The sequence below is a fragment of the Microtus pennsylvanicus genome, chromosome 13 (assembly GCF_037038515.1).
Source record: "Microtus pennsylvanicus isolate mMicPen1 chromosome 13, mMicPen1.hap1, whole genome shotgun sequence".
In the NCBI taxonomy this organism is placed as follows: domain Eukaryota; kingdom Metazoa; phylum Chordata; class Mammalia; order Rodentia; family Cricetidae; genus Microtus; species Microtus pennsylvanicus.
In genome coordinates, this window is record NC_134591.1 from 71,006,570 (window position 1) to 71,149,335 (window position 142,766).

The 142,766-nt window shown below is 51.2% G+C and overlaps 1 protein-coding gene across 3 annotated transcripts; it reads right to left on the minus strand.

Annotated features, from left to right (window-relative positions):
- Nucleotides 1-23,461: 23,461 nt before the first annotated feature.
- On the minus strand, nucleotides 23,462-117,198 carry Pax7 (paired box 7). 3 transcript variants are annotated; one of them, XM_075946281.1, is made up of 9 exons: nucleotides 117,092-117,198; nucleotides 114,452-114,687; nucleotides 113,780-113,906; nucleotides 112,857-112,991; nucleotides 68,186-68,385; nucleotides 64,497-64,662; nucleotides 62,866-63,068; nucleotides 35,302-35,548; nucleotides 23,462-27,020 (listed from the first exon to the last, which is right to left on the minus strand). In XM_075946281.1, the coding sequence occupies exons 1-9, from the start codon at nucleotides 117,174-117,176 to the stop codon at nucleotides 26,905-26,907; spliced, it is 1,515 nt and encodes a 504-aa protein (XP_075802396.1). In that variant the 5' UTR covers nucleotides 117,177-117,198; the 3' UTR covers nucleotides 23,462-26,904. The 3 variants fall into 3 exon arrangements, with proteins under 3 accessions (XP_075802396.1, XP_075802397.1, XP_075802395.1); XM_075946282.1 differs by having other exon boundaries at nucleotides 112,857-112,985; nucleotides 113,780-113,909; XM_075946280.1 differs by having other exon boundaries at nucleotides 113,780-113,909.
- Nucleotides 117,199-142,766: the final 25,568 nt, after the last annotated feature.

Below are 142,766 nucleotides of genomic sequence, written 5' to 3' on the forward strand. Positions count from 1 at the left end.
GATCCGACTGGGTCCTCATGGTACCACCTGGTCACCCAGACTCTGACCTAAGGATCGTGTACTGAATACCTACTATGTGTTTTTGGGACTAAGACCTTTATGACTTCATACAGTGCTCACAGATTCCGGAGAAGACATCATTTCTATGTCGTAGGCAAAGACAGTGGGGCTCAGGGAGGTTGAGTTATATGCTTAAGGCCACACAACAGGACTAAGGCAGAGCCTGGGTCTCTCCGACTCCAAAGCCTCTGAGCATTCTTTTTAATAGTTTGTTTGTAGACATGTCTAGTGTAATATGAGTTCAGAATGTGAGCCATTTTTTTCAGAGAGAGAGAGCGAGCGTTTCTTTGTAACAGTCTTCCTAGCCAGGTGTGGCGGTTTATACAGCGGCAATCCAGCGGCAATTCAGGTGGCTGAAGAGGAAAGATCACCACAAGTCTGAGGTCAGCCTGGGTTATAGAACGAATTCCAGTTCGATGTAGGCTACAGTGTGAAGCCTTGTCTCAAACAAGCAAAGGGACAAACAAAGAAACTTTTTTTACTTGGGGTTAATTATACAACACCCTTGCAATACTGCACATGCTCAGAGGGGCTGCGGAGATGGTGCCTTGCAAGCATAAAGAGCTAAGTTGCATCCCAAGCACCTACATAGAAAAGCCAGGCATGATAGCACACACTTGTTAATCCTAACCCTGGAGAGACTGAGCCTGGAAAATCCTGGGGCTAGCTGGCTGGCCTCGTCGGTGAGCTGCATGCAGGTTCCGTGAGAGACCCTGCCTTAAAACATAAGGTGAAGAAGTGATTGAGGAAAACACTAGAGGTTTTCCTCTGTCCTCAGACACAGGAGCACACAAGCACACACACACCCTTACACACATACACATACACACAGTCATGAATAAGCATACATGTGAACACATACACACACAGGAGAGAAAGGGACAGAGAGATATAGAGAGAGGACACACACACACACGAGAGAGAGACAGAGACAGACAGAAAGAGACACACACACACAGAGAGAGAGAGAGAGAGAGAGAGAGAGAGAGAGAGAGGGAGAGAGAGAGAGAGGAGAGATACAGTCAGGGAAGAGCACTAGGCTGGGTCTTTGGAAGTTTCCAGCAAAAAATGCTGTCTGTAATTACGGAACTTAGTCTTTCTTTTCCTTCTCTTCTTACGGCCCTCTGAATCCAGGGTTCTGCTAGGCTGACGTCACCACACCGTTTCTGTCTCCATCTCATCTTCATCCCCTTTTGTGAGGGTCACCTTGGCCATCTTCGGACACCCAATCTGGTCACACCAATGCTGCTCATAAGTCTTAGGTGGCTTCAGACTGTCCGTGAGATGAAGTGGGAGCCATTTATCCTGACATTCAAAGATTATTTCTTCTGAATCCAGACACCACTCAACGACATCTCCACTTTCTTGGTGCCCACCCAGGGTATGGGCTATCTGCCTCATTGGTGCCTCTGCTCCTCTGGGTCCTCAGCTCAGAACAGCTCCCTGTCCTTTCTCCAGCCTGTGTGCCAGTCTCCAACAATCCATCCTCAGCCCTCCCCCAGGCTCCCTGTGCCCAGTTTGTGTAGTATGTATTCCCACAGATATTCTCAGAACACAGGAGGCTGGTCGAATCCCCAAACTCTGTGGCTGTCCGCTTCTCTTGCCCAGTGTCCTCAAAGAGTAAAGACAGAGCCAAGCTGGGTCATGTGGGCTCCCCAATCCTTGCAGGACATTCTGGGTAGCAACCTGAACACGATGAAGTCCCCAAATGCCCTGGGACAGATCCCATCTGCCTACCCCAGAGACACTGGTCTTTCTTTGGCTCTCACCTAGCCTGCATGACTGGCCTGGAATGTCTGGCTGAATTTGATTTGTCCTGTTCTGTGGGGTCAGTCCCTAAACCAAACCATATTCCCGCTAACCTGAGGTGCCCAATGTCCCCAGGGAGGTGGAGGCCAAGCCAGGCTGGGCCACAGCCTGCGGCCACCTTTACCAGTCCCTGCCCAGCGCGGCCACCTGAACTAATTTCCTAATCCTACTTCAGCCGTCCTGGCCCAGCAGCTCAGGAAGGCCCCATGCTTGCCCTATCCACCTTCCTGCCCGCCAGGATCTGAGGCCCTGGGCCCCTCACCCGCCAGCACCAGGCCTCAGCAGCCGAAGCTCTGAAACTGATTTAAGTCCGCTACTCTGCTGGCTTAGCAACCCCACCCCCCGACCCCCAGCTAGGCCTCATAAGTGGATCCAGATGTCCTTTCCCCATCCCCAGGGTCCCCTGGATAATCCGTGACAGTCGGGGGGCATAGGGGGCAGGGGAAGTACAGGGGTTGCTGGGATGGGGGACAGACTCAGATGGGAGGCACAGGGTCAGGAGCACTGCCCAAGAAGCCACTGCCTATGTCTCTGGGGGGGACCAAGACCAGGTGCACTAGCATGAGGGCAGGTTTACCTCACCTGCTGAACCAGCTAAGACTTCACACTGTTAATTCTGGTCTAACTGTGGAGGTCTCCTTTGTCATGGGGGCACATAGTAAGTCTTCATTAGGCAGGCTTGGGTGGGTCACCTGTAAAATTTAGGTGCTGAGAACTGTTCTCAAGGACTCCAGGGAGAACTGGTTTGCATCCTTATGGGGGAAGGAAGGGCTCCCCCTCCCAGAGTTTGCCCTGGCTGAGAGCCCCACCCCTACGGGGCTGTGGAGAGCAGAGACCCAGGTTTAGCCCCCAGTCTGCTATTCCTTATCTGGGCCTCAGTGTCTCCACCTGAAAGTCTTTTGAGTTCCAAGTTCTCAGAACACAGAAAATGCTACATAAGTGTTCATTGAATCACATTTAGTAAATTCTCCCTTTTATCCACACCCACCATCCCCCTTTCCTCCCCTGAACCCTCTCCAGTGGCTGTGACAGCCAGGATCACATTCAACAGACAGGGATGGAGGCCAGGGACTCAGACTGCAGGTCCTACCTACAGGGAAGGTTTGGAGTTGAAGGAGAATGGTCCCCTGCCCACAGAACACAGGAGAGGGCAGGAGGCAGGGCGAGGGGCCGTCCTTGGGCACAACTCTCCTACCAGTCCAGCCCTCTAGGTGACCCTGTCCTCCCTTGAGGGCGTGTCCCCATGCCTAAGGTCAGTTCTCGCATTACTGAGTGGACCACCCTTGAGCCACACTCCGCTGACCCAGCCTCCAAAGCAGCTGGGATGACAGGCTGGCATCCTCGGGCCCAACTTCTGATGCGTTTAGAGAAACTCACTCCTAATTTTTTGTTCCATTTATGAAACGCTCAGAGCCTGATGGCGATATGGAGGTAAGTAAGACCCAGATGTTCTCAGGAGACTGGGTGGCTGGGCTCGTAAGTGCTGGGGCTGAAGACCGAGGCAGGGTGAGAGGCAGGGGTGGGTGTGGAAGGGAAGAATGGACAGGTGGGAGTTTACAGGTGAAAGGAACCTCAGGATTTGGTAGCCACCATCATTCTATCTCCAGGATGAAATGTAAGGCCCAAGGAATCAAATGACTCGCTGAGACCCTGTCTCTGTCAGTGTCCCCTTTAGGGCCTTTGCATATACGGGCAATGCCTTTCCCGGGCTTAGACAGTTGCTGCTTCTCCATCAGTTTGACATGTTAGTTCAGGCTTCTTGGGGACACACAGGAGAGCCCTGTAGGCTCTCTCCTTTACCTGACTGAGCAGGTCTGCAATGGCTATTTTCAATATGTACTGTTTGGCCGTTTGCTCTCTGAGATAGGGACTGACTGTATTATTCAGCGTTGTGACTATGGAATACTCAGGACCTGGCACTGGTTTGTCGAGTGAGTACAACCCAGATCAACGCTCTCTCCACCTCCTCTACTTTATACAAATATCACTACTTTTGATAATTGTTTTTCATGGGGGAGTAAGATGGATCAGTGAGCAAAGGAGCTTGCTGCCAAGCCTGGCAGCCTGAGTTCAATCCCTGAATTCAGGATTCAATCCCACATTGTGAAAGGAGAAAACGCTCACTCACACTGTCTGTCTGTCTGCCTGTCTGTCTCTATCTTTCTCACTTTGTCTCTCCCCAACCCCCTGCTGGCTCAGTACTATGGGCTGCATGCATGCTAAGCATGTTCTATCACTAAGTTAGACCCCAGTTTCTCCTCAACCATCTTTTATCTCTCTGTCATCTTGGCTTCCTAAATCAAATCTCAGCTGTCAAATGCTCCCAGTATCCCAGGCTCCTCACTAACTTGGGCTTCCTGAAATGACTGTCTGATGGTGGAAATCAGCCATTCTCAAATCTCGACAGAGCAGAGCCCTGGATCTGAGGCCATAATGCCTGAGAACCACGTAGGGAGACAGCTGGCAGCCCATCCTCACACTTGCACAGCTGGCATGCTGCTAGAGGGTTAGAGTTCAAAAACATTTTAAAATGTATTTTATTTTATGTGTCTGAATGTTTTATCTGCATATATGTATGTCTGTCCATCCATGTGTGCCTGTGCCCATGGAGGTCAGAAGTGGATGTATGATCCCCTGGAACTGAACTTAGGGATGGTTGTGGGTCACCATGTGGGTGTTGGGGATCAAACCCAGGTCCTCTGCAAGAGCAGCCAGTGCTCTAAACTGCTGTGCCATCTGTCCAGGGCTGTACTTTCTTTCAATGGCTGTCCATTGTCTGCCTTCCCTAAATGTTTTAAATTTGTAAAATTTCATATATATTCATGCTTCAAAACTCACCATCGCTTCCATAGTGTGGGTCCCAAGATTCTTCTTCCAACCGTTGCATGATGTGTGTGGTATATGTGATGTGGGATTCCCCTCTGTATGCTGTGATTACCATTGGTTAATAAAGAAACTGGCTTGGCCTATAGGCTAGAATAGATCTAGGCAGGGAAAACTAAACTGAATGCTGGGAGAAAGAAGGCGGAGAAAAAGAGAAGCCAGGTAGCCCCGCTAGAGACAGAATCCAAAACTTTAGCCAGTAAGCCACAGCCACATGGCAATGCACAGATTAATGGAGATAGGCTAAATTAAGATATAAGAGTTAGCCAATAAGCTGCTAGAGTTAATCAGCCAAGCAGTGATTCAAATGATATAGTTTCTATGTGATTATTTTGGGGCTGAGCAGCCAGGAACAAACAAGCGGCTCCTTACAACAAATTGGCACCCAACATGGGTAGCTAAAATCCACATAAAACCTGAGAGGGCTTGGAAAGGAATTCTAGACACTAAAAAAAAGTTTAGCTGCATTTTTTTTCCCTGAATGGGCTTTTCTTGCTGGTAGCATGATGGGGCTCCTTTAAAAGAGGTTTTCCTGATTCAGTGGTAGCAGAAAACAATCCGTGGTTTTGAAATGCTGGCTTTCTGGGCCATGTGACCAGCATGAACTCAAACTCTTTTGAGAGACCTGGCCAAGCATTTAAATGAGGTTTGTAGCCTTTTTCATCTCCCTCTTAAAGAGGCAGTTTCTATCTCTCTCTCTCTTTCCTCTCTCTCTGTTCTTCTCCTTCTCCTCATTCCCTTCTATAACCCATTAAATAAATATCCAACCTCACTCTGCAAAAAATAATAAAGATAAAAAATAAATTAAAAATGAGGTTTGTAAGCAGCATGTTACAAACTGCTTAATGGCTTGACATAGACCCACTGCATACTTGGAACTGGGGCAGTGTGAGCAGCTCAGAAGCAGCAAACAGCTCTGCCATGTTGGACTGGGTGAGACAAGCAGGCAGTGCCTTATTTCCCCCTAGCAATGGTGCCACTTAAGTTCATAAGAAGGGCTTAGCATTTGAAGAAGCAGTCCTGGTCAGAAAATAATTATAAATACACAATAAAGACAAATTCAGGCATAAAAGACCTCTAAATGAGTCACAGTGTTGGATAAATGTACTCAGGTTTAGAAGAGAGAAGAAAATGAATACAGACAGTCATAGATTAAAGGAGTAAAGACAATAAAATAAATATTAAAACATAATAGATTTAAAACAAATAAGCCATGTAAAGACGGGGAATGCACAGAGAGTCTGGATTATGTATATTATTGTGTTTTCTTTGAATTTTTTGACTGTAAAAGAGCTAAGTAACCAACATATATACTTGTATCTTGACTTCAGAATTTGAGTCTAAGGATATGTTGCTTTGGAAAAGAGCTTCTTCTTTTGTTTCCAGAGAGGATGAGAACCCATGGATTGTTTCCAGACTAATATAGTTTGATGGACTAAGACCCCCTGAAAGGTCACCTGGAACACCCCTCAAAAATTACTTCACCCACTAAACAGCAGGAAGCAGTTTGGAGAAGAACTACACCCATATTCCCAAATATTGTTTATAAATGTTTCTTTACATTTAAAGGGAGATATGCTATAGAGATTTGCATTGGTATGGATCTTGGTTTATTGATACAAATTAAAGTTGATTTTCTTATACTGTATATATTCATTCATTCATTCATTCATTCACTTTTGTTTTTCTGAGACAGGGTCTCTATATGTAGTCTTGGCTGTCCTGGAACTTGCTGTGTAGTCCAGGCTGGCCTTGAACTCACAGAGATCATGAGTGTTGGGATTAAAGGAATATACACCACACCTGGGAGATATATATATTGAGTTGTGGTCTTACTATTTAGTTCAAGCTGGCCTTGAACTCACAATCCTTCCCGCTGATTTAACAGATGTATACCACCATGACCAGTTCAGAGATGCTTCAAACACACAGCAAGCACTCAGATTTACTTTTTTCTGTGCATGTATATGCTTTACACTCATGGACTAACTAACTGGCTGTCTTGGAGGTCATTCACTCTGTGTGTGTGTGTGTGTGTGTGTGTGTGTGTGTGTGTGTGTGCCACAGCATACGTGTGGAGGTCAGAAGACAACTTGCAGGAATTGGTTCTCTCCTTTCACCATGTGGGTCCTGGGGATTGAACTCACTCTTGGTGGCAAGCTCCTTTACCTGCTGAGCCATCTCTTCGGCCCTTTTTTACATTTTAATATGTGACTGACTCAGGAGATCCTGACTTTGGAGCAGACATGACTCTCACTCAAGAGACCCAAATTCAGCATTTGTGCTTCCCACATCATCCCCAATATCCAAAGACCTTTTATCCTTGACCTTCACAGTAGGGTAATGACCTTCTGGGTCATTTAAGCTGCCCGGCGAGGCTGGGCACCATCCCATGGTAGAAAGAGAATCGTGCTTCTAGCAGCAGACTACCCTGGGTTCCAGCCCCTCCCATCTGCTGCCCCATCCTTTACTCTGAGGTCTTGAGCCTGTCTGAGCAGCAGTTACCTTTAAAATAGGCAAGTTCTTCTCCCAGAAGAAGACTGGCTTGGTCAGGCAGTGGTGGTGCACGGCTTTAATCCCAACCCTTGAGAGGCAGAGGAAGAATGGGAACTCAAGAACAATCACAGTGGGTTTTTGATCCTACTGCACGTACTGGCTTTGGGGGAGCCTAGGCAGTTTGGATGCTCACCTTACGAGACCTGGATAGAGGTGGGTGGTCCTTGGGCTTCCCACAGGTCAGGGAACCCTGATTGCTCTTCGAGCAGATGAGGGAGGGTGACTTGATCGGGGGAGGGGGAGGGAAATGGGAGGCGGTTGCGGGGAGGAGGCAGAAATCCTTAATAAATAAATAAATTAAAAAAAAGAAACTCAGAAAAAAAAATAAAAAAAAACAACTGATCATTTAAGTAATGTTGGGGATTGCTTGCCTGTCTTTGGTACCTTGGGCATGGATACCCACAGTGCCTTTCTCTCCTGTCCCCATGGCACTCACGGGAACAGGTGCGAGCTTTGATCTCATTGGTTCAGTCCATGCATCCTGCACCTAGAGATGCAGACATGCAACACATCCTACACCTAGAGATGCAGACATGCAACGCTAAATGGCCAAGCCATGTCAGGGCTTTGCAGAGCAGATGGAGCCTGGCCTCCTGATTACGCTGTTCTCTTCCTACCTTTGCTACCTCTGCTGTGCCAGGTTCAAGTCTGGCCAGAGTGCCATGGGCCTAATATTTGTCTCCTGAAGTACGATTAATAAAAGCTCAGAGACAGAAATTGGGGTTCAACCTGAAGACCATAAAAGTAAAACAGCCAGTCACTGGCTCTTACCTCAACTTCAGTCCGAAAATGGTAGTCCTGCCTCCAGGAATCTCACAATGAGACTGAAGATTGAGAGCTGTCTCCTCCCGTTTTATAGTCCTCTCTAGTTCTGGGATTAAGGGTGTGCACCACTACCGTCTGGTTTCTATGGCAAGCTAGTGTGGCTGCTGGGATTAAAGGTGTGTGCCATTGCTACCTGGTCTGTAAGGCTTGCCAGTGTGGCTGTTTTACTTTTCTGATCCTCAGGCAAGCTTTAGTTATTAAAATACAAATGAAGGGGCTGGAGAGATGGCTCAGTGGTTAAGAGCACTGACTGCTCTTCCAGAGGACCCGGGTTCGATTCCCAGCACCCACATGGCAGCTCACAACTGTCTGAAAATGCAGTTCCATGAGATCTGACACCTTCACACCAACGAACATAATAAAGTTAAATAAAAAAGTTTTAAAAAAAAAAATAAAATACAAATGAAATATCACTACAATCTCCCTGTGGCTGACATCAGTGAATTCCATCAGGAGGGAAACGGTGTGTGTACTCATTTCATTCCACCTGCTGGCTGCTGACATATTTGGTCTCATATCTTATTTTACCATATCACAGCATGAAGGAGAGCCATCTGGTCAACCTAGAATAATAGAATAGAACAGTGTTTTAAGAGTCTGTAAGTATGTGAGTTCAAATCCCAACTCTGCTACTTTCTGACTGTGTGGCCATGAGAAGATCACATGACCTCTCTCTGTAACTCCATTTTCCCACTTGTCAAGTGACGCTGATACTAACTTCATAATGGTGTCATGTGGCTCAGATGAGATGAAGTCCTTAGTGCAGTGACTGTGGCAGATAGTAGGGTGTGATCCACAGTGTAGTGACCATCTTCTCTTCTTCGTGCTTCCTCTTCCGCCCTTATGCCTCTTTGGAGGCTCACACAATCATGTTGTTAAGGCTGGTGTCTATTTCAGGCACAAACTCATCCCACGAGTAAATCAGTCTCTAAATGATGGCTACTTGAACACTTCTGAGGAACTGGTAGAAGTGTGTGTATGTGTGTGTGTGTGTGTGAAAGTATGTATGTGAGTATGTGTGCCTCGATATGTGCACAGTATGTGTTTTGCTTTGTTTTGTTTTGAGCAGGGCCTCTCTACCAAGCTCTGGTTGTCCTAGAATGCACTCTGTAGACCAGGATGGCCTTGAACTCACAGAGATATGCTTGCCTCTGCTTTCCTAGTGCTAGGATTAAAGGTGTGCACTACTATTGCCCAGCCCACAGGGGTCTTCTTGTTTCCACCTCTGCAGTGCTAGGATCACAGGGGAGCACCATGGCACACCTCTCTCTCTCTCTCTCTCTCTCTCTCTCTCTCTCGCTCTCTCTCTCTCTCTCTCTCTCTCTTTTTAACCGCTGTGCTAGGGATTACTACCACGTTGCCATGCCCCATTCCTGATTTCTTAAATAGTACTTATTATTGGCATCATGTATGCGTGTCTGTGAATATGGTATGTGAGTAAATATGGGCATGGATGTGTTCCAGTGCAGACATGGGGGTCAGAGGAAAACTCTCGGCAGTCAGCTCAGTTCTCTTTTTTTTGCTGTGGGTCTCAGGGATTGAACTCGGGCCATTGGGCTTGCTCAGCAAGTTCTTTTACCTGTTGAGCCATCTGGCAGCGACCTGGATTGTTTAACCACCCCTAAATTCCTTAGCGAACTGGGAGCAAGGAGAGCGGTGGACACTGCTGAGGACCTGCCCGGCGTTGTGGAAATCCTTTCTCCAGCCCTGCGCAGAAGACTCATGACCCCATCTTACAGCTGAGGAAACTGAGGCACAGAGACCAGGAGATTTGGCCAAGATCACAGGCAGAGAAAGCAACCGAGACTCAACTCTGAAATTAGGGGACTTTGGTTTTAAAATATGCTCTGTTCCACCAAGGTGTCTTGTTTTGTTCTCTGAGGCAGTGTGATCCGGGTGTCACTTGGGAAGGACAGAGTGTAGGGCAGCATGGGTCAGGGGGTGAGGGTGGTTTAAGCTCACACGTGCCCACAAAGTACCTTTGAAGTAAGCCACCGGAAGACCTGACGGCCGTGACAATTCTCTAACTCACTTTCCCCATGCGAAGCTGGATGCTTCTCATGTGAGGGACGTCCTCCTCATGGGACACTTGGAAGATGCCGTCTCACTGAGGCAGGTGACAGTAAGCTAAGCTGACTGGAGGGATTCTGGTGAAGCTGTGTTTCCATTTCCCAGGGAAGGCAGGGGAGACCTCCAAGCTGAGGAAGAGGAAACTTTGGCCTGTCTGCACCGGCTGAACAGGAGCCCCAGGAAGAGCCAGAGGTGCCCTACGGGGGACCAGGAGGAATGCCAGGGAGCTAGCAGCAGATGGAAACCAAGGCCAGAGGAGACTTACTGGGGAGCTAGGAGTCCTGAAACCCATCAAGGTGCATGTGTGTTGGAGGCAGGGAGGGAGTGCGGCGCTCAGAAGCAAGAAGCAAAGGAGAGGTCTAAGGCCCTTAGGTCCTCTGGCCCAAGAAACGTGGTCCAAGCTCAGACCAAGAAGCTGGCACATTCAAGATGGTGGCCTTACAGACACAGGGATGAGGCAGAGGAGCACAGGGATGACCTTCATCAATGTCACAAGAAACTCCACTCAGGGACAGGGAGCCAAGACCCCCTGACTGCCTCTCCCCATCTCTGCCTTCTGAACCCCAAAGTTCCATCAGACGGATCAAGTCGTCGGCAACGGGTGTGCTCAATCCTTTCCTCTCTAGCCACAAAGAGACAACTGAACGGGGAAATAATTAGAAAATGAGAGCGGAGGTGAGGGTGGGGGTGGGGGGAGATGCACGGGGCCCGGGGAGGGGATTTCCAGAGGGGAGCGGGATGCAGCTCCGAGTGGTTGGCTGCAGATAACCAACAGATGCGATCCCGCAGATAAGCGTAGCAACTTAGATAAATCTCAGGCTTTGGAACTGGTCGCCTGCGTCCCCTCTTCTCCTGTCTGCCTTTTTTCAATTTTATCTCTGAGCCAAGGGAGGGGGAGAAGAGGGCAGGGGGCTCTGAGGGGTGAGGCAGCAGGAGGAGAGGAGGGCAGGGAGGGGGCCAGCTTCATCTTCTGGGGGGGGACCTCGGCTTTTCTTTTTAATGTGTTTTTCCCAGAAGGTGGGAAAATGCCAGCACACACCCGGAGAGCTAGAAGGCGGCCTATGTTTTTTAAAAAGCGGCGGACAAAAAAATCAAAATATTTGAAAATGTATTTCATGGTAATTATGTCATATTTCATGGGCTGGTGCCACTACTGAAAGAGAGGCTGAATGCCTTAATTTGTATAGAAATTGTAATCATTTGTTCATTTCAAGGTGAAAATTGCATTTTTTAATTTAAATTGTATCCTGCGTGATGGTCTATTATCTAGTAAAATTGTCCCCATGTATGAATGGCGCCTATGCAGCTGCAATGCTTGTCACAAATCCACCTATATTCATAAAAAGCAGGTGGACATCTCGGGGAAATGGAAGCCCTGTATGTGTGTGTGCATGTGGAAGTGTGTGCACGCCGCGGCCTCTCTCACTCTTCTCCGGCTCCGGTCTCCTCCACCCTGCCTCCACCTCCCCCTTGCACATCTGGAGGTGTTGGTGTGCCAAGCAGATGACAACTGGTTGTCATAAAGGTCAGATTCCCGCCTTGTACCTGGGTCCAGTTAGAGGGGCTGGCAAGTCTCTGGCTCTAGATCCCACTATATGTTCAGACCTGAGCTTTCTGTACGTGGCTTTCTTTACTGGGCCCGCATGGTCAAGAGCCTGGTTCCAGAGCCTAATGTGTCTGCTTGATTTCCCTTGCCACTGGCTAGCTGTGGAATCACCCACAATGCCTTTTCTCTGGCTATGCGCTCAGTGTGTGTATGTATGTGCCTGGGATGCATGTGTGTGTACATGTCTGTGGAGGACAGGTAGACATCAGCCGTCTTCTTTAGCTGCTCTAAGTTTTGATGAACTGTGTGTGTGCCCAAGCATGTGAGCAGTTGTGTGTGTGTGTGTGTGTGTGCAGGATGTATATATGATGGAGAACCTTGTTAGCCAATCATCTTTAAGATGTAGGTCTTAGTTAAAGTGTGGCTTCGCTGGGACCCAGGGTAAAACGTGTGCACCTCCGTGTGTGCGCTCTCTCTGCGCCGTTTCCTGTGGGACATTGCTGTGCTTGGATTTCTCGTTTCCTGTTTCATGAATTTTCCCCTTAATTGTAATAAATAAAGTAATTGTTTTAATCCTTAGCTAGTGTGGTGGTTATGTCAATATATATGTGCACAGGCATAGGTGTGCACGGTGATGTGTGTGTAGTACAGGTGTGTGTAAGTGTGCTCACGCTCACACGTGGAACTTTTAGATGGATGTCCTCTTCTGCTGCCTTGTGGGACCTGAGAACTGAACTCGGGTTGTTAGGCATGTCCCCAAGCCTCTATCTGCTGAGCCAGCTCTCCAGCCCTGCACTTTACTTTTTGAGACACAGTCCCTCACTGAATCTGTGGTTAAGCGATTTGGCTGGACTAGTTAGCTAGTGAGCTCAGAGATCCTTTCCTCTCTGCTGCCCAGAACTGGGAACACAGATGGACACCACCACATGCGACTTTCACACGGGCGCTGGAGGTCTGAGTTCAGGACCTCGTGCTTGAGAGACTGAGCCACCTCCCCAAACTGCTTTATGACTCACTTTCTCTTTCTTTAAGAATGGCGTGACAATAACATTTATATACACGCATCCTCCTGCCACGGCCACACAGCCAGAGAGCATTTTTTTAACCCCTGGAAAAGGAATCACACCCACATGGTGGCCCACAACTGTCTATCACTCCAGGTCCAGGGGATCCAATGCCTGCTTCTGGTCTCTACAGGCACTGCATTCATGTGGTGCACAAACCTGCAGATAAAACACTTATATTCACAGAATAAAACAAACAATTAAAAGAAGAACTATTGCTGGCACACAGCTTGCTCCCGGGCATTTGGTGGCCGCTCTTCCAGAGTGGTGAAGTTGAACATTAGCAACAAGATGGCCTCATTCACAAAATCTACCATATTTGCTCCCTGGCTCCTAGGGGAGAATTTGCCAGCCCTTGAAACAATGCAAACAAAGGGCTCAGACAAGTGCCAGCCCTTCATGTAAAAGGGCTGGGGTGTCAGGAGGGAAACCAGCCATGCAGGGTGATGTGGCAGGTGCCACAGGTCAAGTTCATTCAGAGTTGTCTGTCACTTATTCGTCAAAGGTACAGAAAATGCCTTTGAGGATTAGGAAGGGTTTTTGTTCCCGGAAGAACTCCACTCAGAATTTTCTCGAAAATTCTCTGACATTTGCTTATTCAAGGATGTCAGAAGGCATTCCAGACCAAGAGGGGCCCTCATCTACCCTGGGCTTCAGCTCCCACCTGCAAAATGGGTCCTTTCCAGCAGCAGTGACCAAAAATGTCCCAGTGTGACCAGCGTGTTCTTGGTGATGGTAATGATGGAGGGGTGATGAGGTGGTGGTGACGGTGTCTTAGAAACTGCTCTGTCACTGCGAAGAGACACCATGACCAAGGCTACTTATAAAAGAAATCCTTTAATTGGGGTCTGGCTTACAGTTAGAGAGGGTGAGTCCATCATCATCATGGTGGGAAGCAAGGCAGTAGGCAGGCAGGCATGCTGCTGGAGCAGTAGCTGGGAGCTCACAGCCTGGTTTGCAGGCAGAAGACAGAGAGAGACACTGGGCCTGCTATGGGTTTTTGAAACCTCAAAGCCCAACCCCTGTGAGACACCTCCTCCAACAAGGCCACATCCCCTAATCCTTCCCAAACGGTTTCATCAACTGGGACTAGGCATTCAAAGATGAGCCTGTGGGGCTGATCTCATTCAGTCCACCGCAGGTGGTGGTGATGGTGGTGGATGGTGGTAGTCATAGTGACAATCTCGTGTAAACTTGGAATGCTAGCTAAACCCATCACATCCCCTCCTCTCTTCCCGCAGACCTGTCTCCATATGACAACCACTCTTTCTCTAACATAAATCGGAGTGCATGCACCTCTGAAAACCTTTGGGACTGTCCCACATTCCTAGAATAAAGTCCACAGTCTCTTCCCATGTCACCCTTCTAGTCTTCCACCACAAACGAGTGACTGATGTGTGGAGTGAGTGAGTTTGCAAGAAAGGGTCTAGCCTCGGAAGACCTGACTTCATCCCTGGCTATCCTGAGATCCTGGACGAGCCCTTTGTGCTGTTGGGGCCTTCGAACTCAGCATCTTTCGAATGACCCTGGGTTGCAGATACCATCCTGGCTTTTGTAAGCCACTCACCAGTATCCCTAACTTTTATGTGCATTCTGTGTTTTGTTTTTTGTTAGGCAAAACAATTTTTAGTTATTTTAAAAATTTAGAAATAATTTAATTCTAGGCAGATTGTAAAAAGTTGCATCTATACATGTAAATTATACAGATGTAATTTTTCTTACACTAAATCTTCTTCTTGCTTTGCTTTTTGTTTGTTTGTTTGTTTCTCTGTGTAACAGTTCTAGCTGTCCTGGAACTTGCCCTGAAGAGTAGGCTGGTCTTGAACTCACAGAGATCTGCCTGCCTTTGTCTCCCAAGTTCTGGAACTAAAAGCGTGTGCCCTTACACTTATTCTAAAAAATAATTTTTAAAAGGAACAAGTGAATATGAGCAAAGTTCAATGAAGTCCATGTATGAAACTTTCATAACAAACCTATTCATAATAATAAAAATATATTTTAAAAAATAAGGGTTTGGTGAGATGGCTCATGGTTAAAAGAATTTGTTGTGGAAGGTTGGGGACCTGAGTTCAGGTCCCAGAACCCACACAAAGGTAGAAGGAAAGAACCACATCCATAAATTGTCCTCTGACTTCCAGGTGTGTGCTGTGGAGAACATGTCCCCTCAATAATAGTGAAAAGCAACAATAACAAAAAATCTTAGAAATATTTTGCTGGGTGGTGGTGGCTCATGCCTTTATGCCTTTAATCCCAACACCTGCAGAGGCAGGTGGATCTCTGTGAGTTCAAAGCCAGCGTGGTCTAGAGAGTGAGTTCCAAGACAGTCAAGAATGATACACAGAGAAACCCCCAAAAAAGAAAGAAAGAAAGAAAGAAAGAAAGAGAAAAGGTATATTTTACCCAAATCTTTTTTTTAAATATTTATTTATTTATTATGTATACAATATTCTGTCTGTGTGTATGTCTGCAGGCCAGAAGAGGGCACCAGACCCCATTACAGATGCTTGTGAGCCACCATGTGGTTGCCGGGAATTGAACTCAGGACCTTTGGAAGAGCAGGCAATGCTCTTAACCACTGAGCCATCTCTCCAGCCCAGAAAAGGTATATTTTAAAGAGTAAAATAAAGCAATAAATGGACTGAAATATATTGAAATGTTGAAATAACTTGAAGGCTAGAGATGTAGCTTAGTGGTTCTTACCTGGCATGCATGAGGCCCTGCATTGGACTCCTAGCACCTAAAGAAACAAATAAAAGCTACACAACACATAAAACATATAAAACATAAGAACAACCCAAAATGAGGAAACAAAGATACAAACAAAAGCAAGTTACAGACAGAAAGTGATATGGTAATAGACCTAAATCCAATTCTGTTAGTTATTATATTAAATGTAAAAGGCCTAAACAGACCTTAGAAGGCAGAGATTGTCAGACTTTGACAAAAACTAACATAAGAAATATGTGGAGTTCCACACAATAAAAACAGAAGGAACATTGCCAAACTCTTTTTATGAGGCTAAAATTATCCTGTTACCCAAACCACAAAAAGACATTACTAAGAAAGAGAATTACAGGCAATCTCACTCATGAACACTGATGCAAAAATACTAAATAAAAATACTGGTAAATCGAATCTAAGAACACATCAGAGCCATCATCCACCATGATCAGATTGACTTCATCTCAGAGATGCAGGGATGGTTCAACATACAAAAATCTGTCAACGTAATCCACCATATAAACAAACTGAAAAATAAAAACCACATCATCATCTCATTAGATGCTTAAAAAGCTTTTAACAAAATATAACATCCCTTCATGATAAAGGTCTTGAAGAGAGCGGGAATACAAAGAACACACCTAAACATAATAAAGGCAATTTGCAGCAAGCCAACAGCCAACATCAAACTAAATGGAGAGAAACTCCCAGCGATTCCACTGAAATCAGGAACAAGGCGAGGTTATCCACTCTCTCCATATCTATTCAATATAGTTCTTGAGGTCCTAGCTGGAGCAATAAGACACCAAAGGAAGATCAAGGGGATACAAATCAGAAAAGAAGAAGTCAAACTCTCACTATTTGCTGATGATATGATAGTTTACATAAGCGACCCCAAAACTCCTACCAAGGAACTTCTACAACTCATAAGCACCTTCAGTAATATAGCAAGATACAAGATTAACTAAAAAAAATCAGTAGCCCTCCTATTCACAGATAATAAATAGGCTGAGAAAGAAATCACAGAAACATCACCTTTCACAATAGCTACAAATAGCATAAAATATCTCAGAGAAACTCTAACAAAACAAGTGGAATACTTTCATGATAAGAACTTTCAGTCTTTGAAGAAAGAAATTGAAGAGGATACCAGAGACTGGAAAGATTTCCCATGCTCTTGGGTAGGTAGAATTAACATAGTAAAAATAACAATCTTACCAAAAGCAATCTACAGATTCAATGCAATTCCCATCAAAATTCCAGCAAAATTCTTCCCAGACCTCAAAAGAATGGTACTCAACTTCATATGGAAAAGCAAAAATCCCAGGATAGCCAAAACAATCCCATACAATAAAAGAACTTCTGGAGACATCACAATCTCTGACTTCAAACTCTACTATAGAGCTACAGTACTGAAAACAGACTGGTATTGCCATAAAAACAGAAAGGAGGACCAATGGAATTGAATTGAAGACCCGGATATTAATCCACACACCTTCAAACACCTGATTTTTGACAAAGAAGCAAAAAAAAAATCAAATGGAAAAAAGAAAATATATTTAACAAATGGTGTTGGCATAACTGGATAACAACATGCAGAAGAATGAAAATAGACCCATATCTATCACCATGAACAAAACTCAAGTACAAATGGATCAAAGACCTCAACATAAAGCCAGCCACACTGAACCTCAGATGAGAAAGTGGTAAGAACACTTGAGTGCATTGGAACAGGAGACCACTTCCTAAATATAACCGCAGTAGCACAGACACTGAGAGGAACAGTTGATAAATGGGACCTCCTGAAACTGAAAAGCTTCTGTAAAGCAAAGCACATGATCAATAAGAAAAAAAATGACAACCTACAGAATGGGAAAAGATCTTCACCAACCCCACATCAGACAGAAGTCTGATCTCCAAAATATACAAAGAACTCAAGAAATTGGTCATTAAAAGAAAAAACAACCCAATAAAAAATGGAGTACAGACTTAAACAGAGAACTCTCAACAGAGGAATCTAAAATGGGTGAAAGACACTTATGGAAATGTTCAACATCCTTAGTCATCAGAGAAATGCAAATCAAAACAACTCTGAGAGTCCATCTTACACCTGTAGGAATGGCCAAGATCAAAAACACTGATGACAACTTATGCTGGAGAGGTTGTGGGAGTGCATTGCCTTTGGATATCAGTGTGGCAATTACTCAGAAAATTAGGAAACAATCTTCCTCAAGACCTAGCAATACCATATGTGGGTATATATCCTAAGAATGTTCAATCGTGCCACAAAGACATGTGCTCAACTATGTTCATAGCAGCATTGTTTGTCATAGCCAGAACCTGGAAACAACCTAAATGCCCCTTGACCGAAGAATGGATAAGAAAAATGTGGTGCATTTACACAACGGAGTACTACATAGCAGAAATAAATAACGACATCGTGAAATTTGCAGGCTAATGGATGGATCTAAAAAACATCATTTTGAGTGAGATAACCCATACCTAGAAAGACAGTTATCACATGTACTTATTCGTGTTTTTTAAACATAAAGCAAAGAAAAACAGCCTACAAATCACAATCCCAGAGAACCTAGACAACAATGAGGATTCTAAGAGAGACATACATGCCTTCACACGCCTCGTCTCTTTCCATTGATATCAATAGGGTTCTGATTTTTCTATTGACTGCTGGGAAGCCCTTGGCTCATCCATATGTAGTCAGTAAACATTCTGCAGTAAAAGGTCATGTGATCAGTACATCTGTGAAACGTAGCCACAAGGAAATTCTGTGACCTTGCTGAATCCTCCCTACCACCTTGGAGGCTGATGCCATCTTTAACATCCTGTATAGAGAATTGGAGTCCTCAGAGAGAGCTGGGCGCCTTGCACAGGATCAACCGGCGGTGGTCCCTAGGTTGGGCTGTAGGCTGACTTCAGAGTGGCTGCCTGAAAACTATAGGCAAATAGTGTGTAGAAGGTGCCTGGCACAGCAAGACGTGGTCTTCACAGTGTAGGCAGTTAATATAGGAAGTCAGCCTAGCTTCCCAAAGCAGGGATTGTCTAAAGGGTAAGGAAGGTGTGGCTCAGTCCAAGACCTCAGGGAAGTCAGTCTCTTCTACCAAGAGCCTTACCTGAGCTCCGTACCTGGGATTTTCCTGGTGATACACTCATATCTCATGCTCTTCCTGATAACCCAGTAACTTATCCTGACTCAGGTGATCTGACCTTCAGTCCTCACTCCAGGGTTATGAAGTCCTCCTGAGAGGCCTAGACGTCTGCCATGAGCCAGTTTGACAGGACTGGGGAAAGGGGCACTCAGGGTTTCAACCCTCCTGAGAAGTAATTGTTGTCAATTAACTCTTTGTCCATGGAGTAGAAGAGGTCAGGTCAGATATGATGCAGTCTTGCTGCGTTTCTTGTACAATGCGCATCAATTCTTTACTCCTCTGGGATAAAATCAGATGGGCGGGAAGTACATCCCCCACCGTTTGATTTGAGATGGGCTATGAGACTTGCCTCGGTCATGAGATGTCTGGGGATTTAGAGTGCGAAATGGGAGATAAATTGAATTAAGTGTACCCACAGTTACGCTGGGTCGTTGGTGCTTTAGAGTGATGCTGTACTGCCTAGCTTCATGGCACCTTGACACAAGCTGGAATTATCTGAGGGGAGGAAACCATAATTGAGAAAATGCCTCCCATAGGATGGGCTTATAGGGATTGTCTCAATGATTGGTGTGGGAGGACCCATCCCACAGTGCGTGTGCCACCCCTACGCAGGTGGTCTTGAGTTGTATAAGAAAGCAGATAGAGCTAGCCAGTAAGCAACACTCCTCCATGGCTTCTGTCTAAGTTCCTGCCTCCAGGATCTGTCTTTGAGTTCCTGCCCTGACTTCCCTAGATGATAGACTGCAAGCTGTAAGATGAAACAATGTCCCAGCGCCACACAGACAAGTTGCTTGTGGTCAAGGTGTTTTATCAGAGCAGTAGAAACAGTGACTTAGACACAGGCGACTCGAGAACAAATACAGTCAGACCTGCAGGTTCTAGCATCCCGTGTCTCTCTGTGGGAGTCTCCATCATCACACAAGTTAGGTACTCAGACAGCACTGAACATCTCGTAAGATCTCAGCTCAGCAGAGCAGGGTCCCTGGCTGAGGATCTGGACTGTGGTGGTGAAGTATGGGCATGGGCGCATGGTTCCAGAGAGAAGATCCAGTTTTACAAGCTCTCTTGGGGGCTGGAGGGTTTTTGTCCCTGTCACTATGGAGAAAGGTCCTCTTCTCCTTAGTGTTGCCCAAGGTGATTTCCAATTTGTAGAGATAGCCATTTTTATCCATGTGACCTATCATTAATATTTCTTTATAGGTGGTAAGGGACCCTCTCTCCAGCCCACCATGATGGAGAACTACAGGATCTTGAGGGTGACTTTCATCGTGTGTGTTCACGTGTAGGCATGCTCTTGTGTTTGAGTGTGCATACATGTAACAGTACACACGTGGAGGGCAGAGGCCCACTTTGGTGTCACACTTCAGGCACCATTCGCCACTTTTTGAGACAGTCTATCACAAAGACCTGGGACTCACCAAAAGTATATTAATTACCTTTCTTTTACTGCATAAAATAGCCTGAAAAGAAACAAGGTGGGGAAGGAAGGGTTTGCTTTGGAGGACGGTTCCAGGTCCCCTCTGAACTATGAGCCAAAGCAGACCCTTGCTCTTTGACAGTCATTGGGTCACAGTGGCCCGAAGAGCAACTGGAAGATCATCTACATCTTTGTGGTGCTTGGGATTGGACCCAGGCCTTGGCACGTGCTAGACAAATGCTCTACCATTGGGTGCACCCAAGCCACCTTGGTACACAGCCCATTCTACCATGTTGTTATGAGGAAGGAAGCCCTTACCAGGCACTGAACAGATGTAGCCTGTACTCTTGGGCTCTCCAGCCTCCAGAGCCATGAGCCAAATCAATGTCCACTCTTTTAACAAATTATTTTTTATTATTGAATGTGTGCACGATGTATGTGTGGGTGTATAAGATACAGCACAAGTCTGGAGGTCAGAGGACAATTTTGTGGAGCTGGTTCATGCCTTTCTGGACTCGGGTCAAACTCAGGTCTTCAGGTGTGACCAACAGTCGTCTTTACTCACTAAGCCGTCATGATAGCCATGCCTACTCTATAAGGTCCCCATCTTGAGTGTTTTGCTATAGCAACAGCAATAGAACTAAGATTATAAATAGTGGTTGTGAGCAGTGACAAGGATCACCCCCCCACACAAACACACTGCAAGCTGTTGGTGTTTGAATCCAGCAAACCATTGCATTGTTGGCTATAGTTCTGATGCGGAGGGACAGACCTTATTCCTGTTTGAAGCATGGGACAGCTGAGGGAAAGTGACTTTCCTCTGGTCACACAGAAGGGACATGGTCCTAATGGTGAGGCCTGATCAAAGGAACATTGTTCAACTCTTTGAGGGAAGGCAAGAGAGGTAGTAGAGATTTGAACCTACTCCCCGAAGCCTCCAGAGGAATAAACCCCACTCCCAGCAGCAGCTGTTCATGTGGCTGGGATTATGAAAGTTGATCTCTGCTCAGAGTAGGTTACGTAGCCTGAGGAGGGGACAGAATGGAATACTGGAAACTCTTAGGAAGACCAGGGTAGTAGTCTAAAAGAAAATGGTCCCCAAAGGAAGTGGCACTATTAGGAGGTGTGGTTTTGTTGGAGTAGGTGTGGCCTTGTTGGAGAAAGTGTATCACTGTAGGAGTGGGCTTTGAAGTCTCCTATGCTCAAGCTACACCCAGTGACACAGTTCACTTCCTGTTGCCTGTGGGTCAAGATGTAGTACTCTCAGCTCTTTCATATCTGCCTGCATGCCACCCAGTCACACCATGATGACAATGGACTAAACCTCTGCAAATGTAAGCCAACCTAATTAAATGTTTTTTCCTTTATAAGAGGTGCCATGGCCATGGCATCTCTTCGCAGCAATGGAAACCCTAAGACAACCAGGTAGGCAGCAGTTGGGATTGGGCTAGTGTCTGTCTAGGTATCCTTCTCACCTCAGAGGTTCCATGCATCTTCTGTCTAAGCAATCTTTTGTCCCTTGTTAGTCAGTTTCATCCAAGGGAAGGCTTGGGAATGGACTCACGCTGGGGTGAGCGCAGTCAGATCGCTCTCTTATGTGGCATCATCACTGAAATAGCTGACAGGTACAAGTATCTGTCCAATGTCTATCTCTTCTTTTGCTTCATGCATGGAAATCTGACTTTGTGCTGGGTGGCAGTGTGTTCTCTTGAAGACCTTTCAGTTTCCCATGGGACACAGACAAAAGTTGTCAGGGGAAGGATGACCACTAGTAATGCTTCCTAGGAGTGTGTCAGGGAGTTCTCTGGGTCCCTGAGTACAAAGTCCCTGTTTTGGTATCTTATATTTTGGTTCCTTTCCCCAGCCCTGAAGATGAACATCTCGGAGCTGTCCCAGCATCCTGGAAGCAGCATTCAAGACCAGTCTTTGGCTCAGAGCATCTCCATGGTAACCTGGAAGGTCCTTAGAAGTCATCTAGCCTACTTTCTAGAACATACGGAGGTTCAGTCCAAGGGGGAGAGGGATGGCCTCAGGTCCTACAGTCAGTCTGATGCAGAGCTGAGGGTAGAACTTGGGGAGGCCTGGCTGTCCCCAAATCTTCTTAACTGAGAGGTTAAGGGTGTTCATCGGCTGTATTTGAGAGCACCAGTTACAACATTGAGGGTGTATATGGGACTCAGGACCCTCTCTGTGAAGAAGGTACTAGGCAGCTTCTATCTGGTCTCAGGCCAGGGGCATATCCGGCTTCCTTCCAAGTCCTGCTCTAGAGAGCTTGACCTTGGCTAGATAGATTCAGGTCAACAGGAGTGACTGACCCATGGGCCTTCCCCCATTTCTAACTTCCACACAACTCCTTTCTGTTCAGAATTTCATCCAAGTAAACCAGCACCGTGAGGTCACTCAGTCACTCAGCCAGAGTATACCTGTGACATCTGGTACTGCTCTTAGGGAAGCAGGTGCATCTGAGTCCTCTCCTAAGTGGAGTGAGAGCCACCAAAGGTTCTCAGCTCAGTGTTTGGGGGCTTCTCTCTGAAGCCTACAGAGATGCTTCAGTGGCTACCTCTGTTTATCTGTATCCACCTGTGTTGATATCTATTAATACCAAAGAGGCACACACACAGCATGCCAACAGCTGTTTGGTACTTGGGGAGGGTCATATGCAGTGGGGGTATGTACCCCACTCCTGGTACCAAAGGAGATATGATTGTATTTCGAGTTGACATGGGGCAGACTTAAGATGACTGTTCTTGGTTGTCAACTTGACTATATCTGGAATTATCTAAAATCCAAGTGACTGGGCACATCTCTGGTGGGGGGGGTTGTTCTTGATTGATTTATTTGAAGTGGGAAGACCCACCTTTAATCTGGGCCACACCTTCTGGTGACAGCCTATATAAAGGATACAGAAGCAGAAAGTGTTTGCTTTTTGCCTTTTTTGCCCTCACAAAAGCAAGTTCATTCCTTCAATGACATCAGAGTCTACTTCTTCATGACTCTAGCATATACTGAAGTCCGTGGACTGAAAAACAGCTGGATTCTTGGACTTTCTTTTGGGAAAGGACTATTGTTAGAATAGTTGGACTACAACCTGTAAACCAGTCTAATAAATCCCCCCCTCGTTCTTTCTCTGTGTGTGTATGTATGTGTGTGTATGTATGTGTGTGTGTGAATATCCTATCAGTTCTGTTTCTCTAGCAAACCCACCAATACAGAGTGCAACAGAAACATTTCCAACCCATTGTACACCCAGACATCCCGGTCCCCCCCAGCCACAGGATGGCAGTCAGTTGAGGATACAGAACCTTCATGTTTTTTTTTAATTTCTTTTAATGTATAACAGTTATGCCTGAGTTACAGAGGCAGCGCTTACAAGCAGCAGGTAGTTAAAGCAAATACCAGTTTGTCCTTCTAGTCTACTACTCCATATAGCTGAATAAATTATGGTGCGATTATATTTAGACACCCGCCCACACGCGCACATCCCACGCACACCCCTCATGCACACACACTCACTTCGCATGGAGGAAAATGGCTGAGTCCAACGCTGAAGCAACAATGTTGGGGTTCCTAGAAGGAAGGAATGTTCTCCAGCAGTGTGGGTATTTTCCCAGCAGGGGACTGCCCGGCTCAATAGGGACAGAGGCAACGTTAAACACACAGGTGTCTTGAAGCATTTCAACACGGCAGCCTGAGTACCCCCATTTGGTCTTGGCTTAGTGAATCTGCAGGAGGTGAGGATGCTTGTGTACCCTAAAAAGTGTCTGAGAGGGAGAGATGTGTCCAGAAGCCCGGGGAGAATGCCAGCCTCATAGAGGATCTACACGAGGTCATATTGCTGCAAAACTCCGCTTCTTTCTTGTCTCCCCAGACAGTCTCTCCCCCTCATTCTTGTCCCCTACTCTCTTGCCTCCCAACTTGTTTCCTCTGCTCCTTCCTGGTCCCCCAAAAGAAGGGCAAAGGTAAACTCAGTACAAAACAAGAGACTAGAAGCTTGGTTCTAACCACCATTGCTTTCATCTTCATAGCAAGAGAGAAATACCAAATTGAGAGGATGGTGGGAAAAAAAATAATAATGAAGGAACCCAAGAAAGGCTGGAATACATAATCCAAAACACAGGATGAGCAAATCCCTACAGATGGTCCCTGGCACTAGCACAACACACACTGTGGGGGTTTCTTTCCTTTTTTTTTTTAAGTATATAGATTTATATATAAAAAGCCAATGTTCTATAAACGAACAGCACAACACCACGTTCCCAACTAACATACAATGAGTTCGGGGGAGGCCTCCACAGAACCAGGGGCTACTGGAGGTGACACGGAGGGCGCCCCTCTTATCTTGCTATTGACTCTATATACAGGGAGGAGGGGTGTTCTGGTCTGGCCTACTAACCGGAAGTCAGGCCTCCTAGGCTGCACTCAACTCCAAAGGGACAGAGGCCCGGTGCCTCTCATCTAAATGACGTCACCTCTCTGGTGAAGCTGCAAGCTGCCCAAACAGGGCTGAGTTTTACAGACCAGAGTGGACAGATACACAAAAACATGAGATGCTGGGGAAATCTGTTGGGGACCAAGGGCCCCTCAGAACACAAGTCCAGTTTTATACCAAGATGGTAGCTTGGGGAACGTTCAGAGGCGGTGAATGGAATGAAAAGTCATTTTGTTTTCTCCCAAGCAGGTCTTGGTCGCCTTTACCCTAGTGGGCAGATCATTGTGATTGGTCCAAGCATTGGAATGTTGTCTCCTGGGCTGGGCCCTGGGGACATCACCTGCTTGAGGTTCCTGCTTCTGAATCATAGTGGATGGAAGAAGATTCAGAGGCATCGAGAGCCAGGCCTCTGGGGAGCAAGGAATGTGCAGGAAAAAGCATTTGGTCTTCTGTTGGGGGCGCTCGCCACTGTGCGAGCAGCGAAAAGGGAAGCTGGGTTTCCAAGGGGCAATGTGGCTTTCCTCTTATCCAGACCTTGAAGAGCCCAGAAGTCTCCTCTCTTGGAACCTGGACAGAGCTGGCGAGCCCCACCTGACTGGTGCTTGATGCTACCAGAGAGTCCGTGTGTCCCCAGTTATGATAGATGTCTCTAAACCACAGATCCAAGCCATCCTAGTCACGGCCCAGGACAGGCTTCAGATGATAGGTCTAGAGATGAGAAATAGATGTCCATCAGTCACGTGTTCGTGTAGACGAGTGTCCCAGTGTTTCGCCGGTCCAGCTCCCCAGGCAGAAGGAAATCGGTCGGGGCTCCTGAGCAGCAGCCCCTCTTTCTAGGAATGTCTTGCCGGCTAAGGGCAGGCAGCGTGGATTGGGCCAGCAGGTGGCCTCAGGTGTACAGGTGGGGACAGCCATCAGGCCCAGTGTCCGTGGGTTTGGTGCTGTGGCATCCCAGCACTAGATGGAGGTGGTCCAAGTGTAGATTATAGTGAGGGAGAGGGTAAAGATGGGCACAATTGATAAATAGGGGGTGTGATGAAGAGCTCCAGGGAGGACACCTGGGGGGCCTGAGCAATCCATTTCCCCAAAGACCCAGCTCTAAAAGAGGGTGGAGTGTAAGGAACCTGGAGTGTTTAAGGAAGGTGCTTTATCCTCTTTGCTGAGATTTTCAGCATCTTCCTTTGCCTAGGGTTGGTGACTTAAAAACTGTGCCCCAGGTACACTGTGTCTGGTGAGGCGACAGAAGCCTCCTGACCTAGAGCAGCCAACACTGAAAAAAGTGCCACTCTGAAAAGGAGATGGACACAGCCTTCCACTGAGATGCCAAGGAGACTGGAGCATCTTCTCGGGAGTGGGGAAGGGGGGGACCAGCAGTTTTGCCTGGTCCGAGAAGGCTCTCTGTATCCAGTGGCTTACATGCTGGGAGAGGAGGCCCCCACTTTCAGAATGCAGCTGCCAGCGAGATGGTATGCAGGACTCCAGGGGTGTGGACTTGAAGGCAGATGGCCCTCAGACCCTCTGAGCCTGCCTTGTGCCTCCTGTCACCTCACGATCTTCCCCTCTCCTACCAGTTGAGGAAACCAACAGGTTCTGTGGGCTTCCCCAGGCCCTGATGCAGTGGGCAAGCCTCTGGCAGACTGCAGTCGAGGAGTCCTGCACCTCCTGATGCTGGACCTGGGGCCTGGCATTCTGAGATAGCCCATGGCTGGCAATCTCTGCTTCCGCGCCCCCTGCCCCCTGGTAGAAGCTCTTCGTGGTCTCCTGATGTCCAGCAGAGGTGCGGGGGGGAGGGGCAGTACCAAAGTCCTCTGGATTCCTGGGGAAAACTGAGATGTTGCCTGTTTTCTCTTGGGAACGCCCTGGGGGGCTCATCTCAGTGTCCAGGGAAAGAGGATGCAGTTCTGATGCCAAGCAAGAGATTCACCCCGGTGAGCTCCACCTGCCTCTGTGGCACCCAGGACTCAGAGACCAAGGATTTCAGGGCCTTGTCGTTGGCACCATTTTCCTCTGAAGACTAGGTGCTCGGTTCAGGTTGACCCTCAGTCTCTGTGCCGAGACAGGACCAAGGCCACGACACTGAGAAATGGATATGAGCTGGAGGTCATTGCGGGATGGCTAGGAACCTCTCTGGAGGAGATGGGGGTGGGGAGGGCAGACCCAAGGGGCCACTCTAGGTCACTAACCATGGGCATATGACACACTGGTTGTCTGTCTCCAGGGGGCCATCTATGGGAAGGGAAAGGGTTTCTTCCCTGGCTTTTTTCGACCCCAGGGAGATGAAGGAACGGAGGTGAGGAGCTCAGGGGTTGGAAAGGGCTAGGCTGGGCCATTAGCTGGGGCAAGTCGCCCCAGGGGCCCTAGTAAGCCTGGCCCGTTTCCACAGGGAGAAGTCCCAGAACGGCGGAGTGTTCCCCAAGCTTCATGCGGCGCTGTGTGGACAGGCTCACGTTTTTGGCCAGGTAATCAACAGCAGCTGGAAAGAGAGAGAAGCTTCTAGAAATTGAGGTTCTTTTTTCATTTCACCCTTCTGTCCACCTGTACATCCATCCACCATCTATCTTTATGTCCTCCCATCCATCTTCTGTCCATCCATTCATCTGTGTACCCATTCATCTTAACAATCTATCCATCCATTCTTATATTCATTCATTCTTCTGTCTACATGTCGATTCATCCATCCCTTTTTACAACCATCTATCGTCTGTCTTCCCATCCATCCATCCATCCATCCATCCATCCATCCATCCATTTTCTCTCTGTCTGTCTGGTTACCCATCAATTAATATCCACCCATTCTCCATTCATCCATTATTCTGTCCACTCATCTGTACACATTTCCTTCCAGCTCTCCATCTCCCGACCTAGCCTTCTGTTCTTCCATCCATACTATTTATCTATCCATTCTTCTATTTATTCCATCCTCCGGCCCATCTGTCCATCTTTCCCTTATCCTCTGTTGGCTAGGTTTTATTGTCAACTTGACACTGCCTAGAATTAACGGAGAAGCGAGCCTCACTGGAAGAACTGTCTAGATCAGGCTGGCTTGTGGGCGTGTCTGTGGGGAACTGTCTGGACTGCCATCTGATTATTAATCAACCCAGTCCATTGTGGGTGACACGTTCCCTGGGCAGGGGGCCTTAAGCTGTATAAGAAAGAAGAAAGCTAGCCAAAGGCAAGGTGGGGTGAGTGCATTTGTTTCTCTCTGCTTTTGACTGTGGGTGTGATGTGACCGGCTTCAAGTTCTTGCCTTAACTTCCCCGTTATCCCGAACTATCACATGTTATTGTAAGTAAGATGAATCCCTTCCTTCCTTAAGTTGTTTTTGGCCAGGGTATTCACCACAGCAGCAGAACTAAAACTAAAACCCCTCCACCCTTCTCCCACCCCTTCTTCCTCCACTGATCTCTTTTCCTCACCTCCCTTCCAGCCACTCTATAGGTCTTTACTCAAAGCTTATTGTTCTCCCGGCTCTCTTTCTGACCCTGTGGGCAAGTACAGACACACATCCCAGTGTTCAGTGGAGAATTAAGCTCCCTTCCCACAAGCCCTCTGGATATCCAGGCCATGGGGAGGCTAGTGAACCCCGCTGAGTGAGTCCAGGCGGCACTGAGGATGAGGGTTCTTGACCTGTGCTGGACCCTGACAGTGTCTCATGCACGAGGCCGAGCAGCGCCCTTGATCAAGAGCCAAAGTGGCTCTGCAAGTGAGCCAAGGGGGCCGCTGGGAGAAAGAGTGGGGGCTGAGACCCACGGCCCATCACCTCGGTGAAGACAGGCTGGCATTGGTGGGGATGAGGTGTGAACATGAGGGGTGGCAGGGGGGTGCCCTGAGACCAGTGGAATGAGGGTGTCTTCACAAGGTAATGCTGAGTATAGAATGACCGTTCATACAGAACAATGCCTATCCATGCCCATTTGACACACACACACACACACACACACACCAAGCAAGCACACACACATGTGTGAACCATGTGCCCTTGTGAGTGGATGCACAAATGGGAACACCCATGCACATGCAGGTCCCATGAATGTAAGAGGGAGACGCAGGTGTCTATCATACACAGCTACAACTGCCTGCCTGCATGTGGACCTGTCCTGATTGAAGCTCTCGAAGAAATCTGTCCTGACCAAGGCACTCGACAGGCATGTGGCTAATCCTCCCAGGGTTCAGGATGCTGCCTTCTAGGCAGGGCCTTGAGACTGTCGCCAGTGCACCCTATGGGACTCCCATGACACAGAGGACTCAGGGGATGATGGGAAGCTGTGCATGAAGCATCACAAGGCTCCCTCTGTCACCTGCCCTCTGGGCTCCCTGGAGACAGTATCTATGCTTCCTCAAGCTTGGCACCTTGGGGTGGGGAGGTAGGGTAAAACTGAGAGGTGATGGATACAGCCTGATGGTTAGGCCAGGGAGGCCAGAGGGACAATCTCAATAGCTGAGCTATGTCACACGGGGTGTGTGTGTGTGTCAAATGACCTGGATTTCAATTCCGTGACTGCCAACCTTGAGTATGATCTGAGGCACACCACCTCAGCCTCAGTTTCCTTGCTGGCATCATGGGACATAGCATCTGGACCAAAGAACTGCTGAGAAAGTTAAAAGACTCCATACACATAGCCTCCGAGGGTAGAGCGCAGGCCCAGAATAAATATGGCCTTCAATGGTGATATGGAGGAGGGGTGGCCAAGGGTGGCACATTCCTGGCCATGTGATTGTGAGCAAACTGTCTTCCCTTTTAGATTTATTTATCCATCTGCAAAGGGGTGGGGACAATGTTTTTTAAACTGTCACAGAGGGCTCAGAACAAGATCTCAGACTCTAAAGGATGTCCTGAGGTCTCTTTGGACCTCGTCTGTGCCTCAGCTAGTCGGGCTCGAGGTGGGTAAATGGAGGAATTCCTGTGATGAGTTCCTGGGCTTAAGGGTCTGTGCCATCACTCACTCGGCCCCAGGCTCTGGTTGAGAGAGCAGAGGCAGCTGTGGGCAGCGTGGATTCCCAGCTCTAGCTTTGGGAAGACCCCGCAGCTCTGCCCACACGGTCATTTCTCCTCGGGTTCCAGGGTGCAGGGACCAGTAAGCCACCCTCCCAGAGGGGTGACAGGCACAGAAGGGATAGAACCAGAAACTGCAAAGAGCTAGTCCTGTGCTGTTCTGCCCCCAGCCCTGTACTTGGGGTGCTTTCGGGTCTCATTCCAGCTCTACAAACCAGGTAGCGTGGCTGTCCCTTTTCCCAGTTTGACAGAGGTAGCGTAGAGCCAAGGTCCTTGGGGACTGTAACTAAAATCAGCTGCTTTCTCTCATGTTTTCAAACCCAGGAAACCTGGTGGCAGCTCCTGAGCCTTGAGCTTCATCAGCAGCTCCTGGAATCGACCCTGAGACAGGAGCATCCCTGGAAATGACCCTCTCTATGCATACGACCTTCAAGACTGAGGTACTTTGCCTGCCCTTTTCCCCTACATTGTCTTATTTCCTTTTCAGTCAAAGTCACGAACTTACTAAGGGCACACATCACCTCCGGTGACCTTTCTTTGGCCACAGAAGGCGGTGGCCTACCTTGCCTCAGTCTATGCCATGCTGGGCTCTGGCATGACCTCATCATTAGTTATCGCTGCGATGGGCTCTGGGGTGTGTCCCTGGAGAGGGACAACAGCAAAGGCAGCGTCCACACTTAGTTGGCTCTTACTGTGTACTAGGGGACATGAGTTCTGTGCCTCAGGGAGGACAGTTCCCTCTTCCTACACGTGGAAACTGAAGCAGAGACAGTTGCCAGTCCAGACTAACACTTCACGAGTGGCCCGGAGGAGCTAAAGTTGACACCCATGGAGCTGGGGAGATGGCTCTGTGGCAAAACTGTCCAGATGTGAAAACTGGATCCCTGGAACCCATGCAGAAAAGCTGGACCCAATGCTGGGGAGACAGGCAGCTGGATCCCCCAGAGCTTGATGGACAGCCTGCTTGGTAAGTTCTAGGTCGGTGAGAGATGCTGTCTCAAAAACAAAACGGACAGTGTCTGAGGATGATGCCTGAGCTTGACCTCTGACCTCTATGAGCACAACTCCACACACGTGAACACACACACACATATAAATGCAGGAAAAATAAAGAGGCGTTCCTCTGGCACCTCTACCCACTCTATGCCTGCTCCCTGGTTGGCCTCCCCCAGCACACAGTAGGGGCTTTCCCAGCAACTTTCCTGCTGACCCTGGCAACTTCCAGAGCACCCAAGGGACCAACTGTAGGGCTTACTTGCCTCTTCCTAGGGTAGAGGCAAGGGGCTGGCGAGAAGGCAGGGAGGTGACATTCCTCATTAGGGACTCTGTCCCTCCGTGTTTCCCTTCTCCTGCCTCACACCCCGCCTGGGCTCTGAACATCTCCAATTACAGTAATCAGGAGCTGGCAGGAGATGGGCCAGCAATGCCAACCCGTAAACAAATCTCAGCCATCAATGCCTCGTCAGAGAGCGGCCCCAGAGGAGGACCCTTCTAGACACAAATTCTTATTAGAGTTGTCAGATCTATTAAAATTCTTTTCACACTCCTGCGTTCTATCAGCGCCATCATTAGTGTGGCCCTGGCCTCTGGGAACACTGGGGCCATATTAATCTACCATGTGCCCCGTCCCTGGCCTCCTGCCCCCACCCACCCTAGGGACGCTGAGAGATGGGCAGATGGATGGACGTGGCCAGAGCTGAAAAAGAAGGTGTGAAGGTGTCCCTGGGAAGGTGAGAGGCCCGAGGAGACGGGGGAGGGTTCTGCTGCACAGGAGTTGGGTCAGGTCCATGTTCCAAGGACTCCTGAAAGTGAGGGCTGGGATGCAGGCGAGGCTACCTCGCCCACCAATACCTTAGGCAGGTGATTTCTCTAGATGCCATTTCTGTAGCGAGCAGTGGGAATTACCAAGCATATGGCTCTGTGTGGTAGTGTAGCTAGGATGTCAACTCCATAGTAGATGCTCAACTAACCGTCACTTCTCCTTCCTTCCTGCACACGCACTTTGCACAGCTATGCCTCGCCTCTGCGCCCATGCTCAGTGGAACTCACATACACGAGTCTGCACACTGGAAAGCGAGCGTGAGCCAATCAATACCAAAGGTCTTGCACGAAACTGGATCCACCTGTGGTTTGAGGTTGGAAAGCTGAGTCACAATCCCCCTGCTGTGGGACCTTGGGAACACTGCTTACTTCTCTGAGCCGAGCAAGCTGAGGACCCAGGAACTGTGAAAGCTATGTGAATAAGCACACATTTTGCACAGCGCTGCGGGGGCGAAACTCAAGCATGGAACAAGAGGCAGCAGGTGACAGGTGGGTCAGGACCAATATAGGGAAGTGTGTGCAGGAATGCGTGACTTTCCAAGCTGATCAGGGAACCTGGCCTTGTGTGTGCTTGGGGATGTCGGCAGGTAGTTAATGGGAAGATGACATGCTCTTGGGCTGTTCTAGAATGTCAACGGAAAAGGAGATGGAGTGACAGGAAACCTCTGAGATGATCTGTCTGGTCCCAGACCCGTCCTGCAGGTGGGAAAGCTGAGGCTGGATGTGTATCTTGTCCATGGCGGAAGAGGGGCCTCAGTGAGTGGGGTCTATGTGGGGCTGGAGAAGATAGCCCAAGAGGAGTCCTTAGTGCTCCCTGCAGCAACAGAGGAGCGGGGAAAGGAGGGGAGGGGCGAGGAAGGAGAGGGAGGGCAACTACCTCTCCTTTCTGGCCTCCTGGGCCCCTTCTCTTTTGATCCCCCTCCCCTACCACCCCCATACAGACTTTGGGGTTAATTTTATTTCCGAATTGGGCAGGCGCCCTGGAGCAGGGCAGGGGCTCCAGGCTCCGGGTGTGACTAACGCCTGCCTGGGGCCGGCCATGCTGCTGCTGCTCTCAAAAGTTTTATCAAGAGCATGTGTGTCGCGTGTTGGGCTGGGAACATGTGCTGGGTCAGGAGGTCAACCCGGGACCCACTGGAAAGGCTCTGTGCACATGGGTGCATCCTGTTCACAGATGGTCATGTAAATCTGCTTCTCACACGTGTGTTCACACTCACAGTCCCACAATCCATAGTCACACATAAAACTGCATACACAGTCATGCCCAGACACAGCATATACACATCCAGACACAAAACAGCACAACCATGCAAGCACCCAAGCATGCCTAATAATAGACGCCTTTATGCACATGCACACACCAAAATACATGATTGCACACAATAATGTTTATCTGCATACTCATTGTACACAAAGGATACACACACATGTCAATGCACACACACATATATAGACACACAAGCCCTTAAGAACCCACCTATGAAAATTTAAATGTGTGCATATTACTAAATGCTGTCTGTCATATGTATGTGTGCCTGTGTGTGTTCATACATGCAAAACCATATACCTGTACCAGTGGGTACACAGAATGGTCATTTGTATGTATTTGCATATAGTTAAAGATAAATGTATGTTCGTCATAAATTTACACACTTATAGGCAACTCATTTTTCTGCAAATATGGGGCCATTTTGCAGCTGCTGAATTAATCCAAGTCACATCACTTGTACATAGCTGTGTACAGACACTTGGACTGTAACATACCTGTGATGCATACACACATGCAAGCATGTACACAGGCACATGGGAGGTGGAGGCCCACACAGCTGGCCCTCATTTAACCGTGGAGGCCAAGGCCATGTGATTGGAGTAGGCTGGGGGCCTCAGGAAGCAGAGGTCAGTGTGGCAGGGGCAGGCGGCAGCTGGAGGAGAGGATGCCCTCTGGCTGGAGGCCTCACCCTCTCCACACGCTCTCCTGATTAGTTTGACACCAGCAGGTGAGGCCTTTGCTGGAAGGTGGCAGGAGGGCAGCTTTGTGACCTTTGGCTCCCCCATCCTGTCTGGGCCTGCTCTGCTGCTGGCCCTATCAGGTGGCAGCCAGAGGTTGTGACCAAGCCCATCTTGTCCAGCTGTTGGCCTGAGGGTCCACCGTCCCTACATCAAGGCAAGATGCCAAGGTAACAACGGGTGGAATGGGCACGTGAAACTTTGGAGCCCGGGGAATGGGGGAGTCATGCAGAAGACAGAGCTCTACACAAAGCCGTCCCCCCATGCATATGGGGAAGAGGGAATCAGATCCCCCACTGTATGGTCCCCACTTCATGCCACCGGCCACATGCAGCTAACTGTCCTGCACTTGACCCTGGTGCAATGAGGAACAGACTCTCAGATGTCAGTTTTATGTCATTCAAACTCAAAAACTGAACTTTAATTTCATTGTTTCATGGTTGAAAACTTACAAATCTATTTAGAAGGACCTGGGTGCGCCGTACCACGTCCCCAACAGCCCCTTTATGCACTTTAAGATGAAGGACAGAAATTCAAGTCCCATCTGGGCTGCAGAGTGAGTTCAGGCCCAGTGTGGATGGACATCCTAGTGAGACCTTGTCTCAAAGTAAGAAGTCAATAGAGGACTGGGGATATAGCCCAGTGGTGGCGCTCTTCTCTAGCTTGGGCAAGGTCCTAGGTTCGAGCCCCAGTATCACTAACAGATAGCAACAAAGTTTCAAAGGCAGTCTGAACAAAAGAAGATAGATTGTTTCCTGGGTAATCACATCTTGACTGTGTGAAGCAGTGACCTGCTCTGGGTATATCGGGTTAAATAAAATATGTTAATAAAAATTACCCTGCCCTGTTCTTCTTATATTTTAAAGTTTGGCCTAAGAAAATGCAGGGACGTTTGTGGCTCCCGGGATGGAAGTGAGAGTCTTACTCAGAGGTGAGCGGGTTGGATGGGCAGCTCAGAACATCTTAGGGACCTCTGCTTCCTTGAAGGGCCTCTGTTTTCCTTGTTAAAGGGACATCTGGGCCTGAGCAATGGTTCAAAGGGTGAAACACAACCTTGAGTTTGAGTCCCAGAACCCATGTAAAGGTGGACAGAGAGAAAAAATTCCCTGAATTTGTCCTCTGACCCCCCCCCCCGACTCAGGTTCAAGTCCATGCCTCCTCTCACATACATCACACACACACACACACACACACACACACACACACACACACACAATTAAAAAAAAATTGTAGGGGCTGAAGAGATGGGTCAGTGGTCAAGGGCACTGACTGCTCTTCCAGGGGACCCTGGTTCAATTCCCCGTAACCACCTGGCAGCTCACAACTGTCTCTGACTCCAAGACCCAACACCCTCATGCAAACATACATACAGGCAAAACACCAATAAAATAAAACTAAATTAAAAAAAATAGTTTCATTTTTGTTGCTTGTTTTCTGAGACAGAGTTTCTTTGTGTAACAGTCCCCACTGTCCTAGAACTCACACTGTAGACCAGGCTGGCCTTGAACTCACAGAGATCCACCTGCCTCTACCCCCCAAGTGCTGGGATTAAAGGAGTGAGCCACCATTGCCTGGCTTATTTTAAGATTTAAATGAGGGCTGGAGAGATGGCTCAGTGGTTAAGAGCACTGACTGCTCTTCCAGGTTAAGAGTGCTGGCTGCTCTTGCCAAGGCCCTGGGCTCAGTTCCCAGCACCCATAGCATGGCTTACACATATCTGTCACTCCAGTTCCAGGGGATCAGACGCCCTCTTCTGGCCATGGCACACGGCACGCACGTGGTACACAGACACACAGGCAGACAAAAACCTTCATACGCATAAACTAAGATAATTTTAAATATTTTAAAAGAAAGAAACACCCTCCACCCTGGCCACCACCTTGCCCAGGAATAAGCCAGCCCACTGGAGGTGGGCAACAAGGGGGACACTCACTTTGGCCATACTGGCCATACTGGTAGCCAGCCACAGGGTCCACACTGTAGCCAGTGGTGCTGTAGGTAGGTGGGCAGTAGGACTGGGACGTGGGCAAGCTGTCTCCTGGCTTGATGGAGTCCGCCCGCTGGCTGCAGCTGGCTGAGATAGAAGAAGCAGACTCCAGGCCTCCATGGAGTGGAGAGATGGAGAAGTCGGCCTGGGGCTGTGGAGGCACCGCGCTCGGGTTGCTGAGGATGCTCATCACCTGCAGGAGAGACAGGCAGTGCCAGAGGCTGGACCCCAGGGCACCATCGCGAAAGGACCGGACCGAGAGGCCCAGGGCAGACCTCACCAGTATAACAGCCTTGTGTAGGAAATGGATGCTGGTCTTCAGTATTTTCCCTGCCCAATATGGGCCCAAGGGACCGTTCCCTATCAGAAGCTCCAGGAGCAAGGCAGGTCCTTTGTCACTTTCTGTCCCTTATGGCCTAGTTTGAGGGGGTTACCCTCTGCCTTCTGCTGAATGAATGAATGAAGGAATGAATGCATGCATGAGTAACTTCACTAACTGGATAAGGGTATCCTGGGTCTGTTGACTGAACGAGTGAATGAATGAGGGATGGGTGCTTACGAGACAAGAGGCACTCTGAGCCTATCAGCTGAACGAATAAGCCAGGGCTAAATGCATGAATGATGTACTAACGTCACAAAGGGGCATTCTGGATCCATCAGCTACATGAGTGAAGAAATGAATGAATGCATAATGAATGGGTGTATATGTCTCTGAATTAACAAACACGCTAGCCACACAAGGTTTGTCTATCAGTTGGATGAATGAATGAATGAATGAATGAGTGAATGGGCACCAACTAGACAAAGGGCAGTCTGGGCCGATCATCTAGGTGTCTGACTGACTGACTGACTGAATGAATGAATGAATGGAAGAACGAATAAATGCACACATGCATAAGAGATAAATTTACTAACTAGGTAAAAGGCACTATGGGACTATCAGCTGAAGGGGTGAATGAATGAATGTAAGCATAAAGGAACAAATGCATTCACTAGATAATGGGCACCCTAGGCCTATCAGCTGAAGGGATGAATGAATGAATGCATGAATGAGCAAATGCACTCACTAGATAATGGACACCCTAGGCCTATCAGGGGTGAATGAATGGTGGAATTGCGCCTGAGTTGCTGAGTGCATTCCTAAGTCTCCTAACTAGATGATCATGTCTCTCTCATCAGTCAGGGAGCTTCCCTCTGATACTTAGTTGACTGTGCCTCCCCCATCAGACTGGGATGCCCATCTTCACACACACTGAAGGGAGGCGGGTCCTCCTGGCTTCATGACTTCCCCCACACACATTTGTCATGCTGACTGTAACATTCTCGACTCTGGACTTTGAGCTCCTATCTCTACTATACCAAAGCACAAAGCCCGTGCTTTTAATATTTTATTTGTTCACGTGTGTATGTGTGTCTGCGTGGTGTGTGTGTGTGTTGGGGGGTGCATGTCATAGCATACATGTGGAGATCAGAAGATAACCTAAGGAAATCACCATGTGGGTCCTGGAGATCGAACTTGGGTCATCAGGCTTGGCAGCCCTTAACCCTCTGACCCATCTCTGCTGTCTCTGGCTTTCACCCATGAGCCTGCTTGGCCTGGTTCAGCAGTAGGAACCTCCAGACTGATCTCTAGGAACTCAGCCTGAAGAATGGATGTTGGGCATTGGGGTGCGCACTGAGTCATTCAACAGATACTGATAACAAGTCCAGCCTCGTGCCCTAGGTTGAAGGCCATGGAACTTCGGAGTTCTGGCCCTTGCCCATGGAAGCAGAAGAATGGAACCAAACTGTCTGGGCAATAAGCAAAGATCCTCACAGCACAGAACGTTGAGGGGTTTGAGAGAGATAGCTTTGAATGTGACCTCTTCACCTGTCTCTAGGCATAAGACTAGCTGCCAGTCCAAGGAAAGTTGAAGCCAGACCCCTCTGAGGACATCTGTCTCCCCATGACTTGGCCTGCACAGGATGAGGCAGAAGAACAGGTCAAGGGCAGACACACAGGTTTTTCAAGCCCCAGATGGAGGCAGGGCTCTCATACTTAACAGCTGCGTAACTGAGGGGGCGTAGGCAGCCCGGAAATCCCATGTCTCCTGAAGTCCCATGGAAAGGGATTGTGAGGGTGGCTGAGTCAGAGGGTGGTTGGGAGGCTGAAGGGAGCTCTGCCTGGGACAGGCTCCGCCTTGGACATGCTCAGGCTAAGAGCCTGAGAAACAGGGTCCTGTTCTCACAGGCTCCTCAGTGGCCCCTCCCTTCACACCTCTCCTTAGTCACTCACCTGCATGACAGTCCCCCATCTGGAACACTATGAAGACATGTGGGACAGAGCTAAGAACCCATTTCTCAGGCAAAAGCAGGGGGGTCCACAGAGATCTCGCAGCCGGCCAGGGAGCCAGCAGGCTAGGGCCCCGTTCATGGCTCAGATCACCTGCCACAGATTCCCAGGGATCAAGTTGTCCCATCCAAGGCCCTTTGGAGGGCACCACCCCATGGCTATGGATGTAGTTATCTGGTTTTGGGGAACCAGTAGAAGAGGAGAAGCACCTCTTTTGGTGCCCGGACTTTGTGAACCTGACCCTAAGCAGAGCTGGAAGGAGGGGATAGCAGCTGCCCATAGGCTTTGCTGATGGGATCTTTAGGCTGGGCAGAACCCTGCGGACCCCTTCAAGATGGCAAAGATAGTCTGAGTCTTCGGGGAGGTGTGAAAGGGATGCGTGAAACTGTGTGGGATGCACCTGGACCACTCTGAGTTGTCTGCACAGCTCGCAGGCTCGCCCTGCCTCTGACATCTCTGGCAGGGCAGGATCAATAGTGGGGTGCTGGGTTTTGGGGATGTGACGACAGCCAAACCCTGACCTGGGTCTCTGGTGTTCAGATCTTCAAGATGGGTGTCCCCAAGGCTGGGAAACCTGCTGTGGGGTGCGTATAGGGATTCCAGGGTGAACTCAGGACTCTAAAACTGATCCGGGCCTGGGAGACTCCATTCCCAGCTGTGTTTGATTCCTAATCAAGACCGCATTTCTCCACCTAAATGATGACACTGTCACTCATCCTGTCTCCTACAAACAGAGCTCACTACCCCTTATAGGGAGCCTGGGCTGCAGGAATAGGCTCAGCGGCCCCTTCCTTTCTTTCAGAAAACACATCAGGGTGGGAGGATCCTGGAGGAGGTTGGGGCTCAGCTCGTCTCTAATCCCGCCCTTTACCATCAGCTCAGAAAAGATGTGGGGGAAATAGAAAGGATAAGGGTGGGTAGGGAGACGAGGCGGTACTCCACAGACCCCATGCATGCACATTCTCTATGACAGACACCCACACACGTCTCTATGACAGACACCCACCCACCCTGACCTGACGGGTCACTCGCGAACTAGCAAGGGCTCCAGCAAGGGCTTCTTGTGACCACACCTTTCCCTGCTAGTCCAGTTTCTCAGGCCCCTCTGCGATCCCACATTGTTGTGTTCTCCAAAGCCAAGAACGTTCATGCACTCATTTGTTATCCAGCAAACGTGTCACGGGATGCTGCGGTGGGCACAAAGTACGCGCTCTCAACTGCTTCGCGGCTCCAGCGTGTGCTGTGTATCTGCAGCCCACAGCGAGCTCAGAGGGCTCACTGAATTCACACACAGGGCTCTAATATTTACTGAGCATTTATCATGCACCTGACCCTAAGCCAAGCACTAGGACATCCCAAAGGATAATCCCAACTCCCTCTTGAAGCTGTCAGTTTAATGAAGGAAGCTGGCAACAAAGAAGTAGACAGATACAAAGTATAATCTGGACTACAGGAGACCACTATGGATGAGACCCTGAAGGGCATGGGGCGGCAGAGCACGGGAGGCAGAGGGGTGGGGGAAGAGGGGTGGGAGCGGGGTTAGGGAAGACCTGTCTCGAGTGTTCATATCCACCAAGTTCAAAAGAACCAGTCATTGCAAGATGTGCTCAGCAGAGGGCTTTCCAGATAGGGGAATCTACAAATGCGAAGGCCCCAAGGTGAGAACACACCCAATAAGCTTAGGAAACAGCCAGAAGGTCAACATCAAGGGAGTTGGGGAGATGATGGCTGAGGACTCTTGCAGAGGACTCAAGTTTGATCCCCAGAACACATATCAGGCAGCTCACAATCACCTTTAAGTACAGCTGCAGGGACTGTAGCGCCCTCTTCTGGTCTCCTTGGGCACCTGCATGGACATGTTGCACATAGACTCATGAAGGTACACACACACACACACACACACACACACACTGGAAAGTAATGAACTCGTTTTAAAAATATTTTAAGTGGAGCATGATTCTGGATGCTCAGCACTTGGGTGGCAGAGGTAGGTGGAGCTCTGAGAGTTCAGAGTCAGCCTGGTTACATAGTGAGTTCCAAGACAGCCAGGGCTACACGGCGAGGAGACCTGGGAGCTATGAGGCCTCCTGCAGCCCTTTGTAGGAAGGGGTTTGTGTGGTGCCCAGTGGCTCTGAAGGCCTTGGACCCTGCCGGTTAACAGACAGCTCGGCCCAGGGAGCTTTTCCTATAATGGGATTTGCTCAATGGGATTTGGCCTGGAACATCAAATCAAATCCACATCTGGGGTAGGTGTGAATGGTGGCTCTGAGTCCCTGGAGGCCTGTGGATCAAATGGTTTCCATTTCATCTGCCCGAGAGCCCCTTTCCAGCAAACAGACAGGGCAAAACCTAAGAGAACCGGGCAGCTACCATGGAGGAGAGGCTTCAGCCAGGGTGGTACTAAGTCATTGCTGTAAATGGTCTCTAGCAAATGGGTTTTCTACCCCTAATCTGTAAATGGGGAAACTGAGGCACCAGGGAATGGATTTCATACAGCTGGTTAGTGGCCACTCCAGGGTCTATGCCTGGGTCTCAGTCTCTCAGGTGGTGCTCCTACTAGGTTTTGGGGTCTTCCCGGCACTGAGGGTGCAGAGCCCTGGGGACCTCTGCAGGAAGTCTCTCTGTCACAGAAGCAGGAAGCATCTTGCCCACAGTGGGGCCCAGCGGAGGTCTGGGCCTGCACACTTTTGAACTTGAGGAAGTACTGGTCTCCTGCGGTAATGCACGCCCCCTCAGGAATGCCGAGGCCTCTCCCGGGTGGGGTTTGCTTTATCTTGGTGACCTTGCTTTCACTAATGTATTACTTCTTGGTAAGGTACCGTTACTAACTCAAAATCAATACTGACCTCCACATCTGTAAGGTTTTATCTGAAGGCAAATCTCGGGGCTGTCCGTCAGCCTGACTGACAGCCTTACCTTCCTCTCTCTTCCTTTCTTCCCCCTTCACCACCACCCCACCCCCCACCCCGTGGCGCACTCACCCCCACCCCCTTCCCCAAATCAGTCCCAGCCCAGACCTGGCTAAATCAATAAGGGGCCAGCTTCACCCACCCTCTTCCGCCCCTGGGGAGAGGCCTGCTACTTTCAGGGGTGCCTCTCTTTCCACAGCCTCTGCTCTGCAGCCCCTCCTCTGTGGACGCCCCGACGCGCTCCCCTACTTTAAAAGGGGATGGTAGAATGTAATTAATTCCCTCCATTCCTGAGCTGGCCCGAGGGCCTGGGGACTGAAGAGCCTGAGCTTGGAGCTCTGCACCCTCTGTGATAACCCAGCATGGCTTGGGGAGCGGAGTTGAAATTAGAGGTGTCATAGCTAAACCAGGGCTGTGTGGTAGGTAAGCTCTGGGTGGCAGGGAGAGGGAGGAGATGGGCCCAGGACTGAGAAGGTAATGGGAGGGCAACCATTAGGTCGAAGATCCCCACCCACCCCCACCCTTGTGACCAGCTGCAGGTTGGAGACTGTTCCTTCTCCGAGGCCCTGAGCACTACAGTTCTTTCCTCAAGGGCTCTAGATCAGCTGAAGGCAGAAAGGCTGGGGATCCTCCTGGAGATTGGAAGGTGTCTCACCATAGCCCAGGCTAGCCTCGAACACTCAACTGTCCTACCAGATCCAGCTTCATATAGTCCAAGGCTGCCCCAGAACTCCTTGTGTAGCTAAAAGTAACCGTGAATTGCAGAGCACTGGCTTGCAAACAGACACTCCTACGCCTGGCTTCAGGATCAGGTCTTTTAGTTTAGACACTTGAGACCACGTCGCTGAGCCCACTCTGCCCCCACCCTGACCCTCACACTTTCTTCCCCCACTACCCCTGCTGCAAGCTCTTTAATCTACCAGGCCTTGGTCTTCTGGTCTCTGTGATGGGAATAGCGTGGAACTCAGCTGCCTAGAGTGTTAATGTGAAGAGAATGCAGTGAGGATGTGCCCAGCATCCAGTCAACTAAAACCTGGGTTAAAGGGGAGGAGCAAGAAGGGGCCCTGGGACCCCCTGAGATGGAAATGAACCTTAGAGAGTACAGCCACCTGGGTGAATGTGTCCTTTTCGGCTCTGTCTTTATGTTTCTGGAGGAAGCTTGGCTTTGCTCTGGGAAGGGTCCATCCTATCTAGGAGTGGGCTGCAGTCTCCAAAAGGGAGCAGGCATGGGACACTTCAGCAAGCCACACCCCCTCAGGCATGATGATAGTCATCGTTAGAGAGGAGGTGGCTGGGAGGATTTGGGGTAAGTCTATGAGGTTTCCTAGACTTGGGCTGCTGGGACACTCACAGCACGTATAGCCTGTATCCACAGATGGGATAACTTTCTTCTGATGCCCAAGCAGGTTTTCCTGCTTTACCATCAAGAACACCCCTTTACCTCTGCAGGCACATTTTAGTAAAGGGCTTACTGCCACCCCCACCCACTCCTACTGCCACCATCCGTCAGACTGTTTGGTCATAAAGGACTCTCTGATATGGCACACAAAATATTGCTCCTCCAGCTTCGGGTCTAGCTCCATTCCTGGCCCAACCTCTTGCTAAACACATCACTGTGACTTCCGAAAGTAGCCAGGCCAGAGTGGGGACATACCGGTGACTGGCTGTTCCATTGCCAGGAATGGAAGACAGGGCTTGTTGGGGGCTGCGCAGAAATGTCGCTGTTCACTGGTATCATCTGTCTGGATCCTGGGGATATTGTTTAATATCCCCAGGTGACTCCAATGGGGACACACTACAAGTCATCTCTGTGCTTGTTACACTGGTAGCCTCAAAACATAGCCAGGGCCACTTGGGCAAAGACATGGAGGATACACGATACACACACATACAAATGCACATGTGCATGCATATATATGCCCATACACAAATATGCACGCATACACACACATTTTAGGTCATGAGTCATCCACATACCGTACAGAGGCGAACTGATCCACACTTAACTCCCACACACCACAGCCTCTCACCTCCACATTCTCCTGTGCCGATCTATGCATCTCTATCCCCTCCTCCAATCTCAATACACGCAAGCACACAGACACACAGACACACACACACACACAGACACACACACACAAGCATTCCCTCCTGCTGGTCCCCTGCCTCTCTCCAGCTGGGATTAGAGCAATCGAGAAATCCCCCACCCAGGCAGCCAGCTACCACTGCTCCCCGACTCTCAATTCTCTGCTAAGAGGATCTATGCCCCCACGTCCCCTGTGGACTGCAGTAATGGGCTTCGGGTGCTGACTCGGAACTTCCAAACAAGATTTCTCCCAGGTCTCCCCAGCCCTGCCCCTTCACCAGCGTATAGGGGCTACACCCCATCCCCCACTTCACATGGAAGCCCCACTCTTGCCTCCCTCCAGCCTCCAGAGAGTTCTTCAATTGCTGAAGCATAGCATCCTCCAGTTCCCAGAGCCTGTCCCTGTCAAGCCCATGGCCTACTCTGAGGCAGTTACTCTACTGGGTAGATGAGGAAATTGAGGCTCTGGGGCTTGCCTGGAGTCACCTAAGGGGCAAATAATAGTGAGATCCCGAGCCCTGGCTTTCAGTGCTATGCTCTTGTCTTCCCCTGTGCTGACGTGTGCTCTACCAATCAGCTCAGCAGCTCAGTATGGTGTGTACTCCATGTGTATGGGTCACATGTGTGCACGGGAGTACTGAGTGCACAATGCTGTTAGGTGTGTATACGCACGATTGCTGTGTGTATGTGTGTATACGTGGGAATACCACATAGAGGATTTTTGTCTGCATGCGGACATGGGTGTGAATTATCACATGTGTGTGAGGGCTATGTGTGCACACACATGTGTATGGAAGGACCGAGTGCATGTCCTCATAGCTGTTAACCGCGTGCGTGCATGAGCGTCAGTTGTGCATGTGTGTGCACAAGGGACTATCCTATTCAAGATGTGTGTGCACAGGCGAGCACTATACATTCCTAGGAGAATCTTTTTGTGCTTGTGTACATTTGTACACATTTGTGCACATGGTACTACTTATCTGTGTGTACATAGACATATTATTTGTGCACGTGTGAGTACACCTGTGAGTTTGGTGTATGTGTGCAAGGTAAGGGTTGCAGGCAAGATCCCCTGGAGTGAGGAGGAAGGGGAAAAGGGCTCTCCCTCTGGGATCATCAGAAAGGATCCAGGGGAGACTTTGGAAGGCCCTCCTGGAATCCAAAGAGACTGGAGAAGGCCCGGCAAGGAGAGCCTGTCGCCTCATTGGCTGGAGCCTCACCTCACAGAGGCAGCCCTCAGCTCTCCCGTAGCCCCACACTCTTCCCAGGCTTAGGCTGCTGCTGTGCATATGGCAAACTCACTCACACGTCCACAGCACACACCCAAACACACAAACACTTCAACACCTACGCATTCTATCGGGGCCATGCGCCATCGCCCTGGATGGGCACGAGCTGCTTGAGGACAGACTGGGTGCCTGGCACACAGTAGGTGTCCAACAAACATTGGCTGAACTGAGCAAGTTCAGGAGGAAAACAAGGACTGGAGGTTTTTTTTCTCTCTAGCCCAGGCCTGGCGTGTATCTGGCTTGCTTAAATGAAAAGCAAAAGGGGCAGGTTTAGTGGTGTGCTTATGCCCCCCAATCCTAAAGATTCACTAGGGACCCCTCCCTAGCCCACAGAGCTAGGGAGGCAGGACAGGAGGCAGGACAGGACATCCTGGATGGGATGACCTCTTGCTGGAGGTCAAGAATATATCTAGACATCTGGTATTTGGTTGACAAAGTGCCACTCTCCCGCTATCTGGAGACATGGTGGAGGTTTTAGCCATCCTTCCCTGGGCAGATCCTTAGGCTGGCCTAGGTTGGGGGTGTCCACGTGGGGTGGGGGGTGGGTAAAGGAGGATAAGATGGAAAAGCATCTCTGATAGCTGGATAAACACGGCCAGGGGATTAGAGCGACTGCCAGGAGCAGTGGCAGAGGGGTTGGGAAGGAAGGGACCAGCCGATCGCTGGGAAAGATATGACTATTTAAAGATAATGATTGCATAAATTTAATTAGCAGAGTTTCACGCGGCAAATGGCCGTTTTGTAATTAATGTAGCCGGCCTTACTAAGCATGAAAGATCCCATCGCTCTCCCCTCCCTCGCCTGCCCCCCCTCCTCTGCTGCCCCTAATGAAAGACAGAGAGCAAGTGACAGAAACAGTTTGTCAGCGGCTCCAGGTGTCAGGAGCCTAATTGGCCAAGCTGAGGGGGAGGAGGCGGCAGAGGGGTGAAGGAGAGGGAAGCAGGAGGGGTCCTCAGCCACCCCCCCCCCGTGCGTGTGTGTGTGTGTGTGTGTGTGTGTGTGTGTGTGTGTGTGGTGTCCCCTTCATAATTGTCAGAGAGGATCTGTAGATTGGTGGTGGCAGGGACTGAGTGGTGGCAGTGAGGCCTCATTAGTGTCCGGGCAGACAAGCTGGCATGCATCACAGTGCGTTAGGGACCCACAGCCATGATGGTTCAGGCCTGCTGCTCACCCAGAGTGCCAGTTCCCCACAACAGGGTAAAAGGATCCATGGGTCTCAGTTTCTTCTATCTGGCCCCTAAACTGACAGGCCCACATTGCTAGATACCTACTGTGTGCAGGTAGCTACTACTTCCCGTCTACTGTGTGTGGGCAGCCATTCTTTCCCACCAATCAGAAAGACACCAGGTCAGGGACACATACTTCCATCTTTCTTAAGTGAGGCTGTCCCTCCACCCAGCAGACATCTTCGAGTGAGCAGGCTGCCATGACACCTCTGGACACCTCCTGGTCAGCTCGAGGAGGAGCCAGCCATACACCCCACGGCCTTGACCCTGTGAAGTGTGGGCCGAATGAAAAACAGCTGTTTAGGGGTTGGAGCAGCAGCTCAGCAGTTAAAGCACTGGCTGTTCAGTTCCCAGCACCTACACCAGGTAGCTCAGAACCACCTGCAAGTCTAACTCCAGGGGATCTGGTGCCCTCTCTGGCTTTCACAGTGCCTATACACACCTGCACGGATGGACTGACGGACACACACACACACACACACACACTAAAAGGAAACAGAGGCTTACTGAGATCAGTATGCTTGAGGCAGTGTGGGGCCAGCCCAGATCCTGTTCCTATTTCACAGTGACTGAGATGCCTCATGGGCTACAGAGCAAACTCTTCTTGTGACATCCCTCCAGCCACCTGTCCCCAGGGCCACTCAGCATTTCTTTCCTTCCCTCTGTGTGTGCACATATGCACTGATACACATGGGAGTGGAGGCCACGTGACAACCTTACATGTTCCTCTTCTGTGACCCCCACCGTGGGTCTCTCACTAACATGGAGCTAACCTGACCCACCTGTCTCTACCTCCCGACACTTAGATTACAGGTGCTCACCACCTTACCAGGCTTTTGATACAGGTTCTGAGGGTCAAACTCAGGTCACTTCCTTTCCCCCTAACTTCCCTGTTGTCCCACCTCCCTCGCCCATTCTTGTTGGCTGGCCAGATGGTGAGGCAGAGAATGAGTGGCCACATCCATCTTAGGCTGTATCCGTGAGACCGAGGCCATGTGCAACCTGCCTCTCTGACAGTGGCCCTTAAGGTCCTTATCATTCTCTCTGTTGCAATCTGCTACCCTCAAACCCACAGCCCATGCCCTCAGCAAGCCTGCCCTTGCCCACCAGTTTTGTCTGTGGATGGCAGGGCAGGGAGGCCCTGAGCCAGCCTGGCTGGTAGAACTGAAGCAGGGTGGGGAGCAACCACCCTCTTCCCAGACCAAATTCAATTTCAGAGCTTAATGGGCTTGCAGAAGAGCCCAGTGAACTCTCTGACGCAGCTCCTTGCCGGCTGGGTGGTTCTGGGCCGGGCCACCGAGTGCGCGCCGTGGCTAAGCAGGGAGAGCCCTGGGCCCCATCAAGAGTGGCGGGGGCACTGAGGGAATGAAAAATGTCAGAGCAAATTGCTCTTGACAGCGTTAATATCTGCACCTCATAGCAATAATTACATGTAAATAAATAGCAAAATCACACTCAGCTGGAGGCAGCTTGGGAGACTGAGCGGCTAAGGACCAGCTGAGGGCCCGTGATGCTCCGCTCCGCCCGCCCGTTTGTTTCTTCCTCTCTCAGCACCTCTGCTTCTTATGCCCCTCAGCCAGCACAGAGTAGAGAGCTGAACACCCCAACCACTTACACTAAGGAGGGTCTGGGGGAGGGAACCACTGGGGTCCATCACCCCACTTTCTCAACCAGCCTTCATGGTTTATCTGAGCAAGCATGCTTCTACCTTCTTCCTTCTTGTTCTTTATTTCATACCCAGGTTTCTGGAACTCCTCTAAGCTCTACCCAGTTCACCTATCTGGCTCCCTCCTGCCTTGACCTCTAAAGAGCTATACCTGATCCAGAACCTTCCCCCAGATGCCCTGTTTGTGTCTGTGACTTGTCTTGATCACCCAGACATCTTTGCTTCCTCTCTCAGACTCAACACCTGGTAGGCCATCATGAGCCATGCAAAGTCACAAACTAAACCTGGTGGAACTTCCTGGAGGCCAAGGGTCAACTTGACATGATGCTAACATCTCATGGCTCCAACATTGAAGAGCTAACACATACTTTAAAGGTACACTCTGGGGCCTCTGGAGAAGCACTGTCAACTACAACCTGGGGTGACTGGGAGGTACCCTGGGGGTTCCAAAGAGCCATTCCCCAGAGATCACCAATGCTAAGGAAGCTCCAGGGAATATTCTAGAGCCTCTGAACAGACCCGTCTCTTGCTTCTGGAGTTCCAGGGCCTGCAAATTTGTTGCTGTGGTTTTGTTCAATTGGATTAGGGAAGTCGGCAAGAGCTGAGCCTGAATCCCCAGTCAAGACACAGTGGAAGAGGCTGAGAAGACAGAAAGTAGAGGCTGGAGGGGAAGGAGGGAGGAGACAGCCATGAGAGTATTTCCATCCAGGCAGGTGTTCCCATGCTCAGTATGATGAGCCCAGGTGGATCATATGCCTGGAAAGAATGCAGAGTCCCCTTCCCCCCCACCAACTCCTAGCCCCTCCCCTTGGCTTCCTGGTTGCTTTCCAGCAAGCAAGTTCTTAGCTGAGACAAGGCGTGCAGATGGCCCTTCTAGCGCCTCAGACACCCCGCACGGGGCAGAGAACGCTGTCTCCATTCTTCCGGAAACAAACCTCCTCTGTGGCGCAGCCCCCACGCCCCCGCACCTCCTTGTTTAGCGCAGAGACTAATCCACTTATCGAGGCTAAGGCGCCTGTGAATCCTCGTTTGATAAAGGCAGCTACAAAATTAGCAAAAAAACGTGCCCACGGCATGGAGGAATCCATAGCAAACAAACAAGAGGCTGGGGACCGCGCTGAGATGTTGTCTGTTCCCATCCTGGGGCGGGAGAGATGCGGCTAGAGATAGGGGCTCACTGGCTGGGATGGGGATGCTGACGGCTCAGTTTATATGGTTATACAGGAAAGGGAGGGACAGGGGGGACACGGGGAGAAACTAGAATGCTATACTAATATCCCCAGCTCCAATCTGAGCCCCCACTCCATGACCCTGGAGTTGGCTGCACTTCTAAATATAGCTATACATAATTGAAATCATTGTCTTCTGACCGCGGACTCAGACCAGGTACACATAGAATCCTCGGAGTACCTAGGGCATTAGCAGCATAGAGAGGTCCAGTCAGCTGCTTAAGATCACATAACTAGTAAGCACTGCTTTTTATTCAAAGAATGCTCTCTGATTCGACATGATCAGTTTTAACTCTAACTGTGGTCCCCAAATCTGACAGCAACCTTCTAAACTGGCCAAGACCCCCTAACTTTGGCAGTACTTCCCGCTATGCAGGGTCCCCTCTACTGCTATTCTATGTCGAGACTACAGGTCCTCAAGGTTTGGGGTGCGATCTGAAAACTTGGGTTCCCTCCCATATCACTGGTCTGTACCCCATGTTCATGTGGGATCCTAGGGAAGGGAGAGACCAGAAGAGGATTCGAAAAGGCCAGGCAGGATTCTGTACTGCCCACCCACAGCCAGCCATGGCTTGGGGAAGAAAAGCGGGTCCCAGGGCTAGGAGGTGGTGACATTAATCACAGGAAGCATCTGTCAGGGTACTATCTGGAACTAAAGGAAAACACTCGGCAAAAGGGCAGGACTTCTCACCTCAGAGTCTGGGAGTTTGGGGACCACCACTGCCATCCTGGGAAGCCAGGACTTCTGGAAAAGTTTCTGCTCTGATGTGTGTGTGGTGGGGGTGCAGTACTACCTGGAGATTGTGCTAGATCGACTCTAGCAGGTCACCCCATGGGGCTACACAATGGGCCCGTGTTGCTGCTGATCTGGTGGACAGGGCAGTCCAAGGCTACACAGCTGGGTGCTGGTGGGGCTGGAATTCCAATCTGTGCTCCTCTGGCTACAGAGTGATGCTGGGTGCCTTCCTCACAGAGCCCTCCGACCCCTCTCAGCACCTGCGCTCACCTCCCCCCTCCACGCTCTGGGCCCTCCTTCCCAGATCCCTGATCTCTGCCTCTCTGCGGGAGGGCTCTGACCCTCCCTCAGCCTTCACACGGCGCCTTTGCCTCCCCCCTGCTTCTCTCTCCCTGCCTCTGCCCCTGTCACCGAGCCCCCAATTCGTCCCTCTGCTCTTAGTCTTGTGTTCTCTCTCTCTCTCTCTCTCTCTCTCTCTCTCTCTCTCTCTCTCTCTCCTCCTCCTCCTCCTCCTCCTCCTCCTCCTCCTCCTCCTCCTCCTTCTCCTCCTCTCTTCTTTCCATGACTCTGTATTATCACTCAGACCCACCTTCCTTCTCTGTCCAGTGTCTCACAGGGCAGCTCTCTGGTCCATCTGTCCAAACATATGGGCTTTTTCTTCTTTGTTTCCCTCTGTCCATCCTGCCCCCAATATGCCTCCTGGTTGAACCTGGTCCAGTAGGTAGCCAGGACAGCTCTTATAGACCTCAAGGTTGAGGAGCCCTTGGGCTACCTGTCTTACTCCCTTGCCATTTCCTCTTGGCCCCTGGGATCTGGGGGCTCCCTTTCACATGCCCACCTTTCTTCACCCTCCGCTGCCCAGGGTGGTGTAGTCTAAGTTGGGTTGCTGGGAGAGGAAGATTGGAGAAGCCACCTGGCTGGGACTGCTCACACCTTCAGGGCACAGTATCCCTGGGAATCCTCTAAAGAACAGCCTAGATCTGAGCAGCAAAGGTGATAACAAGCCTGTCCCTCCTACTGAGATGGCCCATCGGAGGGAAGGACATTTGCCCCAGAGTAGATCTGGGTTTGGAATTCTGACATTGTCCTGGCATGCTGACCTTGGATTTCACTTCTGAGTCAGCAAAATGGACAGGCTGACAACGGGTTCTGGGTCCTGGTCCTCGGTGCTCAGTCACCATCAGACTACCGTCAGTGGGGACAAAAAGGGCTTGGGATGTAGTTCAGTAGTAACACAATTGCCCAGCACCTACCTACAAGGCACTGAGTTCTATGCCCAGCAGGGTAGAAACCAAAGAGAACCATTACTTCAGCCGCTATATACAGTAATCATATCAGGATGTGATATGCAGCTCAAAGCAGAGCAAAACCCCAATGGCGGCAGCTACTTCACCCCAGAGATAGCAAGAGAGAATGAAGTTAGCTGGGAGTCGGGTGAGCCCCCTGGGAGCTCGGGGAAGGATGCTGGAGAGTTTCAGGCCAGGAGGGCATGTCTGTGGCTGGAAGGGAAAGGGAGCCCTTTGGGTAAGGATCAGGGACTTCTGCCCCTGGGCACCACATCTCAATTTCAGCCTGGACATGTCCCCTTTATGATAAGACACTTGCCAGGGCCCTCATGGGACCTTAATCCTCTGATGCCTCTGGTCAGACAGCTCTGGTCTGATGAGAGGGTCTCGCTCATTTGGCCTCAGGCCAGCTCTGCTTGGCAGTCCTCTGGGCCTGGGGAGCTGAGGTCTGCGCTACAGAAGGATGGAAGGACAGAGAGAGGGCAGGGTGGGTCTCCTGTCCCCTTGGCCATTATTGTCTTACCCACAAGGCTGCTGATGTTTCTGTTTTGGACCCATGACTAACCAGGCTCTGTCAAGACATCGCCCTGGCTCAGCAGCAGAAACAGGTTCAGAGAAGCCTAATAACAAGTCTCTCTGTCAGCCAAGATTCAGGGCCTCTCCAGGTGCCATGTAAGACAGAGGCTATTCCAGGGTGTCACCCAGCTCTGAGATGTCTGGGAACAAAGTGTCAGTGCAGTTTCCAACAGACTCTACTGACAGGCAATTTTGTTTTTCCTTTTCGGAGGGAGTGATGTGTGGTTGTGGTTGTGTGTGTGTGTGTGTGTGTGTGTGTAAGAGAGAGAGAGAGAGAGAGAGAGAGAGAGAGAGAGAGAGAGAGAGAGCTGGCATGCACACATGCATGCATGCATGACCATATACATTTGCACGTGTGTGGGTGTGTATTCACATGCCTGGGTATACATGTGAAGACCAGAGGTGGGTAAATGGATATCAAGTGTCTTCTTTTTTTTAAAGAAATACTTATTTATTTTTACTTTATGTTCATGGGTGTGTCTGTATGCCTGTAGTGCCCACAGAGGCCAGAGGGGCCAGAGGGCATCAGATCCTGGAGCTAGAGAGAGAGTTATGAGCTGCCAGGTGGGTGCTGGGAATTGAACCTGGATCCTCTGGGAAAGCAGCAGTGCTCTTAACCACTGAGCCATCTCTGCAGCCCTTGCAAGTATCTTTTTTAATCGCTTTTCACCTTATGAGACAAATATTCTCACTGAACCCGTGCTTACTGTTCAGGCTAGACCAACTGTTCAGAGAGCCCGAGAGGTTTTTCTCTGTTTCCCTGGACTAGAGTTACAACTGTTCCATGTCACACAGAGTTTTAGGTGGGTGTTGGGGACTGAACTTGGGTCCTCCTGCCTTGTATAGTAAACACTTTACCAACTGAGCCATCTCCCCAGCCTGGGGGAGGGGACTGCCCCTTGTAAAAGTTCCCTTGCCTCTTCCTTCCACACAGTGGGACTGCTGGAATGTTCCACTTGCTCTCAGAGTCATATTATAAAGAAAAGGGGGTCGACACGCCTTTGAGGTATACAGGAGACCCAAGCATAGGAAACCAGGAAGGTCTTTGGCAGGGTCTCCAGCCATGCTGGGCAATATTGCCAGTATTAATCCAGTGCTCTGGGGTGCCAGGCTGCCAATGGGCTCCCTCAGGTACTTAGTGCCATCTTGAAAAGCAGGTTCCTTGTGCCCACTGCAGACCTGTCATGACTGTCATGGACTGATCTGGGAGTTGAGTTTTAACAAACACCCTAGATTCTTTTGATGCCCATCTCTGGAAAACCCTGGTGCTGATCTTCTCTCTCTTGCCTGTGAAGGATCTGCTCTGCTTGCATCATCCCAGCATCCACAGGTGCTCACTAACTCTCATAACTTCCCCTTCCGGTCCTGGCTGTGAGGACTCCTGAGCCGAATCCAGTTCCTTTGACCCTTGCTTCTGCCACCAGGCACACGAAAAGCTCTCTGTGCCAACACCATGGTGGGAAGTTGTCCATCATGGGGTCCCTGAAATTTCCTATCAATGGGGCTTTTCTAGACCCTATTGCCAAGGATAGAGAGCCTCGACCAGCCTCCTAGAGACCTGACTGCCATGCCAAGAAGTATGCCCCTGGGTGGGGGTGTCTAGGACCCACAGACCACCCCCTACTTTATCTCGGGTATGCCTTCCTCTCTGAAGGCTTCTGTCTCAGTGGTGGCTTCTTGCTTCTTGGAGGCAGGGTCCAAACAAGGCTGGTCCACTTTCTGTCCCTGGTACTGAGCATTTACCGGGTCCCTGTATGTGTAAAGCTTTGTGTTGGGGACACAGGACAACAGACAGCCTGAACCATGCTCCACAGAGGGAACAAGAACTATCCAGAAAGTTAGAAGGCAAGCACAGGAATGAGAGACGCTGGGGAAAGTGGAGGGTGAAAGAGCTGAGGACCAAGAGTGGGCGGCCTTTGCTGGAGGCAGAGAATGTTGGAAAGAGGGAAAGTGCCTTGGTGGGGATGGGACAAGGAGGATCCCCGAAACTGCAAAGAGAAGGGGGCCTAGCCAGTATCACCGGATACACAACCCCCTGTCTTGGGTTCACCCCTGATGTCGGTACCCGGAGCTGCACCCCATCCTGGGTCTAGGGACCAGGCTGGTTCTCAAAGCTGCTTCTGCTGCCAGTTGACTTGCTGCTGCACGGGATCCCAGGCCGGGCAGCAGGAATTAAGCAGGCTGCGGAGCCCAGTGAGTCCTTATCTCGGGGAGACAGTTGTTGGGAATCACTTTGACTGAGTGGTTTTGTCTCCCCGCATTTTCCACTGTCAGGCGGCCTCAGGCCATGGATCAAAGGCGCGGCAGCCGAAGCAGCAGCCGAGCGGGAGGGGCCTCAGCTGCCCGCCCCGCCCCCGTCCGTGTCCCCATCCCGGTCCTCCCGCTCCCCACCCCCACACAAGGCCTGGGGACCCTGCACCCAGCTCGGCCTCAACGCGGTGTAGGTTGAATGAGCTGCCCAGAGAGATGAGGAATCGTGGCAGAGGTGAAGGAGGGACTGAAGATGAGGAAGAAGAGGCTCTCTGTTGAGCCAGGGAAAGGAAAGGTGCGGAGAAAAATGAGAAATTAGGGCGGACAATAGGGGTGGGGACTGGGACTGCCAGGAAAGAGGGAGGAAGAAAGGAAGAGGGTCTGAACTGAGGAATGAGGAACGTCCTGAGGGAGAAGGGCCTGCACCTGTGTTCAGGTATGCAGAAGAGTAAGATGGGGGGGCCCAAGAGGATGTGGGGGTGGGGCCCATGAATCAAGAGACAGCAGGGCTGGAGCCGAGGAAAGGATGGGGACAGGAGAGAAATGAACAGAAGCCGCAGATACACTCTTACCAGCTGTGTGCCTGAGAGAACATTTTGGGCTGGGACCTCAGGTGAGGGAGGTATGGGAAGAGGAAAGGAAAGGCTGCCCGCGCTCCCTTGAAAGTGCAGGCAGAGAGAATCCCCACAGCCAAGGTATGTAGGAATGAGATCCCAGTCTGGCTTGCTCTTCTGAGGGTCTCCAACCACACCTGGGGGAAGCAGCCCAGACCTAGCTATCCCCAGAAATTTCACACCAGGCAAGAGTCTCCTGTGCCTCTGCCCTCCACTTTAGCAGAAAGAACTCTGTGGGTGGTCGAACAAAGGAACACCTGTCCCAAATGAGAAGGGTGCTAAAGGAAGTGTCCCAGCTGGGGAGAGAGCCAGAGAGGTTAGGGGAGACCCTTGGTTAGAGAGGAGCCTGGAGCAGAGGGAACAAGATGGAGACCAAGAGCTCCTGAGAGCTGCAGGGAAGGAAAGGGATTCTCGGAAGCCCAAGTTTCAGTCTAGCCCCACACTGTTTCCTTGCGACCTTGGACCCCTTGTGGTCCTCAGCAAGGCACACAGGCTGTGCAGGTGCAATTTGGACACATTGTTCCTTAGACTCGCTTTCCATGGGGGGGGATACTGAGGCAGGAGAAAGGCTGCCTGGATCACACAGGTGTGGACCGACAGTGTTGCGGATACTCTTCCCAACCTCACCCCTTTTCTGTCCTCTGCTCTTCGGTTGTCTCTGACCTCTGTTATTCTCCTTTAGAGCAGTCTGTGATCAACTAAGGTCAGAGAGTCCCACGGAGGGCTTTGCGAGATCCTACCAGAGAGCCAGAGAGGTGGCTCAGAGGATTAAGGATCTTGCACCAAACCTGAGAGCTGAGTTTGATCCCTAGGACCCAGAAAACCAACTCCATCAAATTGTCCTCTGGCCTCCATACGCATATGTACACTGTGGTGCTCATATCATGCATGCATGTGCACATGCATACAATAAATAAACAAATATATATTTTTATACTCTCACCCATCTTTATGACATGCCCTGAGGAAGAGCAGTGTGTCTGGGGCCAGGCTGGCTGGATTCTGGTCCAGGCTCTGCCCTGTGTGTTAACTTTTAGACAGATTGCTTAACCTGCTCCACTCCTCTCCCTGCCTCCACTCGTGATGCAGAAATGATCCCAGGGCCTCCTCCAAGGGGATGTTTTAAAGATGGACTAAAGTGGCCCACATACTGGGCTCAGCACACATCTGGCCTGGGGATGAGCATGCAAAAGAAAAAAAAATGTAATCATCATTATTACTACTTAAAAGCACTTGTCTAACAATTCAGGCACTTTCCATATGCTGATAAAAACTGATAAAAAGCCTGAGGAAGTATGGCTACCCAGTAGGAGGGGGCCCAAAAAACATTTCCAGAAGGAGAAGTCTAAAAGAGTAAATGGGGCTGGGTTCCAGGGGATGGTGGGGTGGGGGTGGGGGAGCCGGCCCTATAACAAAGGGGCAGCTGGTGCAGGGCCAGGAAGCAGGAAGAGTGTGGCCCTTTGGAGACCTTCAATGTGACCCCCCCACCTCTCCTTTGTGGGGTCCTTGTGGCTTCTGGACAGTTCCTGCTTCCACTAGGAAGCCCAAGGACAGTTCTCAAGCCCCCCTCCCCCCCGGCCAGCCTGTAATATTAATTGTTAACCTCCCTCATTTTCTCTTCCCCATCTGCCCTGTACCTTCTCTCCCCGAGTCCCTGCATCACCCAGAAAGGCAGAGAAATTGGTCATCTGCATTCTTTCCCACCAAGCCAAGCAGCTCCAGAAAGCTAAACCCTTGGCCTTCTGGGAAGCGCAGCAGCCCAAGCTGGGGTACTGGCATGAGGTGGGAAACAGAGGCCCACAGCAGGGACACATCTCATCAGACCACAGAGTGAGTCTGAGATAAAGCTCGGAAAGAGTTTAGATCTCTCCGTTTTTCTGACCGGTGACTGCCTGGGTTTGCAGAGGATTGGGCATAGCAAGACTTCTTCACAGTAGGATCTCGGCTCAGAGTGGGAGTAGCAGAAAGAACCCGGTTATTAAGTCCCTACCTTGTAAAGGAGTGGCAAGGACTCTTTCCCTTGAACTTCTTTCTTCTTGCCTTCCTTTAGCTAGGGTCTCATATATCCTAGGTCGGCCTTTAACCTGACATGTAGCCTAAGTTCAACTTGAGCCTCTAATCCTCCTGCCTCTACCTCCTGAGTACTGGGATTACAGGTGCGCACTACCACGCTCTGTTTCTGGGATGGACCCCAGCTTCCTGCATGCTAGGCAAGCACTCTAGCGACTGAGCTTCGCCCCCCAGCCCCCCACTTAATTCTAAGGCTACAGATGAGTGGTGTGGATGAGGAGAGGGAGGCCCAGAAGGTAGGTTCAAGTAGGTTGTTTGTGGTCACACAAGTAGAGAGAGGAGCTGGAACAGAAACCCTGACATGCAGACCGACACCGGTTCAGGCTGCATCTGTTATTGGCTGTCACAGTCTTTGCTATGATGCAGCCCTTCTGTCTTGCATATCTCCTCCACTCTTCCTGCTGAACCAGAAAACCCTCAGGATTGTCCACAATCAATTCTCCAGTGATGTTTGTGTGTGTGTGGGGGGGGGGAGGGAAGAGTCATGATGAGGAGAGGAGAAGGTATCATCCTCCCCAAAATGCACCTCGCTGGAGCACAAGAGTCTTCCCATCCCTTCTTCCCAAGCCTCCCTGTGTACTGTGCCCAGTGAACTTGACAGGCATCATGAAGAATTCAAGTGCAGCTGCTTCCAAGTCCCTGTGGGAGCCGATCTCAGCTATGCCTCATCAAAGTCTGCAGGCCTGCGGTGGACCAACCATTCCTGGTGACCTACTATGTTCTGGATGCTGAGAATGACGAGTGATACCAAGCGACAGTGTGTTGAGAAACATGGAGCTCCCTCAGCCCCTGGAGATGTGGAGTCCCACAGAAACTCATGTCCCTCCTGGTGCCCCTGGCCCCACACAGGAACAGAGGGTGGCTCTGGTCACAGTTCTCCCATGGGTGCAGGGGGACACTTAGATAGATGTAGTTATTTCTATAGTAGGCTAAGCTGCAGCTCTTTCGGGTCTCATTCCAAAAGAGGGCCAGTAGACTTAGCCATTGTCCTTTCAATCATCAAAGAGTCCCCAGTGTCACCCTAAAAGCCAAGCCACAAGTCATTCACCCTGATCAGCACAGGCATGGTACCCGCACCTCAGCTAGCTACCCGGAGGTTTCCCATTCTGTTTTAGGGAGTCAGTTCCCACCGTTGGCCCCCCTTTGTTCCCTCCACCCAGGATAAAGGGCAAGAGCAGAGACATAAACAGAGCTCTGTTTTCACTGGAGGCGGCTGCCCATTCTCTCCCTGAGGACCAGAGCCGTGGCCTCTGATGGATGAAAGCAGGTGGCTGTGTCAGAAGCAGCAGCCAGTGGGAAATAACTCAGCTTTTCCACGGAGGTGGCTGACCTCGGACAAAGGCAGAATGGCTGGATAGCAGGCACTGGCAGGGTCTGGGCCCTGGCAACGGAGGCTCAGTATATCCAGGCCGGGACAAAAGCTGGCCACCAAGACCATTGGCTCATACCTCTGCAGTGGCTAATTCCTTGCCAGAGCTGGCCAGGCCCAGAATGCTGGTGGGAAGGAGAGATGCAAGGGACCCCTGGAGAGCACAGTGATGGTGACATGTTCCCCAGCTGCTGCCCCATCTGGCTTTAACTGGGGGCTGGCAGGTGTGGCCTGCATGTCTAAGAGATGGACTATTGCTGGGTATGGGGAAAGCCAGTTGAGGAGGGCAGATGGGAAAAAAAATGATACTGGGCTTTGGATCCAACAAAGTCCAGCCATAGACTCCTGGTCCTGTCTGGAAACTGACCCCTGACCCTACACTGGCACTGCCAGTCATAATGAGAAACGGGGCAGGGAAGGGAGGGTGGGAATGATTCCACTGACTGTCCTCTGACCCTGGGAAGCCACGCAGAGTCTCAGCTCGCCTTCTGGGGAGCACAGTGGGGAACCTCCCATGCTTTCTGTACAGCAGTGCCACCTGCACCCCAGCATTGCTATTTCCAGGTTGGGTCGGCTGAGCACACCACACTGTTCTAAGGAAGAAACCAGCACAGCCATTTCCCCGCCAACCAATAGGGCTGAGAGAGAGGGCAAGGAAGGGGGAAGGAGGGAGGGACAGTTTGGAGGCTGAGGCATAGTGGTGTAGAAAATGCACATTTAACAAGCACCTACTGTGTGCCAAGTCCTTTGCTCAAATCTCCACTCTCCTCTGAGAAGCAGAGAGAATGTCCCTCCTTCTAGGTGAGGCAAATGAAGCCCAGAGAGGTTAAGTAAGCTGCCCTGGGGTCACACAGCATAGTAAATAATAGAATCAATCATAATAGAAACTTGGTGTCCACCTTGAGGTTTCTTCCAACCCAGCCAAGTTCCACTTGTGGGGCCTGAGTGGAAGGTTCCCTGAGAAAAGGGAAGCATAGAGACCCTGCGCTAAGGCAGAAGGAAGGAAGCCAATGCCAGGAGAGACACCTAAGAAGGGAAGAGAAGGAAGTGCTGGGTGGGAGGGGGTGCAGAAGAGACTCTGGCTAGGGTTAAAGCCCTGTGTCCCTACAACCTGCTAAGCCTGAGAAATGAATTCCGATCCCTCCAAATCCCAACCTTGGAAGATCTCGTTTCAGGGGAGCAGAAGATCCTTCACGCCTCCTCCTGATGCCCGGGTAATGCCAGGATGCCCCCAATCTGCTTTGAGGAATGGAGGATTAAGAATAATAAAAAAATTGCAATAAAATATGTGTGAAGGAGGGGGTAATTGTGGACAAACGCAGCATTCAAATTCATTTTTCAGCTCTTTTACACACCATTTCAATCTTATTTTCTGCTTGTTAATGAGATCTTGTTGCCTGGGCTAGGCAAACCTTCCAGTATCAGGGCATAATTGCACGTAATTTTCTCTCCTACCAATGATTTGCATCAGGTTTTTAAAAATTCTGGACTATTGAACACCCCATGATCCCCCCTACACCGCCCCTTCTTCCTGCCTCCATGTCTCTCGCTCCCTCCTCCTTCCTCATCGCTGGTCCAGCAAGACTCATTTTAAATGCTTATTAGAAACGCAATGTCACCAATAAAGGGGTGGGGACAAAGAGGAAGTGCAAGGAGAAAGAGGCTGGAAGTCTCTTGTACAGGTGAAATCCGTCCCAAGAGTCAGCGGACTGCCTTGCTTTTGTCTCATTGAAGGTCAGGAGTGGTGCGGTTCAGAGGTCAAGTAGATCTCAGTCAGACCCCCAGTTCTACGCTCACTGGCTCTGAGGCCCTTCTGTGAATTTCTTAACCTCTCCTGAAGACTACCTCCCCAACAGGAGGAGTGTTGTGGGACTTGAATGTCTTCAAATAGGTCAGATGATTACATGGGCTCTGGTGTCAAGCGTCTGACCTTGCTGGTCTGTTTCCCCCTGGAGGCCTTGGACTGTGATGGAGGGCAGAACTGGCCCCTGCCATTGAGAAGTACTTGGGAGTTGACATTTGTCAATAACCATGCAGCTCTGAAGCTCTGTCTAGGGAGGAAAGGAATATTGCCATTTGAGGATGCCAACTTGGAATCCAGATCTGCCCTTAGCAGCCCCTGTGGCCTTGGACCTCAACTTCCTTGTTTGGATCATCACACAAAACTTCTCTAACATGGACCATTGTATCAACTTCATGGGGCAGATACAACCCAAGAGCAAGGTGGACTCTGCAGGCAGGCTGTCCCAGTCTTAGCTCTGATGCTTTCTAGAACCTGGTAGAGACCGGCACAGCACCTTGGATGAATGGATGGATGGATGGATGGATGGATAGGTGGATGGATGAATGGGTGAATGGATGAGTAGATGATTAAATGTATGGACGTATGAGTGGATGGATAGATAGGTATATGGAAATGTATATGGAGTGAATGGATGGTTGAATGGAAATATGAATAAATAAGATGAATAAATAGGTGCGTGGATAGGGGGATGGATAGATGGACGGGTTGTATAGTGTGGTGAATGGATAAATGGGAGGGAGTAAGGGAGGGTAGAAGGGTAGATAGATAGATGGATATATGGAAAAACTGTATTATGGATGGATTTGTGGATTTGTTGGTGGGTGGATAGGGGATGAGTGGGCAGGTGGTTGGATAGGAATATGAATAAATAAATGAGAAGATAAATGGGTGGGAGGGTAGGCAGGTAAATGTATAGATATGTGGATGGATGTGTAAGCAGATTGATGGAAGGATGGATTGGATGGTAGATATATGAATGGATGGATGGACTTGGTGGGTGAGTGAATGAATGGATAGACGAATAAATGAGATGATGGCTAGATGTGAGGCTGGTTGGGTAGGATGATGAATGGATAAATGAGATTGAGGGAGGATGGATGATGGATGGATGAGTTAGTAGGTAGGTGGATGGATAGATGAGTGCCTGAATGGATGGATGGATGAATAAATGGATGGATGGATGGATAAATGGATGGGTGGATGGATGGATGGATGATAAATGGGTGGGTGGATGGATGATAAATGGGTGGGTGGATAGATGGATGGATGGATAAATGGATGGGTGGATGGATAATAAATGGGTGGGTGGATGGATGGATGATAAATGGGTGGGTGGGTGGATGGATGATAAATGGGTGGGTGGATGGATGATAAATGGGTGGGTGGATGGATGGATGACCCTGGATGGCATAGTCTTGCCACCTGCAGAATGGAAGACATAAGACAACTGCCAGAATTCTAGGAATGGAAGCAAGTACCACATTTTGCTACTTCTATGCCTGGGCCTGAATTCAGCATTAACTTTGTGTTGATGGTCACTGTAATTAGCATTGAGCTATTTATTCATTTATTTACGTTTATACTGCTAGAGGTCAAGTCCAGAGCCTAGTGCAAGGTCAGCAACACTGTCTCTGAGCCACACTCCCTCCCCCAATCCATTAGGGTTCCATATAACTACTCTAGGCACAGGAGGGAAAAGGAAGAAGGAGCCAAGAAGAGGAAAAGACAAAAGGGCTTGATTTGCCGAGATCATGGTCATGTGACTCATGGCCCTTCTACAGACTATTTTGGAAGAAACTAAATATGGAGAGGGTCAAAGAAGATGATGGTGAGTGAGGGTGTGAGGAGGAAGAGTGAGCTGTGACCATGTCACCTTCTGTGACACAGCAGCAAGAGCCCTTGACTCAGGGTCTAGAGTGTGACTTTGCGAGACTCTTGGCACACCAGGCCTTCCCGGACCTCAGTTTCCACTCCCAAGTCCATCCACCAATGGTGGGTGAGAAGGGAGCATAGGGAATGACTTCTCCCCCTAGATTCCACAAGTGTGCCCCCAAAGAGGCCCAGCGCAGGCCCCCTGCCTGCAGCCTGAAGTCCCCTGCGTGGCAGAACTTCGCTCCTGTCCTGATTCTTTTCTTGGGTTCTGGGTGGATATGTTTGGCTGCTCGTCACAGCCTCTTGACACCTGTCGCTACATCCCACTGGGACCTCAAAAAGGGAGGCCATCTCATCAGGACACCTGAGACAAGAAATGTGTCTCTGCCATGTTTCTCCTAAGGTCAGGGGTTCTGCTTTGCCATCAGATTGGGACCCTTCCATCAGGCTGGTCTCTTCCTTGACCTGTAGGTCTTTTACGCTGTTCCTGGGAAGAACTGGAAGCAAAAGTCCATCTTATCTACCTGCAATGCTGAGAATCTGAAAGACTCACCTTGCAAAGGCTGCCTGCCAACCTCCCTGCCAACCTGCCTGCCTTCCTTCTCCCCTCTCCCAACAGTGTCTCTTGTAGCCCAGGCTGGCCTTCAGCTCATCATGTAGCTCATTATGTAGGAAAAAGAGATCTTAGCTAAAGCATGGAAAAGGTCTGTTTTCCCACAGGCAGCCACAGACCACCAGCAAGATACACATGCTGGTCCCATCCCTAAGTTTCCCAGCTTCAGCCACACACAGGACCCCCTTTGGTTTCTGGAAAAACAAAAATGCCTTCCAACTTGCATGGCTAACACTATCCAGGTGTCAGGGGCCAGATCTCTGATTCTGAGTGATAGTGTGCTAATCTAGCTCAGCTCAGGTGACACACTCCTAGGGGGCCTAGATGAACCATGGGGGAGTTTCCTATTGGGGACAGAGGACAAGGGATGTCCATTTGTACTATCAATTGTCCTCCCTCCCTGCAACAGATCCCTCCCAAGACCCCAGAGCCATGAAGATGAGAGTTCACTCTGAGTTAAGTGGCGACTTTGAAACGTTGAGACTTTTGACTTCCAGACTCCATTCAAGCCTTGCTGTTCTGAGGGTACCCTTGCCACCCTAGGTCAGTTATAATCATCAGTAGATGGACGCACACGCACGTAATCATCCACATACCTCAGCTGTGTTTCTGGTAGGCTATTAGGAATAGACTCTGTAAACAGGGCAAAGCTGAGGTACCCAGATGTACATTGGCCCCAGAGCAGCAGAAGGAGGCTTTCTGCCTCCCCCAAAGACTGCACCTTCTCCCGCACAGCACAGCTGTTCAGATCAGTTTGCTCGCCTTGCCAAGCCTGGCCTCTGCAGACGGGAGGAAGAGGGACATAGCAGGCGGGAGGTAGGATAAACTTCTTTCCTCAGGGGACTTGGGAGCCTGTTACAACTACAGAAGCAAGCACAGCAACTCCTAAAAAAATCACTCAGACTCCAAGCGTCAGGTCTGCTCAACAGACCCACCGAGAGCCACTCCAAGCTCTTTGTTATTGTTCCATCTTTTCCCAAAGCCTTGACTCCATTAGGTCATGAGTGACTGAGCCAGCAAGGACACGCCAATGAGTTTCTAAGTTCTAATCTAGAGTTGAGTTTCTGGCCCAGCACCTTGGCAGCAATTCTCTCCACCAATAGGAGTGATCCCTTTCTCCCAGTGATTGGTCACTCCTGACAACAAACAAGGCATGGAGTGAGTGTCGGCTGGATCTAGGAAGAACTCTTGGTTCTAGATTCAAACCCGGAGCCTAGCTTCTCCTGCTCACTGTAGGAAAGTGCCTGGGGCACACGAAGGCGCCATGGGTCAGTTATCAAGCCTGGAATGGCTGTTGGGCCAAGAGTGGGTCCTATAATCAGTCCCTGCTGATTTGAGGGAATCTTGGCAGCAAGAGGAAGCCATGATCACAACACAGGCAAGGAAAGGAAGAAGAAACATTCGTTTCCCATTCAAATTCTCTCAGGGTCCCCAGGCCCAGAGGCTTCCCAAGGCCACTGAGTTCTGAGTAACACATTTCCCCTGTGGGATAAAAACAACCTGGATTACCCTTGAGCCCTTTTTGTTGGGCCAGCAGGAGTCTGGCAATGAGACTCCCCAAATGGAGCAAAGAGGCCACCTACCTGAGGAGACAGGCCGTTGCTGACAGGGTTCATGTGGTTGGAGGGGGCCCCTGGGTTCATGAAGCTGTCCGAGTAGCTGGAGAAGCTGTGGCGGGCTCCATAAGCAGAGCTGGTGTCAGCTGCTGCAGCGGCTGCAGCCAGTCCACCCTGATGCATGGTTGATGGTGGAAGGGGCTGGGGCCTGTGCACTGTGCTGCCGCCATCTGAGGAGAGACCCAGAGAGGTCCTAAGCAAGTGGCAAAGCAGCCTTGGGACCCTCCCACCCAGACATGCCCTCTGGAAGGAAGGGACCAGCTTCTCAAGTGACTTGGACTGAAACAAGCTGATTCTCAGGCAGTCCTATAGACTGGCTCAGGTTTGACTGCCACCAGCTGACATCCAGATGACCTCCGACAAATTGCACACAGATAGGCCCTGGCACTTTGTGTTAGGTATACAGTAGATGCTCAATAAATGGATTGCGAGTTGCACCTGCCAAGGACTATAGTCTACCCAAACTTGCCCTGTTAGCATTTTGAGGGTAATGCGGACCTGTCAGGTGCCTTCATTTACACTGGAGAGGGTTCAAAGCAAGAGTGAGTCCTAGCTTATAGGGAGAGGGGACAGGGGCCTCTGGGGTTCAGTCAGCTTGGGCTAGAGTCAAGGTCAATCAATGAGTGAACTATGCTTAAATTATTTTCCTTTCTTAAAAGTTTGTTTGTTTGTTTGTTTGTTTGTTTATTTATTTATTTAATGTACATGAGTGCTCTGTCCTTATGCACACCAGAAAGGGTAACAGATCTCATTACTTGTGAGCACCATGTGGCTGCTGGGAATTGAACTCAGGACCTCTGGAAGAACAACCAGTGTTCTTAACCGCTGAGCCAGCCCATGAACTATGCTTGAAATGATTGAACTAGAGTTGGTTTTGCTGGCGACCACTACACTACACTATTTGGCTCAGTAGCATCCCTCTGCACAGGGACAGCTGTCTCCAGCACTGGCTTGATTTCTTATTGCGAATCATGGGCAGGGCTCTCTGCCTCCTTAACCTCTGGAATGTCAGCCTCCAGGTTCTTCAGGAGGCAGCCCTGTGCCTCAGACGTCAAGAGGTTCCTCCTGTGTGCTGGGTTGGGAGCAAGATGCAGGGAGGGGGCGTCTAGGAAACTGGGAGGAAACATTTACTTTCGAGGGCCATTGGGTATCCTGGGCTCTCTCCCTGCCACCTCCCTCCCTCCGCATTCCCTTGCTGGGGTTGTGTGGCATCTTAGAAGCTACCTGAAGAACTGCACCCAAAGGCTCTTCCTTCAATGAGGGGTCTCAGTGGCCCAGTGCAGCCCTGGAGGGTGGAGGGGTGGGAGTGGCTGGCTCTTTAGCCCTGAGTGACCAGAGTCTCAAGGTCATAACAATAGGACGGTTCGGGGCTGGAGAGATGGCTCAGAGGTTAAGAGCGCTGGCTGCTCTTCCAGAGGTCCTGAGTTCAATTCCCAGCAACCACATGGTGGCTCACAACCATCCGTACTGAGATCTGGCGCCCTGCTCTAGCATGCGGGCATACATAGAGGCAGAATGTTGTATACATAATAAATAAATAAATCTTTAAAAAAAACCAAAACAATAGGACGGTTCGCTTTCTAATCACAGACACTCACCTTGGGAGATGGTGGTGGTGGGGTAGGTAGAGTCCGGCAGCTGGTAGGGTGGCAAGGTGGGCATACCAGTGGGTGGGAAACCTCCGGGCAGAAGGTGGTTGAAGGCAGCCAGCTGGTTAGCTCCTGCCTGCTTGCGCCAGCGGGCACGGCGGTTACTGAACCAGACCTGAAGGGGAGAAGATGCTGAGCCTGGGTCCCTGCGGAGGGCTGGAGGGCTGAGGCATGGGTGAGGTGGTACCCAGCAGGCAGCTCCCAGCTGGTAAGTGTCTTCTTCCAAGAAGCAGAGGGCACCGTTGAACAGCCCAGGATGGTCTGCAGGGAGCTTCAAAGGCAGGGTCCCCTCACCACTATCCAGGGAGGTCTTTTAGAATGGCCCCTGTTTTACACTAAGAACTAGAGGGAGGAGGTGACAGCCACAGGCCGGGACAACAGGAGGCCTGGAGAAGTCTGTTAGCACTCCTCTCAGGCCTGTGCTCCAGCCCAAGGTCTCCAATCCTAGCTCTAAACCTCCAGCTCCTCCAGGAAGCCCTCCAAGAGAATACCACACATACAGAATGTCCTGAGTAAGGATGTCTTTGTCACCCAGCTGTGTCAACTGGAGGCTGAGACCCTGCCCTGTCGCATAGCCTGGGCACTGCTAGAATAGGACATGCACAGGTCCACACATATAAGCATGCACACCAACACACACAAAACACACACATGCGCGCATGCACTGCTGTGGCGGGGGGGGGGGAGTTTCCTTTCCATTTCTAGACTTTACACACGCTGCTCCCTTTCACCAGAGGCTGTTCTTGTGTCGGGCTCTTTGGCTTCCAGATGGAAAGTCTTCCTATGCCAACATTCTCACGGCTGCATCTAAGGTGGAGCAAGTGAGTACTCTACCCCCTCAAGGGAGGCCCTGCTGGGTCCTTCCTCATGTGATTTTTTCCATTTTTCTCCTCCTGGCTGAGTGGTTCCTAGTCGTCCTTCAGGTTAGGGGCATCCAGGGCAGAGGCCCTGCATCCCCTATGCCCTGCAGGGTGAGCATTCCATAGGTGCTCAATACCCATTGAATAAATGAATGCTAAATAAAAGAAAAAAGGAACAAGGGTGGAACAAGATCTCTCCATGAGACTGTCCTCGAACTCCCTGTGTAGACCAGGCTTAAACTCACAGAGATCCCCCTGCCTCTGCCTCCTGAGTACTGGGATTAAAGGTGTGTTGGCTTACTGTGCTCTCTCTCTCTCTCTTTCTCTCTCTCTCTCTCTCTCTCTCTCTCTCTCTCTCTCTCTCACACACACACACACACACACACACACACACACACTGACAAGGTCTCCTGTAGTCTAAGCTGGCTTTGAACTTGAAAGGTAGCCAAGGATAATGTTAAACTTCTGCTCTTTCTCCCTCCATTCCCAAGTACTGAGGTTACAGGTGTGTACCAACCTGTTTATACAGCACTGGGGATCAAACCAAGGGCCTTGTGCATGCTAGGCGAGCACTCTGCCCACTGAGCTACAAGCTCACCACAGTCCCTGACATCGTGTTGCTCTGCATTTAATCATGTAACCCCAGAAGACAGCAGATCCTGCTGCCATGTCTCCATTTTGCAGAAAAGGACACTGGGACAGGGAGGATACGTAGGGGCAGCATTCAACCACTCCCATCACCCACACGCTCAGATGAGATGTGCCAGGGTTGTGAGACCCCAGGAGCACAGATTCTTCAAAGCAGAGGCTAAGTGGCAAAACACATGGAACTGGAACATCCCAACAGCACTGAGAGCCTCGAGTCCCTGGCCTGCTACCCCCAGCAAGAACCCTTCGCCAGGATTCCTGATCCATGGATGTTGTGGTTTTTTGGAACACTTCCATCTACAGGGGTCTCATCTCCTCACTGGGTATCGCGATGCCAATAAGGCCTCAGAACCCAAAGGAGTCTGGGTGACCACTGAGCTCCAACCCTGAGATCCTGAGCTCATTTGGAGGAGGAGGCTGAGCTGCTGAAGGGGGCTCAGCTGCTCAGTGGTGGGGATGGAGGCTTTCCACCTGGGGCCTCTCCCTACAGACCCTTCTGTTGGACTTGAGTGCATGTCTTCTGAGTTCTTGTCCCACCTCCAGGACTTCTAAGTGTCTGGATGCTTCTAGACTCCTCCCTTAGGGCTACCACTTCAGATTTGGGGTCAGCCTCTCTAAAATTTTGTTTTTGGTTCTTCCTCTCTGCGCTGTCCTACCCAGGGAGCTCACAGCCCCTGAGAGGAGAGAGACCCAGCGAAGCAATGGCTGGTGGCCTTTCCGTGGTTTGTCAAGGCTTGGCCTCCTCCATTCCCAGACCCCTCCCTCTTTGGACCTTGAGTGACACCTGTTTCTCTGTCCCTTGGGCCAACGAAAGCACTGTCCTGATGGCCAGGGACTTTTCTGAGAAGCTGCCAGGCTCTGAGTGGTGGGAAGCCACGAGGCTGCCAGACTAGGCTCTGAGAAGGCTGGGAGGAATGTGCCCAGGACAACAGCTGTTGCGAGGATCAAGCAGAGCGGGAAGGCAGTCCGCAGCTCCAGTGTCACCAGGAGGGGAGGGGATGGATGAGATGAGCTGGCTGCCGTGGCCTGCCCTCTTCCCCTTGAGGGTTGGAGAGTGGAGGAGGGTTCGCCAGCTCCTGGAGGGTTTAAGGCCAGTTTCTTCTAGGACTTTCCTTATTGCTTTCTAATTCCATCTTCGGGGTCAGCTTCCTTCTCTTGGGTACAGAAAGAATGGAAGCTTCTGTGTCAGCCAGGCCAAGCTGCCACAGTCTAGCTCTGGGTCCCATGGGCCACCTCTCTGAGCTCCAGCCTCTGATGTAGGCTGGGGGAGTGGCCATCCCAACCTGAATGCGAGCCTGAGGCCATCCCCTTCAACATGAGGTCGCTGAGGAGCGCCACTTCTCGGGATGACATGGTTTGAGGTGGCCCCTCTGCAGAGCCACCTCCTCTGGACATGAAGGTGACAGTCCAGGACAAGCCACTCATCAAGTCACCCTGCCCTCCCTCAAACTCCTCCATAGTCTTAGCCCTCTCCAGGCAGGTGCAGAGATGAGTCTAGTCTATGCTCTACAGAAGAGATCCCCAGTGCTCAGCCGGGAGGATGAGATGGGCTGCCCCTCTCCCTCTGCCCTGCCCCCATGCAGACCTGAACCTCAGCCCATCACCAGACCCATTGATTAGGGACTATGTACTTCAGGTGTTTAGGGCCCAGAACATATCTTGCATTCTTCTAGCAATGGGAAACTCATTCCCTGCCTGAGGAAGGCAGGCCTCCTGGGAAATTGCCCTCCTCCCAGGGAGGTTTGGAGACAGTGTGCCCGCCCTCTTCTCTGACTGACTCCTCTTTCTCCTCTCCTCCCACTTCCCTTCCCGTTCTCCCTCTTCCTTTTCTTCTTTCTTCTCATCTCCCGCTGTGTCCCTCCTCCTCTTTGGACTCTCCACCTCTCTGTCAATCTATAAATCAATCAACTGACTCGTGCTTCCTGCTGAGTGCGTTACTATGTCCCTGAGCCCAGGATCACCCGCGGCAAACCCCTGGAAAAAGCACTACACTTGGGACCTGCTCACAGTACCCCTGCCACCCCAGTCTCTGGCTCCAGCACCCCTGGAGCAAGCACTACACTCGGGACCTGCCCTCAGTACCTTCTCCACCCTATCCTCGGGCTCCAGCAAGCATCCAATTCTCCTTACCTGGACGCGTGCCTCCGTGAGTTTGGTCCTCTGCGCCAGCTCCTCTCGGGTATAGATGTCCGGGTAGTGGGTCCTCTCAAAGGCCTTTTCCAGTTCCTCCAGCTGCTCGGCAGTGAATGTGGTCCGGCTGCGACGCTGCTTGCGCTTCAGCGGGAGGTCGGGTTCTGACTCCACATCTGAGCCCTCATCCAGGCGATTCCCTACAGCCGGGCGACACAGTGGGCATGGGGTCATGCCTATGTCTTTCTCTGAACACTGCCCTGGGGATCCAGTCTCTCCTAAAGGAAAAAGGCTGCTTACCACATCAGGGCTTAGCAATAAAGGATGGGAGATAACCTCCATGTCCAGCCCGGGAGACTGGGGAGACACTCCTGCCCAACCATTCCCCTGCTTTTAAAGCCAGTCCCCTCCAGCTGGGCACTTTGATTATCTTCACCGACATTGATGCCCCTGACATAAGACTTGATTAAATACATTTCTCAAAACTCAAGGGATATGGCTCTGGGGGTAAAGGTGGCATAAACACAACCTGGAATTCAAGTCCCTGGAAACCATATGGTGAAAGGAGAGAACCCACTTGCAAGCATGCACAAATCCCTCTTACAAAATAAATAAATGTAAAATAAATTTTGAAAATTCCTTAAAGGATGATAAGCTCTGAGGCAGGAGTGGTTGGTTGTGTTTTATGGCACTGTCAGTAAGCCTGTCTTTAAGCAAAGTAGGAAAGCATAAACCAATAAGCATGGAGCAACTCCACCTTTGGGGAAAACATGCAAGGTAAAGGCTTTGGTCTCACATGTGTGTACATGCATGTGTGTGTGCATGCGTGTGTGTGTGCGCGCGCATGCGGGAGTCTGGGGCCAGGCTTATTCAGGAAGGGGCTATCAGGCCGGCTGAGCTCTGAGTCCAGCTGGGGAGGGGACTACAGAAATGGCTTGATCAGCCAGGCAGTGGTGGCTTGCCCCTTTAATTCCAGCACTGGGGAGGCAGAGGCAGGCAGATCTCTGTGAGTTCGAGGCCAGCCTGATCTACAGAGCAAGTTTCAGGACAATCAAAGCTACACAGAGAAACTCTGTCTCGAAAAAACAGAAAAACAAAAAACCAAAAACTTGCTTGCTCAGTTGTTCCAGCGGTTGGGGCTAAGACCTGGGGAACAGAGTTGGCCTTGCATCCCCACCAGCGGCCCTGAGCCTCCTGCCCTTTTCTGGCCTGGCGGAGCCGATGAGAAGCAACTGAATCAGTCCTGTCTCTCCCTCTTTTTACCCTTCCTTCATCTTTCCCTGTACTTTGCTATGTCATTGGGACCTATGGAGATTTTCTGTCCATTTGTCCATCCATTCTCTCACTCATTCATTCATTTACGGACCATTTACTGAGCACCTACCATGCTTCTGTAGAGGCCAAGCGTACAGGGGTGGGGGGGGGCTAGACTCTGTGCCTAGAGCACTCAGCCTAGGGCAAGCTGGAGAGACTCAGAGGCTGCCTACTCACACTCTCAATGGAGAAACAGTCATAGAAAGGCAGGCTGAAGTGTCCAAAATCTCTGGGCAAGTGTCTACACTGCAGTTAGTCTATACTCTCCTCTCTGACCTACATACCAGCACACACTCAGATGCCCCTGGGATTGGCTACCCAAGAGTCTAGGCCCTTCCCCCTCCCCCTCCACCCCGACTCACAACACATTGAGAACAACAATAACAACAACAACAACAACAACAAAACAGCAATTTTGAAGTCATGCCAGGCTGAGGAAAGAGGGGTGCCAAAGGCCCCCTGAGTCAAAAGTACAGAGATCTTTTTGCCGAAGGGCTGTGTCCACGGCCATGAGACAGGCGGCACAGGGAGGGGAAGAGTCTTGGCCAATGCCCTGACTTGGGCCGGATTCCTCCCCACCTCTTCCCTCTACCACTTTATCTTGTTCACTGGGGACTCATCTCTGTAATTTAACGACCACTGCCAGGCTGTGTCTAATTGTGACACTATACTCCACGGTCAGAGAGCCAAAGGGTAGCCACATAAAGTCAGAGTCAGCCCTTCCTCTGCCCTTCTCTAGACAGCCTGCCAGCTGCCCACCCACCCTAGCTCTGATGAGAGCATCAAAGGTGGGCACACATGGCACCCTGGGGCTCCCTTCCCAGCACACATGGCACCCTGGGGTTCCCTTCCCAGCCCACATTGGGCTCAGAGCCAGACACCCCAGTGATCTCAGTGTTCTGATGGGGACTAGGAGAGCAGTTAAGTCAGGGGAGCAAACAGGCAGGACAAGATCAGGCTCCAGGGAATATTCCTCCACGTTACCCTGGATTCAGAACTCAGACACTGCCTAGGTAGATGGCAATCAGGACTGTCAGGAACAAAATTGTGGGCAGAGACCATCCTGCCAGCTGAGGCCTGACCCAAGGTGCTGTACCATGGCCAGACTCTTGCTCCTCCCTCACTCTTCTCTCTTGCTTTCAGATTGCAGCCTTCTGAACAGACCATCGACTTCCTCCCTGACTCCCTACCCCTCCCCTCCTTAGTAAGCCAGGACCCGTGGAGCTTTGTGCATCTCGAGGCACCAAACCCAAGCCCAAACTGAGGACAGCAAAGCAGGGCCCACAGGCTCCTGCTGTTTGAGAGAACTGGTCCTCTGGGATGAAGCGTTGCCATAACAACCCTCTGGATACTGAGGAGAACCTGTCTATCCCACTGCCCACAGAGATCCAAAGAGTTCTTAAGAGACCAAGGCTGCAGTCTACTTGTGACTTCAGTTTCCAACTCTCTGGCCCATCCCAGGGGACCTGCAGCCATCTTTATGCAGCCATTCCTACAGCCATTGCTGCAACCATTCCTGTAGCCATTGCTGCAACCTTCTCTATGCAGCCTTATTTGACAGAGCTGTGATGCCTGCTCTATTGAGTCCTTTAAAAACAGGGCCAAATAAGGTTTGGAGTCACTCGAAGGAGGCCATACAGCCCAAAGCCTAAGTTTCTTCATCCCTGTGGAGAGGAGTAGTTGGGAGATAGTTTGGGTGTCTGAGGACTCCTGGGACAACTCTGGTCCCGTTGGGACCTGAGAGCTGGACCCAGGTCTCTGACATTCTCTTTCGTGTGCCTTTGGAGAGTCACTTCCTCTCTTGGCTTTCTCAATTGGAAAGAGAGGATGAAATAAATTAGTGCATACCCACCCCTACCCCAATGGCTTAGGGAACAGAAAAAAAAAGTAGACAGGGGGTGATTTGGGACAGAAAGTGCACAGGTAGGATTGTCATTATTATGATGATAGTAAAGATGATAGAAAAGGGGGGAGGGGAGGAGCAGAGAGACTAGAGAAGGGACACGAAGAGTCTCTATGTCACCCCTCAGTGCCCTTGATTCAGTTCCTTGTACCCCACTTTCTCAGTACCCACTTCTTTACCCCTAGGAACCCTTCACCTTCTGAGTTAGACTAATCAACAAGACTAAGTGTGTTGGTAGCTCTGCAGACCACAGCTGAGTCCTCTGGGAGGGGAAAGTTGGTAGCCTGGGCATCGGGCCTGGGGAGAGAGATTGTGGGGAAAGTAGACACGGAAAAACACTCATTAAATAATCGGCAGATTTGGGGTGGGCAGGAGGGAGCGGATCCTGGCCAGTTGTTACTCCTACCTTCCTCCTTCCCTGCAGCTGGGGGATGCAATTGAACCAAGCACCAATTTAAAAGGAAAGGGACAATAAGGAGCCCTCTTTGGTCCTCTGCTTAGAGGAACAGGAGGCCCATGCCAAGCAAGGAAGAACGGTCTCTAAGTTGGGGCCTCCAATCGTATAGGGAGAAGCAGTCTATTTTAGGAAGCTTCTGGTCTGATGAAGGAGGCATCACTCCTGTGCTGGGACTTCCTAGTCCAAGGTGGGAAGCACTGTATCCAGGGAATGTTTGCATGGACAGACAGATGACAGACATTAAGACTGCTACATGACCTGCAAAAGCCAGGGAAATCTGAAGATGGTTCAGGGACCAGAGATGTTGGGTTTGCCAAAGCCCAGGATAGCCTATCCCAGGATAGTCTAGCTCAGGCTGATGGTGGGAGACAAGGATAGCCTATCACAGAATAGCTTAGCCCAGGATAGCCTCGCCCAGTCTGATGGTGGGAGACAAGGATAACCTATCCCAGGATAGCCTAGCTCAGGCTGACAGTGAAAGACAAATGAAGACTGGAAAGTCACTGGGGTTGGTTACCAAAACCTCCCCAGCCACACCGCTTCTGCCTCTGCCTTCTTCGGGGTATTTTGTTAGAATCCATCCCATCCCAGGAAGCCATCACCAAGTACTGGGCTATGGCAAGAAGTCTCTGTAAACCAGTGACTCTACTAACCATCTATCACCCGTGTGTCCAGACTCTACACTACCTCATACAAGGCTCAATATTATGCTCATCACTTACGTAGGGCCACCTCCTGCCTCTCCCACAGCCATGTCCTTGCTGTGGGATGGAGCCTGCTTATCCAGTAAAACCCCTCACAGTGGGTGATCCTCCATCAAGGAGCCAGACCAGGTAGATTTCAGCACCATTTTGAGGCAGGGGGGGGGGTCTTAAGTCTCAACCACCAGAAAACAGGGATGAAGGGCTGGGAGATGGCTTCATGGCCAAGTGCTCACTGCACAAGTGTAAGGACCTGAGTTCAATCCCCAGCTACCACATAAAGAGCCAGGGAGAGGTGTGTACCTGTAATCTCAGCACAGGAGAGGCAGAAACAAATGAACCTCTGGGGGTCACTGGCCAGCTATCCCAACTCAACTGGTCAGCCCTAGGTCCTAGTGAGATACCCTGTCCCAGTAGACAGCTCCTGGGGAAACAGCACCAGGATCGATGTCTGGTCCCTACGTACATCCCATCCTCCAACACACACATACGCAGTCATGTCTTAAGTCTCTGGAGACAGTGGCCATCCATGTCTGTGTATGGGACTTCTGCTAGGCCAGCAGGTCCACCTTGCCTATGATACAGATGGTTCCTGGCACACAGCAGGCACTCAGGATAGCAGCACCAATGCTCACAGCCTGGCAGAGCAATCTCTAGTGCCTTTTGAAGTCTGGCATCCTGCCGCACCCACTGCCATGCAGGCGGCTGCAGACCCTTCACACTGCTAACACAAAATCATTGTTCTGATCGGTTGGAATGCCAGAAGACGAGGTTGGCCCATTTCACAGGTGCCCAGTGGTGCCCTGGAGCAGTGAGGCTGGACCAAAAGCCAAGGACCCTGACTTCATACCTGGTGGTAGACACCTGCCATGGCAGCTTCTCTGAGAAGCCTCCCCCCACCCATGAAATCGCAGTGGCTGCTCCGCCTTCCCCAACCTTTCCCTCCTCTTTCTGGCTGAAGAAGTCCTGAGCCAGTAGTGACTGTTTTTGAAGCTACACACCTCCCAAGGCCTCCTCACCCCCAGGCAGTGTAAGCCAACACTAGCCAAGAAGCACAGGGAGGGTCTCTACTCCGCACCCCAACACAGAAGCCCTCCCAGCCCCGTTCCCTGCACCCTCTCCCTCCTCCTCCCCTCCCTGTTATTACAGTTTAACATAGGCCCTAGTGTGGAGCTGTGGCTGAGAAACGAATCACATAATAGTTGATATGCGTTTTAATCAAGTAATTCGGGCAGAGCCGAGAGCTGGCGAGTGTGGGCCCAGTGTCCCTGAATACCAAGCAGGCCTGGGCGCAGGCCTCTGCAAATGGAAAAGTCATTTACAGCTCAGCTGGGGGCCGCCAGCCTAGTGGTGGCCTGTCCTTTCGTTCCCTCTGTGCAAAGTGCTCAGCCGTAACTGGCTCACCAGGTGTTCACAGGCCAGGCTAGTCTGCAGGAACTGGCCTTAAGTGATTCAGAGACTGGGGGACTCCTGACAAGAGATGAAGTACCTCAATCCTGCCCCTCTTCTATCCCAGCACCCCATTCCTGTCGACCTTTTCTATCCCAGCACCCCATTCCCACCCATTTCTTCTATCCCAGCACCCCATTGCTGCCCACCTCTTTACGCGTGATTCACGGACACTTGGGGACTCCTGCCCGGAGATGAAGCACCCCAATCCTGCCCACTTCTTCTACCCATATTCGTCTTTAGCATTCAGCCTTGCACCAAGCAACTCAGCTTCAGGCCCCAGCCCTCTGTCCTGCCCAAGTCTGCCCTTTCCACCCACCCTGGGCTGTGCCCTCTGTCTCATCATGGCCCCCTGGCCTGGTTCACTCATGAAGCCTGTGGCTAACTAGCCAGGCCCAGGAAGGCTGGAAGTGGGCAAAACAGCCAGATACTAGCTGCTGGCCCACACAGGATTCTTTGGACTCTTGTGTGGAACCATCTCATACTGGGGACCCAACTTTTCCAGTGAGTCTGGGGGATGTGCCCACAGCCACAGTCAAGAAGGCAGTGGTGGTGGTGGTGGTGGTGCTTCTCCTCTAGGCTCTTCCACAGCCTGAGCCCAGGCTAGCCCAGGAGCTCTGTGAGATCTACCCCATGTCTAGGGAGCTGTGTAAAATGCATCAGTCCAGCAGGGCTAGCTCCTACTTCTCCAGGGGACTCTGGTCTGTCAGAGGGTAGGATACCCACCCCCTCAGGTCTGAAGGACACCTGTGACCCAGAACCAGACAGCAGGCTGTTAGAACCCTCGCTTCCTTAGAGGTTCCTCCAGAGGTGGGGGCACTGGTGAGGGGCAGATGCAAACAGGATCCCGGACCCCCAGTCTTTTGATGTTTCAATCTCCTAATCCAACAAGAGACAAGAAGTAGCCTCTCTGGGAACGCTGGGGTTGATCTCACATCTACCCACAACTCGACAAAACTCCTTCTCAGGTAGGAAGTCCCCAGTCTCCCTGAGATTGTACTTTCAAATTCTGAGCCTTGGAGGGATCATTTATTTTTGTTTATTTATTTTTGTTTTATTTTGTCTTTTGTTTTTTTGAGACCCGGTTTCTCTGGGAGGGATCATTTGTATCAGAAAACGTGGGGTCCATGTGGGACAGTTTGAACATGATCCTGTGCTAAGAGCTCAGTACTGTCCTTGGGCATTAGAGGGCGCTGTCTATACATTCCTGACAGGAAGGGGCGGATCCAGGAAGAAGGAAGTAGCCCTGCTTGGACACTACTGTGTAATCAGAATTCAGTCATGTTTTCCAGGGTGGACCTAGTGTTCTTTCTCCCGCACTGACCTGGGAACCAAGCATATGTCATGTGTGGGAGTCAGGTGTCCTACGTGGGAAACGCCTTCACCAGGGTTGCGTCTGGGTGCAGAGTTCAAAACTTTGGTTTATCTGCCTGAAGGCAGAAGGTCAAGGGTCTCTTTCCGACTCAGTCTCTTTAACCTGTTGTTCCATGTGGCTAACGTGGTGTGTGGGGAGGTGTGACAGATGTATGGGAGAATCTGAGCACCTTGGAGACAGGAGCAAACCTGCCCTAACTGGAGCTGAACTCCAAAACTTTCCACTCTAACTGTGGCTTTAAGAACACTGTTTTGTCCTCTTCTTCCTCGGGTTATTTCAATGTATGTCACACTCAGAGGTTCATGCGCTTCCGGGGTTGGGAGAGTGGGCATGAGGAAATGTGGCGGTCATTCCTCAGGCACTTCCCACTTTTTGTTTGAGACAGGGTCTCTGATTGGCCTGGAACTCGATGAGTAGTCCAGGCTGGTTGGCCAGTGGGTTTCCAGGGATGTGCCTGTCTCAACCTCCTCAGCGCTGAGATTACAAGCGTGTGTCACAGCACCAGGCTTGTTAAGTGGTTCCCGGAGCTCAAACTCGAGTCCCCCTGCCTGCAAAGCAAGTGTTTTCCCAACTGAGCCATCTCCCTGCCCCTTCCTTGGGTTATTCCAATAATTGGCTGACTCCAACTACCTATATTAATAAACAATTTTTAAAATTGGCATTAGTCAATCAATCAGAGAGAGCAATGGCCAGTGTTGGGTAGAGTAGAGCCCAGGACACCATTTCTTGCCTTCTTAGTTCTGAGAGAGTATGGTCAATCAACGCAACCAAAGCTGACAAGGGTGCCAGGGAAATGGGAGGAACCAGAGTTGGTGGCTCAGGCCACGGATACTGCTAGACTTGTCATTGATGACAAGGATCACTGATGACAGTGTGGAGGGAAGCTAAGCAGAGGGAAACCGCTGTGAGGGAATGGAACCCCAGGCTGAGCTTCCAGACCTGTGTGTGACAGAGTCCGAGGTGACCAACTCAGCGAGCCACCATCCCAGACCCTTCTTTTCATCTCGCTTGGTAGAGAAGACTGGCAGCCTCAGGCTCTAGCCCCAGGAGTGTTACTTGTGCCTTTAGTCCCATCACTCAGGAGGCAGAGGTAGGTGGATCTCTGTGAGTTCGAGGCCAGCCTGGGCTACGTAGTGAGTTCAAAGTCAGCCACTGCTACCTAATGAGACCCTGTCTCAAAAATAGAATAGACGAGTCTGCAGCCACCAGCTAAATACAGAAGCCACAGACCTTACCCATTCAGAAAACAAAAACTGACAGAGAACTTGGGAGCCTGCTCGGTTGGCAAGCCTGAGTTTGATCCCTGGAGCCCATGTAAGAGCCAGGTGTCATGCACAGCCTTGTCATTCCAGCCATGGAGTGACTGAGACAGGAGAAGGGACTCATAGGCCAGCAGACCTAGTCTACATGGGGCATTCTAGGCCTCTGGGAGACCCTGTCTCAAAACAGAGGCAGACAGCACCCGAGGAAGGACATCTGAGCTTGTTCTCTGGTTCTCTACACACATGAGCACACGTTTGCATATGCATGGGTGTACACACACACAGGAGAGAGAGAGAGAGAGAGAGAGAGAGAGAGAGAGAGAGAGAGAGAGAGAGAGAGCACTCATGCCCAAGTTGCAGCTTCCTCCCCAGGATCCTTCTTAGGTTGATTTTAAACATGCAGGAGAACACCTTCTTCTCAAAGATGGGGAAATGGGACTCAGAGAGGTGGTTGAGACTCAACAAAGGTCACATAGCGAGTTGGTGAAACTTCAAGGTCCCCATCTAGGTTTATTTTTTTTAAATCAGCCCAAAGACTTTTCTGTGAACATTCCCATGGGTGAGAGTATACTCCCCTTATCTGGGTGAGTTGTGGGGCTTCTGCAATGACATATTCACACTCACACACAAACACTTGAGACACAAGTGCTAAATTAGAGGCACGTCCCAGCCCACCTGGTTTATGCAGTGCTGGGGATGGAACCCAGGGCTTCCTGTGTGCTAGACAAGCACTCTACCACCTGAGCTACGTCTCTGGCCCTATGCACAGTTTTACAAATGCACCTTTAGGGTTTTTTTTTAATGTGATTAAGTTCTGTTTACATGTATGCATGTGTTCCACATGTGTTCAATGCCTGTGGAAAAAGCATCAGATCCCCTGGAACTAGAGTTACAGACAGTTGTTAGCCACTGTGTGGGTGCTGGGAATTGAAACTGGGGTTTATTCATCACTCAGCAAAGCCCTGGGACAGTGTGCTCAGCATACAGTAGGGCTGGCTGTTACCCTAGAAAGGGCTGCAGATCAGTGGGAGCTGAAGTTCCAGAAGGGGTCTGGATATTAAGTTACAGGAGGAGGGGTCAGTGTGGGTCAAAGGACACCCTAAAATCATGTTTTCTGCATGGGACATGAAGGGCTTTTTCTTCACAAGCTGTCTGGGACCAACTCTGTTTTATCTTTTTCCTAAACCCTCTTTCTCTCAAGAGGATGGAAGGGGTAGGCTTTCCCTCCTCTCCCTTCCCCTTCCCTCCCCTTCCCCCTGTCTCTCTCTGTCTCTCTGTCTCTGTCTCTGTCTCTGTCTCTCTCCTCCTAGTCCTAGAGGCCCCTTGCATCCTGCTGGTCACTGGCCTCTTTCCTCTGAATCTGCCCCCTCCCCTCCTGCCTTCTCTCCAACAACCTCTTCCCGTGGCAGAGGTGGAGGTGGGGGTGGAGACAACCCTCCATCAATCCAGGCTGCCCAGCCCTCTCCAGCTGGCCTGGCTGGGCTGTTCCCAGGCAGAGCAGGGCCACAGTGGAAGGTGGTGGAAAAATGTGGACAAATTTCTGATTTGCAACACTCTGGGAAAGAGTTTATTGCCATTGTTTGAGGACGAATGTGTAAATAAAGCAAGGCGAAGATGGCGGGGGAGGCTGACGAGAGGCAGAAAACGAGAAATTTTATGGCCATAAGGAGCGTACTCTAATGGTGATTTCTGAGGCATTGGACCATGCTAGTTACTTAGCCAAATGATTGTGGAGGTGCTGGGCGAGGCGGCTTATTTCTTAATTACAGTTGCGTCTTACAGTCGGCAGACGCCCCTGCCCTGCAAGGCTTGGTCCAGAGCAGACGCTGGCCTGAAACCAGGTCCCAATACTGCAGTGCTGGTTGGCAGCTGAGAGAGTGGGAGCTGTGTCTTGCCCCCATCAGAGCAAGGGAGACTCAGAACTTCTGTCTGTGCCCCTGGCCTTTGCCAGTCTTCTCTCACCCCATTCTAGGAAAGCCGTGATGCTTGGAAGAGAAAGATCAACCTAGAACTGGAGCTGAGCTCCCTTGGAGCTACCTGGCTGTGAGGACCCAAAGAGTGACACCAGGGGACATAGTCAGGAGGGCGTGGGCAGCTGGCTCTGACACACTGTGCCACTGGGACCAGGTGCAATGTCCCCATGATCCTGCCTCTTCCCGATAAGAAGGGGCGAGGTTAGACAGCCCCTCTGGGTGCTCACATCTTTGTATGGATCCTAACATCCGACCTCTCTGATGCTCTGAGTGGGGGATACTCATTTTAGAGCTGGGGAAACTGATTTGCAGAAGTGACAGTGTGGGCCTGTTGAGCAACCAGCCAACTGCCTTCTCTGCTTCCTGTCTGTCCCTAATGGCATAATAGAGGGAAGGAGGTGGCTGTTGATTAAGGGCCAGCTTTGATCTGAGATGTCCCAGCAGCTCATGAGGTCGTTAGAATCTTCAGTCCGCGTATGGACAGGGCAATCAGGACTCCTTGGGGAACACTCAGAAAGGCGAGGAGATCTGAGCCGGTGGTAAGATGCAAGGTCTGGGTTAAAAGTTGGGGAAGACCCCCAGAGCTAAGACTACATCCAGCCAGCAGGCTGTGCAGCAGCAACACCCCCACTCCCCACCAAGCTTCCCATGTGGGGATCACCTGGTGGGTCTATGAGTGGTGCCTAAGAAGGCGTATTTGTAGCCTAGATCCCTCCCCAGTGTCACCTGGGAGGGCTGGTCACTGTCAGCTTTGAGAGCCACTCAGGGACAGGGCTCTGCAGCAACCCACAAGACAAGGCTGTCTGCACTGCGGAGAGGGTAGGGCCATGGAGACTTACAGCTCTCCTCCCCTCTGTGATGGTGGAGAGGACCAGAGAGCCTGAAAACCACCCTAAGCCTGCTCCTGCCACCTGACCCTGCCTGCATCACAGGACTCTTGGCTGTCCCCAGCTCTCTTAACCATGTCCCACAGACCCCAGCCTACAGGCTCCCCTTTCTGGACACGCCCCCTCCTCTCCATCTAGGCTCTGACCTAAGTCCCCACTCTTCACCTCCCCTACCCTGGACTTCCCCTTTGTGTTCTGCAATCAGAGACATCCCAAATATTTTCCAGGGCAAATAACTGTCATGCAATCAAGAGAGACTCTAAAAACGCTGAAGCCAGGACTGCACCTATCCCACACCAACTCTGTGGTTCAACGATTTGGAGAACCCACAGGAGTGTATATCGTCACAGACTGACGATGTATATTCATTTCTGTTTTGCTCATTGCTTTATTCCTGATGCCCAGGAGAGGAGGTGGCCTACGGTCATGAATGAATGAATGAATGAATGAATGATCCTCCATATCCAGATGGGTGCCCTAACTTGCGAGGCCCCAGCAGATGCCCACGGCAGTTTGCTATTTAAGCCAGTGTGATTGTTGGCCAGTCTGTTAGCATCTCCTTGCACAAGAATCTCATTAGAGATTGATTTATGTGGCACCAGCCACCTGCCTGGTCTCTGCTGACTGCTCCAAGAGGGCTGAGGACCTAAGCCCTGGGAACCAACATGTAGACCATCCATCCGGTCCTCATTTGTACCCAGATGTGCAGTTCTCTTCTGTCCCCCTGCAAACACGGTGTCTTCATCATGATTGCTGAATAGTCCCTTCGACCTAGGGACTTTCACATCCCCTGGACTCTCAGCAGACTTAAACAGCTCTGTAAATGGGCTGCTGAGGGACTTAAAGTCCAATCTGCCCCTGTTGGCTATTCCATTTCTAGGTTGATATGTCTCAGATAATATAGACAGATAGACAGACAGATAAACCTGTTACTTACAACCTGTGGCGATTACTATTCTGAGCTCAGGTAGCTGAATCTTGTTCAAACAAGCAATGTGGCCAGCCATTGTAGGGAAGTGGCATTAAGATACCAGGAGCTGGCAAACTCCAAATACATACAGGTTCTCAGTGGACAAAATCCTTACTTCTGGGTATCTTTGAACATGGACAAAATGCTCTCACTGAAGGAGTTGCGGGCAGAGGGCGAGAGAGAGCTGGCGGCTACTATGTGAAGACAAACTGAAACTGGGCGGCCGAGACGCCCTGCAGGTGTCAAGCTGTGCACCTATAACTGTGTCAGGACCCTGTGGGCACCAAGGCCAACCTCATTCTAAAGCTGAGAGTGAGGAAGGGGCTGGGACTTACCCAAGAGCACACAGCTACTAGTGGCTGAGGCGGGACTTAAACCCAGACCTCTGGTCATCTCGCCCTTTGTGAACTGAGGGTATTGAACAGACCATGGAAACTGCAGAACACACTCGGGCTGATGCAGATGACTCTGTCTCTATGGACTGGGGCTGCATTTGCCGATAACGGATGAAGCATCCTGAACAAGGACACATATGGTAGTAGATGCCGTGGGTGGGGGGACCGATGGGGATGGCCTCACCGGCACTGCCAGACCTGGGTCAGCCAGGCACAGGTGTGTAACTCGGGGGATGTTCCTTGACTTTCCTTCTTGGGACAAGGTCTCACTCTGTACCCACACAGGCCTGAAGCTCGCTATGCATCCTGGAGATGCAGCTCAGTTGCTTGAGTGCTTGCCTAGCATGCGTGAGGTCCTGGGTTCAATCCTCAGCACCACCATGCAAACTGAAACAGGAGGATCAGGAGTTCAAACTCCTTTTTGGTTGCATGGGGAGTCATTGACAAAACAAGATCTAAACACAAGGCACCTCACTGTGCAGCCCAGTCCCAGCCTCAAACTCTTGACAACCCTCCTGTCCCAACCTCCCAAGCCTTGGGGTGGCAGGCATGAACTAGCAAGCCCAACTATTTTCTCTGCTATTTTTTGGCAAAGCCAAGCTGCCGGATTCGCATCCCGGTTCCCGGGACCCTCTGTGACGCCATGAATGAAGGCGTTCCTCCACACAGCCCTCCTCCTGAACCAGTCACTGGGGCCGCCCAGCTCAACCTTGGCCTCTATCCCTCCCCAGCTTGGTCCCTACCCTCTAATTAGATTCCCCTTGGGAATAAGCGGTTTTGTACAGTTCTGCTAAAGGCAAAGAGGTTTCACAATTGCCTTTCTTTCTCTTCGTTAATAACTCGCTACGTCTCAAGGAGGTTGTACTTATGGCCGGCACGCTGGAAAATTATTCTGTCTCTTGTGAGCTTGCTTTTCTCTTGAGGGAAATTGAAAGCTGGATTTTCTTCTCCATTCCGGCTCCCGCTCTACCCACCTTGTGCTCAGAATATTCTCACCCTGGTCCACATACCCTCCATGCCTCTCAAGCCGATTCCTCTGCCTCCTGCCCCCAGCATGGAAAAGCTAGGGGCCCGAGGTTGATCTGGGGAAACAGTGAGGGATCTTTCAAAAGTTTTAGGGAGCCACGGTGAGTGGTTAGGGTGGCCTGAGGTGGGAGCAGAGAAGTCGGCTCCACTTTGAGATGCTTTTTGCCTCTAGAACTGGATGGGCTCCAGCCTTCCTGAGGCTGGGCACTGGGCACGCTGGGAGCCTTTATTGGTCCCATCGGGTTCCCGTTAAGGGTCAGGGAGTAAATCACAAACAAATGGCCCACATTTCCATTTCTGAAGGCATCTCCAGCCGGACAGGCCCTCCACATGAGGGACATCCTGTTAAGTGGGGCCTGATGGGCTCAGGAGCCGGGTGGAGAGTATCCCCACGGGCCAGGGCTTCCGTCTGCACAGCCCAAGGCCTTCCCTGGTCAGCACCACCCTCCAGTCCCCAAAATCTGGCTAGTAAGACTTCCTTCAGATAGGAGAATAGACAAATGATTGGATGCCTGGTGGGGGTGGGGTGGTGTGGGGTGGTGGGAGGTGGTGTGGGGGTGGGTAGGTGTTGCCAGGATCGGGATCATGAGTCTATGGGCTTCAGTAATTAGGGGTGGAGAATTCTGATCCAGGGGATACAAGCGGGTGGAAGGAGAGTTTGTGGAGGAAGCAGACTCCGCTTAGGGGGACCCACAGTCATGGGCTAAAGGAGTGGGGTAGAACACAGGTGGGAGGTAGAGCCTGAGCACCCAGGATGTCCAAGTACTTGAGCAGGGTCACCAAAGGCCACACGAGTCTATGTGTCACATTCTTGGGCTGCCAAACTCTCCTGTCCTGCTCTCAAGACAGGGTTGGGCAAAGGGAGACAGACTCAACCACACCCGTGGAGATAATTGGCTTTTGCACTGACTGAGCCTCTTTACCCACCAAGCTCCAGGTACCCAGTATCTCATCTAATCCTTGCAGGTGCTCCTTCCTCCTTGCAAGTAGACACCATCATGCCCGTGTGAGAGACCCAGGCTCCGAATGGCGGTGCCACCCCATCAGTGGCTGTGAGGGCATGGGGAAGGCAGCTCCCGTGCCCCGGGTGCTGTAGAGGCATCTGTAGAAGAGCCCTTTCTATTTAACTATCACAAAGAGTCAGCTCTCTCAGCTACATTTAAGATGAAGCAGCCCAAAGAAGCAAAGCTACCTTCTGTTGTGACGGAACTTCCAGGCTGACTATGGGGCTGAGCCCAGGGCTGCTGTCCGCAGAGGCACTCCGTCTACTTGCTTCACGCCTCCTTCCACATTGCCTTGCCTTACTGGTGAGAAGAATGATCACCAGAGAGGGAATGGAACTCACGAGAAGTCACACATCAGGTGACTGAAGGAGCTAAGGACTGGCATCAGGCCCTTCCCCACTTCATTTGTTCCTGGATGTGCTCAGAGCATGTCACTGAAGAGCGGGGTGAAGGATGGGATGCCCTAGAAGACAATGAAGGAGTCTAGCGTCCTCTTTGTGGCTACTTTTCACTAAGTCTTAAGTTCACCCATCACTAGCTCTAAAGCATGGTGGCTTCCTTCTGCTCTCTGCCGGGGAGCCTAGAAGCAGGGCTACCCTACTCCCAGTGAGGGTGTCCTAGACCTGGAAACAAGAGAGAGGGAAAAGGAGAGACTCCGTGTCCCAGTGCCAGGAGCAAAGTGTTGTCCCACCAAACCAAGCTCCCCTGCTCCCTAGATGACCAGGGACGTCTAGGACAGAAGGGTTAAAGAGAGAAGGGTTCCCAGTCTCTCAGCCCCCAGCCCCTACCGGGGCCTCTTGGGAAAATCGACACAAGAGCTTGCCACATCCTCCTGGGCCCTGACATGTCGGGGAGAAACCTGAGGAAGCTGGGACTAGCCGAGGAAGAGACTTATCTATAGCCAAGTGGCTGAGTCACTGTTTGCTGAAGGTTGCCTAGATATGTCCCAACAGGCATGAGCCCAGGGCCTGCTCCAGCTGCAGACACGCCCCAGCGTCCCAAAGCAGGACAAAGGCAACCCTCCTGGTGTGTTGTATGTGTGTGGGGGTGGTCTGCTCCAGAGAAGAACCTGTGTAGAGGCATGCAAAGGGGTGGGCACCTGATTGGTGCTTCAGAAACAGAAGCCATTACTATGGCTGCTGGACTGTCCATAGTGTTCCTGTTGAGCCTCGGGGGAGGAGGGTTGAAATCACCTGTGAGCCTTTTTTTTTTTTTTTTTTGGTATGGGGAAGCGAGTTAGGTTCTCCTGTAGCCCAGGCTAGAGCCTCAAACTCACTATGTAGCAGAGGATGACCCTGAACTTGTGCTCTCCCTACCTCGCCCTCTTGAGGGCTGAGTTTACTGGCGTGTGTCACCGTGCCCTGTGCCCTGTCTGGTACAGCATTGGGGACTCTAACTGAGGACTCTGTACATTCTAGGGGAACACTCCACTGACTCAGCTCTATCCCCAGCCTTCCCTGGGAGCTTTTAAACAACTACCCCAGCCCACTCTGGGTTGTTTGGGCTCACTGGGCTGGAGGAAGTTCCTCACTGGCACCAGGGACCCCAGCTGAAGGGGACAGTATACCCAAGCCCCTGGGTAGGAACTCGGGCAGTGAGTAGCCCATGCCCCAGTGTGTAGAGTCTGTTCCGAAATCCTCCACTCACCACCCCTCCCCCACCCACCGCAGCAGAACGTGTAGACACTAAATAGGGAGGTCACAGATCTCTACGTCTGGCTTCATACCCTGCATCTGTGTCTCTCAGACCCACAAGATGAAGTTGGGGCTCCTGAGCTCTAGTCATGAATGGCTTCTGGGGCAAAGGGTATCTTCATTTGGTAGCCTGATTGCCCAGCAGTCAGGGCACGGTGGGTTTGGTCCCCAGCCCTGCTGAGCTGGGTGTGATTATACTCTAGTACTGGGAGCTGAACGCAGGAGGATTAGAAGTTCAAGGTCATCCTTGGACACATAGCCAGACTAGGCTACTATCCATCCAGAGGCTCTGAGAAGGGCTCAGGTGAAGCCCATCAACACCTTTCTCCCTAGCTCTTCCTCTTATCTATAGTGTGTTCCCTGTGGCCAGGAACTTTTCTTTCTTTTTTTATTTCTGACAGGGTCTCTCTATGTAGCTCTAGCTGTCCTAGAATTCACTATATAGACCAGGCTGGCCTCGTACTCACAGACATCTGCGTGCCTCTGCTGGCATTCAAGCCGTGCACCACCACCACCACCCAGCCCTTCTAACCTGAGTGTTCTGGCCCCTCCTCCATTATACAGTTACAGCAGGAGGTACTCACAGCTTTCTGTGGAAGGGTCAGGGCTTGGATCTGTCTCCTTAGCTCAGCTGTCTTCTTCTTTTTATTTTTTTTTTATCTGAAGGAAAGTCACACCAAAGGAAGAACCAGCCAACCTTGGTAGCTCTAAACCCTGAAGCAGCTGTCAAGGATGGGAATGGGGGCAGGGGGAGAGGTCTCAAGAGCATCTCTGAGGCTTCCTCAATAACCATAAAAGGCCCCTACCCCTTAAGCGTCTCAGCCAAGTTCACCAACAGGCAGTGTGGATTTTCCCTAGGTGAGGTGAGGGGAAATTCAATCCTGTTTCCTTAGATCCCGTACTTGCCAACAATGTGTTTGCTTCCAGCACTCCGAGAGGCCCCACGGGCCTTGGCTGCCTTGCTTCAAATAACTGACTTTCAAAGCCTGTCTTTAGGTGAAGGATTGCCTCACACTACCTGGGTGAAAGGTGGGACCCCAAGGACCTTGCCAGGGACCAGGGAGGTGCCTGGCTTGGGAAATGGCCAGATGCTTTCTGCAATGGCCTCACTGGCCCTTCTACCCCAAGTCTTTCCCACGGTCGGTCACAGGCCTTGAGTCACACTGGAGATTGAGCCAGCAGCAGCAGCAGCAGCAGCAGCAGCAGCAGCAGCAGCAGCAGCAGCAGCAGCAGCAGCAGCAGCAGGAAGAGCCCCTTGGTCCCTGTGGCATTACTACAGAGAACTGTGACACCTGGGGTGTGTCCACCCATGTGCTGGCCATTCTAGGGTAGAGGCAGAGCATGGGCCAGTCTTCCTCCTGACAACTGCTTTGGGAGCCTGAGGCATGTGAACAGACATTGTGTTGGTCTTGGCTTTCATCCTGGAATACAGAATTATTTTACCTTTTTAAAACTATTTTTCCCCTTCCTTCCTTCCTTCCTTCCTTCCTTCCTTCCTTCCTTCCTTCCTTCCTTCCTTTCTTTCTTTCTTTCTTTTTGGTTTTTTTGAGACAGTGTTTCTCTGTGTAGCTTTGGAACCTGTCCCAGAACTCACTCTGCAAACCAGGCTGGCCACAAACTCATAGAGATCCACCTGCCTCTGCCTCCCGAGTGCTGGGATTAAAGGCGTGTGCTGCTACCATCACCTGACCTAACTAATTTCTTTTTAGCTGATTTCATTTTGAGTTTATTTTACCTAATTCTGGGTGTTTGAGAACAGGGCCTCGTAGCCAAAACTGGTCTCGAACTCTTAATATTCCTGCCTCCACCTCCCAAGTTCTACGATGACAGACACATGCCGCCGTGCCTAGTTTATTTTAGATTCTGTTGTTCGGTTGTGAACCAGGTTTATACTATTTGGAACAGGCCAACTTGAAATGTGTCATCCTGCCTCCCATCATGGCTGCTAAGATGTCAGGGTTGAGCCACAGGGCAGGCTGCAGAACAGTTTGAAGTAATCAAGCCATTACTTTGAAGCTGGTCTGACTGTTGTGCTTTGGGGAAAGAGTACCACAGTTCTTGCTCTTCTTCAGGACGGGACCATTTCCACAGCAGCGCCCACGCACACCCCATCTCTCCAGCCCCAGGCATGAGCCTACCTGATCCCACCTTGACCACTTCTGGTCATCCATGGATAAATGATACAAGTTATGGATATGTTGCCAGTGACCCAAAACTGAGAGCAGAGACCCTGCCAAACCCTCCCCTCGCCACTCAGCCTGACAGCAACACTTAGGTCATTACACGTATTGACGATCTACTGTGACCAGACTGGCTGCCTACAAGAGGTCATCTCCTCTCTCAAGTACTATAAAGAAATGTGCACTACACCTAGGAATATGGGAACACAGAGAAACAGTGCCATTTTCCCCCACAGACAAACAACAGATTCAGGTTGGAACTTGAATTCACCTGAATAGAATTCAACTTGAATAGAGCCCGAAAGGGACCACTATGAATCCTGCCTTGCTCAGAATCACTGATGTCCAGGGATGGCCTCTCTACTCACTCAGGGCTCACTGCCCTCTGTCTGGAAGAGGCTTCAGAGCCAGGAGTTCCTCCACTCTTTAGTGTCTCACCAAAAGGGGGTGCGGGGAGAAGGACTGTATGGTTTCCAAGTCCTTAGTCCACCCACACCTGATATTCTATCACTTACTGTGTGCTCTGAGCGACTGATACTACCCTTGGAGCCTCAGTTTCTCTGATTATAAAAGAGGGGGCCAAGGTTCCTCCACAAAGGTTATGCACACTTAGCCTTCAAGAAACTTGGTAAACTGTGAAGTTCAAAGCCACAATTGAACACTGTGGTATCTTCAATCCTGGCCCTCACCTCTAGAGCACAAACACCCTGGCCATCGTCAGCCATTGCCACTGTCATCCTCCCTGCCTTCATTTTCCTTTCCTTTCCTGTCACAATCACCACAGTCTCAGAAGACTGGTTCTGCCCTCGGTTTGACACCAGTGAGCTACATTACTTAGGGACAGTCAGGTAACTCTCCCGAGGACACGGTGTCCCCCTGCGAAAAGTGAGACGGTCTGGATGTTTCCATAGCTAACATCTAGAGGGGTCTGATGATTAGGGAGTTTTTCAGGGCAGCCCCAAACTATGACAGGATCTGGTGGCTACCGATTGTCATCCAAGCCATTTAGAAGTCGGAGGCAGGAGGATCACAAGTTTAAGACCAGCCTGGACTATAGAGTGAGTTCAAGGCTAGCCTGGGCAAGTTAGTAAGAAACTGTCTTAAAATAAAAAATAGAGAGAGAGCTGAGGGAGGTCCGAGATGGCCCAGTGGGTAAAGGTACTTGCTGCCAAGTCTGCTGAGCCGAGTTTGATCCCCAAGACCCACACAGTAGAAACAAGAGCTGATTCAAGTCCCAAGCTTCCAGCAAACACTGTCCTAGGCACACTGTTATTTAGGTAAGATTCCAACAGAGTCACTGCACTGTCCCATTGTGAGAGGACACAATGGCAGAGATAAGTACACTTCATCAGAGAGAAACATCTAGAATATCAAACTTTCTATGCACTTTGACCAATTTCTTTCTACAAGGAGCAAGTGATTCTTGCAATCAGAAAAGTCAATACAATTTTTGTAGACGTTAAGACCCAGATTTCTTCTGCTCAAATTCCAGGCAGAAGTCTGACCTGAAGCTGCAGTTTCAGAGGGTAAAGGAGTGAATGGTGAATTATGCAAATTAATGGCTAATACGGAATGAGTAATGAACAAATGATGAATGAATGATGAATACGTGGTGAAGGAATGAAGGGAGGAAGGAAGGAAGGAAGGAAGGAAGGAAGGAAGGAAGGAAGGAAGGAAGGGAAGGAAGGGCAGGACAAAAACTGAACGGATGAGTGGGTGACGAATGAATGAATGGATGGGTGATGAATAAATGAATGAATGGTGAGCAGAAGGAAGGTGGAAGTTAAACCCTAACCTTCCCAAAGGCTTGTAATTGGATGCCACCAGTAAGTGTCCCCAGCACATCCCTGGGATGCTGGTATTCTACCTGACTCAAGTCTCACACTGTGGAATGCTCATCATGGGCCTGGAGACACCAAAGCTCCCTGTCTTCCTTAGCCAACCTTGAAAGGTGGCATCCCTAGCCACTGGCTACCCACAGCTGTCACCCAGCCCCTGAGCGGACCTCAAGGATGCTGGCACAATCCGAGAACAAGTTGCGTATCAAAAAAAGCAAGTCTCCCTCTAGATTCAGGCTGACTACCACCCCTCCCTAGGAACACTCTTTAGTTCCAACATGGGGCTGCAGCACAAACCAGCAAAATGTTCTATACCCCTAAACAAATGGGCAGCTGCTTAAACCCCCCTCGGGTGCCCTCCACCCACCCCTGCCCCTTGAAGGCCAGGCTGAGGGCAAGACAGCACCATTGTCCCTGGATGATTAATTGTGGTAATAAAGGGCCGCACTGACCTTCAAAGGCTGGCCAGGCTGTGGGAGCCCAGGCTCTGTGCACAGCCAGGAAGCCCATGTGGGCCCCGGGGCCTCCTGGACACTAGCACTTATGTTCTAAGGGTCCACTGTGTGCCAGGTCAGGAACTCAGTGTGTGGCTCCTCCCACTGTGAGGTGGCAAACCCATTCCCACCCACATAGGTGGTGCTTGCCTGAGGTGGCAGAGCAGAGCAAGGGCTGAGCTAAGATAGGAGTCTGCCCAGTGCCAGCTTCCAAAGAGACCTGGAGGGGCAGTGGGGACAGACTCCTCCCCCAGCCCTTACCTTCCTATCTGAAAGATGAGGGAGAATGGAGGTTCCATTAAAGAGATAAGGCTAGGACAAAGGCAAGCCTGGGGCAAGAAGCAGGAGGTGGGAGCAGAGATCAGAATCAATCTCTCCCCTCCCTCCCCGTGTGTATATGTGTGTGTGTGTGTGTGTGTGTGTGTGTGTGTGATGTATACATGTGTGCACACACTTGCAGAGACCACAGGAAGATGACCGTATCTTGTTCTACCAATCTCCACTTCATTCCCTTGAGACAGAGTCTCTCACTAAATCTGGAGCTAGACCAGAGACCAGTAAGACCCAACAATCCTCCTGCCTCCACTGCACCTCCCTCACAGCACCGGGGTTACAGATGTGCACAGTCATGGACACTTGGGATTTGAACTCAGGTCCTCAAGCTTGCACAGCAAGCTCTTACCAGATGAATTCCCCCCTAGTCTGGAGATCTGAAAGTCTACCGAGATCCATGGCAAATGCAATTGGAGAAAATCAGGACAAAAGCAAACAAGATGGCAACTCATGCCTGCCATCCTGGCACTTGAGAGGCTGAGATAGGAAGATTGGGACTTCTGTACCAGTCTGGATTACAGGGTGAGTCTGAACAGGCAGGAGGCCACAGAATGAGACCATGTCTCAAAATGCCAGCCAACCAGACAGACAGACAGAGACAGAGAGATGGAGAAACCCAGCCAATCACCTGTCCAACATGAGACATCTTTATATAGGATAAGAGGGGACACATTTGCCTGTCTATCACAACAGGGGTCCCTGAGGACAGGGATGAGTCTACACTGTTCTTGGCTTTTGCATGGGTCTGGCATTGCTAGCGATGAGGCAAGATATGCCATTAGCTCACACCCTTGGGTTAATAACTGCAACCCTCATTGCTGAATCTACCCCGTCCTCTGTCACGCCTGGGCACAGACCTTCGCATTGTCCCCCTCCAACACAGGCAAGTCCTCACTCCTGGCGAGGCCTGCGGTAGCTGCCATCTTCACAGCATCCATGCATCCTTGCTAAATCCCACAAGGAAGGCAAAGCCACTCCACTTTACAGGTAAACCAACACAGCCAGAGAGAAGAGAGATCTCATGTGGGGGCAGCTGCCCTAACTCTCGCTACCTCCTGCTCACCCTCTAGAAGCCCAGTCCTCCATCCCTCCACCTCCCCAGGTTCTCTGTGACTACTCACAGGCTAGGATGGCTCCTCCCAGACCCATCTGGCTTTTCACTCAGGATTCCTGAGCTCAGGACCTGGCTTGCTGATGGCCTTGTTCCCTAGGGCTGGCTCAGGGCAGCTCTCTGGGGCTAGGAGGAGCTTTTGAAGGTGCTAACTACAGGTTACAGGGGTCATGGGTCAGAACCCTTCCTCCAGGGAAGTTTGGCTTGAATCATCCGTGAAATAGCTATCTTTCACTGGAGTGGGTGGACAGGGGCGAGAGACAGATTTCTTCAGTTACAATGGCTGTTCCATCACCTTCCCCCGCCCATGCCCATACACACACACACACACACATGCATGTATGCACATGCACACATGCATATACATGCACATATGAATGCACACATCTGGATTTCCTTAATCCCAATCCTATCCTTAAGCCAGAAGACATGAAAGCGCTGGGCAAGAACAGAGACAGGGCTGGCCTGGATGCCTGAACATTGGTCCCAACTTGAACATTTTCTTGGAGCTTTTCCTTGCTGCTGGCCATGAAGACTTGGGTCACAGTGACTCAGTTGGCAAGCAGCAGGGGCAGGATTTGAACCTGTACTGGTCCACACCAAAGGTGAGGTGAGGCTGAGGCTGCCCTGCTAGTAGACTAAGCTGATTCACCTGAGCCCTCTGGGCCATCCATAGGCCTAGAGAGCCTGGGGCTGGGGGCGGGGCGTGGTTTCCATTGCACAAATAAGAGGAAACTGAGAGACCCTTTTGCTATCAGAGAGGGCCATTAGGAGCCAGAGTGGGTCCTTCTCAGGCAGTGGCTCCAACCCCTTTTACTCCTTCACGCTATCCCTATCCTTGAAGGGGAATATCAATCCCCCTAGCATTGCCAGGAGAGGACTGCTCAGAAGGGGAAGGCAGTGGTCCCTGAGGTTGGGAGGGAAGAGCTTCGGTCCCCAGGAGCAGCAGCTGCCCCTCCAGATCTCAGGAAGGTTCTAAAGGCAAGGAACATTTTTTTGAGCACCTGTCTGTCACAGTGTCCTGACCCTGGAGCTGCGGGATCCAGACAGAACAAAATGTATTCGAAGTATACACACATAGGCACAGGCTTGCACGCCCATACACGCATGTACACTGCCCAGTCCAGCTGAAGAGGGCAGCTCTGACCCTTGTTAAGCTTCTCTGTCCAGTGTCCACCCCTGAACGTGTTAGCATCCATGAGTCCTCTTTAGGTAACTTCTCCTCCCCTTGTGTCCCACTCCTATGGATCTCCCACAGCCTCGCCCACCTAGCTTCCTAGGGTCAGGCATCTGGCTGTCCCTGTCCCTTAGAACAACTTCTCTGCTCTCACCACCCGCTTGTTGCGGGGGAAACCTACCATATCTAGGGACTCTTAAACCCAGACACTGAGTTAACCAGGTCTGGGGAATATCCCAGACTTCCACTCACCTGCCTGGATTTCCATCCATACATGGGACAGAGGATCCCCAACTACAGGATTGATGATGTAGCTAAGTTCCTAGCGCCCATCCCCTGGGGCACAGGAGGATGGACCAACGAAACAGAGGCTCCCAAACCCTGTTCTTTCCTTCCTTTCCAGAAATAGCAGGGGTACTCCCAGGACATAGACAGCAGAGCTGGGTAACATATGCCTCTAGGACAGCTGTGGGGAGGGAGGGGGTGGCAAGGGGAGGGGCAGGTGGGGGCAGGGCAGAGGAGGAGGAGGAGGGTGTATTTAAGAGAAAAGAAAAACCCACACAAAACCAACAGAATTCCAGCCGATTATTCCCGCGGGTGCAGATGTACATTAATGCAGGAGCGAAGTGGGGGGACGCAGCTTTGCGCCAGGCAGAGAGAAACGGCTAGCAGTTCCTTTTAACAAGCCGTTGTCTGGCTTGATCTTGTCACTCTGAAGAGGGCCATTGAGAGGTATTCAAGCGTCGGCCCTGGGGGGACAAAAGGGCCCAGTCTATATACTGACTGCTCAGTTGCCTGCAGGCCCGGGGGCTTTTGTCTAACCTCTCTTAATAAACTTTTTGGAAGAGTTCATCAATCCACTTCAATGGCTGATGTTCTCATTTTCAAGGAGAGGGGAAAATAGCAGAAGGCTGGCGTGTCTCTCTCTCTCCTTTTTTTTTTTAAAGGGGGTATTCTCAATAAGAGGGGGGAGGGGGAAGGGAGAGAGAAAGAGCCAGAGACTGCAGACACCCCACTTTAAAGGGAAAAAGAACACATCATAGACCCTAAAAGGGGACCCAGACAAAACGGCTATTCATCGGCTGGATGCTGCTTCCCTGGCCGGCCGGAGAGCAGACCCAGGGAGGCAGGGAGGCTGTCTCCGGGACTCTGCAGACTGCGGCCCAAGAGGAGATTCCAGCAGCAGTTTTTAAACCTGAGTGGTTTGGGTTCCTCTGCAACAGGCAGTGTTTAAAAGCCGGTGCGCATGTTGGGGGGGGGGTTGATACACAGTAATTAGCTCTCTTTAAAGTCGTCTTTTCTACACCCCCACCCCCGCCATGTTGAGAATCATTTCCTGCATCTAGGCAAGAACTCTGTGACTGAATTAGTAACCCTATAAGACGTTTTCCCTTGCTTTCTTATTCGAAGAACCCTTGTGGCCCTCTGTCTTTAGCTTCAGACTCTCTTCTGGAAGCTTCTGCTTTCCCGACTTCAGATTAGGGTCCCTTCCAAACACATATGCTTCTTACCCAAGGACTGAGATCTAGACAGCACCCCCAGGGATTCCACACTGTGTAGCAAGGGACTGAGGGGGGGCAGGTAGATGAGGTGGGGGGGCAAAAAAGAAATTCTCTTCCTAATGTCCCTGCGGGACCACAGAGCCTCACTGGTTTTATTGCTGTGCCTACCCACTCCTCACCACAACCTTGCTTCTTCACTGAACTTTGGGGAAACTGAGGCTCAAAGAAAAGGTTCTCCTCCAAACACGGAAGCTGAAGTTCCAACTAAGGCTCCCGGGGAAGAGCTCCTGGAGATCACAGCAGCTACTGATCAAAGTCAGGCTCTGAAATGCAGCCGCTCAGATTGGGGTGCAGTTTGGTGGCAGAGCGCTTGCCCAGCAAGCTAAGTCCCACTGTGATAGACCAGACAGTCACAGGCAAACTCCAATTGAAGTTCGACTCTAAAGCTCCCGGGGGCCTCACTCCCAGCGTTTTTCTGCCTTTGATAACCGGCAGATGCAAGAAAACAAATCATTGTGACTTCTGGTCCCATGGCCAAGCCTGAGCTGAGTCTCCCAGGGCCTGGCTCAGCTCCGGAGTGCGCGCTCCCAGATGCTCACACACAGCTAACACATACCCTCTCCGAGTTTCCCCAGCGGCTCCAGTTCAATGTTTTACAGGCCTAATGAGTGTTGACAAGTTTAATGAGTTTGTTTTAAAGAGGGGAGGGGGAACCTGGTCAAGTTGAGATTTCCGAGTCAAATGAATTAGCAGAGGCCGCCAGACTTCAGCTGACAGGCCTCAGAACCCTCCTGAAGAAGGCAGCCTGAAGGCATAGACCCCGGCTCCTCTCAATGGGAAGCAGGGTCCCACGCCAGACTCTAGGGGCCTCTGAGTGGCCCTGGGGTGCCTGGGTCTCACTGATACTCGTTTCTCTATCAGCCAGCCCCCCTCCTTTTGCAGTCCACCCTGGTGGGCCCCCCTTCTGCCTGACTCTCCTCCCCCACTGAGTCCCCAATGAGAAATTTGATTCAAACCCAGTTTGGCACTTGTTTGCATATTGATTGCGTGGTAATTAAGTGGCTTCATCTGCGGAGGGGACTCGCCACCTGCATTTCTAAGCTTTGCAGTCACGGGCTGGGACCTGCCACAGCCCTTGTTTCTGATCCAAGGAGACCCACATCTGGCTACGAGAAGTGGTGGGGGGCATTGTTTTCCACCCAGACAGTGTCTTTATTTCCTTTTTGGTGTGCTATGGGAAGGACCAGAAAGGTGTTTGCAGGTGGTTAAAAAGGGTTTGCAAGCTAAGAAAGAACATATCTGAATTTGTCAGTAATGTCCAAATTCAAGAAAGACATAGGTGGGGGGCTGGAGAGATGGCTCAGAGGTTAAGAGCATTGCCTGCTCTTCCAAACGTCCTGAGTTCAATTCCCAGCAACCACATGGTGGCTCACAACCATTTGTAATGGGGTCTGGTGTCCTCTTCTGGCCTGTGGGCATACACACAGACAGAATATTGTATACATAATAAATAAATAAATATTTTTTTTTAAAAAAAAAAAGAAAGACATAGGTGGCTCTGGATTGGGAGCTAAAATCTCCGCCGCACTGTAGATGCCAGCCAGGCGTCAGTTCTCCCATTGATAGATTCTTCCTGACCCCATCTCACCCACACACACATACACAAGGGTGATAGCTACCTTTTTGTTTTGGTTTAGTTCAGTTTTGGTTTTTGAGATAGGATTTCTCTGTAACCCTGGCTGTCCTGGAACTCACTCTGTAGATAAGGCTGGCCTCAAACTCACAGAGATCCACCTTGTCTCTGCCTCCTGAGTGCTAGGATTAAAGGCTGAACACCATGCCCAGTGAGGTGTTAGTCTTGAACCCAGAGCCAAGAAAGGCTAGGATCAAATGGCTCTTCTGTCTCTTTCTCGGTCCCTGTGGCCTGGGTCAAGTGACTAAATCTCTTGGGGGCTGTATTTTGTCATCTGCAAAATGGGATTACGAGCATCTTTTCGGGGCTCTGAGATGGAAGGCTATGGCTGTCACACAGAGGTCACCTGCCAAAGAAGCTCTGCACCCAGAAATTCCTCCCAGCCACCGGTCAGCGGACTGCTCACCTTATGGCTCATTTATTTCAGTGCTGTGGCTCTGGGCTACATGTTCCAGCCCTCCATGTCTCTCACCCTCACTGCTTTGAAAGTCCGCGCAGATGACCGCCTGGCCTTTCCCACTTTGGTTTCCTTCCCTCCAGTAGGGCAGGGTGAAGTTTTCAAGTAGCCAGAGCTATTTCAGCTGTCTCTGAAGGGAGGGGTGGAGACACGGGAAGGAGAAGGGCAGTGTACCTGGCTGGGTTGGTTTTGTCTCTCTTATCACCACCTTCCCAGCCCCCAGAATCTTGCTAGTAGCCCAGGCTAGCCATTCTCCCACCTCAGCCTGTTAAGTGTTGGGATTGTCCGCTTATTTTGTCGTTGTAGAACAGGTTGGGTAGAACGCCCCAGTTGGGATTCTGACACCAGGCCCCTCCCCAATAGTTGATTATTTCCTGGATGAAAGGGTGCTCCCCTTCTTCTCTAACACCCCCCCCACACACACCCTCAATCTCTAGAGGAAGGCTTTACTTGTGCAAAGTAGTCTAGTCTGTAGAGTGAGAATTTCTGTGCAGACTGTTTATGCTTCTAGCCTGACGCTTGGAGCTGGAGCTGGGGGAAGGGCAGGCGGTCGGGGTCACTTGGAGTCAAGCGGGCAGACCGTGACCCACCCGCCCCACTGGACAGGGCTCTGTGTTCCCCTGTCGATTCCTTCACTTCCTAGGTCTTTCCATTGTTCAAGGCTGCAGCCAGCTGCAGGCGTTAATCTTTGGCGCGTTTGCAATCCCCAGAAAGAAAGGCCCTCGTGTGACGGGGCTGGGCTGGGGGCCCAGGAATGGGCAGAGAGGCCAGAATGAGGAGGGGGCATGCATGTGATCACACACACACACACACACACACACACACACACACACACGTCCTCCAGACTCCTCGATGACAGTGGGGCCCCTGCATGCTGCCAGCTCCTTTAAACTTTTTGCTGTCACTTAAATCTTCCCTGGGGAGCCGAGAAGAGCGGCCAGGCTCTAAAGCCAGCCTTGGTTTCTAGTCCCCACGTAGCCACTCACAGCTAGATGCTTTCACAAAACTGACTTGGCTCCTCTATCCTGTTTCCTTTTTATGAATGGGGCTGTGGGCAAATCTACAGGCCTACACTTAGCAGAGTGGGCTCCGCAAAGTCACATGGCACACACCTCTTTTGTTCTATAGCAATACCGTGGCTACACCCCATGCGTGGCGGAAGCAGTCGCACACCTACGTGCACGCAGCAGCGGGCACACATGCTAGGCTATTTCACACACATACACTGAAGACCAGAGACACCTGCTGTGGGCTTCCAGACAACCCAGTACAGCTCAGCCCAGGCCAGGTATAAGGTTAACAAAGGCTACACAGGAATTGCTGCTTCTACCCATCCAACACACTTCCAGGCCACCGAGGTTTCTTGATTTAGGATTACAGACAGCAAGTTGGCAACACCACCTGCTGGAACTCTGTTAGAAAAAGGAGCCAGCCACTACTCTCCAGGAATCTTTCCCTAAAAGGTAAACCCCTTCCCAGGAGGAGACAAGGAAGCCACTCTCCAAGGACACAGGACCCTGTGAACTTCTGAAGAACGTTCCAAAGTCGCATGCCTGTGGAAAAGCCAATGCCACAATAGAAAGACGTCTATTAGTTCCTGGCTCTGCCTCTTTCTAGCTGTGTGACACCAGGTGGATGAATGAACCTTTCTGTTTTTATCAGCCGACAGATAATAAGGTTGGCTGGTTGAATGAGACCGGTTCACTCAGCATGGTCCTTCAGGTTAGTTAAAGGCGGTCGGTCCCATTGAACATGGGAGCCCATCAAGAAGGTCCTGCCCCAGTGGGATCACTGTGTCTCAGTTTTTGAATCTCTAAATGGGCTTTGTAATAATTCCTACTTCCAAGTGTTGTCTGGTGGGCCTGGAGAATTCACTCCTGTTAAAGTATAGAGTCGGTTGTAGGTTTTTATTTGTTTTGTAAGGCTGCTCTCCAACCTGTGATCCTCCAGCTTCAGCAGCATCAGGTCTGGGATTGCAGACACTATCACCTTGCTTAGTTGGTTGGTATCTTCAATGTATGTCTGCCTCTCTCCGGCTTTGCAGGTCTTAGGTCAAACTGCTACTGCCCCCGCAGCCCTCTCCCACAAGCATCTGCTAGCTCCGCATTCCCGGCATCCCTTCTTTCCATCCTCCAGCCCCGTCTCTACCTTTTGCAAGTCTCTCCTAGTTTGTGGACCAGCTCATTGCCAGTTTTCCGAGTGGAAAAATCTGAAGTGGGGTCCTGCCCCTCCATACCTACGCTCTCAGCCCTGACCCGCCCACAGTACGTATTCTCCACATCTCTAGACAGAATAAAATGATGTCTTTTAACTTCTCGAGGGAAAGGAGAGGGGATGGGACAGCGGGGGGGGGGGGGTGTTCTTGCAACACACACCACTGTGACTCCTAACCCCTCCCAGTATGGTTCCTGGGGTGGCAGCCCAGTTGGCCCAGGCTTTCTGCTGCCCAGGATTCTCCTGCTATCTGCGGCCTGCTGCCAGGAGGCCAGCAAGCCTTGAGGCCTTGATAGGTTTACCTGGGTGTTAATCCCAACAATCTCTTCTGGCCCAACCAGAGCACTATCCTCCATTCTTGTCCTGTGTCTAATTAAGCCCCTAAAATACCACTTCCCCTTTCAGGCCTGACTGCTTTTCTCAAAGACAGGCAGGTAAAGCCCAGCCTGCTGCTTTGAAGCGGAGGAGGCGGAAGCTGGGGCAGGTGCAGGAGGGGGAAGGGAGGGGAGGCATTTAGGTGTGTGTGTGTGGGGGTTGATTTGAGAGGACAAACACCTGCAAATGTTCGGACTTGGGTGTTTAACCTGTTAGGGATGCTGAGCTCTGGCCAAGCTAGGGTACAGCTCGAACATCACAAGCAGCCCAGGGGGAGAAAACAAAGAAACAATTCCCAAGGATGCTCCCTGGGGCAGCAGCATACAGAGGTCATTAGGAACTCAACCTGGGGTTCATGGTCCACACCTCTGTGGTCACAGAGTGAGCTTACATGGTCCATTTTACACCCTCATCCAGTTCCAGGTCTACAAGGAACACTCGGATACATATAATCACAGCCACGCAGAGAGACGCCAGTCAGTTCTTCCCTGAAAGGTTACCCATGGACCCAAAAGTGACCCTTTAAACATTAATTTCTATACTATAAAATATTTTTTTGAATTAATTTCTCTTCTTTTGTGTGCATGAGTGTTTTGCCTTGTGTGCATGTGTGTGTGTGTGTGTGTGTGCCACCTGTGTGCTTGGTGTCTGTGGAGGTCAGAAGACAGTGTCTGAGTCCCTAGAACAGGACTTCCAGATGGTTGTGAGAGCTACTGTGTGGCTTCTGAATGGGGGAGGGGGCATCCTCTGCAAAAGCGGCATCTGCCCTTAACCACTGAGCCATCTCTCCAGCTCTAGTTAATATTTTTTTATTATTTGAAAATCCATAGGGGCTGGGGATGTAGCTCAGTTAGTAGAGTGTTTGCCCAGCATGCGTGAGGCCCTGGGTTCAGTCACTAGTACTGCATGACCTGAGTGGGGTGATCCTGTAATCTCAGCACTTGGAAGGGGCAGGCAGGAGGATCAGAGAGTTAAGGCCATCTTTGACTGTACAGTAAGTTTCTGGCTAACTTGGGATACATAGACCTGTCTCAAAAAGAAGAAGGAGGAGGAGGAGAAAGAGGAGGAAGAGGAGGAGGAGGAAGAAGAAGAAGAAGAAGAAGAAGAAGAAGAAGAGAGAAAAGAAAGAAAGAAAGAAAGAAAGAAAGAAAGAAAGAAAGAAAGAGAAAAGAAATAAATTTCCAGCAGTTGGTGGTAGTGGTGTACACCTTTAATCCTACTACTCAAGAGGCAGATGCAGGTGGATCCCTGTGAATACAGGGCCAGCCTGGTTTCCAGGACAGCCAGAACCATTACACAAAGAAAAACTGTCTTGAAAAATCAAAATAAATACATAAATAAGAAGAAAAATAATGAAAAATAAAACAATTTCACAAGCATGTATCATCTTTGTTGTAAATTCTTAAATGCATAAGAGGGGGAATTCTGTTTGTGTTTGTTTCAAAGCCCCTAGTGACTGGTATGCACTGACTTGGGAATCCCTCACTTAGCTGGCCTCCTGTTAGCTCCATCCCACACAGACCGCCCTCCAGTTTTTCTCCTTCTCTTAGCCAGGTCCCCCTAAAGGCCTGGTGCCTCTTCTGCTCCAATCCCTTCCTGTCTGTGTGACTCAATGGCTGGGTTGGAAAGCCAAGAGAGGGGACAGAGAGAATGAAAACCACAGATCAGGGATATACTAGTCTTGAGATGGAGACACACTGCCTAGGAGGCCACCTCATGGACCAAGCTAGATCAGGGAGCAGCAGGGCAGAGCAGAGTGTGGTCCCGGCTAGAGCATATTCTCAACAGGGACAAGTGATGTGTAAAGGACAAGGAACCCATTTACTTTGGAAGAAGGACCTAGCCTTCTGGCTCTGTTCAGATGCTCTTGACTTGCTCTGTGACAGTTACCAAGTCCCTCCCCTTCTCTGGGCCTCTGTTTCTTTATCTATACACCCATGCTTTATACTAGGCCAGTGACTCTCAACCTTGGTGGACATCAAATGACCTGGGACACACATGTTTGTCTTGTTGACCGGACTGCCTCCATTCGGCACATTCTGCCGATCTGCCCTTGAGAAATGTCCTGATGCACCACACTGCTGGCACCCACTCCCTCTCCACCATCACCAGTAAAGCCCAGGGGCAATCTCTTGCCTTTGTCACACAGCAAGCTGGGCAAACTTGAGAGACAGACACCAGGGTCCATAAAACAGCCCTGCCTAAGACTCTCAGCCAGGAGAGAAAGTTCCCTAATCAGGGGACTAGAAAGGGAAAGGATTCACTCGCCACCAGATAAGTATCACCTCCTTATCTCTGAGGACCAATAACCACAGCCCCAGGCTCTGATTCCCAGAGAAACAGCTTCCCCTCCGCCCCCTTAGCCCTGTCAGAGAAGCCTTGGAGAGTAGCTGGGCCTGTCCTTCCTGGGACAAAGCCTAGCCTCACTGGAATGCCCTCCACCAGACCCAGCAAGTCTGCCTCGTGTATCTTCCCCTCTGGTGCACACCTGTGCAGAGCTGGAGCTCCGTGTATTCATCCTACACAACTTGAAAACCACCGGGCTGAGCCTGGCCATGGTTAGGACAAAGAGATCCAAGGACCAGAGATTTGAAGGGGCTCACTCTGTCCACTGCCAACTCCTGCCAGTCTGTGGCCACCTGGCCTCCCAGCTTCATGTCCCCATTGTTTACTGGGTCTTTCACAGGGTGACAAAACAGACCTCTCAGAGGCCATGCTTGAGACATCTGTCTAGTCTCAGCCCTCATAAGACACTTGGGGATGTTAACATACTAAACGGTTAATGGGGGTGCCTATTGGAGCCATAGTGTCCCCCGGGACTGAAGAAGGTCCAGGGCTCATGAAAGACAGGGAAGGGTGGTGGGCCTCAGTTGTCCAGCCCAAACAAACAGAGGAGCGGGGCTGGGTCCCCCTCCAGGCCACTGAAAACCAAGGACATTAGGGTCTAGCTGAGACAGAAGAGAGTACTCCTCCCCGCCAACCTCTGCCTCAGTTTCCCCCTCAGTGGAGTATTCAAGCATGGGCCACACTCAACACAAAGAGTCTGCAGAGACGAGAAAGGAGCGGATTTCACTTAGTGCCATCGGAATACCCCGTCCTCGGCTTGCTGATCTTGCCCCTCAACCCATAGTCTCTGTGACCTGTCTCTCCTCCGTCTCACTCCTGTCACTTTTTCCAACCTCACACTGTGAAGTAATGAGCTCTGGGATCCGGACAAGTCTGTGTCCACCCAGCCTGAAGAGGAAAACCCCCAGGTGGCAGCTGTTGGCCCCACACCTTGGAGCCTCCAGTGCAGGGAGGACTCAGGGACTGAGCTGCCTCCTCCCTCCCTTCCTCAGCAGCAGCAGGGAGGTCCCCCACCTCTCTGTGCATCTTCTGCTCTCCACTCCCATCGGGTCGGGTCACAGCATCAACCTCCACGCCTTCCAATACATTCCCTGCTCAGTCCATCACTCTGAGGCTCCCCACTGCCCTTAGAATAAGCTGTACGTTGAAGTCTCCAGCTCGGCATTTGAGGAGCCTGCAGCTAGGTCCCTGGGGGAGCACCTCCCCAGCACAGTCCACCATGACAAGCTTAGTCTCTTGGGATGGGATGAATGGTTGAAGAGGGGCATGCCTGCACATCATGGCTCAGCCATGCAGGGGTCACACGGACCTTGTCTCAAGGGTACAGGGGTACAGGAAAGGATATTATGGGCACCAGGCCGAGTGGGTTGGGGGAACAGAGGCAGGGAGAAGGGGAGTCCTGCCACTCAGCTTTTCCTGCCCCCTTTACAGATTTTTGCCATTTTTGGTCCCCAGTGTTTGGCCTCACTCTCTCTACTGAGCTGCCCAGCCTCTACCTGCAGAGGGACAGAGCTACCAAGGTCTTTGCATTCACCTGCAGTTAGGTGCAACTGTCGGAGCTGGCTCTTTCTCCTTTGGTCCTCTGTGGATGGGCAGCTCCCTGAGTCTATCACGTTTCCTGGTTCAGGTTTGTAGACAGGAAGGATGTGGCCATCTGTCCAGGTCCTGCCTCCCCCCTACTCATCTTTGGATGATGGCTGTAGAGTCATAGCCCACATGCCAAGGTCATGGAGGAGGGCCTCTGCTTCTTAAAGGAATCCTTGAAGGAAGAAGGATGCTGAGGAAGCTGGGAGTTTGTGCTGGCTTTGTATGGTGTCATCTTTTCCTCTTCCCAGCATCCTGAGACCTATGTCCACCTGCCATTTGCCAAGAGTACTTGAATTTAATCCCAGCACTTGGGAGGCAAAGGTAGAGGCAGGTGGATCTCTAAGTTTGATCTACAGAGCGAGTTCCAGGACAGCCAGGGCTACACAGAGAAAATCCTGTCCAAAAAAAAAAAAAAGTACATGGAGTCTCAGAGAAATGTCTCTGAGTTACCAGAATATCTCAGCATTCTCTTCCTCCGTGGACCCTCCTGGGTGTCAGTTTCAATCACCTCCTCTTTAGTGGCTAAATTGGGAGCCTCCAACAGCCAGGAGGGCACTGCTCAGCTGCTCAGGTGCTCTGGAGCTTCCTGGACTCACCAAGGAGGGACATTCCAGAGGCAGAGCAGTGTGCGCCGAGGCGGGGGGGGGGGGGGGGGGGGGGGGAGCAGGCATCACCACCATCCCATCAATCCACAAGCTAAGGTCTAGATTGGTGGCTAGCCTGTCCTAGGCCTTCGGAGGCCAGCCTGGGCAGTCACCCTAAAGCAGCTTAGCAGAAAGATCCCTGTAACCGGGGGAAGGGGGGGCGGGGGTTGGCTGCTCCCATTTGGTTGGGGGTTTTGTGGGCCTGCCCCCACCCCTTGAGGCCCTGCGTGTGTGCTGTGTGCGACTCTTGACTTCATCTACTAAGTCAATAGAGTGGCTCAGAGGCTACTCCCTCCCCCACGCATCCCCCTCGCCTCCCCTTCCCCGTTTTCTTCTCGGGATAATGGGGGCTCTTTGTGGCCTAATGAGCCTCCTGAGGGGCCCGGAGGCCGGGAGCTCTTCCCCCGTAGCCACCGGTGGAAATGAAAGCAAGATTAGGCCCGGGTCTGGCCCACACCACAGCAAAGCGCCACCAGGCATTCGCGGCTTCAAAGCCCCTTGGGAGTTTGGTTACTTTATTTCTAAAGTTGTTTGTATTTCTAAAGTGGCCATTGAGGCGAGAGCAGGCAGGCGACTGAGGGGAGGAGGAGCCAGGGCCTCTCCATCGCTGGGATTCCCTGACTGGCTCCAGGGAGCTTTCCCCCTACCCGCCCAGACTTTTCTCCAGTCCGGAGCATCCATCAAAGCAGCTGATCAGACGGGGAAACTGAGGCCATGGCTGACTGCGAAGTCACTGCTGTGGCAAGGCTCCCTGCCAGGGGCTAGACTTTTTGGGATAGGAACCCACCAAACAGCCAGAGAAACGGGTCCTTGGGGAGCAGAGCAAAAGGCCATTTGCAGCCTGGTTAGGGGCACGCTCTCCTGAAACCTCACTGTAGCCCCATCTGGTTATAGAAAGGAATGTCCCAACGGGAACACATTGAGAGTCTCCCACTTTCAATAAACTTCCCCAGTCTCGTTTCCTAGGGTCTTCTTGGAGCCCCACTAATAAAGGCGTGAAATACAGGGGCAGTTCACTAGAGGGGTGGGCATTCCGACTGACTCCTGTTTCTTCTGGGTCAGCAGGAGGACTATGAGAGGAAGGATACTGGCCCCCAGGTCAGGGGAGGTCCAGAGCTGAAGCCCAAGGTGCCTTCCAGCTGCAGCCCGCCTCCTCCATTGGAATTTATTGTTTTCTACCGGATTTTTGGGCCCTGGAAAGGGCAAATCCAGGAAGTCCTGTCGAAGAAGGAAATTACAAGGATGGGGGGTGGAGTCAGAAGCTTAACTCAGAGCCGGAAGGGCTCAGTATACCAAATCTCTTGGTTCTGTAATCACAAGAGAAAGCAGGGGCTTGGGGTACTTCTGGAAGCTTCCGTTAGGAAGTAAAGATCCAAAACTTTCCTAAAAACTCCCCGTCCCCCCCCCCCCACGATCCCTATCAACCCCAAAACTTGCCTAGGAGGCAAACTCCAGCTTTCTTTGATTTCATGTCTACACAGCTCATATAAACCCAAGGTAGACTTTAAGACAGCTTCCTGAGTTCCAGGAAGCTTGAACCCAGACACCACCACCTCCCCCCAACTCCACATCATCACACTCCCCAACACCTCCACACCCATACAGAACACCTCTGAAGGCTGGGTTCCACATTCTCCAATCTCCTTAAAGACCTGTTGTCTGAAATTAAACTCACATCCGGAGGCGTGGCTGATCACCTGTCATCTCTGCTGAGGCTTCCGGCCTTGGAGAGGAACCCCCAGAAGGATCCCAGCCCACTCGCTGGGGCTTCCCCCAAAGGGACCCCAGAAAAGTTCAGGTTAGAGTTTTCTAAGCTACTTCTCTTGTTCCCACCCCCTTTTCTGTCCTGCCGGGATTTCTTTGATCTCAGGTCTTTTGGTCCCTCAGACAAAGAGTTCAGTGACGGCAAGAGACTCGGTCCTCCCTCCACCATTGCCTTGAACCCTCAATGCAGAAAGCCGGGCAGCGGATGCCTGGAACTCTAAAGGTCAACTGGGAGGCTGCTTGCTCCACTCAGAGGCAGCACCAACACATCCTGCTGTGTGCTCCCAGGCAGACTTGAACACAGGCGCGCTCACGCACGCACGCACGCACGCACGCACGCAGTGTTTATCTTATTGTCTGTTTCTCCCTGCCAGGATCAGAATTCATGAAGGCAGGGACCTGATATCTGGAGTATAATTTAGGCGCTTAACACTGTGCCTGGTCCCTCAAATATGCTTAACAAAAGTCTAAAGAATGAATGATGAGACTCATATGTATTTACTCCTCAGGGGCAGAGTTTTCTCTCCTTCCTTTTTTTTTTTTTTTGTGATATGGGACGAAAGGGGACATCACATATGCACTTATCTGTGAAGGGACCAGTGAGATGGCTCAGTCGGGAAAGGGGCTTGCCTTTAAGACTGATGATCTGAGTTTGATCCCGGGACCCACATGATGAAGAGAGAACGGACTCCTGCAAATTGTTCTCTGACCTCCACATATGCCTACTCAATCCCAAACAAATAAACAATAAATAAATGAAAAAAATTTAATGCCTGGGAAAAGACCCTTCCAATCATGAAGCCAAGAGGCTGCTTTGGAGAAAGACTAGTTAGACACTACTTGGGTCCCCCAGTATTTGGCTGTTTTGGAAAGAGAGAAAAGTGAGGCCAGACAGCTAGCTCTCACTCTCCCCCTGCCCTTTATGGAAATCTTTTCATTCTGGGAAACTGGGGCTCTTTAAAGAATACGGGGTCATCAAAAACTGTAGCGGTGGCGTTCTGAGCAAGGTGTGGCCTCAGGAAGCAGAGGCACGCTTTTACTCAGTATTTAAAACTCTGCCCCTATGGACTCTAGTAAAGGCTTGGTTGGTTTGTTTAGCTTTTACCTGACTGGCAAATGGCTCCAGAATCCCATCCAAATGATAGGGACCTTTGTGTAAATCCCTGTCCATGGAAAACCCAGGCGCAGAGAGACTCCTCGACGTGTTGTAAATTGCAAGACTAGTGTGCTGGGGACTGGTGCATTCTGCCCCTCCCTGGTACTCCAGCCTCGCCCACCGGTAGCTGCTGGGGCCCAGGAGCTCAGGCAGGTTGGGGGCCGCGAATACCCAGTTGCGGATAAGTGGTGGGTGGAACAGGACCCGGGGCAGCACTCAGCCTTCACTGTGCGCTAGGACGCAGTCTTTCAGTTATCATCACCCCCCCCCCCTCAGACCCCATTCCTCTGACTCTGAAACCAAAACCTGGAGCTGATAACTTAGGCGTTGTAGCCGGGAACTTTGCAGTGGGACAGTTAAGCGGGAAGGCTAGAGCCGGGCTACCGGCTGGAGCGGGGGTGGGGGTGGGGGATCGCTCACGACCGCTCGGCTGGCCGAGGCCCAGCACTGGGTCACAACGCGCCGCCCGGGTCCCCGCCCCACCAGCCCGGCGCGCTCGCCTCTAATTAAACGGCTGGATCCCGGGAAGCCGCCGGGCCGCGCGGTAATACGATGAGCCGCCTTTGTACTGGTGTCATCCAACGCCGAGGATCAAAAGCGCTGCGACCCGCCGCCCGGCCCCGCTAGCTCTGTAGCCCGCCGCGCTCGTGGGCCCGGGTTGCCTCTCGGCTACTGCATCCTTTTGTCCTTCCAGCTGCTATCCTGCGCCCCTCTCTATCTATCCTTGGAACTGCTTAGCGTCCCCACACTCCACTCCCAGTCGTCTCTCCTGCGTGGGTCTCCACGATCGCGCCCTTCTGCAGACACTCTCTGGTCCCCGGTTCCATCCCGCAGCTGCTAGACTCTCCACTGGGACTCAGGCTTCGCGCACTTCCAAGGCCTGGCAACCAAGCCATCAAGCTGACCCTAGACCTCGGGCTCACTAGGCCAATTCACGACAGCAATGGATTTCCAAAGACCTGCGGCGGCCTCCTGCTCCTTGGAAATCTGCCCGAACTCAACTCGCTGCCGCACTAAAGAACCAGACACAAGCTCTAGGGTACTTCGAAACTGGATTTGGGGCACACACAATTTTCCCGCATCCCTCCTGAAACTGCCAGGGTCGGTCGGAGGCTTTCTCTCCCCCCCCCCACCCCCGGGACTTAAGTTATTGACCCCGCCTTCACATCTCTCTCCCCACACCCCTTCGTTTGGCCCCCACCTCCCCTTTGCCCTCGACCCCTTCTCTTCCTCCTGCAGGCCCCACCCCTTCGCATGTTGAGTCTCCCCCCCCCCCACACACACTCCTTCCCCTAGTTCTCCCCACTCTTCGCATCCCGGTCTCGCCTCTCCCCAGCCCCACTTTGTTTGAAGTTATGGAGAGATCTAGCTACTAATGGTGCAGCTTTCCCCTTAGGTCGCCGTTCTGCCTTGATTAGATTTGGGAAGGCGAGTTTCCTCCCTCCCCCGGCCTGACCCCAGTGGGGCCAGTCCCAACAGAGCGGGTCAGAAAGTGCTGACCCCATTTCCACCTCCTCCCCACGTTCAGCGGGAGTTAGGGGTCGGAAAAAGAGAGGGAGGGCCCCGGGTAACAGAAACTTAGGGGGGCATCTCAGTCTTCCAATCACCTTGGGTCCCCAACTGGGTTTCCTAATTACTCCATTAGCGGAGTGGGAGGGGATGTAGCTATTTTTCAGGAATTCCCGGAATGCGCACCCCCCACCCTCTTAGTCAGGCCTTCCCGGCTCCAGAGAGAACCTTCCCTTTGGGGTCTCAAGCTCCTTACAGGCCGATAGTCCTGAGCTTGTTAGTTTACGGGTTTATATCCTAAGATGCCCTCAACCCCAGGTGAGACCGCCTTAACCTTGTTGATGGCCAAGGACTAATGGCATATCACAACTTCGGGAAGAACCGTCGTTTACTCGGGGCGCTCTCTCTGTGCTTTCTGTAATATTGATAAGTAACGTAATGTGTAACAACTGTTTTCATAAAAAGGCTCCTAAATAAAAATAAAAGTTCCAAGAATCACCTCTCTGCCTTGTGGCCGTTGCTATGTGTGATTTAAAACCCTTCCATGTAAATTCCACTCAAAAATTTGGAAAGCTGAGAAAGGGGAGGGGTGGCGGGCGGGGGAGGTTAATCCGGGTTTAACGCTCTTGCGATGCAGACTCAGGACCAGGGTTGGCCCGATTGCCTTATCGCCTCCCAACATTTGAGACGCCCATATTTTACCCAGCCAAATAGCTTGGAGAGCAGCGCAGACGGCTGCCGTGGTCGCGCCTCAGGAAAATGTGTTATTAATATCTAAATAACTTCCCAATACTGTCTGGTAAATCTCCCTTCACCGTTCCAAATGATGAATTCGTTTGAAGTCTTCCCCCAGCCTCATATTTTCAATGTGTGTGTGTGTCTCTCTCTCTTCTCTCTTCTTCTTAGCCAGGCTTATTTCAAACTGGTAAATATCTAATTCCTTTAACTGCCACTCTGTGCACACGAATCTTTTAGGTACAGACGCCTTGAAATGGCCGCTGCGCTGCGGGTGTGTGCCCGGAGGTGAACACAGAACCCGCGCGTCCTCACAGCGGGGGACCCCACTTGCTAGACCCCAGCAACTTCTGAAGGCCCGGGCTTCTTCCTTGAACGCCCCCTCCCATCCCGGGCCGGGCTCCTGCATCCCAGCAGCATCCCCAGAGTCCCTGAGGCAACCCCAGCAACCAGACCCAGCGGCCAGTTGCTGCCCTGCTAGGTTCGCGCTCTTGGCACTCGCTGGTTCTCTTGTTTATAAAGTTTGTTTTCTGAATGTCTTCTATTAGATTACGCTCCTTCCTCGCCCCTCCCCAGCCTTATCTCCTTCTGTCTCTTCTCTCCTGGCCCGTCACACTAGATTTAGGCACCCGTTTATCTGGAGCGCAGTTTGCAGACTTTATTTACCGCGGGATGCGGGGCTGCGAGCGTGCGAGCGCGTGTTCGCCTTTGTAACAGTTATCGCCCCATTGTAGTGTCGTTTAGTCTCAGCTCCCTCCTCCTCACTCTCGTCTTGGGTTCAGGGGAATGGGGGGGGGTCTTGTCAGCGCAGTGTGGGCTCACCCCCTCGCTAGGAGTTCCCTTCCCCCAGGACCTTCCCGCGTCCCCCTCCCCCACCGGGCCTTGGAGGCCCCCTCCCACGCTTGCTCTGTTCCCTCCACGTCCGCAGCGGAGCGCTGCCTAAAGCCGAGGAATTGCCTAACACCCCTATCTTCCTCGGAGCCCCCATTATGCGAAGCTGATCCTCCTCTGAACAGACTCAAATCCCGCCTGGACTGTGTTTGATTAGATTGCCAACCCGGGGTAATCCTTTGATTTGCTGGAGTGTCAATTACCTTTCTCTAAACACACATTTACAGAGGAGGGAAGTTGTAGGTTTAAATCAGTGCAGATCGTCTCCTGATAAATGGGCCGACTAGGTCCCTTTTCGGCCCAGCCCTCTTCTCCAAGGCCCCTCCCAACCCCCTTCTCACCTATCTCCCCAAACAGCCACCCTTCCAGGTGTGAAGTCTCCGGGGTGGAAAAAAAAAGAAAGAAAGAAAAAAAGAAAAGAAGAAGTGTGGACTGAGAGGAGCCCTGCCCCCCCTTCCCCATTCATTCGCTCCCCCGGAGCCTAATTAAATTTGGCAGGTCCTTGTACACACAATCAAAACAGCTTCCTCCGGTGCGGCAAACGACCGAAAACCGCATTAGCAGCCATCGCCGCTGCCAAATTAAATTGTTTCCCACCTCCTTTTACAAGTGTCTAAACCCGACACTCCCGGCTCTGCCTCCTCTCCATCCTTCCCCATCATCTCCCACGCCACACCTGTAAGTTTGCCTTTCTTCAAACAAATGAAGGGGAAAATGCAAAGAAAACAAACCTAAGGCCTGAGCTGTAGCTCAGTGGGAGGAGAGTGAGTGCTTGCCTGGCGTGTGCGAGGCTCTGGATGGAAAAATCAAGCCCTGGTCCCCACCCTCCCCATCTCCCTAGCCTTCTACGGCCTTTCACACTCCGGGACACCTTTCCCATTGGACCCTGACACCCAAAGGTATTCCCGGCCGCACGGGAAAACAATTTCTCATCCCCCAGTAACTTTTGAGTGTTTCAATGTTAATTATAACCTCATTGGGTCTTGTAGCCTAGAGAGCCATCCTATGTCTGAAGTGCTCATCTCCCGCTTCTGCTTGAGCACAGTCAGCTGCCTGAAGCTTTGGCCGCAGGTTGTGAAGCTATTGTTGATTTACTGTCTATTTCTCTCTCCCCCCTTCTCTCTCTCTCTCTCTCTCTCTCTCTCTCTCTCTCTCTCTCTCTCTCTCTCTCTCTCTCTCGGTGGCAACAACCCTTCTTTGCACACCCTTATCAATTTCTTGGGGGAAAATCTTTTCCCTCCTCTGCCTTCTCTGCTCAGATCCCTAGCAAGCCAGCTCTCGGAACTACCATCCCCCTGACTCTTGGGGAGAGGTTCGAAAAGGAGAGTGTCCCTTTTGCATCAAAGGTGTCAACTGTGCCCCCCACCTTCCCCAGGTAAGCTGAGTGAGACCGCAGCCCCTATCGGCAGCAGTCCTGAGGATTCTCACAAGCAACAATCCTAATAACTCAGTCTTAACTAGGGTAAGAGGGAAAGAGGGGGAAAAAAAAGCCCACAGTCTCATGAATATCAGCCCAAGGGAAGCAGGAGTGAGCCGTTCAGAGATGAAAGTGCGGAGAAATAAAAGCTCAATTTAATCTGCTTTAAAACCCTTCAACTTAACGTTTGTGCTTCAAACTCTGAGAGTGAAGACTGATTGCGGATAAATAGTTTCTTACCATGCCTGGAAGCTATTACACCCCTCTCCAACACAGCTTCCTATTCAGCAGCCTCAGTTTTCATTACCAGCTCTAATAAGTCTTAACGTTATTAAATGCCAAGCGGACGATAGGAAGAAACGGACTCAGGGAGGGATCTCTCTTTAGCGCTTAAAGAGGAGCTCTCTTAAACCCCTCTTTGGTGGCTCCCCGCCACGAGAGGGGCGACCCCGGGAGAAAGCATTTGTCAAAAAAGCAAGAAGCCAAAACAAAGTTGTGAGTGTGTAGCCCTCCCCTTGCTCTCTCTCAACGGGAGGGGGTAAATCGGGCGTCTGGGCCCTCTCTGAACTCCCAGAACCCGAGTGCCGGCTGGAGGGGCTTTAACTCAGCGGGGGAAACTGATGTCTTTGGGGAGAGATGAGCAGTCCCCAAATGCCTGCCAGCCAACTGGCCAGGGCTCACACCAGACACCAAGTCTGTCCAGAATGAAAACCATCTCTCATTTGAACCACCACTGCCTCTCCGTGACTCCTGCCTCTTCAGACTGGAGACTTACGTAGGTAGGCATACAACCACCAGGAGGAAACAAGTGCCCACACTGCCATCCAGAGACCCTGAGTGCCACTCAGACTCCTACAACAACTCAAACCCTGTCAGGGGATCTGTCAGGACACCAGCCTCCCGCAAAGCCAATTCACTCTTACTGCGCTCCGCATTCAACTTGTGTTCTCAGCTGTCCCCCCCATCTGGAAGGGCCAGCCTGATTTCTAAACCCTTGGAGACATGAAGCGCCCTGGGTCTCTGGCAGGGAAACCCTCTCTCCAGCAAAGCAGCTGGCTCACCGGTTTTCGTGAGGCCCATGAATTATCTGAGTCAAAGGGATTCCCCGAGACACAAGCCCTTTTCTTTCTCTTCCTTTTCGCAGAGGTCAGCGACTTCTTGGCGGTTCATCACACACTGAACTAGACGCATGGCCTTTCATACACACACGTGAGCTATCTCCTAACAAACTCGAATCTCCCAGTTGCTTCCTGGGGCTAGCTCCTAGAGGTGCTTGGTCTGCAGCATGTACCTTGGAAAGATTATTCTGACTAAGGGCCCACCAGGAGCAAGCAGACTGATTTTTAAAAAGAAAAAAAAAGTCCAATTTGTCTTTCTGATAAACTGAGATAAATCCTGCGCCGGCAGGAAGGAGTTCCAGGACTCTGGGCAGAATGGCCAATCTAGTGGCTACTTGGTGGAGCAGAGGCTACCTCCTGAGTCTGGCCTCTAGGCCTCTCTGGCAGGCCGGGCACAGCAGGGCACCGGGCTCTGCACTCTCCCTTTCTTCCCGGCCCCTTTTGTCCCTGGAGGGACAGCAGCTCCTCTATCCCCCTCCCCCAGAGTGTCAGCAGCCTGTTCTTAGCTTGCAAGAGGCTGCTCTAAAAGGGGGGCTGCCTCGTCTCAATCCCCCTGCCCACCTTGAACAAGCTGGTAGGGGTTGATGGGGGCTAGTGGGGGTGGACCTCCGACTCTGGGGCTTGTCTTTAAAAGTGGGCTTTTGTCTGTGAAGTTCACCCTCAAGGTTGGGATAAACCAGAGAGAGACCTAGACTGGTCAGGCTGGGAAACCTCTGGAAGAACTCTCAGGGCAACAAGGGGTCCTTAGTAAACGTCCTCCATTTTCCCCAAAGACACTTGTCTTCAGGGTTCATTCTGCTTTCCTGGCATGTGTGTTCCAACTCCCCCCCACCTCCGGGTCAGTCTTTGTAATTCCGAAGTCTTCCACCCCTATTCCTATCCACTCGCACACTTTGGCCCCACTTAAAACAAAGACAAGAAAACTTCTACGGGAGAGGTGACGAGGGAAGACTTCCCCATCCACAAACAGAAACACAGCAGGATTCTCCAAACCAGGGTGCCGGCACTTGAAAGATAAACTTCAGCTTTAGCAGCTGGCGAAAGAAAGTGGAGCGAGGGAGTCGGCGGCGCAGGGAAGCCTAGCTAAGGTTGGGCAGAGAGTGTGGGGCGCCGACCCTTGGCATCTGGGAACTTGGCCTCCAGCCCCCGCCACAACAGTGCTTGCCAAGAGGAAAGCATTTGAGTGCCCTCCGCTCCTCCCTGGCCATGCGGGGCTGAGAGGCGGCCCGCGCGGCCTGCGCTAATTTTTATTGATTGCAGCGGTCAGTCAGCTGTCAGGCGGGGTTTCAAGGGACCGTTTAGAAAGCGTGTGCGGGTCTGGTTAACAAATTCATTTAGGGAGCCCCGGGCGGGCTCCTCCTTCCTCGCCCTCCTCCCTTCCCCCCTCCCCTGCAAGCTTGCCCAAGTTTTCTATAAATAATTGATCGACGCCAAAACGCCAGCTCCGGAAGATGCAGAGGCTGTGGGCTGGTGGGCAAGAGTGACAGCTGAGGTGCACCACTGTGCGACCCCGCAGCCCGGCTCCCCTGGGCTGGCATGGTGGGGAGGGATATACCACCGGAGCAAGGTAAAGCCTTCAAAAGCTCGAACCGGCGCCGGCAACCTGCGACGTTTTATTCGGGCCGTCCCAGCTGTGGCAGAGGTTAATCCTCACAGGTCCTCACCAGCAGCTGGGGAAAACGTGGTCTCCCGCGGCTTCAGGGCCACGGCAGGTTCTTACCTTTGTCGCCCAGGATGCCGTCGATGCTGTGTTTAGCTTTCTTCTCGCCATCGTCCTCTTTCTTGTCCCCTTCTTCATCGTCCTCTTTCTTCCCGAACTTGATTCTGAGCACTCGGCTAATCGAACTCACTAAACCTCAGAAATTAAAGGCAAAAGGGAGAGTATAAGTTATTGGGGCGGAGGACCAGGAGGCCCATTCTCGGCTCTCTGGCACCCAGGCATTTCAGGCTTGTTTCAGCGGCAGCTTAGGAAACTTAGGTCACTCCTGGGGCGTGCAAATGACCAGGTAAGCCTGCAGAGCACCCACCTAGTGCTTCTCAGTACACTTCCTTGCACACTCACCAGGTGCCTGACCCTACCCCGTGCCCTGCATGCACTCACAACAAGCCCACTGCTTTAGTACCACCCAGAGAACCCCAGCCTTCGGTGCAGCCATGCAGGTGTATCCTGGTCCTGCAATCTTGCACAAAATTATACAGTCAGAAACAAACTGGGCATCTTTCCCCCATCACAGCATAGTCTGAGATTTGAGCTTCAAAACAGAGGGGCAAATAGTGGTGGTGGGGGCGGCAAGAACACAAACCCTCCTGAGGCAGGTGTCTCTCCAGATCACTTTTCCCAAAGCTCAGGGGAACCCTACCTTCGAGGTTAACTTCTTTTCCGTTCCTCTCAGCATCCTTGCCTCCTTCCTCCCTCTTTTCTTCCCACCTCCCTCCCTTCTTTGAACCTCCCCTTTCCCAACTTTCTGCTCCCCTTCTTCTTCTAGTCCTCCTGCTGTGTTCGCTCCAATCCTATGCTTAACTGTTTTCCTCCCAGGTGCCACCCCCCTCCCCTTCCCCTGTCCACCCTCCAGCCCTAAACGCTGGATCTCCAGCCAGCCGGACTCCCTGCGTGTTCTGCCCCCGGCTCAGCTGCCTTCTCACCTGAGGGCACCGTGCTTCGGTCGCAGTGACCGTCCTTCAGCAGCCGGTCCCGGATTTCCCAGCTGAACATCCCGGGATTTTCTCTCTTGTACTCCTCAATCTTTTTCTCCACATCCGGAGTCGCCACCTGCTTCAGAAGTGGAGGTGGGGTAGTCGAAATGGAGAGATGGGATGGGAGAAGGGAAATACTTTTAGTATCAACCTCCCAAAAGCTCCCAGCCAGGCTGACCGCTCCTGTGGCCATACCCTTTCTCCTAAGAAGGGCTTTAGGTTTTTCAAGGAAACTGTCCCTGGTTCCCCGGATGGCACTGGGATAAGTAACAAAATAAAAATCAAATCTAATTCATAACCCTGTGTTCCCTCCTTGCCTCGTCAGGCAACACCGAAGGGAGATTTCCTCTAGCCAGGGTGCAGGTACGGTGTTGGGGCAGATGTGGGGAAATCCCAGTGAGGATTATCGGGTTCAAAGTCTTGGACAATCTAGCGCTCACATCCTTCAAATTTTCAGATAATGGGACAGTTTCTCAGGGCTAAAGAGGAGTTCCTACAGTTAGTACCATGGGAAGCTTTCAGACACCCAGGGCTGCTAGGTGATATGAGATAGAGAGGTGACAACCAAGGTCCCCACACTAGGGAAGGTCTACTGCCGGCCGCAGAGGCAAAGACACTCACTCTGGGCTTGCTGCCACCGATGGCCCCAGGTCGGATGGACCCAGTCTCCTGGTACCGACACAGAATCTTGGAGACACAGCCATGGGAGACACGGAGCTGACGGGAGATGACACAGGGTCGGATGCCGTGGTGGGCCATTTCCACTATCTTGTGACGGATGTGGTTCGGCAGAGGTCGCCCGTTGATGAAGACCCCACCGAGCTGATTGACCCGGCCTTGACCAAGAGGGGTGGACACTGGAGGAGGGAGGAAAGATGATGAGTCAGAGTGACTTAGACCAAGGTTAGCGCAGGAGAGGGGGAGCTGAGGCCCAAGGCTCCCACCAGCCAATCTCCAAGGTCTACAGGGAGCTCCAGGAGGCTCCTACAGGGAGAAAGAGAAGGGCCCTGGCTTCAGAGCCTTGGTTTGTATGTCCCTCAAAGTCACCCTACACTGCAGGAAATGAAGATACACCTTTTGGCGATGTGGATTTTTGAAGGGATAGACTAGAAAGCCTAGAGTGGCAATGGCAAAGGGTTCTGAAGCTGTAGCTTAAGGTCACAGGCCTGTGGCCTCTGGATGAGGTTAGTGGACAGTTCCACAACCCTGCGGGTCAGGACCCCACTATCAGTAGGCCTCTGGGCTCCCCAACATTAACAGCTCTGACTTGAGCAGTCAAGGTTGTGCCACCTTAAGCCTTCACAGCTTAAGGCTTGGTGACGTGAAGCTCTATCCCCTACTGCCTTCAGAGAGCCCAGGCTATCCCTTAACGATTTCCCTTTGCTTCCAAGCACCCCCAAAGTTTTCATTTCGTTTGGGGACAAATCGGGGACACATGCCACAATTACCACAAGTTCCAAAATACCCCTCACTTGGTCTCAGAAATGCAATAACTGTCCCAGAAGTCTTTGCTGCAATGAAGACGGGTCACTGTGTGGTGTGTGTGTGTGTGTGTGTGTGTGTGTGTGTGTGTGTGTGTGTACAGGGAAGATAGGCATACCTGGTGTGTTCTGGGGAGGGGAGAACTCAGGCAGGCCTTAATGCAAAGTCTACACAATTTTCTCACAGAAGGTTGGGGGGGGGCACCCGGTGCACTAATCCGGCCTCGATACCCGCAATTTGGGGACTCGCGGCTGCAGAGATCTGGAAGATTACAACGATTTCACAGCGGCCCAAGCAGAGAAAGCAGATAGAATAATTGGAAAGGAGGAGGCTAGAAAAGGCTCAGGCTGCTGAGCTGTTCCTACCGCCCCCTCCTTACTTTCCTACTCCCCCCTCTACCAATTTCTCTTTGTAAAAGTAGGTATCTGAAGCCACCCTCGGATTTAATCAGAAATCGTGCGTCGCCAAGCCAGAGTCACTCGGTCTCCGTGGCGGGATACGCCATTAGCGCTGGAGAGCTCTCAAACGCCCAACTTTATATTCAAGAGCCTCTTTAGCGACCGGCACTCGGCTCTCCTCAGTATTCTGCGTCATGTTGGGCAAATATTGTCCTAATCCTTCGTGCGTCCTCAGCCGCCTGTTTTGCTTCCATTCGTTCCAGGAGAGGGCTCCGGCAAATCCCCGGCTGCCGCGCTCTCCCGCCTGCGTGGCCGCTCGCGCACACTTGATCACGCAGCCCGCTCTCCTCGCCTCTGTCTAATTCTGGGACCCGGCGGCTTCTCGCTGCCCGAGGGGGGTCTCCCTCCCCAGATCGCAGGCTGCCAGACCGCCCCTTCTCGCCTTCTCTCCCCATCCTCCCGCACCCACAAGTGGGGCCCACACAATGACAAGAGGGGCGACTAAAAAATAAAATTGGCAAGCCATTTCTACCGCTCCTGTGACACCCTGGGCTGCCTGACCCGAGGAAGTCAGATGACCCTTCCGTGACTGGCTGAAAGCCTTCCATCAGTTTAAATAGAAAAGGGAGGGGGGCGCAAAGGGGCCCTTTCTCCTCTCCGGGCCCGGCACCGCCTGCTGGTCCCTTCTACTCCCTCGAGTGGCTGAAGAATTTGGCTGAATTCGTTTCATCGCCAAGACAGTCCTCTGGATTGGACATTGCTGTACTCTCTCTCTGTCTCGAGTTTCTCTTCCGGGACATTTGTAGACTTCAGAAAGACCGAGTAAAAAGTTGTGTTTGTTTTTGTTTTTCTGGAAAATATGGTACTATGTATTATTTCCAATTAGTTTGTTTCCGGGCCGAAAAAACCAGCCGGTTTGTAAATTGCTTTGGAGGAAGCGGACAGTTTGGTAGGGTAGGAATAGAGCTTCGCTTGTTGGTATTTCGAAATAAAAGGGGTTGGGACCCTATCCCGAGTCTAGGAGGACCTACTTAAAACTAGGGAAGAAAGCCGGCGACACTGCGTAGAGACCGAGGAACTTCGCAAAGCGTCAGAAAATAATGGGGGAAAACTGGAATTTACTGGGACGCCAAACGCAGCAGCTGCAAACTCCCCGGGGAGTCGCACCCTGCGGGGAAAGGCCCGCCGCTGCCGGTGACCCGAGTAGCTCAGGCCGCGGGTCAGCGGAACCCCTGCAGAAACAGACAAGTGTCGTCTGCAGAAACTTCCCTGGTCGCACGCGGATCCAGCAGAGCCCCGGAAGACTCACCGCTCGCTCCCCCGGGGTGTGCACCTCCGAGACCCTCAGGGTACTCGGTGAAAGCCTCCTGTGCGCACTTACCTTCCAGGGGGAAGCCGGTGCGCGGGTAGTTCTGCCCCGGGCCGGGTCTCATCATCCTGGGGACCGCGCCAGGCAGCGCCGCCATTCCTGCGCACGCCGGAGACGAATCCAGAGTCGGCCGGAGAAACCTTACTACAGCGTCTCTTCCTTTCACCCCTGCTGCGATCCTCCTCTCCTCTCCTCTTCTTCCCCGCCCCCCAGCCTCTTCCCCCTCCTTTTTGCACCCCCCCCCCCCGCTACAGACGCGCCCCTTCCAGAAGCTGGGCAGAGGGGGTGAGGTGTGGGGAGGGGAAGGTGGCGACAAGGAAGTTCAAACAAACAAACACTCCAACCCCAAGTCCGCCTGGGCCCGCCAGGCCGGGACAGAAGTTGAGCCGAATGACACCGGCAGCCACGGACCCTGCAGGCCGGGCTCTCGGTCCCCAGCTGCGCTTTGCGGGCCACTGGCTCCCGCGCTCCCGGACGAAGTTCCTGAGCCGAGAGGCTGCAGAGTGGATTTCTTTGGATCTTTATTTATATATTTATTCTCTGACTCGGGCTCCCTCCTCCCCTAGATCCCTCCACTCCACGCCTCTTTCTGCTCTTCCTCACCCTGTCCCCCGGAGGACTGGAGCGGGGATACGCGCCTGCTCGGGTTTCTGGCTGGAGGGGAGGCGACCCGAGTGACAGGGCTGGGGATGAGAAGAGGAAAAGCGAGGGGGCGCGAGCGATCAGCTGGGTAAGTTGTGCAAAAGTGTTCAACCGTAGGGGAGGGGAGGGAGTAGGCGACAGCCAGAGGGATCTGATAGGTTCGGACTTTTCTTTTATTCATGAGGAGGGAAGGGGGCCAGTTCGGGAGGGAGAGGGGACCGCTAACGAAAAGAAGTCGCCAACGATATTTTTTCTCTTCCTTTCTGATCTCCAACTCGACCCGATTCTCTCTCTCTCTCTCTCTCTCTCTCTCTCTCTCTCTCTCTCTCTCTCTCTCTCTGTCTCTGTCTCTGTTTTCCCCTCTCCCTCTTTTTCTTTCTCTTGGCAGGGGGTGGTGGCGAGGGAAATAATTTGAACCGCTGGTGAAAATATAGAGGGAGCAGAGCCCAGGGATGGGGTGGGGGCTGGGGTTGCTCAGAGAGAGGGTAGGGACAACTTCTTATAAGTTTGGTCCAGGGATAAACGGTCTGGTCTCGCGTTCCTTAGCCCGGGTCCTCAGCTGTCTCCCTGATGAGTAGGAAGCCGGCCTTGGGCTGGGCGCTTCTCTGTCCTCTCCTGGGGTCTCGGGCCTCCAAAACTGGAGTTTACCGTTCCCACCTCTTCTCTGTTTAGCTCGCTAACTTTGAACTTTCCGTGACAGCGACTCCCTCCCTGGAAGAACATATTGGGGTGACTTCTCGGGGAAAGATCTTTTACATTTCTGGCACCAGGTCAGGGCTTTTCGGCTCCGGTTGCGCCGCGCCTAGCAGCTCGGAGAAGCCCAGCAGGACGCACCTAAACGCGCTGGTGGCAAACCTGGATCTGTCAAAACCTTGAGAACAGCCTCTCTCTTTCCAGCTCCGCCTTCTCTGGCTCCTAGGCCGCCACCTAGCACCCCTTACTACTGAACCGCAAGGTGTTGGGAAGCTACCCCGTCAAAACTGTGGGTCTGGGAGGCAGATGGGAGATGAGCGGAGACGGCTGGGCAGAGCTTGGTACCAATTCAACTTCCAACTCCTCCACTGGTAGACTGGGGGTGGGGGTGCTCCAATCAGACGATCCAGAGTGTGTGTGGGTTTGGTCAGAGGTCCCACAATTCTCTGCTCTCTGAAGCCGGAGTAACCAGGTCTCAGCCTCAGGACAGAGATTCCTAGGGGTGAAAACGCCCTCGCAGCAGGGTAGGACGCCACTACTAGAGACCTTTTGTGTAGTCCTCCCGCTCCCCCCCCCCCCCACTCCAGGAAAAGGCCTCGCTGGCCCAGCCCTGGAGGTAAAATACAATAAAATAAATCCACCCCCAAACTCGCTCCCTCCCTCTCCTGGTGGCAGAGGGGGTCAGTCTGGTGTTGGCCTGGGGATGCTCTCTGCCGCCTGGCCCCAAAGTGTCCTCTTCCTTTCCCTCCTCCTCACCTGTGACCTTTGCCCCTCTCAGCATGCTACTGACCCTTTTCCCCCCACCGTGGGGGAAGCCTCAGACTTTTTTGGGGGGTGGGGGAGGTTTTCCGAGCACGGGAGCCCTGTGGAAATGCTTGTTAAATACCTGCTTGCGGGATTGAATGGCGAGAGGGGAGAAGCCATTTAGTTTTAGACTCTGTTGCTTGAGCCACAGGAACCTTCACCAGCCACATGGGGAGACAGAGTTTCTGGCCGGTAGTCTGTTCAGGGAATAGGGAAACTTGCTGAGACCCTAGGCGTCTTTAATTCTTAAATTAATTAATTAAAATTAATTCTTTAATTATTGTTATATAAACACGTCTATGCCCATATATCTCTCTATAAACATAGAATACACACATTTGATGTGTTTTCATTCAGTCATCTGTCTGTCCGTCCATCCACACCTTGGCAGGGTAGGTTTTTAGGTACCCTTCTATATATGGTGGCATGGTCCCAGTGTACTCGTGGATGACTTTCACTGGCATATATGGGTTTTTATTTGCAGGTGTGTGTGTGTGGGGGGTCTGTCCTGAGTCAGTATAGGTAAATTAAATGTGAGTTCCTCTAGGAGTGTTATGCTGTAGATTCCATGTATGTTTAAGCATGACTCTAAGCAAAGTCTTAGAAAGGGTGGTGGGCCATTTTGATTAGCTCTTTTGTGGGGGAGTGCCTGCCACCTGGGCTGTTAGACCCAGTCTTTCCATTATCAATACCGCAACTGGAGCCCCGAGCCTAGGTGAAGTGAGACAGACACCCAGCTGGTCACCTTGGTGCAGGGAGGATGCTGCTGGCATCCTCAGACCTGTGGTTGGGGTCCACCTTGCCCTTGAGCTGATCTTCCACTCTCTACACACCGGGAGGAAGACACAGAGACTCACTACTCAGGCCCTGCGCTGGCCACGCTGCCTTCCTGCAGCTGGGGATCCCTTGAGCCCAGGCAGGGTGGGCACCAGGGGGGGAGGAAGCGGGGTTGTCTGTCAGAATGAGCGTGGCCGTTCTTGCCTGTTGGAGACCAATTTCACAAATGATTTTTGCAACAATTAAGAAGTGTGGCGGGGTGAAATGGCGATTTCACATCCAGCAGGGGAAAGGGGGGTTCACCTGGGGATGGGTGGCTACAGCTGGGGTCGGGGAGAAACTCTCCTGCTCGACTGGTCCCCCTGGCTAGCCCCTGGTCCCAATGCACCCCTCCCAAGTCATCAATCAACTCCCAAGACCTCCAGAGTCTCAGAGGCTCCCAGGACTCTTGCCCCAACTGTGTGTGCGCGCGCGTTAGTGTGTGTGCCCGTGCGCGTGCTATGGCCTGCACTTGCCCTGTTCTGCTCTCTTTAGCCCCCTACCCTCCCTCTCTCTCTCCTCCCTCCCTTCCTCCCTCTGCCTCAGTTCTCGGCACACTTTTTCTGTCCCAGCCTCCCTCTGCACCCCACCATCTGTCTTTTCTCTCCTTTCGTCTGCTTTGTGCTTAGGCGCTCTCTCTCTCTCTCTCTCTCTCTCTCTCTCTCTCTCTCTCTCTCTCTCTCTCTCTCTCTCCTCCTCCTCCTCCTCCTCCTCCTCCTCCCCCCTTCCTCCTAGCCTTTCTGACTCCTCCCCAGCGGGTTTCCTCTCCCGACTCTGTGGTCTGGTCTTCCCGCCTCCCCATCTCCATGGTTTCCAGAAGTATGACCGGCCTCCACTGCTCTGTGGGCTGGAACTCAGACCAGAATCCTTTGGTCCAGATGCGTCTGGACCCCTTGGGGAAGAGACTCTTTCTCCCATTCCTCCCCTTTTCCTCCTCTCTCCCTTCCTCCTCTTCCTCCCGTCCTCTCCTTTTCCCTCCTCTTCTCCCTTCTCTTTTCTTCTTCCTTCTCCCCTCCTTTCCCTGTCTTCTTCCTCGTCTTGCTCCCCTCCTCCCTTTTCCCTCCTCCACCTTTTCTCTTCCCTTCTTTCCTCCGGTCTAATGATACATGCCATCCTCTTCATCCTCCTAGAAACCACTTCTGTTCCAGCGCTGTCCCTGCTTGGGCAGTTGTCCCCTAAGTCCACCTCTCCTAGCCTAGTCTGGAATCTCTGCACACAACCCTCCCCCTTTTAAAGGGCTGCAGCAACATCAACAGTCTTCCTTTCAAGTTTTAGTGGAGCCCTCCGAGCTGTATTAAGCAAGGGAGAAGGAAATGGAGCCAATATGAACTGTTTGAAGAGCTGGGGGACCAGTGGCTCTGGCTGCTCAGGTCTACACATGACCAACAGGATGTGTGAGACTTCAACCAACACCCCCCACCCCACGCCAGTGTCCACTGTCGCACCCTTAGCTCTAGGGAGTATTCGCTGTTTATTTCACCTCGGATGCAGCAAGCATTATTGGAACGTGTTTACCCAATGGCATCTTTCTTTACACAATGCTAAAGACACATTGAAAAATAGGGCTTTTGGTTTGGGATCTTTGACATTTCCTGGGGCTCCTGACCCGTTTGCTGGGATGGGAGGGGCCAGAGTCACAAACTGGAATGCTGCGGTTGGCTGAGACCAGAGGGTGGGTCTGGGGACGGGGACAGGCCTTGAGTAGCCCAGAACAAAGGGCCCTGAGGCTCCTGGATTTCCCAGGTGGGACTCTGGAACCCCACTGGTAGAGGCTCCTTGGCGGACACAGCTGTGCCTTCTCTTTAAGGAAGCATGCTTTTTGGTGCGGGGTGTGTGTGTGTGTGTGTGTGTGTGTGTGTGTGTGTGTGTAGACACCAAAGTGCTCGCCCAGGCAGGAATGGGAAAGAGCAAGAAGCCCAATTGTTTTTATATCTCACATTCTCATTTCCCGCAGAAAATAAAATCAATTTGCATAGAGATTGTTGCTCTCAAGGCACGGAAGCACATGCTGAGAGCCAGGAGCCTAAGGGTGAGGTTTAGGGGTTCCTTTGCTGGCTTCCCTCCCCCTTCCTCCTCTTCCTTTCCACTCTTCTCTCTTTCCTGCTCTTAGGTCTCTTTCCTTCTCTCTCTTCTTTTTCGTTCTCACTTCTGCCCCCTTTTCCTTTTCTTCCCTCCCTCTCTCCTCCCTATTTTTCCTGCTTCTTTATCTTCTGCCTTCTTCTCAGGCTGGTCCAGGGAGGCTACACCTCTGAAGTTTCTAGAAATAAAAAGCAGAGCAGATGAAGCTGGTGTGGATGTGGGTGACCCAGGAGTGCCTCCTGCTGTCCTTTGCATTGAAGATTGCTGGTCCCCTCTCCCTCCTCCTTGTCCTGATGCACCCCTCCCTACCTTTGCGGTCCATCACTAGGATTTGTAGCAGCCTTTCCTCGTTTCTGTTTCCCCTTGACTCCTGGAGTGTAAGAGTGGGCGCCCCCATCCAGCTGAGTGTGCTGGGGGTAACCTGTGTATGGGAGTGTGCGTGTTCACTGCGTGTGGCTAGGAGCCTGTGTGTGCACACATGTACAAGAACCTGTGAGCACAGCCCGGGATGGTGCACATGTGCCTCCTCTGGGCTCCCAGCAGTCCGAACAAAAGACCAAGTATCGGATGGCATTGGGCTGCCACAGGCCCTGGCCCCTTGGCGTTAATAGATTGTAGACCTTGCCCTTGGACAATCACCTTATCACAGCCAACATCTATGGCACCATCAAAGTATTTTCATTAGCAAAATCAAAGCGGGTGGGTGGGCGGAGGAGCAGTGAGCCCAGTGCAGTCTGGCCTGCAGCTCTGAGACCGACCTGCAGCTTGGGACTGTGTACCAGTGCAGGGAAAGCTTCAAGCGCCGGGAAACTTTGCCTCAGCATCCCCAGGCTTTTTAGGGACACCAGGAAGGAGGAGAATGGAGATATAAAGATCAAAGGCTACCTGTTCTCCACCCCAGATTGGCCAGTTGCCAAGGGGAAGCTGATGGAATTGGGTTCCCTAGGCCCCTGGGGTTCCTGCTTCTTCCTGCCTCCAAATTAGTTCCCTGGAGAGGGAGGTGTCTCTTTCCACTCCTGTCAGCTGGAGCAAAGGTCTTGGAATCTCCCAGAAGCTCCGCCAGTGGGAGGGCATTGCTATCTTCTATGCATTGCTGTCTCCCACCTGCCCTCCTGGATGCTCGATGTATTTTCACTGGGTGGATGAACAAGAGTGTGAATGAATGATTCTCACCTAAGCAGGCTCTCTGGACTCAAGGGAAAGCTGAAGGACCTTGGCTCAAATCTTGCTCTTATTTTAAGTGTTTTGTGTCCTCTGGGGCCAGGTGGGATACCAGGAGGGTATGTGGCCATCTATGCATGGCGAATGACAGATACAGCCTGCCAGCCCTGAGTTTGGTGGCTGCATTGGGTGAGAACATGGAGCCTGGCAGCCTGCCTGTAGCTGGCACTCAGTGCATGCTGACTCCTGCTTGCTGCTTTCCTTGGCAGTGGTTGGCATCTGTACCTCTGCTATGCCTGGGCTGAGCTCATGAGGTAAAGAGCAAATGATGCTCATTTGATAGCCAAGCTGAATGATTGTGAGTTGCCCCGGATCTTTGGGATAGGCTTCCTCTGCCTTGGGTATATAAGGCAAGCCTGTGACTGTGACCTCTGAGCTGCCCTGTGTGGGGAGGGCATCTAAACTCTTGTTCGACAACGAGGAAGCAGGCTAAGTGTTGACTTAGTAGGAAAAGATTTTAACTGGACTTCCTGATCCCGTGGCCTCAGTTTCCCCTTGACATCAATACCCAATATCAGGCATGGAGTGGTCACACAAAAGTGTGGATGAATGAACGAATGAATGAAGTTGCAGCATCTTGATGGTGACAGGATTTTGTACCCTAAAGGCATGGCGGGGGTGGGGAAATTGAAGACCAGGGAATTAGAGTTCGGAGGAAGCCTGGGGGATGCATGACCTTGTCCAAGGCATTTGCAGTTTCTGGAGCCTGGCTTCCAGGGATGCCAGGGCTTCACTGACAGGCACGCAGCAGAGGAAGGGGGACCTTTGAGGCTGTCTGGTACCTGGCCTTCATTGGAATGTGTGGGTGGAAGGGATGCATGGCTTATTTGTCTAGGTGAATTAGAAGCACAATCCCAGTCTCCCAGAGGGAGACGTTGGTTCATATTTATACATTTGGTCTTACAGGTGTAAAATAGGGTTCCTTTATGCTTATACCGTAATTTTTCATTTGAATTTCAAGGCTTTATTCCCTTCCTTGGATTCAAGCCTTCCACCTGAACTCGATTCTCTCCATAACCATTAATTCCTTCATCATGGAAATGAATTCTATCTAATTTTCTATAGTGGCAGTTAGAGCAGATCAAAAAGTGCCCTGGCAGAGGCTCCTTCCAACCAAGGTGGCTGCCGGCTCCCCTCACCCCGCCCCCACCACGGATGAGGTTCGGAAAACCAGTGCCTGGAAGCCTGAAAATGGACCTCTCCTCTCTCATTCAAGATCCTCCTGTCTTGTGAGAGCATAGCCCTGCCTGTTGGAGAAAGTGGTCATCGCTTTTAGGAGGGCCTATTTTACACTTGCAAAGGCAGGCAGTGGGCCACTACAGCCTCACACAGCAGATGAAGAGACAAAGGTCCAGAGATGTGGAGTGAATTCTATAAGGTCACACAGTTTGGATGCTGGAGGCAGCTGGCCTTATTTCTCTTATTTTTAATAGCTATGGGGGGTAGAGGTGGCTGGGCAGTTAAGACTGTGTGCTGCTCTTGCAAAGGGCCTGAGTTTGGCTTTTATCACCCACATTGGGTGTAACTTCAGCTCCAGGGATATGACATCCTCTTCTGGCCTCTGTGGGTATTGTCCCCATGTGGCAGATACACAGACGTGCACACACACACACAAGAAGAAAAGTAAAATAAATATTTTTTGTATGTGTATGATTGTGGGCATGTATTTGCAGTGTTCACATACACACATATATGCATGCTGTCTACATGGGTGTGCATGCTAACAATTATGCATTGGTGCAGGCATATGAGAACATGCGTTTGTGTATTTATGTGCATACTGCATGTATGTATGTATGGCAGGTTCACATGTGTGCCTTAGTGTGAGTTATTTGACCTGGAATGCAATGGATGGATGTCTATTAAATGAATGGGTGAGTGTGATCATGTGTGTGTGTGTGGGGGCCTGGAGGCATATTCTACTAGGTGAGCTCCTAGTTATGTATGGTTAGAATGACCATAGGTGGTAATTCTGGGAACTCACCTAAGGTGGTGCCAATATTAATTAAACTTATTACATGTAAGGGGAGACTGCTTGTTTGTTTCCTGGCAACCCAGACCCAAATAATCCCCCAGAAACTGTATTAATTACAACACTGCTTGGCCAATAGCTTAGGCATATCTTTGGCTAAGTCTTTTTTTTTAAGATTTTATTTATTTATTTATTATGTATACAACATTCTGCCTCCATGTATGCCTGAATGCCAGAAGAGGGTGCCAGATCTCATTACAGATGGTTGTGAGCCACCATGTGGTTGCTGGGAATTGAACTCAGGACCTCTGGAAGAGCAGCCTGGGCTCTTAACCACTGAGCCATCTCTCCAGCCCCCTTGGCTAAGTCTTATATCTTAAACTAACCTATTTTTATTAATCTTTGTATCGCCACAAGGTTGTGGCTTACCAGGTAAAGTTTTAGCATCTGTCTCCTTTAGCAGCTACATGGCATCTCTCTGACTCCACCTTCTTTCTCCCAGCATTCAGTGTAGTTTTTCTGCCTTGCTCTATTCTGCCCTGTCATAGGGAATCCCACATCAATTATAGTTTATGGAGTTTTTGTGCTTATTCTCTCTCTCTCTCTCTCTCTCTCTCTCTCTCTCTCTCTCTCTCTCTCTCTCGTGTGTGTGTGTGTGTGTGTGTGTGTGTTTTGCCCTCAGAGGCCAGAAGAGGGTATTTCATTCCCTGAAGCTAGAGTTACCGATGGTTGTGAACTGCCCAATGTAAGTGCTGGAAACTAAACTTGAGTCCTTTGAAAGAGCAGCCAGTGCTCTTACCACAGCTGAGCCACCTCTCCAGCCCTCTTCATACTCATCCCTTGACAGTTCTCTTTTCCAACCTGTGTGAAGTGAAGACCAACGCTCACGTCAGATGGAGGAAGGCTGGTGGTGGCCCCACAGAGCGGTTCACCAGTTGTCATAACATGATCAGCCAAGTGTTACACATGGAGAAAGGCTTGTGAATGGCGTGGATTTGCTAAATGTAACCTTGGTTTCATGTCTTGGGAGGGAACCCCCAAGAAAACCACTCAACTCTCATCTCTCCCAAAGAATAAACACAGTAGCCGCAGCATGTGGGAGCCTCTAGCTAGGCAGAGCATGGCAGGTCTGAGAGCCTGGCTCCATGTGGCTCATCACCTACCCTCTTGCAGTCCTGGGTAGTTGCCCACATTCCACCAGCTGCAGAACCAGTCGGCTGGCATCAACTATTATCACTAGGGGGGCTAGAGTCATCCTTCTCTGGGGGTCACTGGGGCATGATGACCTGTGATCTGTGACCACAGCCAGCAGGAGTAGGAGCCCAGTGGGTGGTGGGGGGTCATTTTGGAATTCTGGAAGAACCTGACAAGCCACTTTCCAACTAGGACTTCTCATTATGTAGGGAATCAAAGAAATTGCCCCAGGCTGCCAGCTGGAGAGGGCCCAGGGCTGGTGGGGTGGGCGGGGTACATGCCGATAGACAAGGGGGCCTCCTGTCTGGTGATCAAGTGGATCTCAAAGGAACAGAGGGACATACGAAGAAGGAAGTCCAGTGAAAATAAGACAGAGATAATGGGAGGGGGGGGGCGCCCCGGGAGCTGGTTCAGTAAGAGTGCTTACTATGCAAGCCTGAGCACCTGAGTTCAAATCCCCAGCACTCAGGCAAAAATATGTGTGTGTGTGTGCGCGTGCGTGCGTGCGTGTGTGTGTGTGTGTGTGTGTGTGTGTAAAACCCAGAATTAGAGGACAGAGACAGGCAGATCCCTGGGTCAAGGCAATAAGGCAGAAATCACTGAAGAAAGATATGACAACCTCCTCTGACCTCTGACCTCTTCATAAATGCTTGTAGGTGTATGCTCACACGCATCTCTCTCTCTCTTCCTCCCCCCCCCCCTCTCTCACACACACACACACCAAGTAAAATAAAAACAAAGGACAAGCCAGCGAGATACCTTAGGGTCTCTGCTTTAGAGGGCTGATATCTTTGCTATATAAAGAGCTTTTTTAAATCAATAAGAATGATGAACAAGTTCTGGGCCAAGGATACAGATAGGCAGTTTATGAAACGCATACCTGAGTGCTTCAAGTGTGTGAAAAATTGTCAGTCTCACCCAATATCCAAGAAAAGGGAAATGCGAGCAGTAAGATGCCACACTCACCCATCAAAGTGGCAGCCATGAGGGGATGATGGTATCGGGGCTAAAGCCCTGGAAACTTTTAGTAAATTGATACCAGCTTGCGGAGGCACAGTTTGGAAAGTCTGAGAAGCTATAGCAGTGTTTAGCGCCCTCGTTGGCATATCGTTCGTGTGTCTGGGGTTTGTCACGCATGTGTGCCGAGACATACAAACATCCCAACGTTCCCACAAAGGGGACACGGGATAGGACTAAAACTCGTAATGACAGGATACCGACAGATACAGCAGGAAACATCCGTCTTATGTCATGTTCTAGAAGGATCGTGCAGACCGGAAAGAAGATGTGCAATTGTGCTGTGCTGTGTTTCTTCCTCTCCATCTTAGCCACCGTCTGTGCATGGATTAGCTCGGGCCATTCTCACAACTTGTGGGGTACTAACAGCATTTTAGTTCTGGTGGGGAAGAAAGGGGAGCCATGGTGCCTTCTCCTTCAGCCCTTTCCCCTCCTCCTCTTCCTCCCTCTTCTTCATTCTGACCCCAGCACTGCAAAATAGCAAAACAAAGGACCACCCAGTTCAACCCAGGTGAAAACCACTCTGCTGGCGTCTGCCTTTGTTCTTTGCACCCTACTGTCCCCTCAGTCAAGTAAATGAAGTCAGTCACTGGAGGTGTCCCCACCCCACCTGTGACCCACCCCCAACAGATCCCACCTAACCCCAACAGACCCCACCCCAACAGACTCCACCCCTGCCCCAACAGACCACACCCCCAAAAGACTCCCCCAATAGACTTGCTGAGTCAGGGTTCTGAAGAGTGGGAAGGCAGGTGGGTGGAGGCAGCAATCTCTGCTTCCACAAGCCTTCTGGAAGATTCCAAGGTGCATGACTAGTGAGTCACCGATGCTGAGGGCCTCATATACACAGGGGTTGGGGTGTCTGAGGAGGGGACTTTTCCCATCTTCTTGAATATTCCCAGAGTGGCCGGCTCTGTTAAACTCATTTCTGAAATTGGGAAGCCAGGCTCTGGTAAATGAGTTAGCGTCTCCACCAGGCCTCCCTCGCAACACAAAGACAGCTGATGAATGGGAACAAGTCCCCAAAGGTCTCTCCACATACATTAAGCCAAGGAAGTCTCTGAGAACACTCTGTGGTGCTAGTGTCTGCAGAAGTTCCCTCCGTGGCTCTCCTCCGGGAAGGGACCATTGTCTGTGTCTTTAGGACTTAGTGTCCTCAATCCTTTGTAAAATTTTGCTGTTATTGAATTTTTATGTGCATGAATGTTTTGCCTGTGTGTGTGAACAAGTGCACTAGGTGTTGCATGGTGACCTTGGAGGCCAGAAGAGGGCATTAGATCCCCTGGATCTAGAGTTGCAGACAGTTGTGAATTACACAGCTGAAGTTGTAAGGATAGTTGTGAGCTGCCACAGGGTGCTGGAAATTGAACTCAGGTCCTCTGCAAGAATATATAGGTTTCTTAACCACTCACCTCTCCACCCCTCTTCCTCTTCCTCTTCCTCTTCCTTCCTCATGAATGTACATATGTTTAAGTGTGAGTGTGTCTGTACATATATGTACATATATTTAAGTGTGTGCATGTACATATATGTACATATGTTTCAGTGTGAGTGTGACTATACATATATGTACATATGTTTAAGTGTGAGTGTGCCTGTACATATATGTACATATGTTTAAGTGTGAGTGTGCCTGTACATATATGTACATATGTTTAAGTGTGAGTGTGTCTGTACATATATGTACATATGTTTAAGTGTGAGTGTGTATGTACATGGCTCATGTGTACTGGTGGAGGACAGTGTCTGGTGTGCACTCTAGACTGGCATCTGTCTCACTATAGGCATGCTGGGATTGCAGCGCATGCACTGCTGCACCTGGCGTAAGGGGGCTCTAGGCTCTGAATTCAGGTCTGCATGCAAGTATGTTGTCCACTGAGCCATATCCCCAGCCCATGTCTTCACAGGCCTGAGCACCCACTCCAGCTAACATAAATTACTAGCATGGTCATGTGCTTTTTCCTTCCTTCCTTCCTTCCTTCCTTCCTTCCTTCCTTCCTTCCTTCCTTCCTTCCTTATTTCCTCCCTCCCTCCCTCCCCCTCCCTCTCTCCCTCTCTCCCTTCCTCTTTTTTGACAGTAGGTTGGAACTCACTATGTAGAACAGACTAGCCTCAAACTCACAGAAACCTGCCTGCCTCTTCCTCCCAAGGGTTGGGAATAAAGCTATGTGCCACCATGCCCTACAGTAGATTACTTTTCTTTTTAAAGATGTTTTTTTATTTATTATGTATTCTGCCTGCATGCCAGAAGAGGGCACCAGATCCCATTATAGATGGTTGTGAGCAACAATGTGGTTGCTGGGAATTGAACTCAGGACTTCTGGAAGAACAGCCAGTGCTCTTAACCTCTGAGCCATCTCTCCGTCCCAGTAGGTTGCTTCTTGCCCTGGCCTCCTTGTCCCTTGCTTTGACTACAGGGTCGCGGGGAGGGGTGTCCTGATCCTGGATCCATGAATTGCAATCTGGAACTTCTATTGAGCTTTGCATTTCCAGAGTGGGTGCTGCTGAATGTGAGAGACCGAAGCTGAGCTGTGTGGACTGACTCATTCTGGGGAAGGAAGCTGAGTCTGTGCGTGTGTAACTGCTTCGTGTGTGTGTGTGTGTGTGTGTGTGTGTGTGTGCGCGCGTGTGTGCGTGTGTGAGAGAATGAGTGTTTGTCTGTTCCTGTGTGTTCTGCCGTGTGAGAGAGGAGGGGGTGTTCATGTGAGTGTGAGTGAGTGAGCATGTTTGAGAGTTTGTGTAAGTGGGCATCTGAGTGTGTGTGTGTTTGAGTGGATGTGTGTGATGTGTCCCCCAGAGCTCTTCTGGTCCTCTCTGAGCTGTATATCTTGACTTGTCTCTCCAGAAAGCAGCCACAAGGCTGGGAGGCCTAAGCCACCTGCTGCTGCCTCCCCTCCTGCCATGAGAATTCTCAGCGGATGCCGCTGCATGAAGTGAAAAGAAAGATGAGCCATTTGCAGCCTGAGAGCCTTTTCTTTTCTTTTCTTTTCTTTTCTTTTCTTTTCTTTTCTTTTGAAACAGGGTTTCTCTGTAGCCCTGGCTGTCCTGCACTCATTGTATAGACCAGACTGGCCTTGAACTCACAGATCTGTGTCTGCCTCTACCTCCCAAGTGCTGGGATTAAAGGCATGTACCACCACTGCCCGACTGTTTTTTGTTTTTTAAGATAGGGTTTTTTCTGTGCAGCCCTGGCTGTCCTGGAAATCACTTTATAGACTAGGCTGGCCTTGAACTGAGAGCCCTTTCCAATGGAAGCTCTTCTTGATGTTCCCTGGAATTTTCTTGGGGAAAAATAGTTTTGGATTAAAAAAGCAACACTGGGCTGGAAAGAAGGTTCAACAGTTAAGAGCACTAGTTGCTCTTCCAAGAAACCCTGGATTCTGTTCCCAGCATCTACAGAGCTGTTCACAGCCATCTCAAGTTCCAGGGGCCCCAAGGCCCTCTTCTGGTCTCCTCAGGAACTGCACACTTGTGATGCGCATACATACATGCAGGCAGAACACGAATATACATGGGGAAAGAAATCCCCAAGAGCAAAGCAGATTCAGTATTTGCAGTCAGGAGAATGAAGGAAAGATGTCTGAAGGCTGGGGATGCACCTCATTGTGTGTGTGTGTGTGTGTGTGTGTGCATATATGTGCATGTGCATGCGTGTGTGAGTGTGCCTCTGTGTGTGTGTGTGTCCACACATGTGTGCCCTCAGTTCAACCCCACAAACTGGGCATTGTGGCGCATACCTGTACTCCCAGCATTCCTGAGGTGGAGGCATGAGGATCAAGAGCTCAAAAGGTATACTTGTTTCTATGAGTTCAAGGACAGTTTGGGCTACAGCTCATAAGTAAGTAATTAAATAATTGTAAAAAGGGGCAGGCCATGTGGCTGAATGCTTTCTTAGTATCTACAAAGCTATAGATTCATTCTCAGTGACGAGAACACAAGACAGGACCAGGAGCCAGCGAAGGGCATCTCCTTTTCACTCCATCTCTGGACTATTGGAATCTCATCTGTATCAGAAGCCCATCCAGAGCAGATAAGTGTGAGAAGCCAGGGCGAGGAGATGGGAGGATGCACTGGGGTCCTGGGGCTGCCTGGAACGCCGGTCAAAGGGATATTTTGTCTACACTAGAGTGTGCAGCTGGTTCAAAGCTTGGATTTTTGTTTTCTTTTCCCTCGCTTGGACTGGCCACTTTAACTTCATGAAGGAGCAATTTGAGATTGACTGGGGAAAAATAATATTTTCACTCAAGACCAGGGATCCAAATTGGCCGGTTAATAGGAGAGGGGCAGGGCTATCTTTGAAGGAGCTTGGCCCTCGGGGCGATCGGAGCTAAAGTCAGTCTTGGTCTCGTTCCAAGCCATGGAGAGATGACGAAACAGGGAGGCCCAGAGTTTCTCCTCCTGGGAGGGGTACGGAACAGGTGTGCTGGGTCTCTGTTTATCCCAGAGTGGGGGTGGGGGGCCGGGCCACCCAGGTCCCAGGTGGGAGCAGTGAACACAGCTGTTGCGTCCACTCAGCAGAAAGACGAACCTCTGGATCGCGCTGTCTGCAAAAATGAATTAAACCCAAACGGACAAGAAGAAACAGCTTCGTGTAGATTTAAGTAGGATCGCCAGAGCCAACAGCCAAATTGCAGGGGTCCTTTCTGTTTGTTTATTTTCAGATAGATGTAGAAAGGTGAGGGGAACCCCACCCCACACAGTGCTCTCTTTCCCCCACAAAGATCTCATGCTCTTTTATTTTTTTCTTTTAATCAATTTATTTTTATTTTATGTGTATTGCTATTTTGCCTGGATGTATGTCTGTAGGAGGGTGTCTGATCCCCTGGAACTGGAGTTACAGGCAGTTGTGAGCTGCCATGTGAGTGTTGGGAATTGAACCCCAGGGTCCTCTGGAAGAGCAGCGAGGGCTCTTAACCACTGAGCCATCTCTCCATCCAGTCCCAGTCTCAGGTTCTCAAGTCTGATCTGGAGTTTGCTGTATAGGAGAGTGACTTTGACTTCGCCCTGAGTGCTGGGATCACGTGAACATCATACCCAGCTGTTTGTTTATTTATTTATGTGTTTATTTTATGGTGAAACAGACATACTATCACTCTTGCTAAAGCCATCTCTAGCAGCTGGGGAGGCTGAGGCAGGAGGCTCCAGAGCTGCAGACCAGCCTAGGCTACAAAGTATCGAAAGCTATGATGAGGATGACAAGCTTGAGCAGGTGCAGCCGTTTCCCACTGTCTCACCCTAACACCTCCTTGATTTAACTTCCTGCCTCAGGAGACCCATCCGTCTGGGTTTCCAGCTGGTAAAGCCGCAGTGTGGGTCCTTGGGAATCTGGCTTCTTTCATTCATCACACATTCTGGGCTCACCCTGTTGATCCCTGCACCTCTTTCCATGGCTGAATAATATTCCCACATACAGATACCTGCTTCTGTCCTGGAGTTTGGTGATGCACCGGGCAGCTGATCGAGGGCACAGGAGGGCACAGTATGGGAATAGCTGGCTGGGAACGGGTAGATGTGGTCCAGTGTCAGCCTGCAGGGGTCTTTGCCTGTGCTCGTGGGGAGAATTAATGGAGCTTGTTTTTGGATGCGCTGATCTGGTCTGGCCACCCATGCTGGCTGGGGATGCTGTGTTTCCTCAGCAGTTAAAGGAAATTATGCCATACTTCCAAGGGTCAGTGAGCGGATGAACTGGCCACTTTGGGTCATATGTGAAGCGCTGTCACTAACGCATTCAATGCCCCAGTGTGTGAAGCTGATCACCCTGGTCTCTGAAGTTGCCTTCAATTCTCCAGCAGGTCTCAGCTTGTGACTTGCTGAACACCTGGAACTGCCTCAGTTTCCTCACCTGTTTGATTTATATGGCTTTTTAAAATGGTGAAATAATTCACAAGATAAACTGCACATCGGGCTGGGGGATGGATCCTTTGGTGATGCGCTGGTCACACCAAGACTGGAATTCTGTGTTCTTAAAGCCCACCTAAATGCTGTGTGTGGTGGCATATGTCTCTAATCCCTGTGCCGGAGAGGAGAAGATGCGAGAATTTGGGGGACTTGCTGGCCGGCCAGGCTAGCTGAATCAGCAAGTTCCAGGTTCACATGCACACACCATGTGAACATACACACATATGCAAGAAAAAAAAGAAAGGTTCTAAAGGTAGAAAGGGAAAAAGAATAATTGAACACGAGAGTTGGATGAGAAAGAGTTAAGGTTAGAACCTAGGTCTGAACAGATGGATGACTTACTACTAGTTAGGAACACATGCTGTTCTTACAGAGGACCCGGTTCGATACCCAGCACATACATGGCGACTCACACCATTTATAACTCCAGCCCCAGAGGATCTGATGTTGTCTTCTGGCTTCCTCAGGTACGAGGCATGCAGGCGAATCACTCAGACACATAAACTCACGAGACAAGGTGCCCGTTAGATGCAGAGGCGTCCCTGAAGCTCCCTCTCCCAGCTATGATATGATCACATTTTCTCTACGTCTCTAGTGCAGAATGGAGACCAGGAAGTAAACTAGTTGAGAGTATAAAAAGCAGGGCACTGGGGGCTGGAGAGATGGCTCAGTGGTTAAGGGCATTGCCTGCTCTTCCAAAGGTCCTGAGTTCAATTCCCGGCAACCACATGGTAGCTGACAACCATCTGTAATGAGGTCTGGTGCCCTCTTCTGACCTGAAGGCATACATGTAGACATAATATTGTATATATAATAAATAAATTTTTTTTTAAAAAAAGCAGGGCACTGTGACCCCAGGGTACTGTGTCTCCTTCAGGAAGTCATGAGCTCCTCTAAATGACCCCACTTGCTTCTCCTGTACTATGCCATTTTCCTTGTGAGCTCATTTCTTAAGTGCCAGGCTAAATATTTTAAGTATGGCTCTCAAGCCGTATGTCCTGGGATCCTCAGCACATGCATATAGAATCTTGATGATCCCATTGTACAGATGAGAAGACTAAAGGTTAGAAAAGCTAAGCCACTGGCTGAAGTTACTCCAGTGGCTTTAACTGCTAGAGCCCATGGTTCTTGATGGGTCGGTTTCCTCCTCAGTGAGCAAACATTTCCAGTGAGAAGCAACGTGCAGATGAATTTGCTGTCAGAACTGGGGAGCGTGGGTCTCTGCAGGTGCCTGCTGGGTAGATGCCAGCTCTCCTCCCCGAGACAGCAGTGATGCCCATGCTAGGGGCGGTGGTCCAGAGAGAGGGGAGCTGTGGAGAAGCCTAGAGGATGCTGGGAAAATGGTATGCTGTGGTTTGGGTATGATTTTTTTTTTGGACTAGGTTTTTCTTTGATTTATTTACTTTTATTTTATGTGCACTGGTGTTCTGCCATGGATGTTGGGTCCCCTGGAACTGCAATTACAGACAGTTGTGAACTGCCGTGTGGGTGCTGGGAATTGGACCTGAGTCCCTTAGAAGAATAGTTAGTGCTCTTAACCACTGAGCCATCTCTTCAACCCTGGTTTGGGTACGATTTAATGATATCTATCAAAGTCCTCACCAGGAAGGGTGCGTTCTAGCACAGCTGTGTGGAGAGGTGGTGGGCCCTTTAAGAGGTGGGGGGGGGGTCTCAAGGAAGGCCTTTGGGTCAAGGGGCTTTGTCCTCTGCAGAGGTTCCTGAGGGTTTCTCAGGACCCTGGTTAGTTCCTGCAAGAGTAGGCTGGGGGGAAATGAACCTGTCCTTGAATTTTTCAGGCCTCCTCTCTTGCCAAGTGCCTTCTCCCTGCCATGTCCCGATGTGGCCAGGCCCCACTCCAGACGCTGGCACCACGCGCTTCAGTCTGCAGAATGTGAATTAGAGAAACCTCCTGTCTTCACACAACACCACAAACTAGGTATCTTGTTACAGCGACAGAAATCAGACCAAGACGCGGTGCCTCCAGAGTGACACTGGGCTTGGCAACTGTATCCCACTCCCTGTCCATCTCTCGGAGTAGAAGCCTGCAATATTCCCACAGCTCGTGGATGTCGGCCCTGGCACACAACGTCTGCTGTGGCCGGGAATCGGCACGGAGCTTTAAGATTCCAGACACACATTTGTATTTATTTTAGGTTGATGAGAAGTTGGATGATGAAGGTTTAATCCTAGCTTCACAGAAGCACTGTGGGTGCTGATGCCTGCTCCCCAGGAGGGATTTGGAGTGTAGTACTACAGACACCAGGGAGAGGACAGGTCACACTCGCACCCCCACCAGCTTTCCTCAAGCCCACCTTTTCCTCTTGTCTGTGGTGAGGATGAAGCAGTGCCCCCCACCCTCCGTGCTGCCGGAGGACAGTTGTATGCTACATGTCTGACGCTGTCTTTCTTATTTTTGACACAGGGCTACATATAACCCAGGCTATCCTTAAGTCAATGGATAGCCGTGGATGACCCTGAACTTCCGATTCTCCTGTCTCTCGGGTGTTGAGATCACACCCTTGGTTCACGTGGAATTGGAGGGGCGAACCTAGGGCCTTGTGCATGCTAGGTGAGCGCTCTACCTTGCTAAACCACACTTCCAACCCTACTGCTCAGTTCTTACATTCAGAGTTAGGAGGCCCCAGAGACGTCCAGTCCAGTCTGTCATGGGGCAGGAGAGAAAGTGAAGCCCGGAACCGGATGCTGATGGAGGACTGAGGAGGAGGAGGAGGAATAGATGGAGGAGCCAAAGCCCTGAGCTGGGCTGTGCCTGCAGAAGCCCTCTCCTCCTGAACCAATCTGTAATGAATGGCTTGTGGTGTTGTCTCCTTGGCCTCTGGGGCAGACCTGCTAAACCTGTATGGGAAGCTGCAGTGGGCTGGGCCCCTTTGTCCCCCAGCTACTGTAGAAGGGGGGTTGATGGCACCTCCCATCCTGGCCCAGCCCTTCCCTGCAGCCAGCCACCCTCCGCTGTCTAGGCTGTCATTTGTGGCCAGTGAAGGCTCTTTGGGGTGTGGTGTCCTGCCAAGGGGGTTGTGGGGGAGTCTCTGAAGCTGGGGGTGCACAGAAGACAGTAGCCAACTCTAGGCTGAGCAGGGGCATGGATCCTGTAGCCAGGCAGACTCCCTCCCTGCCTGAGGCCCCTGGGGCGATGCCACCGAAGCCAGCTGGAGTTCTGGGAGCCAGGCGTCTCTGCCCTAGCTGCTGACTTTGGCAAAAAGGGAACCCTCCTCCTGCCTAAGAGAGATGGGGTTTGGAGTCAGAGGAGGAACGGGAGACAATCTAGTTACTAACGCACCGTGCAATACAGTAAATATTCTGCTGACGGCCCCGAGCCTAGAAAACAACCCCGATCCTCCAATAATAACAATAAAGACAATGAAGCAAGAGCCGGAACCTTCCAGAAGCCTCTTTCTTCTTTGGTAAAATGTTATGCACATAAGAAATGAAGCCAGCTCCCTGTCCCACATGGCTTCTCGTGGCTCCCTGCAGCCCACCTTCGCTTCCACAGCAGAGCCTCAGTCTTGGGCTAGGGCACCTCCCTGTGTTTGTGGGAGGCCACAGCAGTCCTGGGGTTGGGCTCTCATTCACCCTATCCTCCAGCCTGCCTTCCAGCACCCTACCTTCATATGTGGCTTCAAAAAAAAACCATCTGGAGTTTTCCATTAAATCTGGGAGTCGATAGGGAAGGAGTGACCTGGCTACTTCAATTAAATTTTTTCCCCTTTCAAATCATGAGGTTCTATTTCCTTGGGAGAGGGGGTGGCGCCTGACAGGGTGGTGTGGCATCGAAAGCAGAGGGTTGAGTTTGAATGTTCTCTCTTGATAGCAGATAGGACCAGCATGGAAAATTACCCCTATCAGTCAGTGCGGAGGGGAAGGCAAGGCCTGGTCGGCATACCAAGAGCCTGCCAGCCCTTATCATAATCCCAGGAGACAGCCACCCCCCCCAACCCCCACCCCTCATCAGTCACCTCTGCTGTTCCGGGCCAGTGTCACACTGGCTTCCCTGCTGAAGGAGCCAGATAGCACGGAGTAGGGCTGGCGCAGCGGGCATAATAAGAAGTGAAAATTGCTCCTAAGGAAAGTTTTTCAGGAATTAACTTTGGATGGGTGGAGAAGGTGGCATGGGGGTGCATGGGCATGGAGAGTGGGGAAACAGGAGGACCTGGGCAGGGATGAAGAGGACACTTCTTCAGGCTCTGAGGTCCAGGCTGTGGGGATTCCATTGCTTTGCTGGGAACGTGTGTGTGTGTGTGTGTGTGTGTGTGTGTGTGTGTGTGTGTGTAAAAGGGGACACATAGCCATGGGAAGACCTTAGAGACCCTGAGATGCCCAAGGGGAGGTGTGCCTGAGTTGCTACTGACTGTTCCAAGTAGCAGGCTCACAGCTCTTCCTTCTCCGGGGTCTGGCTTGATGGCTTTGCTTATTCTCCAAGTTGGAGTTCTATCCCTGCCATCTTGGCCTCATTGCCTCCCTCCGGTGACGTCCCCTAAGCTTCCCCAGCTTTGTGTGGCAGACCCCCTCAACCAGCCAGATGGTTTCTGACCCACACTCACACGGGTGTGTGGAACATCTACTTACTAGGCACTTGGTTCTAGCTCTGAGCTCCCAGTGTGGAGGAGGGTGGGGTCAGGGCACACCAAACCACTTACCTTCCTGGGCACAACGGCAGGTACAGATGGACACAGGGAGCAAGGAATGTTCCAAAGACCATGAAAGCTGCCATTTGTGGTGCTGGCTGTGGTGGCATATGCCAGTAGGCAATTGCTGAAGAAGATGAGCTAGGTGGGTCATGAGTTCAAGACCAGCCTGGGCCTTTTCTCCTAGGAACTAGGCAACCATTGGCTGGATTACAGCTGTGAGAATCTGGCTAATCCCTACCCCAATCTTTTTTTTTAATTTTTTAATGATTTATTTTTATTTTATGTGCATTGCTATTTTGCCTGTGTGTATGTCTGTGTAAGGGTGTCAGATCCCCTGAAACTGGGGTTACAGACTGTTGTGAACTGCCATGTGGGTGCTGGGAATTGAACCCAGGTCCTCTGAAAGAGCAGCCAGTGCTCTTAACCACTGAGCCATCTCTCCAGCCCCACCCCCTCTTTTTTTGATTTTTGAGACAGAGTCTCACTGTGTAGCCCTGGCTTTCCTGGAACTCACTCTGTGGACCAAGCTGGCCGTGTATTCACAGAAACCTACCTGCCTCTCCTCCTGAGTGCTAGGACTAAGGGTTCGTGCTACCACACCTGGCCCAACTTCTCTTCTTATTCTGCAGGATTCCTAGGGCTGAGGTTGCTTGGTGTGGAACGGCTCTGTGCGAAAGGTCACACCGGCTTCTCTTGGCCTTTGCTGTCAGTCAGGGTACGCGGAAGCCAGCAGACGTCCACACTGGGAAGGGTTCCCAAGATGAGAAGAGCCTGCCTTGAGACCTCTGGCTTTGAATCCTGGCTTACTACTTTCAGGGACCTTCATGAGGCCTGCCCACCTGCCTCAGTTTCCTCATTCATGGATTCAGAATGATAGATGGCAATGACCTTATAGGGGCCTGGCTGGGATTAATGTGTTACTATGGAAAATTCTGGGAACTTCAGTCAACAGTCATTTGTCCTCCTGCAGGCCAAGATGAGGGGTGGGCAGGAATCTTGGGCAGGCTGGGTACTCTGCCTCCTCCCAATCCAACTCACCTTCTCCTCGGTCACTTGGCACACAACCCTGGAGCCAAGTTGGGGTGGAGGGCCAGCCCCTTGAATAAGCTGCTAACTCATGAGGCCAGATGACCAGAGAGGCATGCGAATCTCCTAAGGCCACACAGCATCTGGAAGGACTGTGTGTTGAGTAGAAGGCCCCTCTGGCCCCAGCATGACCCTTGTGGGGAACAGCAGAGAGGTGACTGGAATATGGCTATCTGCATGAGCACAGGGGAGCTGCTGGGTGAAAGTGCAGACTGCCTGCCCCCTCTTCCACAGCCTTAGGTATCCTCTCTAAGGATACCTAAGCCTTCCCAGGACAATACAACCATCAACCCATAAATCCTCAGGCCTGCTGGGAAGAGAGGTGGGTGGTGTCATGCAGGCCAGGAATCAACCTCCATTATTTCCCTCTGATTTAGCTCCGGGGAGTTGCCAGGTGGGCTCCACATTGCCCCCTGCCCCCGCCCAGTGTTCCTGGATGGTTGTAGATGGAGCCCTGGAGGGACGGCTCTGTTGGCTCATCCCAACCTGGATCTGGTCCAGTTTCAGGGCCTGGTGGTTAGCACAAAGCTGAGGGTTGGGTAGGTGTGTTGAGCAGAATGAGACTCACTGGAAGTCATGTGGGTAGGAAAGAGTGAGCCAAGAGTGTAACCCCAGTGCTACCTCGGAATAGAGTGATTTCATAGAGGGGTGGGGCAGCAGTGTGTGTGTGTGTGTGTGTGTGTGTGTGTGTGTGTGTACAGGAGGTGTGGCCTGCTGGTAGTATGCTGTGTGACTCCAGGTTGTCTTGTCTGTCTCTGGTCACGCATGCTCCCTGAGCAGGTGGGAGAAACTCAGGCCTAGAGGGATCAGGGTGAGTGTGAAAGTGCCCCCCCCCTTTGATTGGTTTTGCTTTGCATATGCCCATGTAGGGTTGACTCATTGTGTAGTGCAGGCTCTGGTGACATTCCTCAGGGTCAGTTCTAGGGCCAGGTGCCCCTTACAACCGTATCTCTCAGAGTGATAGTCCCCTCATAGGTGAAAGAGGCGGAGTCCCTGAACTCACCACACAGCAGGAATTCAACACCTACTATGCATTGGCCCTTGTCCTGCCCCTGGGACAAACCAGTTAGCAAGACCTGACTGTCTAGGAGTCGTGTGACTTGTGAGAGGTGCGCGCGCGTGTGTGTGTGTGTGGTGTCTGTGGGGATCCACCTAGCGACAGGGCTCCTCAGGTGGAGTTTAGCCAGGGCCAGAATTCAGTCACATAGGTGGGAAGTTTACCATGCTGGTGCCTCGCTGAGGACTTGGGACATGCAGGGCCTTTATCAGTGACCATGAGGGCCCACCTACTACTAGAGAACAAAACTATGGCAGCCCTTCACACAGCCCCTTCCAGGGAGCCTGCTGGTTTAGGGGGTGTTTCCAAGCTCTGTCTCCTGGAGTAGGCCAGTTCCCATCCCACAGGTGTAGAAACTGAGGCCCAGCGACTTGACAGGATTCATCCAACGTCATACCCCTAGCCCTGTTCTGGATGCTAGGAGCCACAGACTGCCCCAACACTTGCCTAGAGAACACTGCAGAGGGCTGGACTTCAGGCAGGCTTTGTGGAAAGGGACTGTTTCTTTTTTTTTTTAAATATTTTATTTATTATGTGTACAATATTCTGTCTGCGTGTATGCCTGCAGGCCAGAAGAGGGCACCAGACTTCATTACAGATGGTTGTAAGCCACCATGTAGTTGCCAGGAATTGAACTCAGGACCTTTGGAAGAGCAGGCAATGCTCTTAACCACTGAGCCATCTCTCCAGCCCCCAAGGGACTGTTTCTTAAAGGTTTTTTTCTTTCTTTAACTTTCTGTGGTGCCAGCCTCAGAAACAAGGGCCTTGAGCTAGGCAAGCACTCCTGGCTCTTGTTTCATAGGTATTTTTGTTCAAACATGTGTTGCGTGTTCACAGCAGAGGCCCAGGGTTCCAGGTCAGCATGGCTCAGGTTGGGAAGGGACAGACACAGACTCTGGGCATGTGTCATCCTGTCTCACCTGTTCTGGTTCTTAAGGACAGTGGTAATGGGGGATGGGGAAGAAGCAGGCATGTCTCAGGGGGGAGGGGCATTAGGCATGTCTCAAGAAAGACAGCCAGATTTAACAAACAAACGAAAAAAATGCCAGTTTAGCAAACCATAGCACAGATGGAGCAGATCAAATTGCCCAGTGAAACGTGAATTTGGATGAATGGCAAATGCGTTTTTAGCATAAGTGCGTCCCAACCTTTGTCCTGTGTCTTATCTGGCAAGGTTTGTTTCCTGGGCAGAGCAGAAAGGATACCCAGAGCAAAGTGACCTTCCCTGTACCTCAGTGTCCCTGTGTGGGGCAGAACACAGACAGGAGTGAGAAAGCCCCTGGAGCCCTCAAGGGCTGCCTCAACCTATGGGGATGATGGGACACTTCCGGGGTGGTAACTACCATCCTACCTTACTACGTCTAGACTTGGTATAGCTGAGGCGGGAGGACAAATGGGAGGTCATGGGAACTGGTCAGAGCACTCACCCACCCATCCATCCATCCATCCATCCATCCACTCATTCACTAGTGTGTACACCCTTTCCTATCTACACAGCAAATTTTGGAAGATGAGAACATGGCACCAAGCCAAAACTATTGGCACTGATGGCCAGGTGGGGGAGAAGTGTGGGGCTCCAAGAATCCATCAGGAGATTGCTGAGTTCTTGAAGAATATGTCTACTGGTGTTTGAATTGGTGTAGGGTAGGAGGCAGAGACAAAAGTAGCCTCTTCCTTAAAAAGTGTGTGTGTGTATGTGTGTTGTGTGGTGTACCACAGTGAAGGGCAAAGGTGAACTTGCAGGAGTCAGTTCTCTCCTCCTATGTTGGTTCTGGGGATGACACTCAGGTTTTCAAGATCCTTGGCAAGCCCCCATACCTGCAGAGCCTTCTCGCAGGCCTCGCATTCTGAGGGCTCATAAAGATAATCAGGCAATCAAAGCATACTTCTCCCTGCTGGTGCCTGCCTGGTTTCCCCTTCCTCTTCTTCTGAGGGGCTTGTTCTGCATCCCCTGGCTGCTTGTGAATCACAATCCTCTTGCCTCAGACTCCAAAGGCTGTGATGACAGCCAGGGGCCACCCTCTTTATTTGCCCCAGGCTCACTCTGGACATCATCCTCTGTGGATGGGGATGGAGCTCTGACCCTCTGGAAAGGTCCTCTCTCTTCTCAGCTGAGCCCCACACCTGAGCCAGAACCAGACTAGTGACTTCCCCCTCCCCCCTCTCTGCCTCCCCCACCCTCCACTGCCAGTGTGCTAGGTTCTCAAAGGGGTGAATCAGTGGGAAAGAAGCCCCATCTCTACCACTGGGGTGTCTGAGCCAGATAAGTCCTGTCCCTGTTTTCAGGTATGAATGGACCATACATCCCTTATTCTGTGGATGCCAGCTTATGGGGCTTTCTGGGGGCTGCATGATGCTTGTTTGTCTTGGCAGTGATGGAGCCTTCGTCACATCTGTCCACATCAGTGACAGTGAGGGCCAGAGCTGGTGAGGAGCTGGGACAGCATATCACGAATTCCACGACCTTCTCTGTGGAGCAATGCTGCCACCCAGTGGCCATACTCCCCACTCTCTTCTGGAATCCAGATGGCCGGCCTAGGGAGCTGTCCTAATGCAAAGGTC

Bases quoted from the DNA above. Each gene is read 5' to 3' on its own strand.
- Pax7 (XM_075946280.1), bottom strand. From the start codon at position 117,176: ATGGCGGCGCTGCCTGGCGCGGTCCCCAGGATGATGAGACCCGGCCCG. The intron at 112,992-113,779 runs GTGAGAAGGCAG...TTAATTTCTGAG, and splicing joins CCGAAGCACGGTGCCCTCAG to GTTTAGTGAGTTCGATTAGC. The intron at 68,386-112,856 runs GTAAGAACCTGC...GCCCGGCTGTAG, and splicing joins CGGCATCCTGGGCGACAAAG to GGAATCGCCTGGATGAGGGC.